We start from the raw sequence: 121,896 nt of genomic DNA, 5'->3' as shown, positions 1-121,896 counted from the left end.
GAGTGTTTATGTGTGTGTATCTGTGTTGAACACGTGTTGTTGATTAGACGACATTTTCCGAGGTGATTTTTTTTATTCTTTTTTTTATATTTTATTTCACTGTATATTTTTTATACCATATCTTTTTTTTTATCCTTGACAATATAAAAAAAAAAAAATTCAAAGAACAAGAAAAACAATAAAAAGAAATAAAAAATACGAATGAAACACTTTGAATCAAATTGATTATTATAATATGATGAGTTTTATTATTTATACCATAGAATGGTACATATTCGCATAAATGACGATCATAATAGATATACAAGTATGTGTTACGTGTGTGTGTGTGTGTGTGTGGGTACCATGTTACATATGTAAATGTTTATAATAATTCTAAACGCACGCAGAGGTAATAATATCTAATTTGATGTTTTTTTTTTTTTTCTTTCAATTCCTCAATATAGAAACTTACTTTTTTAAATATTTATTTTTTTTTTCCTGTAAAATTTAATCCGACATTATTTTTTTTATTTTATTTTTTATTTTTTATTTTTTTTTTTACAAATTTCTGAATTCTTCTTTTTTTTTTTTGTTTTCTTCTAATCCCCCTTTCCTCCACCCTTCTTCTAATAATATTTAAATATTAGTGACGATCGTCAATGCGCAAATCAATAATTCCAACAATTTTTACCTTTTATTTCTTTTTTTTTTTCTTTTCCTCAATCACTATCAATTAATTAATAAATATTAATATTAATATATATATATATGCAAACAATATGTCCCAGGAACTCGTTCAAAGAAAAAAAAAAAAAAACTCCAGGAATAAATCAACAAGATAAAAAGAAAAAAGAAAAAAGAAAAAAGAAATAAAAATAAAAATATTTAAAAAAAAAAAAAAAACAAAGAATACAAAAATCAAATCAATTGTCCAATTTTTTAGTCCCTTATAATAAATTTCAATTAATTAATAAAAATAATATAAAATAACGATCGTTCTCTCATGTAATATGATAGTGTAGTACTCGTATTAATCTGTACTTGTGTATTATACTTATTTAAATTGCACGTTGTCCTAAATAAGAAAAAAAAAAATAAAAAAAAAAAAAAATTAAACTCTTGACTAAACTTTAAATTGATGATAATTGGGTTCGCCAGTGTATTATTATAATAATTCAATCATTAATAACTACTTATTACAATAATAAAATAATACATATTAATAATAATAATTAAAAATAATAATAAAAAGAAGAATATATAAAAAAAAAAAATTAAATAAAACTGAAAAGAAACGAAAAGAAAAAAATACGCAATATTTCAACTTAACATTTATGCATTTCCTAATACGCATGACTATTTTTTATATATATATATATATATGCATACATATATAGATATATACATATATATACATTATATATTTCATAATAATATATAATATACATATACATATATATATGTATATATTTAATAATAATAATAATAATAATAATAATAATATTATTATTAATTTTCAATTACACTCACTCACACTCAAATAGAAATTCTTAATTATTTATAATATAACATTATTTACAGTACTACCTTCTATTGTGTGGTATTTTCTTGTTCTTCTTTTTTTTCTTTCTTCTTTCTTTCTTTCATCATTATCATACATATACCAATCGATTACATTAATTATATACATATACACACACATATATATATATTTATTTTTTTTTTTTTTATATATTTGTATGTATATATATGTATAGGTATACAGTTGACTTCGTTTGTACTTGGGGCCGGGGCTCGTAGGCCCTAACATGAAAATTTTACATATTTACAAAAGCATTTGTTTTTTTTTTAATTCATTTTTTTGTTCTTTCTCTCTCTCTAACTCTCTCTCTTTTGCTTTATTTTCTTTTCTTTCTTTTATTTTTTATTTGCTCTTTTATGTTTGTGTGTATGTTATGTGTGTGTGTTTTTGTGTGGTTTACTTTTCTTAATTGTTATTCGTAATATTATAATTTTAATTATAATTCTTTTTTATTTTTTATTTTTTTTTTTTTAACACATTTTACTTTTATATCCATTTCATCCCTTCGTCTTTCTTTCTTTCTTCCCTTTTTTTTCTATTTACCATCCCCCCACCCACCCCCTACTAAATCGAAGAAAAGATAAACCAAGAAGAACAATTTTTCTCGTCCCTTTTTTTGCTTTTCTATTTTTTTATTTTATTTCTTACCGTCCCATTCACTTTTCTATGATAGGACGAAAGATTGTTTAAAAAAATTAGAGAAAAAAAAATTGTAATTTAAAAAAAAAAAGAGAAAAGAAATGTGTTGTCCTAACAACACATATATCAAAGGACCAGGAAATTACAAAACAAATTTTGTATTAAAAATTTGGAATTTAGAATTAGGATGGATGGATGGATTAATGGATAGATGGATTGATGATAGGAAGGGGAAAAAAAGGGAAAAAAGGAAAAAAAGGAAGAAAGGTAGAAATGTATATTTCAATGATAGTTGTTGTAGGTTGCATCCTGAACTGTTAATCACTCGCGGATTCATGTGTACTCTGATCGCCAGCCCGTCTGTGAACATAAAAAATAAGAAAAATTCTTTTTTTTTTTTCTTGTTGTTTTGTTTTCCTTTTTTTTTTGTTTTTTTTTTCATAAAACAAAAAAGGAACAAAACGAGTGGGAAAATTATGTATTATTTATTTATTCAAAGGGTTTATAATGTTGAATAAAAAAATTAGAAGAGGATATTTGAGTGATCATGCAAAACAAAAAAATGAAAAAAAAAAAACCAAATATTATTAATAATAATATTAATAATAATAAAAATAAGGAAGAATATATTTTTTGAATTTTGCTTATGAATTATAAAAGTAGATTGAATGTATGATGTGAAAAAAGATTAAATAAAAAAAAATAGTAGATAGGTAGAACATTGATTAGTAAAATGTTAAATAATATTATTTAATTTTATTTTATTTTTCATTAAAATAGAAAAATTAGGGGTGGGGGGAGGTGAATAATTCTACGAATAAAATTAGAAAAAACAAAAAAAAAATTAGAGAATATAAAAAGGGGTGACTACAAAACAAAACGATCAGTGTTATCAATGTTAATTTTTATTGGAATAAAAAAGGACAAAAAATAAAATGACAAGAGTTAGGGGAACTACGACTTGTTTGAACAAAAGTTTTTTTTTTTATTTTTAATTTCTTTTTTTTTTGGGAGGGGGGGGGTATTTTTTCTTTTCTTTTTTTCTTCTTTACATCGAGAAATTTGTTCTCACCATCGCGTTCGTCGTCGCTGCCAACTGAAGACCCTGAAGACTCGTCATGTGATGAGAATGTGAATGCGAATGAGAGTGGGGGTGTATGGGGGGCGGCGCCGGTGGCGCAAATCCTTGATGAAGACCTCCGGCCACGCCGACGCCTGAGTGATACATGTAATGTTGCATTGCAGGATGCATCGTGTGATGATGCTGGGACGTACCTGCAACATCCAACCATCGTCCATCTTCAAAAATAAATATTTATCATTATTATTTTTCTTCACAATTGTTTTGACTTAAATCTAGTATTTTCATATTATTTTTTTTCTTTTTTTTTCTTATTCCAATCACATTTTTTTTTACCATTAAATTTAAAATGAAATAAAGAAGATAACTTATCAGATTTATATCTGAGAAATGAAATAAATTATATTAATTTTTTAATTATAATTATGATATTAATTTTATTTAATAGAATATATATATATATTTTTATATTATAATATAAATTATATTATTATATAAATTTTATATTCAATTTATATATATAAAATAAAAATTATATTATATAAAGTATAATTTTTTATATTATATATAAAAATATAAATATAATTATAATTACAATATTAATTTTATTTAATATAATATAAAAATTTTTATATTATAATATAAATTATTGTATAAAAAATTTAATAATATATAATATATAATATTAAAAAAAATTTTAATTGTTATATAAATTTTATATATATATATATATATATATATATATATATATAAAATAAAAATTATATAATATATAAAAATATAATTATAATTGTAATATTAATTTTATTTAATATAATAATAATATTATATTAAATAAAATATATATATTGAATGTTTTATTTTTATTTTTTTATATATTTTTTTTTAATAATAATATAAAATTTTAGATTTTGAAAAAGATATTATATATAATGTTACAATTATAATACTAATATTATATTAAATTATATATATAATTTTTCTAATAACATGAAAATAATAAATAGAAGATTAAAGAATTTTTTTTTTTTTTTTTTTGATATCGAATTTAATTTAATGAAAAAAAGGAAAAAGCAAAAGCATCGATTGGAATAAGAAAAAAATAATATAATTAAATAAGAATAAAAATGTTGATTTAATGCTTACCCATAGGTGATCCAAATCCTGAATGGAAAGGTTTGTTGTCAAGATCAATGTGTCCACCAGCTTTGATCATGACATCACCCATGACACCACCCAATCCTAGACAACTACCTGCCTTCTTCTTCTTACTCTTTGACGATAGTTTTCTATTCCTCGTTTGTATTCCTTCCTTCTTCATCGTCAATGGCCGATTAACCTGCAACAGTCATAGCCAACAATTCGTTAGGTCGAATTGGTCGATAAAACTAACGCGAAACGTTAATCATTACTCTTATTATTATTATTATTTTATTTCTTTTCTTAAATTATAGATTTTGAAAAAACCAAAACAAAAAAAACAAAAAAGAAATCAAAAGTTTAATCATGTGCAACTACTATGATTTTGAATGCAAATGTACACAACACATAAAAATAACAAAAACAACAACAACAAGGACAACACATGCAACGTGTAGGGGATTGCATATTAATGAACCTTTCGCATAAAATCGTTTAAAGGAAAATTTTGTCAATTTAAGATGCCGAATATTTGAATTTTTGTCGTGTCGGCTTTTATGATCGTTTTACTCCCCCAGACACAACGTAATTAAGAAATCCCCTCAGATTCTCGGTAGTAGTCTGTGCACTTAACGAATCGACGAGGAGTTTCTCTTGTCTTTAAAAGATAAAACGAAAGAGAAAAAGATTAAGAAAGAAAGAAAGAAAGAAAGAAAGGGAAAAGGGAAGAAGAATGATGGATAAAGGGGAAGGAAGGGGGTATAATTGAAGATCCTACGTCACCGCATTTGCCACTTTTAAAACCGCGTATAAGACTTAAGAAAGAAATGAACTAATCGAAAAAAAAAACGAACAGAGTTATATAAAAAAAATAGAATAAAGGATGGGGGAGGGAGTGACCCTACTAGGGAGAGAAAAAAAATCGATATGCTATCGAACGATGGATGCATATCGGAAATATTATTCAAGAGAGAAAAAATAGAGAGAAAGAGAGAGAGAGAAAGAAAAGCGTGCGTGAAGAAAGGCCGGACACGATCGTGCATGGCCTAACGTTCCTTTATTAATCCTTTGTCTATAATGCCGACGCAAGTTCGCGACTCGAATTTGTAGACGATGACCAGGAGAAAGAAAAAGAGAGAAAGAGAGAAAGAGAGAAAGAGAGAGAAAGATAGAAATAAGCACGTGCTTAAAACATCTATAAAGGGATATAGTGTTAAAGTGCAATTCACAATCTTAACATTTTGCAATAGTATACAATTCAATAATTAAATGAAACAATATAATTTCGTTAGTATCAAAAGTGTTTCAAAATTTTTAGAAAGAGATTGAGAATAAAATATTTAATTGAACAAATTAAAACAACGTTTCTTCTAATCTCAAAACTCTAAAAATAAATAATTTAATTATGTAATTTAATATAAAATAATAAAATACACTGTACAAAGTGTTTCTAATATAATAAGAAATTATTGAGAAACAAATAATGTAAGTGAAGAAACGTTTATCTATAAAAACCATGATTAATAATAAAAACCCTAATTAAAAAAATAAAAACAAAGATATTTTATATGCAGTTATCTATCAACTTTGAAATAATACACGATTTAATAATTAAATAAAAAAATATAATCACGTATGTACCATACCAAAAGTATTTCTAATTCTGAACGTAGAAAAATAGAAAAAGGTTGAGGAAAAATATTTAATAAAACTTAATAAAATATTTAAAAATTAAAATAATGTTAATCTTTGTTATCACAAAACCCTAAAACCTCATATTATAATCATGTAATTTAATATAAAATAATAAAATACACTGTACCAAGTGTTACTAATACAATAAAAAAATACTCATAAACAAAATGTAATTGAAAAAAACATTTATATATAAAAACACCGTGATTAAAAAATAAAAAAGGATGACAATATATATCCACAGTTAACCCTTCAAATAAATTTATCAACCGAATGAACAAAGCTTTAAACATCTTGAAATCGCATCAAGTAGTCACTTGTGGTATAGGATGCATGGCGCGTGTGCGGTCTCTGTGCAATAGTAGAGTCCAAGTGCCGCAAGTACGAAATAAGTAGGTATGCAAGTATTGCTCGACTGCATTAAAGAGGAGAAGGAAGAGGAGGAGGAGGAGGAGGAGGAGGAGGAGGAGGAGGAAGAAGGAGGAGGATGATAAAGAGAAGGAAGGGTACGGGGCAAGGTGGTGAACAAACGCAATGCTTTGTAGTTTGCCGCGACGTGACGCAACTGCCAACATGCGGGGGGAGGATAGATTCTGATGTTTAAAAGAAGAAGAAAAATTAAAAAAAAAACGAATAGAGAGAGAGAGAAAGAAATAAACCTAAACACGAAAGATTATTATAATAATATAATATTTATAAAAAAAAAAAAATTGTCTGCATAAGAAATGAAAAAGAAAATCAAAAGAAAGGTGGCAACGCAATGTGCAATGTAATTGCAGTAAAAGTGCAATGCGCAGTGGAGTTAGTTTCGATGTTTTTTTCGTGGTTCCCCTCTGGATTAACAAAAGACCTCTTAACCCCTTCCCCCCTACACCCTGAACAAGCAAACTCCAGACGGTCAATGTACTCTTTTTCGTTGGAATTACGCAATTGTCCGAATTTGTCGAATTAGTTGCGTGAGTTTTTTCTTCGAAACAATTCGCGAGGATTGAACTCGAAGCGGATGCTGAATTTATCAACCACTATAATGGTGGTGGTGGTGGGATAAGGGATCTTACCAAATGAATTTCTTTAGATAAGAATAAACGAAAGGGAGTAAATTTCATCTAAATTCGAGATAATACACACACATTGATTCGAGATTTATAAATCGTTCTCATTTACTTTGAAAATGTAATCGTGGGGGTTGAATTCGTTCAATTTCAAGTATTTACAATTAAGAGTGATACGATTTTTTTTGTTTTTTCATTTTTTTTTTTTTTTGAGGGAGTTTAACAAGCAAAGAACAGAAATAAGAAGAAGAAGAAGAAAGGTGGAGGTGAAGGGGAGGGCTGCGGGGGTGGAAAGTGGTGAGACACAAAAGCTCGAACCAATTTGAATACAATACCGGCGTGGCTTTAATAGGAACCATCCGCTTAAGTCTGCGGGTGTCCGAAAGTGCGAGAGGTGCAAACAAAAGAGGAAATGAGAAAACGAATAATACTCGATAAAGAGAGAAAGAGAAAGAGAGAGAGAAAGAGAAATAAAATCTCTTTGAGATTCGAATGCAGATTGATGTGGTCGCACACGATGCAACCGTACGTTTCTTGCATACATGATAACCCCTGTGCGAACACATCTCTCAAAGGGTCAATGAATGAATGAATGATCATACGTGTAGCTCACGGAAAAGCGAGCGCAATAGTAAACGTCTTATTAATCAAATTTATACTATAATAGTATTTATTTTCATTACAATTTAATTTATTCAAAATATGGATGAAGTAGCTATTGTTAATTATTCAAATTTATACGATATATATATATATATATATATATAGATTATATATATTATTATTATTTTATAAAATATTTATAACATATATAAATTTTATAAAATAATAATATATTATTTTTATATTATATATTTTTATATATTAATTTTATTATTTATATATATTATATTTATATATATTTATAAATTTTATATTGTTACATATATAAAATATAATAATAATAATAATAATAATAATAATAATAATAATAATAATAATAATAAAAATTAACATAATAAAAATATAATAATAATATATATATAACAAAATAAGGTGTATACTTATATGTTATATATATTTATATATTATATATATTATTTTATATTATAAATTAATATATATATTATTAATTTTGTTTTTATACATTATAGATGATATATTTCCAAAGATATACATGTAAAAAAAAAATATATTACATCTATCGAAAAATACTTTTTTCTTTAACTCATAGATAAAGTATCTGATAAAAGAAAATGTGATTTCTTCTTAAAATATGATATCGATTATATTCAATTAAAATCCTTTAGATATATAACATTTAATTCCTATAAATCAACGAATCACGCTATCCTTCCAACCAACCCTTCGAACTTTCTTGTAATAACTATCAATATAAATTTGATTCTATTACTATATTTAGAAACTAGAAAAACATAAGGAAGTGTCAAAGTGATCGTAAAAAAAAAAAAAAGAAAGAAAAAACGATAAAATACTATCAGACGATTTGATTTTATGTGTTTAATACGTGACCTTCCATGATTTCTCACGGCTTCTTATTCTTTTTCGAGGAATGCAAATTCAAAGAAGAAGAATGGGATGGGGGAATGTGAGGGTGGGAAAGGAAGAATTGATATTTCAACGAGAAAAATCGAACGAAAGTTCTTTCGGAAGTGTTTCTAAGGATCGCGTGTATGGAATGTCTCGCGTGTTGTCGTCCTATAGTTATACGATAGTTCGTTTTGAGCATATCAATGGGATGGGGGAGAGGGCGGCACCCTACGAAAGGTTGCATACTCATTCTCTCTCTCTCCCTCTCTCTCTCTCATTCGGTTCTTCGTAAAGTTAAGTTTTACAACTTCCTCGTAGTTTAAAATGAAGAATTATTTTTCCAGGAAAAACATTTCAATACTAAATAAGCAAATATATGTATATGTGTACGTGTATACGTGTACATGAGTGCATGCGTGTTTGAGGATGTGCGTTTAAATGGAATAAAAGAATTGTTAAAAGAAAAGAAGAAGAAGAAAAAAAAATAGAATCATTTGTTAAAATACAAATTACAGTCAAAATTTGAACTCTGATTTTAACGACTCGATCGTGCACAGTTTTCTTGATTAATCCTTGAGTAATGTGTAAAAGAAGAAAAAGTGTGGAGGAAAAAAGGGTGGTGATGATGATTGTGGTGGTGGTAAAGTTGGTATCTTCAAAGGGCACACACAACATACAAAGAGAATGTCTAAAATTAGTCTTATCGTTCGATCGACGCGACGACGATTATATTTATCCGAAAATTGTCGCGTTGCGTGTGCACCGAGTAAAAGAGGATGATTTCAACCACACGTCAAAACTATATCCGTCTCTCTCATACTCTCATACTCTTTTTTTTATTCAACCAAAAAGTACAAGATTGAAAGAGCAAACTATCAACCGAATAGAAAGAAAACCGGGAAGAAAAAAACACAAGAAAGAAAGAAAGAAACAAAATTACAGAGAGTAGAAAAACGTAAGAGAAGAATCGAAAAGGATTTTTTTTTTTTTTTTTCAGTACGACCTGTTTGACCTCGCGCAACCCGTACGTACGACACAGCACCCACAACTAAAAAATAAAAAATAAGAGAAAGAAAGAGAGAGAGAGAGAGAGAGACCAAAGGAAAGTCTGGGATTTCGGGTGGCGATTAGCATATTTCGAACACCCGGTAGCGTGCTGTTCGGCCACGAATAATCCGTGTATTTTCGACACGCGTTTGTACACACGCGAGTGTGTGAGTGTTTAGCTCACGGACTTTATCAGGATGCTCTATCTTAACGACGCCAGATCTGTCCTTCTTACTCTCTCTCTCTCTCTCTTTCTCTCTTTTTCTCTCTTCTTTCACCTACTCTCTCGACGAGTATTGGTTATCTAAGATCTCGCGAGAGAGACAAGCACGAGGATACACATTCTATCTATCTTTCTTTTTTTATTTATTTATTTATTTATTTCTTTCTCTTTTGCTTGATATGTACTCTCTCTCTCTCTCTCTCTCTCTCTCTCTCTTTCTCTCTTTCTCTTCTAGTAGGTTTTGAAAAAAAAGCAGCAGCAACAGCAGAAGCAACAACTCTAAGATCTACTCTGGAAATGATCGATCGAAATGTGCAAGAGAGATAGAAAATATGCTTAGATGTATTTGTGATTTGATTTCTTTTTTTTTTTTTTTTGATTAACCCTCTCTAAGGTAAGAAACGTCATGTTACTTTCAACTCGTATAATCGTCTACATTTTTATTTATTCTATTTTATTTTATTCTATGTCAAATGATTTTTGTTGATTGTAATTTTAATCTAAAATGATCATCGATCGTATTAATCGTATTATGTTTAATTTATTAAATATAAATAATTTAATTTTGCATTATGAGAATATTTGTAATTTGATTTGTGTTTTTTTTTCTTATTATTATTACTATTATTAACCCCCTTTAACTATAAGAAACGTCATGTTACTTTCAACTCGTATAATCGTCTACATTTTTATTATTTTTTTTTTTTTATTATATTTTATTCTATGTCAAATAATTTTTGTTGACTGTGACTTTAATCTAAAAAGATCATTGATCGTACTATCATATTATGTTTAATTTATATAATTAAGTTAATTGCGTTACGAGAATATCTGTGATTTCATTTGATTATTATTATTATTATTATTATTATTATTATTATTATTATTATTCTTAACCCCCTCTCTAAGAAACGTCATGTTACTTTCAACTCGTATAATCGTCTACATTTTAATTTTATTCCATTTTATTTTATTCTATGTCAAATGATTTTTGTTGATTGTGATTTTAATCTAAAAAAAAAAAAAAAAATAAATAATTTAATTGCGTTGCAAGAATTATGGATTTGATTTTTCATGTAAGTTGTTCCTAAAAAGAAAGGGGCTGAGTTGGAGAATTAATATGACCATTGTGATTTGTAAAAGAAAGAAAAGAAGGTTAAATAGACGATTATTACGTAACCTAGGATAAAAATGATAAGTTAACGAGGAGAAAGATTTGAAAGATTTTGATCGTGCGAATTTATTGTGTTTTCTTTGACGAATAAAGAGAAAACACTCGTCACGCGAAATGGCGTGTGTTTTTCTCGTAGAATGTGAAATATAAAAACGTTCGGGGTAAGGGGGTTGGTTGGTGGTAAAGATTTACGAACGTTATTTTTCCACGCGAATGACAAATTTCTTCGTTAAGGGTACTCTCTCTTCGTGGGTCCACGTTTTTATATGTACTTTGCGTTTTTTCTTTTTTTTTCCATTTAAAAATGATTGGTCTTCATCATCGGTTTTTTTTTCTCTCTTTTTTTGCAATGATTGCAATGATAAGAAATAAAAGGGAAGAAATGATTGAATGTTAAGGGGAAAAAAAAATAAAAGAAAATGTTGTGCCGAGATCTACAAATCTTACAAAAAACACAAATGTTTAAACAAAATTTATCGAACACTAAGAATTTTATTTATTATTATGTAATATATTTAATAATATTTAATATTAATTATTTAATACAAATTTAATATAAATTATTATTAATTTATTATATATATATAATATAATAATATAATTTAATAATATATTAATTATATAAAGAATATAATAATTATATAAAATATAATAATATAATAATTATATAATTAAAATTATTATTAAATTATTATGTATCATATAATAATAATTTATATTAAATGTGAAAAATAAAATTTAATTGTTTATTGTTAGTTTCAAGCTCTACATATATTTTATTAAAATAATTTAATAGAAAAGTATTCTCACAAAATATTATTACTTCCCTTATTCCAGTTGATTTAATTTTAATTGTGTATCAATAAAATAATTAAAAATATATGACAAAGGACAATACAATCGAATAAATTAAAAATTAAATAATAAAAATATGACATTTGTTCACAAAACCACACTCAAAAAGCACAACTAGAAAAGAAAGAACAAAAAGAAAAGGAAAAATATAAAAGCTAGGAGAAGAACGCAAGTCCAAAAAAGGAATTCTTTTTTCGATTTGATCTTTTGACCGTAATCCGTCGGCTTAACGTCAACGAAACTTTATCCCCCTTTTGCCTATGGTGGTTTGGATCATCATCCATAGGGTTTCATCTAACATAAGAAGTATTTTCAGAGGAAGGAATTACCGCATTCCAAATCCTTTTCAATAATAAAAAAATGAAAAAAAAAGAAAAGGAAAAGGAATAAAATAAAAATGAAAATCATTCTCAATAATCTTTAAACATAAAAAGACGTAGATGATATCGAGTAAGTAATACGATTTAAAATCAAGATTTTCAAATCAAACTAATAATAATATAATCATAATTATAATATAATAATATTATATAATAACGTTAATTGTACAAACAATGAAAATACAAAACAAACAGAAATAATCAATACCAAACTAACCAAAATATAAATCAAAAATAATCATTTCCAATAATTATTAACAATTCAAAATGTTAATACATTAAATTCAAAAAAATAAAATTAAACAAAAAAAATTCACTAACAAATAATTTCCAGTTAAAAACAATCCCCCTCCCCCACCCCCTCAAAAAAAAAAATTACAATAAATTGCAAGTAAGATTCAGAAGGATAATAGAACCGTGCAAAAGTAAGACAAAGATAAAGTCAAAAAAACAAAACAAAAAAAAAACAAAAAAAAAACAAAAAAGGATAGAAAGAGATAGAGATAGATCCTGAATTTATTCCTTCTAGGAAAACGCGAGTGTTCAGTTCGTGGTGTTTTAGCGACGGAAGAAGAAGGGAACCTCTTTGCTTAATTAATGATTACCAGGAAACGTGTTCACTTTATGCGCGACGACGCGCCGGCAATGGCCGAGTACATCCCCACCCCCTCCCCCCACACATCCCTTCTTACTTCTCTTAGACCCTCTGTTCTACCCTTTCTCCTCCTCCTCCTCCTCCTCCTCCTTCACCCTTAAAAGATCGAACCTGATAAAAGTCCAAGTGCAGGATAGAATAGAACGGAAAGAAGAAAAAATAATCTTACAGTCCACCCTACCCTCTCAACACCCCATCCCAAGAAACAAAATACCAAGGAAACAACCATAAGAAACAGAAGAGAGAGAGAGAGAGAGAGAGAGAGAGAGAGAGAGAGATAGAGAGAGAGAGATAGTTTCTCTTGCTGTTAATACGAAATTTTTGAGCAAGGTACGTTGACCCTCTGTCAAAGTACTAAAATTATTTTCGTACGGAATAATCTGATTGTAAGATCATCAGATGTAATTGACGGGTTTGAAACTTAAAATAGTTTATATGCTGAAACGTCATTACCATCAACGACGCACACACACACACACACCCAGTTGTCGTCCACCCTAACCCATCCCACCCCTCGTTTATAGTCTCGATTTGGTTAGTGAGATTAGATTTGAAGTGACCGATAAGAATAAAGGGAAAAGAAGATATACGAGAAAAAACGTAAATTCGTATCTCTCGTAGATTTCTCATTGAAAGAGTAGGTTGGGGGTCGGGGAAGGGGTGGTGGTGGTGATGGTTAGAAGAGTTTGTAACGCAGTTATGCGAGAAAGACGCGTACCATGATGAGATGTTTGTTGGTTAAAACACAGCGAGGTGCCTTGTTCATTTTCCTTTGGTAAAATAAATGCGCTTACGAGAAAACAGAAAGCTCACTGTTAAAATATGTAACTGCAGTTACAAGAGAAGGAAATGCGAGATGGGTGGGGGTTAAGATGAAGGAGGAGGAGGAGGAGGGGAGATAGAATGAAGAAAAAGAGAAGAAGAAAAAGAAAAAGAAGAAGAAGGAATGACGAATGGTGTCCTACGAGAGAGCTAATGGCAAAATCGCGAGCCAATTAGCGCGTACCGCGAATTAATCTTCTTCCCTCACCCCTGTATCTTTTTATCGTACATCAATGTTTTTTTCATTTTTTTTTTCGTCTTGTGTTAGTTTTAAAAAATAAAAAAAAAGGAAACGGAGGCCTAAAAAACGTAACAAGTAATTATTGTAACGATATCACAGAAATTGTGGGGGTGTAAATTATAATAAAATGATGTAATCGTGTATTATTGTTGGTAGAAAAATTTGCTTTTGATTTAATCTACGATTTCTCTTCTTTGATTTAACATTACCAAAAAAAAAAAAAAAAATTAAAATTAAAATTAAAAAAAAGGAAATTTAGAAAAAAGGAACTACTATTAAAAATAAATTAAGGGAATGTTAATTATAATAAAATGACGTGGTCTGGTATTTTTGTTGGTAGAAAAATTTGCTTTAAATTTAATTTAGGATAGTCTTCTTTTAGTTAACATTACCAAAAAAAAAAAGTTAAAATTAAAATAAAAAAGAAGGAAGAAGGAAATTTAGAAAAAAGGGACTACTATTAAAAATAAATTAAGGGGGTGTAAATTATAATAAAATGACGTATTTCTCTCGTTCTTGTTTATAGAAAAATTTTGTTTTAAATTTAATCTACAATTTTTCTTCTTTGATTTAACGTTAACAAAAAACAAAAATAAAATAAAAAAGAAGAAAGGAAGAAATTTAGGGAAAAGGGCCTACTATTACCTATTCTTGCCGCGTAATGGATATTCTTTCTAGTTTAGGTACGTATTATAATCCCCCTTCGTGTTTTTCATTTTCTTTCTATTCCCATTCTTTTCTTTTCTTTTCTTTTCTATTTTGTATTTCATAGTGTCCCATAGACCGGCGTGTCTGTCTCTCTGTCACTCGATACAAAGTTTCTTAAAAGCGTTGAAGACGACGAGGACGACGACGACGACGACGACGACGAGGCGAACGATGACACGGAGACCGACAAAGACAACCGGTCCCCAAATTTTGGGTCCTATCGAAATATATACGATGTCAAAGCTTTACCCAACCCCCTGGCCCAAGTTCTCAAACTAGTCCCTTTGCTTATTCGAGTATCGTATTGCAATTGTTAACAATTTGTCTACAATTTGTCTACAATCTCAATGTTACATTGTATGAAAAAGGCTGGGGGTGAGGAAAAGAGAAAAAAAAGGAAGAAAAGAAAAGTGCAGGGGGGTGAGGAGGATCTGTTAAAATAAGTTGACCCATACACCCATAGAAATCTTTCTCTCTTTTTGCTTGCAGTTCTTCGTCGCACACCCTTTCCTCCTCCTCCTCCTCCTCCTCCTCCTCCTCCTCTTTTTTTTCTTTCTTTTTATTTTATTCTTGTTTTATTGTTTTCGTCGAGCCCACACGGGCACACTCACTTCCGGCACTTCCTGTGTCACACGCCGTTGAACACGCTCGAAGCAACCCTCGAAAGAAGAGAGATAGAAAGATAGAAAAAGAGAGAAAGAAAGAAAGAGAGAGAACTAAACTACTCTTGTAACGACACCCTACACGTCCGGTTAACCAGAAAAGTAGCTCTATCCTAATTGTTGATACAACAAATTCTACAAGTCGAGATTTATTCTCCCTGCTGTTAAATGAAATGTTTCCTGTAAATATATTCCTTGCTAGTAGACCAACCAACCCCTCCTTCTTCTTCTTCTTCTTCTTTTTCTTTTTTCTGGTGGTCATTTCTTTTCTTTTTTTTTTTTTTGAATGAAGAAGGAAGGGTGGTGTTTGGATTGTGTTGGATTGAGTTGTGATTTAGTTCACGTTACTACTTCATTATTTATAGATTAGATATATATTTGATATCTAATAATAATAATAAAAATAATAATAATAATAATAATAATAATAATAATAATAATTAAATGTATATCTAATATAAATAATAATATTATATATAATCTATAAATATATATATATATTATAAAAACGTTTATTCGATCTACAATTGTAAAATATTTTATACCTAATAATAATATATAATATATATTATAATATATATAATAATAATTAATGTAATAAATATTTATAAATTATTTATTTTAAAAAATGATAAATAATTATATATAATATATTTTTTCTAATTGTAAATATATAAAAGTATATTTTATAATTGTAAATATATAATTGTATATATAATTTTATATATTATATTATAATATATAAAATAATAATAAAAAAATATACATTTATAGATTATTTATTATTAAATTTATAGATTTATTATTTATAAAAATGCTCATCACGTTTATTCAATATTCAATTGCAAAATTGTGTTGATTACCAATTCAATACGGTATGTTTGTTGGTGATTGGGATATACACACGTGTGGTGTATGTGTATATACGTATGAGTGTGTGTGTGTGTGTGTGCATTTGTGGGATAAATTTGGGAAAGACTATCGGTAAAAGTACTTACATTATGCAGTTTGTAGTAGAGACCGCATGCGTTGCATACTGGTTCACCGGCTTGATTCCTTCGCCAAAGTGTCGTCGTTCCGGTTTTGCAGTTTGCGCAGCTGGTGCCCGCCCGTCTCGCCGCACTCTGCAGCGACAGTTTTTGGAAAGAAAAAAGAACAGAGAGATATCACACCCGTAACCAATTACAATACAATATTATTATCATTATTATTATTACTATTATTATTTAACCCTTTGGTTACATTTGAGGTAATAGTACGTCATGTATTTGTTTGGGCAATAACTTACATGACGTTCTGATACGTCATTGAAATTTTTTGAACAGATTTAATTATAGTTTATGCTGTGATTTATTTCAAAGTAATAAATAATTTTTATATTACATTATAATTTAATATTAATTTGAATTATTATAATATTTAATATTGATTTGAATTATTATAATATTAGATATTGTATTTAATATGTAATATTTAATATTATATTTAATATTATATTTAAATTATTATAAAAAAAATATTTAATATTATATTTTAAATTAATTTAAATTATTATAATATTAAATATTGTATTTAATATATAATATTTAATATTATATTTAATATTAATTTAAATTATTAAAATATTTAAAAATATTTTTTATTATTTAAATTTAAATAATTATTTAAATTTAAAGATTTAATATTAATTTAAATTATTATAAAATATTTCAAAATAATTTTCAATTCAATGTGTAACCAAAGGGTTAATTACAATAAATGTCACACATTTGTTCGACGTATCTGATTTTCTATTTTTTTTTTTTTTTTTAAACAGTTCCTTTGAGACCATTTTTAGACTTTTTGCTTCCTTTTTTTTTTTTATTCTTAAAAGTCGTGCAATTTTTTTTTTTTTGTAAGATTGAAAATACATTATTTATAAGTTCGAATACTTATGTCTCTATATAAGTATGTAATGTATGTATGTATGTGTCAATGAACGTGTTAAATGGTTAAGATTATATGGCAAAAACGTTTAGGATAAAAAAAAGAGGAAAAAAAAAGTTGTCAATTATTATGATTATTAATGGTTAGACATCTGAAAGGTTTCTTATTCGATCATTTCAAAATCGAGACACGTTCGATCGATCCCTTTCTCTCTTTCTTTATTTCTTTATTTTCTCTCTCTCTCTCTCTCTCTCTCTCTCTCTCTCTCTTTCTCTCTCTCTTGAAGGATCAAGAAGGCAAGTCTGACACGGGTTCGCGTGAAATCGGTCTTTCTTAATCCTTATTTCAAATACCGCGAGAGTCGAATTGATCTCAAGAAGAAGATGAAGATAGAAAATAAAGAAGTAGAAGAGCAGAAGTAGAAGCAGAACAAATAGAAGAAGCAGAAGAAGTAGAAAAAGAAGATAGGTGTCTATTTTTTTTAAGTAAATGTTACCCCATACACAAAAACTACTTCTGTCTTCCTTCTTTTTTTTTCAATCTCGTACAAAACCCTACGACACTTTGAGTAAAAAAAAGAGAGAAAGAGAAAGAGAGAAAAAGAGAGATAGAGATAGAGAAAAGGTAAAAAGAAAATTATATGGGGAAAGACATCTCTTCTGCACTTGTGATCATCATCCTCCATCACCGAGTGGCAAACGTCTAAAAAAAAGAAGAAAAAAAAAAGAAGTAGAGGATCCATTATACGTCCTTTTAAAAAACCGACCACGGATTATTTCACACGCTCTTACGTATCCCGTATAATATACTAATAGGATAAGATGATCATGGTGTCTCTGTGTTGTGTATGTGCGTTGAGAAGTACTATACCTCAAACGTTTTAGGTATTATATGCTATACCCTCGTCTTTTCTTACATTTTTACTTAAAAAAAAAAATAAAATAAAATAAAATAAAATTCTTCTTTTTCACTCAAACGTCAAAACGTAAAAAAGCTATTAAAAAAAAAAAAAAAATATGAAGCTTCGATTTTAATTAAAAAAAAAAAAAAAAAAAGAAAAAAAACCCAATTCTAATTTTATAAATGAAATTTTTTTTTATGAAAATAATATAATTATTTTATATTAAATATTAAATATATTATAATTTAGTAAATAAATTAAATAAAAATTTGTAAAATATTATATATTGTAATTTATAAAATAAATTAAATACAAATTTATAGAATATTACATATTATAATTTATAAAATATTAAATATTATAATTTAGTAAATAAATTAAATAAAAATTTGTGTGTGTTAAATATTATATATTACAATTTATAAAATAAATTAAATAAAAATTAATAAAATATTATATATTACAATTAAGTAGTAAATATATACTATACTATACTATAATAATATATATACTAATACTACATAGTACTTACTAGTATTATAATATTTATTAATAATATATATATATAGTAACTATATAATATTTAATATATATATATATATATAAATGTTATATACACATAATATTATAATTAAATAATATATTAATTTTTATAATTCACAAACAGAAATTATTGCAATTGTAAATATAACTGTATACGATGACTTCTCGACCAATAATAACACACTTGATCACGTAGGATCCCCAAAAACGAAAAAAAAGGGTGGCCAATTTGTGGTAAAAATTATCCTTAGAATCTTTCACAAACTCACCCTTATTAAAGTACCTATTGTTTCGATGTACTTGTAAACGCAACAACAACAACAAAAACAACAACAACACAACACACTGATTGTTACCAAGCATCGTAAAATTTCCGGTGTTGCTTCCTCCCTCTTACACCACCCTCCCTCCTCCCCCAATCCTCTTGCTTTCCATTTAGTATAAAACATCATCACCCTTCCAACCTATACTATTTCCCCCTCCATATTTCACTCACCCTCCATCCCGAAAGTACCACTTAACCCCTCCCCCCTCAATTCCACTACTTCTCGAGATGACACTGCTTTGACAGAATGAAAAAAAAAAAAAAAAAGAAACAAGAATAGCAAGGACACAAATTCTTTTTTCTTTTTCTTTATGAATAGGAACAGAAACGTTGAACGTATTGTCATAGTTGAATAGTTTTCAAGAAGATTATAGATATCTAATGGACCCCTAAAATCATTGTAAGATTTTTCTTTCTAACATAATGGGTGGAAACGTTTAGGTATATATATATATCAAGGGATACAGGACAACTAGGAAGAAAATGGGTCTAACCGTTTACCTTTTTCCTATCTTAAAAGAAAAAAAAGAGAGAGAGAGAGAAGAAGAAGAAGAAGAGATACATTTGTTTATTTTCTTTTTCTATGTGTATATAGTTAGATACAATTTTATTTAGGTAATACCACTCGAGATAAATTATACACTTCGTCAGTTACTTCAACTACGAGAAGGAAAAGAAGAAGATGGAAAGAATCATACGCCATTATGAAGAATTCACGTCAGTCTAAAGTTTTGTTCAGAGAGGAAGAGACACGTTGATATCATTGAAAGTAATAAAAAGAAAAAAGAAAGAACGTTGTGTTTACCCTGTTTAAGAAGAGGGAACGTGGTAAGGGGTCAGAAAGCATAGCAGACGCAATGGGGGTTAAGGGTTGGTGGTTGGTGGTTAGTCTGTCGTGAGAAGGTGGAAGAAGAAAAAGAAAAAGAAAAAGAATAACGGGATGAGGAATGAGTTGGAGTGGTTTGGGTAGGGGTTTGGGGTTGGGTTGAGTTGAGTTGGACGGGGTTTGGTGCGGTGTGTAATCATGCCTTATCTGTATGATCTTATCGAGACTGGCTGGCGCGTAGGAAAAGGGGTTTCTGCAGGGTGCTGCTTCGTAGTTCTCCAGGGCTTGGTAAAAGCAAGCCCTGTGGTGTGGTGTGGTGTGGTGTGGTGTAGTGTCTGTCCGCGTGGCGGAATCAATACGCGGAGAGCCACCCTCATCAATATAGTGCGGGCGGTTATGGTAGGAAGGTAGGAAGGTAGGAAGGTAGGTAGGTAGATAGGTAGAGGAAAAGGAAGAGGAAGGGAAAAAGAGGGTGGTGTTGGTAGTCCTATCTGCTCTAGATCTTCGACACCACCCCGCCTACCTTTTCTACTTTCCCTACCCTTACACTTGTATACTACAGGAAAATCGTTCCACCACCCTGGGTTAAAGGTGGTGCTTCTTCTTCTTCTTCTTCATTTTCTTTACCCCTTAATGGTTATTAAATGAGAATGAAAAAATGAGAAAGTGAATATTCACGCCATATATATATATTTGTATGTGTAGGTGTGAAGTATGTTACAGTAAATGAAATACAAAAATAAAATAAATGAATTCTCTGTGATTGGTGTGTGTACTTTTACTCGTGACGTAAAATGCAATTTCGTTAATATCAACTCGTAGAATTTTGGTTAGCATACTTTTTTATTGCCAAAGTATTATCCCTTCCACCCCTAGGGGAGAAAATCTGTTTAATTATGTTTGTTATAATTTAACAACGAATTTTTATTTTTGACTGTAAATAGAACGTGAACAAATAATAAGTGAAATGAATTATTTGAAAGAATAAAAACACGTGGCAAAATGAAACGAATGAACGAATCAACGATCAACTGGGCCAACCCATATGTACGCATTGTTTCCACTATTTAAAAAAAAAAAAAAAAATCTTTATCCAATGTTATTAACAACTCGCATAATCGTGTAACGAAGAAAGTCTCTTCTACAATTGGTAATTCAACTTCAACTCAAATCATAAAAGTTTCTCATACTCAACACATACTTTGATCAACCTTCTTTTCTCGGCCATTGCAATCGGAATGATTCGATGTTCTCTTCTGATCAAACTTTTTTCTCTTTTTCTATTTAATTTTTTTTTTTTTTGTTCTTTTTATATTTGTCCCTCCCAAAAGGGAGGACCAAAAATTTCTTTGTGGACAATACTTGCTCGTCGTCGAATCGCACACGCCGCCCGTTCTATCCTTTTCAAACCGGTTGCCCCACCAGAAGGAGAACCCAGAGAACTCACCGACACTGACGGATATGACATTTCTGAAGTTTGCAGTTATCTCTCTTTCTCCTTTCTCTTTTCTTTTTCTTTCTTTATTTCTACTTCTCTGACTCTGAAACGTTAGAGAACCAACTACACTCGTACTATCTCTTTCTTTCTCTTCTGACTCTGTTTCTTTCTTTTTATTCCTATCTGGACCGCGTCAATTTCTCTCTTTCTCTTTCTTTCTCTTTCTTTCTTTCTTCTTCCTGTCGGTTCGAACGTTTCATATATACATTTTATTTTAACTTCATCCACGCTTGATGTATAAACTCGCTTCCAACACGTGTGTCTGTGTGTATAGATAGCAATAATAATAATAGTAGTAGTAGTAATGTAGTAGTAGTAATGTAGTAGTAGGTGGACAAGGAGGAAGAGGGGGAGGTAGGTAGGTTGGTAAAGGACTAGGGGGAGGGGTAAAGGGAAAAGAGATTTCTTCGGTGATCTGATGCTTTTATTTCCTGTCGGTCTTCTTGCTCTGCGAACCGTTCCAAACTCTCTCTCTTTCTCTCTCTCTTTCTCTTTACGAGCGGTTCCCTTTCACGTGCTGCTTCTGCTCTTGCTATACTTACTCTTCTTATTCTTTTTTCTTATTCATCTTTCTCCTCTTCTTCTTCTTCTTCTTCTTCTTCATCTTGGTCAATCCATCCGCTATCGGAGTTGAAGTCTCCTCTTGTCATTCTCCAAATTGAAAACTGGATTATCGAGTCGTTGTCTTTTATCTTTTTCCTTTTTCAAATGTGTCCATTTAAGAAAGAGAGAAAGAGAGAGAGAGAGAGAGAAGGAAATATATTATTTCAAATGATAAAATGTTTATTTATAATAATAGAAATTAAATTTTTTAAGCACTACACGCCATTATAGTGGCTTTCATCTACTAGTATGACCATCTTCAAGTAGGACGCTTCACTATAGGGGAATTCCCGAATATTATTTTCCAGTATAACGCACCACTTTAGTGGCTTTCGTGAATATCTTTTATAATATATACATATATTGTATATAATACCTAATTATAGTATTAATTTTTAAATATTTAAATATTGTAATTATATATTTATATTTATTACATTTATAATTTATATTTATATAATTATATTTTAATATTTAAAATATTTAAATATCATATATTATAATTTAATTTATAATAATACCTTAATTAATTAAATAATAATATAACTTAAAATATACCTAATTTTATTATTAATTATTAAAGTAAATTGTCCTGAGTATATGTGTATTATTTATTTGAAAAAAAAAATTAATAATTTAATCATGAAAAACTTGATTTGAAATGTACTCTCGTAAAAGAACAATCATTGTTCGTCAAACATCGTAATTCTCGTTGAACTTTTTAGGCTTGTAGGTCTTTTAAGTGGGTATAAACAGTTGAATTTGATAAATTTAACTTTTCATCGATCTCACGTGTTTTTATTTGCCAATTTGCATCAACTAATGTTTTTATTGTATCAGGAAAACAAAATGAAATTACATTCTAAATAATCAAATAAGAATTTTGCTTTAATAATAATTGAAATTAATCGTACGAATAATTTTATTGATTGATATAATATTTTTACTTTGTGCAATTGTAGACATTAAAAATGAACGATAAAACGAACGTGTTATTATTCTACTTATTATTTTCTATTAAAACAAATCTAATATTATTTTTTTTGCATATACCACGGTTATCTATTACACACCTTTGATAAAATTCTATGAAACAAAGATATAATAGAAAAAAATAAAAAAAAATAAAAAAATAAAAAAATAAAAAAAGACTAATAAACGGCAGGCTCATATTACGTAAAAGTTACCGTCGTAGTATACATATACATATATATATTGAATAAGCGATTAATTGATGACCATAATCCGGCATCATGAAAGAACGCAGTCAAGTTCGTATGACTCAAAACGAAACAGAGAGAAAGAGTGAGAAAGAGTGAGAAAGAGAGAGAAAGAGAGAGAAAGAGAGAGAGAGAGAGAGAGGGAGAATGTATGAATATGAGATAAAATATATTCGAACAGGTTCATAAACATAAATACTATTTTATACTATTTATTAATAATCTGCACGTGTGCAATTCGCGAAAAGTTTCCTAAGCTAGACAGATAAACACAAATCAAATAGTAAAAAAAAAAAAGAAATAAAATAAAAAAGATAATAAAACAAGTACGTTGAATTTCTGTATAAGAAATCATAGCACGGTAAATGAAATAAATTTCATTTCTAAAAGAAAACATTTACAAGTATAAAATCGTATCAATAATTATGACAAATTAAGTGTCTCATATAAAATTAAAATATAGAAGAAAAAAAAAGAATAGAAAAAATCAATGAATTATTGATACACGATTGATAATTGTATCATAAAAATAAATCGTCCAATAAATTTGTAATATAATTAACATTATACTGGTAATTTTTCAATAATAACGCGTTATTTATTAATAATAATAATAATAATTTATTACATTATATTTTAGAGTAGATTAATATTTATTATTTAAATTATATTATAAGATTTATTAATAATAATATTAATTAAATATATAATATTATTATATTATAACACACACATATTAATATTATAATATTATATATTATATAATATTAATTATATATAATTATATATATATAATTGTAATATTATTAATAATATTAATAATAATATTATATTCCATTTCTTACCATTACAAACAATTATTATACATTACCGATAACAATTAATAAGAATTATTTTTAAGTATCGATTTCAATTAAATTAAAGAAAAAAACAATCTCTCTTTTCTCCTAATATCGTTGATTTATTCAAACGACATTGATAATTCCAAGAAAAATCATAATATATATATATATATGTGTGTTTGTACATTTTCTATTTCTTATTCTTTATCGTTTTCTTCTTCTTCGGAACCTGTCACGGAAAGTAAGTGGAGGTGTAAAGCGAAGAAAAAAAAATAGAAAATAAAAGAGAGAGAGAGAGATAGAGAGAGAGAAACAGAAAGACAAGACAAGACAGACGAACAGACAGACAGACAGACAGAAAAATAGAAAGAGTTAAAAAGAGTATCCGTTGGGTGCTTCCATCGAGTTTGAAAACCACCTTCGATCGAACGAAGGTAATTTGAATAAGAACGTAAGAAAACGTTTCGATAATAATTACTCCCTCGCCTCCGAAGTGAATAAATATTCTTAACATATATGTATATATGTGTATGTGTATGTGTTTGTATTTGTCCTCTATATCTCTATATCTATATATATAAATATGTTTATGTATATGTTGTGTGTGTCACGAGCGATCGATAACGCCAACTCGCGTTGGCAATTAACTTTGAAAAATCGACTCAGCTCGCGTACGATCCGGTTTTAAGGATCGTTCTCTCCATCTACTACTACGAAGTAGTCTTCTTCGTTGTCTATGTAGTAGTCTTCGTTTTCTTAGTTGTTGTAGTAGTAGTAGTAGTAGTTGTCGTTGTCCGTTGTCCGACACGCTTCGAAATACTATTTTCTAACTATATATATATATATATATATATATATATAGCATATTTCTACTTAACATTAGGATGATCTTTAAAACTGTTTCTACTACTACTACTATTATTATTATTATTATTATTTTTTTTTTTTTAATTTTTGTAATTTTATTTTGTTGGTTTCTATTCATTTTAAGAATGACAGAGAATGACAGACAGAGAATGATGATGATAATATAACGACGACTACTACTATGAGACGATGATATCGATCGAAATCACTTATTCTCAGTAGACATCCAGTTGGATGTCTACTTCCTTCCATTCTTACTACCCTAATACCCCCCTTTCTTCCATCAATTAACTCCTTTTTATGTCATTCATATTCGTTATGTTAATTTCATTATTATGTTAATCTTGTAATTATCTTATAATAATTATTAAATGTTAAATATTGTTCTTTAATTATTAAAATTAAATATAACTATAATGATTATTAAATATTATATTATTATAATAATTATTAATTATTTATGTTAATTTTTTTTTAATAATTATTTAATTGGTACAAAGCAAAATTACGGAAATTTATTTATTTTTGTTTTTATTGATCATTTTGTGCCACCCCAATGTTTGATAAAAGTTATCGTTATATTTTTATTCTATTTTTTTTTTGTTGCATTGATCTAATTTATTTGATTTGCTTATTGGTAATAAAATTACAACCAATTTTTCTTAAACTAATTTAGTTTAATTTTTCTATCTTTGTAATGGCAAATAAAATAGAAATTCTTTATAATTTATTTTGTAACAGCATAAACAGCATCCATCTATGATAATGATTATAATTATAATGATGACATTCAACTATAAAAAAAAAAAAATAAATAAAATAAAAATTTTGTCTCTATCGATAATTTTTTCTAGAAAAGAAAAATAAAATATAAATGTCAGTTGATTCTAACGAGTATGATAAGTGTCTTCTTTTTTTTCTGATGATGTTTCTATGATGATGTTTCGAGGATCCGGGAAAATTCGTGATCGAAGCAACCACCACCGCTACCAGCCACCCACCACCCCCACCCCACCACTCTAACAGCCAACCAACCAACAAACCAACCAACAAGTTCTCGCGGCTTTTCCGTGGATCGTGCGCGCACGAGTAAACGATCGTTTTACGAGCGTAGCCTCGATAACGATCTACGTTGTTGTTGTGTTGTATCCTTGACTAAATCGTGACTAGGAGCAGAGAGCTAGTTGAGATGATGGTAGTAGTAGTAGTAGTAGTATAGTGGTAGTGATAGTGGTGGTAAATGTGCGCTGTGCGCAGTACGCGCGCTCTCGCGCGAGCGCATTTGCGTCCCCCCACGTGTGTTCCGCGCAGCGCACCAATCTTTTATACACACACGTCTAACATTTATACATCGAATAGGAACATTTGTTCCACTCATCGTAATACAAATTGGCCGAGCCCAATAAAATAACTGTCTCTTTTTACAATTTATTATAAAAAAAAAAAACAAAAATAAAAATAAAAAACAATAATAATAATAAATAACGTAATAACGTAATAACGTGGCACACATATCTTTTCCTATTAGTAATAAATAAAAAATAAATAAAAAAATAAAGAACGATGAAATAGAATTGTAATTAATTTTTCTTTTTTTATATAATAATATTATCTCACACTTTTACGTTACACTTTAACATTTGCTATCGCATTAACATACTTGGTGTACGCCTATAACAAAACAAGTCGTTAAAATGAATTATGTTTTCATAATGAAGAGAGTGTGTTTCGTAGATAAACATCTAACGAACATTAAATTCAATTTATTGAACTTTTCTACTTGTCTACTTTTGATCAATGCGTTAACAAGATAGATATCAACTTTATAAAACAATGTAAACTTTGTTCACAGAGTTCTCAAAATTATTGTTGTCTTTTTTTTTGTTCCCCAATAATAGTTGATCAAAAGACCTAAATGTTTGATTAATTATGAAACGTGCACGTAGTACGTTTACGACAGGAAATTAAATACGTTAAAAAGTTAGCGAGTATTGCTACCTTCTCCTCCTCCTCCTCCTCCTCCACCTCCACCTCCTCCACCTCCTTCCACCCTACCTTCTCCTTCTTCTCAAAGGATACTCTAAGCAACTGCAGCCGCATAATTTAGCCAACCTACCTACCGGTTGTTGTGTTCCACGCGCGCTAACACACAAGAGTAGAACTTGTGACTGTGACAAGTAGTTGTACCACATTCCTAACACTAGCACACACACGTTCTACAGAAAAACTATAGTTCACCACTATAGTTTTTTATTTTTTTACTCTTTCTCTTTCTCTTTCTCTCTCTCTCATTCTTAAACTAATATTATTATACAATTTTCACTTAAACTTCGAAACAACGTATTGGATTGGCAAGAAAGTCATTTCAGTTTTTCTAGTGCGAAATAAAAAACTCAATTGTTTCTATACAAAAAATGAACTTTCAATTAAATAACTAAAAAATTCCTAACATTAACAAAAGAGTAACGAAACAAACATAAAGTTATCTTTTGATGCAAGCCGACCCAATATATTGTCCTAGAAATATCTAAAAATTAAGATCACTAATTCCCTACCCCCTTCCTACCCCCTTCCCTTATTAAAGAAATCAGTTAATAGCCATTCGTGCTAGGAAGATAAATTATTGATAGAAAAGTGATAAAACGATAGTAACGAGTCCTCCCCCGCTTTCCTTCCTCCTCCTTCCCTTGATTAAACTAACTAACGTATGTGTCTCGAGTTCGTGAAAGTCTGACGACGACCTTGAGACACGCGGTTCTCTCTCTTCTCTTCATTCTTATAATAGTAGACGGAACGTTTGTATTAGCCAGGACTATTTTAATCGACGTGGTTTAACGTCGAGGAGACACGATCCTTATCGATCTAAGGAACTTACGACTCCATCGAGATATGTTTCTCTCCCTTTTTTTTTTCTTTTACTCCTTCTTCTTTCGTTCATATATATATATTTGTGTGTGTGTGTGTGTGTTCATCCTTTTTTTTTCTTTCTCTCTTTCATCTTTCTCTCGACACGTTGACCTGCAACGGGACACGTCCATTCTTCGTGGCCTTAACGATCGAGTGACACGACTCGTTGACGATACTAAACGATTAACTTCACGCATATATATATACACACATATACATATATATGTATCATGGAAAAAGATGAAGATGATGACGATGAAGAAGAAGAAATGGAAGAAGAAATAGATGAAGAAGAAGAAGAAGATGACGATGAAGAAGATGACGATGAGGAAGAAGAAATGGAAGATGATGACGATGAAGAAGATGATGACGATGAAGAAGATGACGATGAAGAAGAAGAAATAAACATACACATATGTGTATATACATGTGTGTATTATATACATATATATATATATATTGTATCAAGCATATATACACACATATGTATCATGGAAGAAGAAGAAGTGGAAGAAGAAGGTATAAACATACACATATATGTATACATGTGTGTATTATATATATTATATACAAAAGATATCAAAAAGAAGAAGAAGAAGAAACATGGCCCCAGTACAGGTAGTATACCTACAACTAGGCTGTTTATCATATAGATTGGCTACCATACCGAGCTACTGCTGTACTAACGGCTAAACTCTTGAGAAAGACTTAAGGAGAAGGAGGAGGAGGAGGAGGAGGAGGAGGAGGAGAGGAAAGAGAGGTGGGATCCTGGCCTCCAATCTTACATATACTCTCGTATACTCATACACCCACATATATTACTACACGTGTATATATATGTCTTATGAATATCTTCTCCATATGTTGTACGCTTATAACTAACTAACTAAGTGAAGTTAAGTAAAATGAAGTAAAGTATAATTAAGTATAGTTAGGAAGTTCTTAAAGACAGTTTGGATAACCTCTAAGGTACTACGCACCATTATAGTGGCTTTTACGGATGCCATATTCCAATAGGACGCGTCATTGTAGTGGCTTTCGCGGATGCTATCTTTCGGTAAGATTCGTCACTATAGTGGTTTCATGGATGCCATCATATGTCAAAATATATCATACCTAATTGTATTATTAACAATTTGAACTCGAAATTATATTTTTCATTTCACATACTACCAATCAATTTACAAAGCAATTTTAATAAAAAAAAAGACAAATACATTGACGTATTATAAATAAGTGACATATGTGTAATTAACCGTTTGAGTGGTGAATACTTTTAATTAAAATGTTTTGTAGGAACGGAATAATTTATTATTACCTAGATTCTACTAATTAATTTTATTTAATAATTAATATTTAATTATTTAACAAAATTAAATATAATTATTAAATATAGTTGAAAATAATTAAATAATTATATTTAATTTTGTTTCTGTGTGAGAGAGAATATAATTTAATTAATTAATATAAACATTATATTATTTTACATTAATAATAACAAATTTGTATATGCGTTGATAGACCATTCTAGTAATTTTTACCAAACGCATATATGCGTCCAAAACACTCGAAGGGTTAAAAGAAAAATCATAGTTGCTTTGTTGTAAACTGAATTAAACTTGTTTCAGTTTCTATTATCTTTATTGTCTCAGTAGCAGAACCATCGAGTGCAGAGGGTTAAAATTATTCAAGTAAATTGTTAATATTAAATTAAATGAAATAGATTTTAAAGAAAAATTGGAAACTAATCATTAAATACTTCATTGTCAATGTACTCGCGTAGAAAACACGGCATTGAACCTTGCTGTACAGAGAAACAACTCAGCACAAAATCGCGCAATGCCTAAGAGGTTATTATTAAGAAGGGGTGAAAAATAGGTGAATATGGATGAATTTAAGGGACCGTATATTTATCAGAAAAATTGGCAAAAAATTGTATTATACACGCAAACTAACGCGACCTTACCTTTTCTTCGATTCCTAGAACTCGGACTACCGGACGCGCGTGTCGCGTCCTTGGGACCTTCCAAGCATCGCAAACAAGCAAGCAAGCAAGTCGATAAAGTCGGACGTGACACAAACGAAGATGAGATTGTCACACCCTTCTTTTTTTTTTTTTGTATCTTTTCTTTCTCCCCTCTTCTATTATCTTTTTTTTTTTCTTATCATTCTTTCATGTCTTATTTGCGTATCTTTCTTCTTTATCCCTTTCTGTTTGACTCGAGCAAAAAAAAAAAAGAGAGAAAGAGAGAAGGGGATGAGGAAAGAGGGGGTTTGGTAGAAGAAGATAAAAAGATTCATTCGATCCAATCATAAAGGGTGATAGTGGTAGTTGTGGTAGTGGTGGTGGTGGTTGGGGTGTTGGCTATGGTGGTCTCTTCGATCAAGACACGAAAAGAAATAATGAAAGTGAGTGAGGTTGGAAAGGGAAGAAGGGGGTTAAGGGATAAAGAAAAGGAACAAAAGATCAAGTGGAAAAGGAGGAGGAGAAGGAGGAGGAGGAGGTGGAGGATGGCGGAAGCGAGTTTATCGCTCGAACGCTTTCGATTAGCTTTATTCGATTCGATTAGCTTTTATTTAATGCCGCGCGCTTCATTTCCAACTGGAGCTTGGTTATTTCCAAGAGGGAAGAAGACGAAGAAGACGAAGAAGACGAAGAAGAAGAAGAAGAAGAAGAAGAAGAAGAAGAAGACGAAGGTGGACGAGAATGTACAACACAACATCACCACCAACAACTACCACCACTGATTCTAAATAAACTTATCTCTCTCTCTCTCTCTCTCTCTCTCTCTCTTAAGTATATATCTGTATTAAATCTTTTATATGAATGTATAGGTGTGTTGTTCACGTATGTTCACGTGATGGAGAATGAGAAAGAGAAAGAGAAAGATTGAACGAGCCTTGGTCGGGTAAGCAACCTTTCACTCATCTTCCCTCCTCATTTAATCCAACGGATCGACGAGGTAAACGATTTTCATTTCACTGTGCACCATCTCATACCAACCATACATATATACATACATATACAATCCATGGGCAAATGTTTTTTTTTTTTTTTTTAAATGACTTTTAAGTCAAAGTACTATTACTACTACTACTACTACTACTACTACTATTGCTATGTAAGAACCTTTCTAAAATCTTCGAGTAATCGCTTGAAAAGTTTCCTTTTTTTATTTCTTTTATTTTTAGTTCCCATTAATTATTACGTAATTGAATCATCATTAATTAACAAAAGTCTCATTCGTTCATTCTTTCTTTCCTTTCTTTTATTTTCTGTTTTTTTTTCTTTTTTTTTTGGATTTTTTTCATCCTATATAAAATATTGTATAATAAAAACTTGGTGCAATCCATTATTGTGCAAGAAGATTTGTGTTTTTTTTACATCGATACAATTGTCCAAATTACGATACTTCATTTTGTAATTAAATAACAAAAAGCAATTACGCGAAGGTTTACAAAAAAAAAAAAAAAACATAAAATAAAATAAAATACTGGGAGTCGGGATAACTAGTTGCATATTCACAATCTTACGTATTAATCATTTTATGAATCATTGAATCAACCCTGACCTCATTTCTAAACACTGACCGCACGTCTATTTAAAATACTCACAAATTACCTCTTGCGATATACATCGAAATCTATTCCTATATCCGTGACCATTTATTTGTTTAACGAAATATTCTCAAACCTTAAATGTTCACAGGTGATAAAAATAAAAGAAAGAAGTGGGAGGGACAAAAAAAATGGTATCGTTGGATCCTAAGTTAAGTTTTTTACGAAGCAACCTATTGCACGAGCAAGAAAAAGAAAAAGAAAAAGGGTGAAAGATAGAGTGGGGTAGAGGGGGAAAGGTGATCTCGTTTTGCTCGATTTCGTTGGTGCCGTAAAAAGGGGGGCACCAGAAGAAGAAGAAGAAGAAGAAGCTGCTGAACACGGTGCTGAACATTGCTCGCAATTTAAATAAATTCACTGCGTGTTCCAACAGTTTCGTTCGTTTCTTCTTTTCTTATGGAATCTTCTTACCACGTGGAAGATAATAGTGTACGACCATATTAAAATATTTTTCCAAACACGAACCCGATCTCTTTTTTTAAACTTGTTTTTGTACAACTAAATATATTTTTTTTCTATACAAACAAGTATATATATATATATATATATATATATATATATATATTATTTTTATATTATTTATTTTTATTATTATTTATATTATTATAATATAAATATATTAATAATATATAATATTAATATATAATATATAATAATAATAAAATATAATATAGTATAATAATATAGTAGTTATATATATATATATATATATATATATATATATCACTATATATACTATATATTTTAGTAATTATATATATATAGTATAATAATATAGAGTAGTAGTTATATAATATATATAACTACTACTACTATATATAACCGAATGTAATACAGTGATTTTCATTCCCTTATCAAGGATACTTTTTTCTATTTTTTTTCTATTTTTCTTTTTTTTTTGGGGGATTATTCGTAAAACAAATTTTACCGATCTAATAAGACAACAAGAAAAATTTCTCATTATTAGAAAGGACAAACTCGTTTGCTATTATATTCCCTCTTTCACCCTCTTCTACCCCTCACTCTCTTTTTATCTTTCTTTCTTTTTTTTTTCTTTTTTTTTAAAGTTTGATTAATGGAAAAATTTATTTGGTTTAACACGCGTGAGAATTGAACCGGTTTTAAAATACGAGAAAGTTACACACGACTAATCTCATTTTCTCTAGCTTGGTATAAATTACTTGTTACCTTTTTTTTTCTTTCTTTCTTTCTTTCATTCTTTAGAAAGAATACGATGACGTTTGTGAAAAAAAAGACAAAGTAAACAAATGAAAAAAATAGAAATAAAAAAAAAATAATAATAATAATAAGGAGGAAAACAAACTGCTGTAAACTTGTTAAATGAGTTTTTTTTTAGAAAAAAAAAAAAAAAGGAAAAAAAATGATAATGTAAGAGTGAGAGATCTAACATAAGTGCGTATGTATGTTTTAAGTATTATAAACGGTATCTCTCATTTTTCTTTCTCTCTCTCTCTCTCTTACTTGAGTCAGATGGATTTATCTTGCTTACTGAAAGATTTATAATCATTGGGGCATGCTAAAGCGCCGATTATACACGATTACGTAAACTGCAGTTTAATCTATACTAAATACTTGCGTACTACTACTAACTACTTTTGCAAACTAAACGTTAACGAAACGAAACTCGCATTTTCAAGAGGAAACTCTCAAATACTATGAAGACTATATATATATATATATATATATTTAAGTATATAATTGATGTTACATTATTATTATTACATCATATAAGATATTTCGCACGAGAATATATGAAAGGGAGAAATAATGAAACACGAAAGATGAAAATGAAGAAAAGGAGGTGATGGGTTGCTTAATATTAACGGAAATGACGCTTGCTTTCCGTTTCGCTTTTGAACACACAAGACGAGAGTTACCGAAATGAAGAAACGTGTGTGTTATAGGAACTACAAAATTAAAATTAAAGAAAAAAATATATATATAAAATATATTCTATCTATTTTTACGTCAAATTATATTCGTATTTAATTTTCAACAAATTTCAAGTTGAAACATGTATATTCTAAGATGGATGTTCTGGCCACGCGTTGCTGTAGTTTTGTTATTAAATGTTGATTTAATATAATTCTAAATTAATTAATAAATTATAACAACAACACACAAAATAATATCACAATTACAATGGAATACATAAACTAATAATACACGAGAAAAAAATAGAAAAAATAAAGTGACATATAACCTTACTTAAATTCTAAAATATTTAGTCAATTATAAGTACCACAATTATACATAATTTAATAATACACGATTTAATTAATACATAAATTAATAATATACGAAAAAAAAAAATAGAAAAAGTAAGGTTATGTCTAATGTAAATTGAAATAATTCAATTGAAATACGACGCCAATTATTGAATACTTTAAACAAACTTAGAAACCTAGACAACCTATAAATAATAAATCTTTAAATTTGCTATTAAAAATACAAAATAAACGCGATAAAAAATTATCCTATATTCTAATTTGATAAAAATCACATAAAATAAAATAAAAATTCATGAAAATTGGTTGAGTAGTTTCGGAATTATTAGTGGACAAACATATTGTAACACTGAATTTTTATATATTCTAATAATAAAACTGCATTTGGATGCATAAACATGTAACTAATATAATAATCATATTTATACAAGTACAATTACATATAATAATAAAAAAATATTATTTTAAATATATAGAAATGTTAAAATAAATATAAAAAAAAAAAAATATATATATATATATATATATAAAAACAAATGCAATATATAATAAATATATTGTCTACAAATTTGCAAAACACAAACCAAACACGAATATAAATATTTTCTTATTAAAATTACTATTATACTTGGTAAGTAAAAAATTAACAGAAAAAAATAATAAGAAAAACAAAAAGTGTAGAACCAGAAGTGAAAAAGAAGTGAGAGGTAAAAAGGTTTAGGAAGAAGTTCGGTTAAGGTAGATGAACGAACCCGAGTGTAAATTTTTGCCACATGAGATCAAAATCTCGATCGATCGGAAAAGGGTTAACACAACAACTGGCCCAATATCATCCTTCACCTTCCTCCTCCACCTTCCTCCTCCACCTTCCTCCTCCTCCTCCTCCTCTTGCAATATTGTATATATATATATATATCGAACGTTCTTACGATCGAAGGTCGATGGAAAACGAGTAACTCACCTGGTAACGGTTCGTCGTATCGATATAATAAACAAAAATAAACCAAACGAGTATAATAATTAGTCGCTTCATGTTTTGCTACTCGTTAATCTTCTCCACATTCTTTCTATCAATCTCTCACACATGTTTTTTTTTTTTTTATTTCCTTTGATCAAGTCTCCCCCCTCACCCCTACCTTCCCTCCTTCTCCTTCTCCTCCTCCTAGTCCCCCACTAAGGAAAGTCATAAAGTGTTGTTCGTGATTGAAATACACAACGAAAAAAAAAGAAAATATATCTAACTAGCCATAAATGAATGAATTAATCACAAACTGGGGAAGGGGGAGGGAGTGGGAGGGGGAGGAGGAGGAGGGTAAGAAAAAAAATACAAGAAGAAGAAGAAGAAGAAAAAAGTGATCATAAAATTGATACGACAGGTAGATAAAGGTGTCTACTTATGCGAGTGAGAAATAGAAGTAGGGAGAATTGTAGGATAGGTGGAATTCGCCTTGTGTAAATTACACCGTAAAGTTGTAAGACACATTACTGTAAAAAAAAAAAAAGACAAAGATAGAAAAAAAAAAACAGAAAAAAATAGAAGAGAGGTAAAGGAGGAAGAGGAAGGAAGAGGTAGAGAATGAGAGGGTGTGAAGGAAGAAAAGGACGCAACGAACGGGCAGCTTTATGGAGCGAGAGATGATTTACGGGACGATAGTTGAAAACAAGTCTCACGGATCAAAAGACGTGTAAATTGGACTGTACCTATCTTTCTTTCTTTCTTTCTTTCTTTCTTTCTTTCTTTCTTGTCTTTCTTGTCTTTCTCTATTTCTCTTTCCTTTTTTTTTATTTTATGGTGAAGAAAACAATGGGCTAATAACATCCTCGCATATAACTCTTTTTAAAATATCTTAAGCGATATGAAAGAATGGTGTGTGTGTGTGTGTCTTCATAAACGAAACCGGAAGTTTAACCCTCTATAGAAAAAAAAAAGAAGAAAAAAAAGAACAATCTATTTTTATATTCTATCAACGCTAATAAATATTATTTAATAAGTATATTATACGGTTATGAAGTTAATTACATGTTAATATCATTATTATCTACTTTGTAATATTCAATTTTATTATAGAGATTTTTCGATTAGAAATATTAAAAAAAAAAAAAAAAAAAAAACACCTTGAAATAAAATAATTTATACAGTTAATGTGATTTAAAAATAAATTAAAAATATTCTGGAATAATTAACAGATCAATATATACATAAAGTTAATTATATGGTAATTTAATTTTTATATATTTTGTAATATTTAATTTTATTATGGAGATATTTCGATTAAAAATATTAAAAAAAAAAAAAACACTTAAAAATAAAATAATTTATAAAACTAATTGTAATTTGAAAATTAATGCAACAATATTTTATGAAACAATTAACAGATCAACATATCATTTGTATATTATACATACAGGAATTTTTAATTTAAAAAAAAAAATATATTTTACAAGATATACAATTAACGTCATTATAAAAGTCACGCGTGAATATTAACCAAAAATTAAAATTAAATTAATTTTTTTTTACATTAATAAATAACTAACAGGTTAAAAATTTGATTAGATTTAATAAATTAGATTTAATAAATATTTAAATTAGTTAATTAGATTTAATAAATTTATAAATTATTGGATAAAAAGAGATGAGTAATAGAAGAGGGTGGTTGGGGTGGTTGTTGTTGTTGTTGTTGGTTAGTGAAATTATTCAGAAGCGTTTATTTGATTCGCGATTCCGGTTAACCCTCTTTAGGTTCTTAGAATGAACGAAGGAACGAAGAAACGAACGAACCAACGAACGAATGAACGCAACCCAGCGTGGGCAGTGAATTACGAGGTGTGCCCTGCGGCCCTCTGTACAGGAATAAGAAAAGGAAGAAATGGTCAAAGAGAAAGACAGAAAGAGAAAGAAAGAGAAAAAAACGAAGATACGACCTTCTTCTTCTTCTTCTTATGGTCCTTGTTTCGAAGGAATATAAATAAAAATTGTCTCGGCAACTACTACTAGTGGCTTCTGTTCCCTCCCCCACCCCCCCTCAACCCTCCTCCCCCGACCCTTCCTACCTACCCTTTTTTCCCATTCTTCATCGTCCTCAATATCACACATACAAACACACCATAATACTACAAACGTGTATAAACGTGACCCACCTTTTGTCCCACTTTTTTATTAACTCAGCATTTTTCTCAAGTGACTTTTCCTATTTGATATCTTTTTTTGTCTTTGTTTTAATAAATAAATGTCAATTAAATGAAACTCCCATAGTAGATTATTAATTTTTTAATATTTAATTTATATATAGTTTTCTCTTATTAAAGTAAACCTAATCTATTTTGACTCGTTGAATTTTTTTTAATTAATAATTCGTATATGTGAAATAAGGATAAAAAAATATGTTGATCTGTTAATTATTTTCTAAAACGTTGCGTTAATTTTTAAATCACACAATTGGCTTTATAAATTATTTTATATTTAATTGTTTTTTTTTTTTAAATAATTCTAATCGAAATATCTATAATAAAATTAAATATTATAAAATAGATTATAATAATATTACAAATATTGTAAATATAAAATTAAATATTTCAAATTTAAATTTATTTTTTATTTATTTTAACAATTAAATGTAATAATTAAATTTACAAATTTATTTTATTTATTTTAACAATTAAATTTAATAATTAAGTTTAAACATTTATTTTTTATTTATTTTAAAATTAAATTTAATAATTAAATTTTTACAAATTTATTTTATTTATTTTAACAATTAAATTTAATAATTAAATTTAAAAATTTATTTTATTTATTTTCAATTTAAATGTAATAATTAAATTTAAATCTATTTTATTTTATGTATTTTAAAATTAAATTTAAAAAATAAATATTACAAATACATATATTAATAATATAATAATTAATATAAAAGAAAAATGCAACATTGCGAATCTTAGTAAAATAAAGAAAAGAAAATAATTAAATATTGAAATGAAAATTAACATAAATGTCATCATCATCATCATCATCATCATCATCATCTTTGATAAAAATCGTTTTATCTTATCGAAAGATACTAATCGAATTGTGTTAATAAGAGAAATATATAGATGATACGGAAAACTCGTAAAGAATTTCACATAAATAATCAGTTAAGACATTATAAGTTAAAGGTATTTCACGATTTCACGGATATTTCATTAATCTTTTCCTCAGCTGTATATGCATATTTTATTGCACGATCAAACCCATGTGATGATGTCTCTCTCTCTCTCTCTCTCTCTCTCTCTCTCTCTCTACTCTCTGTGTATGTATACTATACATTCATTTACGTACGCGTAATTTATTACACACTTATATACAAAGATACTCATTTATATATATATATAATATAAACACGTACGTCATGGACAATGTAGTTTGCTCGTTCTTCTCGCGTTGGCATGCTAACTCTCTCGATTCTAACGTGTAATCGAGACCTTGCGCGGATCAGATGAGATATGCTAATCGAAGATAACGCTAGTCGATGAAAATCCCTAGAACCCCGTCTAGCTACTCTTACTAACACCTAAGTTAGGATTTTTAATCCTTTAACGTGACAGAGAAAAGATGGAAAAGTGTAAGATGGAAAAAAGATATGATAAAAATGATAATGATGATGATCATCATCAAGATGATGATGATGATGATGATGAAATAATTATTCAGAATTTATTTATCTAACTAAAGAGATGTAACCAATTATGTATAGTTTACTACTTGGTGACTTTATTTTCCACTTAGGTTTTATTGTTTAATCTCTCATTGCTTTATTCCTCCTCCTCCTCCTCCTCCCACCCCTCCCCCCCCAACTCCACTTCTTTCTTTATTTTTTTCTATGAAGGTGTGTGTATATGTGTGAGTGTGAGTGTGTATACGTATATCCTATCTTTTTTTTCTTTCTTTCTTTCTTTCTTTCTTTCTTTCTTTCTTTCTTTCTTTCTTTCTTTCTTTCTCTTACCCGTGCACTTGTGCCTTTCCGCAAGGATAGCCATCTCCGAAGCGTTTACAAGTAAACGGGCCCGACGTGGCATAAATCTTCGATAGCTCGATCTTTCAATAACTTCGATTTACTCGACACAACCTCTTTCTTTCCAAGTATTTCCATTCTAAAGAATCTCCTTCCATAATCTTTTTTTTTTTTTTGTAGAAGGACGCGAAAGTGTGATTGTCTGTCTCTCTGTATGTATGTGTATGTGTGTAATATATATATATATATATATATATGAAAATGTTACGAATAATATTTAATGGTGTAGTGTAATTAAAAAAAAAAAATTAAATTAGAACTATAGTTTTGAATATTTTATAGTAATAATATTTTATATAATATTAATTATATTATAATAGTTGTCTATAAAAATAAAACAGTAGCGATAAAATTTATATATTTATTTACTATATATAATATTTACTTAAATAAATATATAATATTTTATATAATACTTATACAATATTTCTATAATATTATATTGTATTATATATACATTATTTATTATATATTATATTATTTATATTATATTATATTATATTAATTTATAATATATAATATTATATTTATATAATATTTATATAATATTTCTATAATGTTATATTGTATTATTTTATTTATTATATTATATATTATATATATATTATACATATTATTTATATTATTATATAGTATATTATTTATATTATATTATATTATTTTTATATAATATTTTATATTTATATTTTATATAATATTTAAAGAACCCTTTCTCTGATCATTGTTCTTCATATTTCCACTTGGCATCTGATTAATAATTGCAGTTAAAAAAAAAAAAAAAAAAAAAAAACCAGAAAAGAATCAAAGTAAAACGTTTGAGAAATATTTCTAAAATACTGAGAAATGTAATTTTAAAAAAAAAAAAATCCATACGAACAGAATGATCTTTTAAAGATTAAATTAAACGATAAGTAAAATTCGTAATGCCATTAAGCGTAGTATTAAATTATGGTAGTTTGCTCGAGTGTGTTTCAACAACCGTGTTCCGCATTAACATGCTAGACGTTCGATTATCATATCTGAAATAGCAATTCCACACATAGTTTCTCCCTATTCGTAGACACACTTACATAGTTTACACACACACATATATTCGAACCTGATCTATGACGCCGAAAGGGACAAGCCAAGATCTCTTATAACATCCGTGAATGTACTTTTTCAAGGTTGAAACAGTGTGTGCATTTGTCCGTGACCGTTGTCGTTGTCGTCGTCGTCGTCATCGTCATCGTCATCGTCGTCTAACCGTATGAATAAAATTTTTTAAAAGATGTGTTTTTTACTTTTTTATGAATAAATTTTCGCTTGAGAATATTAATATGTGAACAAAAGGAAATTGTTTCCTAATAATTTCTGTCTCTTTATTTTTTCTCATTAACTTAATAAAAAAAAAAAAAAAACGATTAATGAATAAAAAGATAAAATATTACTAGGATGTGGTGTATATATATGTGTGTGTGTGTTTAACGATACTACGAATTACATTAATCACTCGTACGACGACTCGTAAATCTTACAATTAGAAAAAAAAAAAAAATACTCAGAAATGTGTAATATAACAATAGCAACGGATTAACACGAAGTGCATAAATGCATACACAAATCACACATTAAAATCCTATTCCAAAAGACAAGATTGAAAAAAAAAAAAATTAGAAAAAAAAAAGAGAAAAAAAAAGGAAAAATCAAACTTGATTATTAAATAACCATCATGGTGACATGCAACAGGATGATCAAGCAAGACTTAACGATAGTCAGTTATAGTGAAACAAACCACTTTGCTTGGTCACACTTTGCCCCGACAATTTCATACGAAACGTTTCCTGTTCTAATTTCAAACCACAAGGATTAAAATTACAAATTTTTACCTTACTATTAACATACACTACCTGTCAAAATTATTTCAATACTTTATATATATATATATATACCTTCCTAATGATAATTAAATTGATTGATAATGATGAATTGTATATACAATTTTGTTTTGTTATTTGTATTTCATGTAATTTCAATACAAGATGTGACAAAAATACGCGTGAAATTTTTTTTCATTCGTTCAATTTAAATTTAATCATTGCATTCCAAAAAAAAAAAAAAAGAAAAGAAAAAATGATCGATGTCCCATAAAAATTATTAAAAAATTACATATATAATATATATCGTGTCAGAATATGAAAATCATTTGGTTGTAAAGATGATGGTTCAAATAATTTTGACCGATAGTGTATTATATATATACAGTAGTAATAGTAGTAGTAATGTTTTAGTTCGGAAAGACCTAAAAATGAAAAATGAGTTAGGTGTTCACGCTCGGCCGAGCGCAATAAAAGCATACAACACACACATACACACATGCTCTCATATGTATCCTACATTTTTCTCACGTACCCTTTGACCCTAAAGAGAAAAAAAGAAATCACAGTTCTATAATAATAATCGAAATGATTGAAAAAAAAAAAAAAGAAAAAAAAACGAAAAAGTAGAAGAAAAAATGTGAAACGAAAAAGATGAAATTCTTGTTGAAAAGAAAAAAACCATTGGCAGGTTCGCGAAAATATGAAAAGTAAGGAAGGATCGCAAACTATTCGAGAAGGTGAAACAACAAACGGTATATATATATATCTATATATCTATATATATATATGCGTTTTAACTGTGTTAAGTGTGCTCTAGTGAACTTTTAGTCACGGCCACACCCAGCCTCCTTCCGAAGCAAGGCTGCTGTTGCTGCTGTTGCTGTTGCTTTTGCTGGACCACTCTTATTATACTTACACACACCCACATCTAACCAACTTGCGAGAGTACTTTCCTCCTGAACCCGTATATTTCATGTAACGGGTGTGTTCGAACAACAAAAATCATATCTTCCTTCTTCTTCTTTTCTTTTTTTCTATTCTTTTTTTTTTGTTTTTAACCTTACAAATAACACATTTGATTCTAACTCTATGCAACAACCACTTATTGCACCGGTAATTCTCCTATAAGAGTAAAACATAATAATGAAAGAAAAAGAGAGTGTGAATGGAACGTAGAGAAGAAAATATCTTTTTCTTTTCTTTTTTTTTTTTTTTAACGAGAAAACTTAAATAATCCGAAGGTCGTTGTTGTAAGATGATTCACTGTATACATCTTATTCATCTTTTGATTCCACGATATAATCTGGACACATGAAAAATATGTAAAAGTAATGAATAAAATAATAAATTCTGAGAGATTGGAATGAGTATGTTGTTCTCTCTCTCTCTCTCTCTCTCTTTCTTTCTCTTTTTTTTCTCTCTCTTTCTTTTTTTCTCTTTACTATGATGACGTATGCCCACCAACAACGAGCTACTTTCGATTGGCCGCTAATCGTTGCACTGGACCACCTTCGTAATTATTATTTTTATTATTTTATTATTATTATATTTATTATTATTATTATTATTAGTAGTAGTAGTAGTAGTAATAGTAGTATTATTACTATCCTCGCATATACTGAAGCAGCAGCAGTTACCATGGAGAACGTTTATTATCCACAGAGGCTTGTGTGGTGTGCCCATTTCTATCGGAAACGAGTCCTTCGGTTATGCGAACGGATAGGAGGCGAACGTTGTTGCTTCGAAAGATCGAGGATCTCGACTATTTGTTATCCTTTACTATTATCCTCTCGATTTATACCCATTTAGTCCCAACCCCTCTCTATTCTTCTTACGACCTTTCTAAATTCTTCGGAGGGTAGTGGAAGAAAAAACAAAGCAAATTATTATTTGTCGTTAATTGAAAAAAAAAAAAAGAAAAGAAAAATTATATGTCAAATTGATGGGTGAATAGATATTGATGACTAAAGGATGACATTTTTATTCAGATATAAGTATCATAATTATATGAAAAATAAAAATTTAATTGATTATTGTAAACAAATGCTATAAACACGTTCAATTTGGTAAAAGATTTTTAAATTATTATTTAAATTTAAAAATAATATAACATTTTATATATTATATAAATTTAATATATGTAATATATATAATATAATATATAAATTTTTCATATATATTGTTAAAATATATAAATAAATTTATATTATAATATACACAATATAATTTTAATATTTATTAAATTTAATATTATTATATTTATATTTATATATAATACAAATTTATAATTTTAAATTAAAAATTATTATTTAAACAGTTTTAGTTAATTTAATATTTACTATAATTTAAATTATAATTTTGATTTTGTTAATAAATTTTTTTCATTTAAACATTGATATCAAATAAATTAACATCCCGTCATGCCCTGATAAACTGAACCGACAATTAATCGAAAATAAAATAAAAAACAATTAAATAAACCGACATTAATTAAAACATACACCTACATTTCGTTCTACAAATTCAAATCAAATATAAAATCAATAAATAAATAAATATATATATATACATACATATGTAACAAAATCTCTCTCTAATACCAAGTCAAACATCCTTACTTACATATGTACATATACAGAAGATATTAGTAAAGATAGTAATCGACGAAATAACAATATGAAAACATGATAGAATTCGGTAAAGCATTCTTCGTTTCATCTACACGAGATGCAACTACTACTACTACTACTACTACTATTACAATTACTACTACTAATACATTTCTAACGATGCTACGAACAATGTTGTCCACACAACACTCTCTCTAATCGCGTTTAGGATTAGTCCAATCGATCCGTACGCTCAATATAATGTATATACTCTCTTCCACTATATATACATATTACAAGAATACATATACATATACATATACATATACATATATATATATTTACTTCTATCCAGGTGCGTAACACCACCGATCGCGTGGCATTTCAAGCGTTTTACAACGTACCTCTCTGTTCTCTCCTCACCACCCCCCTTCTCTCCCACCAACCCCACTGACACCCTCTCTCCCCCCTGACAAACACACACACATATATATCGTTACTACGTCAAAGCATACACAGACACACAAACACATACTCTTGAACGTGAAACATAGTTTTCTCTCTCTCTTTCTCATTTTGATTTTTTTTATCTCTCTCTCTCTCTCTCTCTCTCTCTTTTTGATTTTCTATCTTTGTCTTTCTAACGGTGTCGTGTGCAAAGATCGCGACGCGCACCCACAACAAAGATGGAGACTACGAATGAGTGAGTGAGTGAGTGAGTGAATAAATGAATGTGAGTATGAATGTGAATGTGAGTAAGTGAGTGAGAGAGAGAGAGAGAGAAAGAGAGAGAGAGAAAGAGAGAGAGAGAGAGAGAGAGAGAGAGAGAAAAAGCAAGATCAAGTTGGCGTGTTGCGTGTAGGAGAGAAAAGATTGTGCAACTGTCCCGCGTACGGACGTCAGACAATATACCACGGACACGGGTACGGACACACGGCTACGGACACTGGCAGGATCGAATATCCTGTTCGGCTTATTAGGACAAGGTGGCCAGGCCTCGATTACTTTGATACACCTTGGCTATCAATGATAGCGTATAAATGCACCTACCAACTTGATACACTCCTTTTCAACGATTAACTACACCTCAAACTTATTTAATACTTATATCATTTTCTATATTTATATCGAAATAATTTGTAATATGATAATAGAACGTTAGAATGAAACGTTTATGATAATATTATATAATATGTAATTTTGATGATGATTGTATATACACACCAACATATACATAGCTGCGTATTGTTTGATTCTGTGAATCGTTATGAAGAATACTAAATAAACAAATAATACATTTAAATATATACGTTTGTAGAAATGAACATTTTTTTCGTTGAAATTATATGTGTGTGTTTGTGTGTGTAAGTATGTGTATCATCCCCTTCTAATTGATGATCTAAGATTCTCCTGTTCTATATTAATACATAGGTTAATGAAAGTTGTTAGCAACATGAATTAATATCAATTTCTCTCTCATTTAAATGTTATATCTAAAAATTATAATACTCTCGTACTAATAGAAATTTTGATAATCGTGTTCTACCGATAATACTATTGGATTTTTATATACGTATACACATATGTGTTTTTGTAAATAAGTTTAAAAAAAAAAAAAAAAAAAGAAACATAGGAAACGAAATGAAAGTTTTTTTTTAAAACAAGTATGCGATATTAAAAGTTAATTATATATGAATACTATATATCTGTATATATATATTGCATTAGTATTAATATATAAAAAACAAAATAATATTATTTTCGTACCAATCAAAATTTCGACAAGCCACCGATGATATTACTGGATCCTTACATATGTATATACACATATGTGTGTTGCTATATAAATTAGTTGAAAAAATATATAAAAAACTAAATGAAAGTTTTTTTTTGAAACAAACATACAATATTAAAAGTTAATTAAATATATATATATATATATATATATATATATAATAAAAATAATATTACTTTCGTATCATTCGATTTCCGATAAACCACCGATGTGTTTTTGTGAATTAATTTATAAAAAAAAAAAAAAAAAAAAAAAAAAAAAAAAAAAAAAAAACAGAAAACTAAAGCTTTTTTGAAACTAGTATGTAATATTAAAAGTTAATTAAATATGAATATTATATACCTGTATATATATTGTATTAGTATTAATAAAATAAAAATAATATCCAAGAAACATCGTAGATCTTGGAATATTAAGTAAAGTGGGGAAAGAGTAACGGCAGTGTTGTGGTGTAGCATGGAAGAGGTACAAAGATACACTGAGAGGAGGAGGACCTTTCTAACGCGCATAGACCGTGGTATTATTATTTATTTATAGCGTCATTATCTTGTCCCTATTGTTGTTGTAAGCCAACAACGGCAGTTACTCCAAACGGCGGTTTACGTTGTTTACGTTGACCGAGGTTCCTTTCGTCCTCGTTTCTCATTCATTATATATATATATATATATTTCTCTCTCTCTCTCTCTCTCTCTCTCTCTCTCTCTCTCTCTCTCTCGTTCATCTTTTATCCTTTTCTTTCTAATACATTAACTGTTTTATATTACAATCATCAATAACACACATTATTTTTATTATTATTATTATTATTATTAAACGTTTATATATACGTTGTTAATAAATCGTGAAAGATTTTATTTAAATTATAATATTCTAAATTTTAAATTTTGTTAATATATTAATTAATAATTTATAATATAATATATTATATAAATAAAATATATATATATATATATATATATATATATATATATTTGTGTGTGTGTGTGGTACTTCAGTTTACGATATTTCAACATAACCATATTAATAAATATTGTTTTTTTACTTTCAATTAGAAATAATTATTCAACAAAAATATATTATAGTCTATACAACAAGATAAAAAATAAAGTCACGATAACGTATCTACTTAATTAAAAAAAAAAAAAAAAATTGAATAATTGATCTATTTTATTCAATCAACAGGAAATTTGTTTCTAACAAACCCAATTAGATTTATTATGCATACAAACATTCTACATACACACGTATGCATATTATAAATATATACATATATGCAGTTATGTATAATATTATGTGTATTAAGTATATATTTACGTCTCAATATATTTCAATAACAACGCGTTAACTAATGTTTATACTGACAAGTAAAATTTGCATAGAAGAAGGTTTGAAATACAATTTATCAGGCGCAAATGGTAAATAACTTTAAAAGAGAAGCTGTTACGATGAAAGAAAAAAGAAAAAGGAGAATGTCTGAGAGAGAGAGAGAGAGAGAGAGAGAGAGAGAGAGAGAGAGAGAGAGAGAGAGAGAGAGAGAGACGTAATAAGAGAAAGACGTAATAAGAGTACACCTATCCACCACCACCACCACCACCACCATCACGTTTGTCGAAGTCCATGACTGTCGTTCAGGAATATAGCCGCTCCTCGAATCGCTTTTATACGACAGCAATAAATAACTCGTGGTGATCGCAAGAACGACTATCCTACTACGCAAACCAAATCACCACCACTACCACCACCACCAACCATCAACCATCACCTAACCCTCTCTCACCTTCCAACCCCCTTCTTCTTCTTCTGCTTCCTCCTTTTACTCGTTGTTATAGTCGTTCGTAAACTTTAAATCGATTTTTTGTTCTTTTTTAATTATTTTCATGTTTTTAAATTTATAATTAATTAAAAATTTGATCGAATTAATAATTTATCGATTATTTTTTATACTATATTAATTTTTTTTTTAAATTATTATTATTTTTAATTTTAAATTCTTTTTTTTTGTTAATTTTTGTAATCTTTTAATTTTAAATTAATCTTTGTTATTTTTTTAAATTATTAAATAAATATTTAATATTAAATAAAAAGATATGCGCAAATTGTTCATATTGAAATCTCGATCATTTTCCTTCCTTTTCTTCTTTGTGTTTTTTTTTCTTTTTTTAATAATAATAATAATAATAATAATAATAATAATAATAATAATAATAATAATAATAATAAACGATACGTGTAAATTTTTTATATTGAAATCTCAATCATTTTCTTTCCTTGTCTTCTTTGTTTTTTTATCTTTTTCTTTTTCTTTTTTTATTTTTATTTTTTATATCTGATAACGCTTAAAAACGCGTAAACATAAATATCTTCTTTCGATCGTACCGATAAGATTATAAAAATCATTTAATACGTTTCTTTTTTATGAAGATTATCCCAAAAATATAAATCAATTTAAATGACATCGATTAATTAGATTTTTGATCAATCGAAAAAAAATCATACAATATAATTCAATATACAATAAATTACGTAAACATTTAAATGTTACTAAATATTTTCATTAAAATCATGAATTATTATATTGAATAAATTAACCTTTTTTTTTTAATTTAGATAAGCATATCACTTAAATAATTCATTAATAAAACTTATACAATTATAAACATTAAATTATCTTTTATGATCTATGATCAAGTAACGTGATATATTCAAGATAAAACAATCTACGTATTATTATACTTTACAATAATTATGGTTAAATGTATTAACAAATGTAATTTAACTATTGTATATATTTCGTTATGTATACCAAATCGTATATAGAAGTAAACATAATTAAACACGAATTATCTCGCGCGTATCTGATTAAAAGCTATTTTGAACGAAGTGTTCATTAGAATGCTTAAACGTTATCAAACGCGTTTAAACACAGTTAGTAGTAGTAGTAGTAGTAGTAGTAGTAGTAGTAGTAGTAGTAGTAGTAGTAGTAGTAGTAGTAGTAGTAGGGTGGTAACATTACGCGTCATTTAGAGACTAACAAAATGTACAACGATACAACACACGACATATAAACGAGGATTATTATTCGTTAAAACGTTAAGCTTCGATTTCTGTTCACCAATTGGAGTATCGATTATTCAACGAACTATAACTAGGTTTCATGTTATAAACTTGTTGTTAAGTATTACCCTAACATAAGACTGTAATATGGTGGTAGTGATGGTGGTCACTGTCTTTTGAAATTCCTTGTTGTGTCGTGTGTGTGTGTTTTAGAATACAACCACCAAAGTAATAAATAAACTCAAAGTCTCGAGCCATTACTCGTAGTTGGTGTAAACCTAAGGAAAGAGATTCAAGAGAGAGAGAGAGAGAGAGAGAGAGAGAGAGAAAACGAAGCCTACCCCATTGTTTTAGAAGCTTAAGCACGAAAGCTTCAGATAAGAGAGACTACTACTACCACCACTACCCCCTTATAAACGAGCTTAAAACGATTTTCTATGTCTTCTTCGAAAACACTAATTTTCTTTTAACAATTTCAAATGGAATATATATAAACTTAATGAATAATTGGATTAAAACCTAACGAAATGGCTTCCCCATTCCCTTATCCAGGATTTATTTTCATTGTATTTTATTCTTCTTTCTTATACGTGTCCTGTTAAAATAAATTTACAAGACAAAAAATATCTAAGAAGAAAATAAAATGGTCGTCTCAGAGTCAGTCTCAGTATGTAAAAAAAAGAAATAAATTTAGGAAGGGATAAAACGACAAAATACACACACACACACACACACACACACACACTTGAAAAATATTGCATATTTGTGACGAAGAAAGAAAAAGTTTAAAGTAGTAATACGGTTATACATTCATACATATAAATACGTATATGTGTTGGTTAGAAAAAGAAATGTAGAAGTTAGCTAGCTAGCAACCTATCTCTCTCTCTCTCTCTTTCTCTCTCTCTATCTATCTATCTATCTATCTCTCTTTCTTTCTATGTCGATGGAAGGCGAAAATGCGCGATGGCCGAACACGGCGATGTGTGCGTCGCGAGCTAAATTCGCATTGGCTGAATGTCGGCGTTTGCGCGATGCTTTTGCGCTCTTCCTATTGCGCGCTGCGTTTGCGCGGAGTTTCCTACGTATTGACTTTGTCCTATACCTAACGTTCCCCTCTCCTCACACCTCCTCAACCCTAACCAAAACTACGACACGATGATGAAGAAAAAGAAGAAGAAGAAGAGAACCTAATGTTGAACCTAGTTGTTGTCGTTGTTGTTGTTGTTGTTGTTGTTGAAACAAAAACAGTGGGAGAACAATTTAAAAAAACGGATATGCAGGAAGAACAGTGAACGAATAAAACACAAAGGAACCAGGGGTGACAACACCAAAAAAAGTAATAACGAAAGTAGAAATAGAAAAATAGAAGAAGAAGATGCAAGTATGCTGTTTGATGTCTGCTGTTTGCTGTTGTTGGTACTGCTGCTTCCGTTCCTGCTGTTGCTACTGCTACTGCTGGCTGCTGCTGATGATGGTGGTAGTAGTAGTGGTGGTTGTTGTTTCTGGTCATGGTGATGGTGGTGATGGTAGTTTTATGGTGGGGGTAACACGCCAGGCGAATGTCTTACAATTGATTTTCACGCCACTTTGATTTATTCGAGCGCGCCACCGTCGCGCGTTTTTCGTGGCCGCAGGCCCACCGATGAAGGAGAATAACCCAACCAACGAACGAACCCAGCTATCCAACCAACCGAACCAACTTCTGTCTCACTCGGTTCCTCTTTTATCTTTTTTATTTTTTCTATATATATATATATATATATATATATATATATATATATATATATATATATATATATATATATATATATATTTTTCTCTTTCTTTCTTTTTCTCATCCTCCGCTACCGTTGCGCCCACGATTTATGGACTTCCAAGGCGATTCTTTTTAGATTGGCCTGCGCGACCCTTTTTCTATCCTATTCGTTCCCTTTCTACTTATATTCATTCTTTTTCTTCTTTCATTTTATTTTTCTTTCCTTTTTCCATGTTCCGAGGTCCCTCAACTTGCCTATTTACAACTACAACCACCACCATTCACCACCCCTTTTTCTTATGAAAACTTTCAAATATTCTCGAATAGAAATTGTTTAATACTAAAAACGAATTTCGTGTTACGATACAACTGACAACCCTTTGAGTGTTGAATAATTTTAGTTAAAATATTTTATATACAGACGGAATAGATTATTATTAACAACCAGATTTAATAATAAATTATATTCGATAATTCAAGAATATTTGTCTCATTAATATAATTTTCACGTGACAAAACTCAAAACAATAAATCAATACGTAAAACAATTTTATTATATATTCATATTGATAAACGCATATATGTCTGTATAGCAGTTCAAATTTTAATCTCTTAGATACTACGCGCCATTATAATGGCTTTCGCGAATGCCATCATACAACGCACAGCACCACTATTAGTGGCTTTTATGGATAACATCTTTTAAAATATATCATATCTAATTGTTTAATTAATTATTAAAGTTAAATTGTTAAAATTAAAGTACATGCAATATATTTTAATGAAAAATTATAATTTAATCATTAAATACTTTATTTCAATGTACTAAATGGCATTGAACACTGCCATTACAGAGAAACAGCTCTGCACAAAATTTAGCAGTGCCTCCTAAGAGATTAATTTTTCTTCATTTTGATTAAAATCAATGGTTAAAAAAAAAAAAAAAGAAAAAATGAAACTGTCGTATAATTTAATACACAATCTATCATTTTACATAAAAGAATTTACATTATGATTCAAACGTGAACAAATGTTACGTCGGTACATACACTTTCATTTTTGATTCTAACTTTATCCACGATCGATTTGATATCCCACAGCGAATATATTACAAAGGGGGAAGGGGAGGGGGGAGGGAGGTTAGTAAGGGTGTCTGTCTCGTACTACTTTCTTCCCCCTTTTTCTAGAAGGGATAGATAGGATAGGATTGGTCCTCGAGCTATCCGTAAGGGTAAAACACGTTAGTGGGGGTAAGTTTCCGTAAGCTCCACCGGGATACATCGAGATCGTGACCAATGATAATGGAGTTTTCGCAGCACAGCTGCCCTAAAGGGAGAACCCCGAAGAGAAGAAGAAGAAGAACAGAATCCTCCCTTGGTCGGTGTTATTCTGTTTTACCCTACCATCATCCCCTATGAAACTCACTTCCCAGGAACTTCCCTCTGAGAGGAATGAATGCAGAACAAACCAACCCCTCGTCACCCCTTCCATTCGCCCCCCCCCGTTGACGACTCTTCTAGAATATGGAAGAAAGGATTTAGGGGGGGGAGGAAACTTTGGTTCACGATTTTCGTGATATTTTTTTCACCAGCAATGGGTGGGGTCTTCTCTCCTTCTACCCCTATCGTTAGTGTGTTTTTTTTGTCTATCTACGATTTGTTTGATATAACTATAATCATTTGTTAAATAAATAAATGTAATAGAGGGTGCATTGGATACTATGGTTTCGTCAAGTTTAACATAATGTTCATTTAGAATAAAAATGATGATGGGTAATGTTATTTGACATTACTAATAAAAGTTATTCATGGATTGTTATAATTATTATATATTTTTGTAAAATAAATTAACTTATATGTTATATAGGTATATATAAATCTATATAAATATATAAGTTACGGTTTTATTAAACCTATATACATATATAGGTTATATGTTTTTTATCCAGGTTATATAGAAACCTTATTAAAAATTACATTATGTTATATTTATATAATAATATTAATGTATTATATTTATTATATTGCATATATATGCATATATAATATTTATATAATATTTTATTTTATTAATATATTTATTAATATTATATTATTAATATTATATTTATATAATAATATTAATATATTATATATATAATTATATTATATTATAAATATTATATATTATTAAAATAAAGGTTATGTATTAAACCTATATTATGTATATAGGTTTTAAATATTAATAATAAAATATTAACCCCCTCCCCTGAATAAATAGCAACGTAACAATGATGACAATGACGATGATGATAAAATATGTGATATGCAATTTTTTGTTGAGAGAAAGAAAGAGAGAGAGAGAGAGAGAGAAATGATCTGAATAAATAATTATATAACGATATGTAGAAATATATTCCAATAGAAATATTTGAAAGAGAAAACATTTTTCGTATCTAATATAACAACCCATCACATCCATCCATGAGGTATAATCAATGGTTCGATCGATCGATCGATCGATCGATCGAACGAACAAACGAACGAACGAACCATGAGCTAAAAACAACGCATATACCTTTTACCTGTAGATGCATAAATGTCTCCTCTTTGTATATTTGCGTATGTGTATATGTGTGTATGTGTGTAGGAATGTGTGTGTATGCATATACATGTTAGAAAAGGATAAGAAGACGTATATATTCGAAGAGGGCCGCGGATTTGAAACGAGGAGACAACAATCGTTTTCTCTTTGCTGTTGCTGACTGTTGCCTGCTCGAAAGATGATCGATCGATTCATGGCTGCTTCGTTCGTGCTCTGAGAAAACTGGTCGACCACTCTCGCGGCATACCGAATCTTAAGTAGCTAACAAGTTAGAAAGAGAAAATGATAGAACATAACAAGAAAGAAACAAAAACGAAGAAGAGGATGATGAAAATAAAAGAAAAAAAAGATGGAAAAGGAAAGATTGTTCAAAAATACCTGACTTGAATTATCGATTTGGTTAATAATTAAATTTCTACTTATGTTATGTGAATTTATAATAATTATTATTACGAATGATATATGAGACTGTTTGTAAGGTTTTATGCATAATGCACATTTGATCTTTGATGTAAAATAATTTTGTTAAGATTAATTATTATTATTATTATTTTTTTTTTTTTTTTAATAGAAGAAGTTGTGTTATCCTTGATGGTTGGTTGTTGTGTTGGTTAAAATTATAGTTTTGCTATTTTGTTTTGAACTATTTAATTAAATTCGGGTTAAGATTATTGAATATTGTAAAGTAACAAAATAAATTGCTATTTGCTATTGTATAATATATATATATATATATATATATAGAATGGTCTTAATAAAATTGCTATCCTTGATGATTGGTTGTGTTAGTTATATTATAGTTTTGCTATTTTCAATTGAATTGAATTTAAGATTGTTGAATATTGTAAAGCAACAAAATAAATTGGTACTTATGCAAAAGAATATTTGCATATGGAATAACTATATATATATATATATATATATATGATGGTATTAATAAAATTGCATTACTTTGATTCGTCGTTATACACATTTACATACTTTGTAACGTAACAAAAATATATCCTTCGTATTTTACCCTTTTATTACATTCTATCCTTGATGATACACATTTGTAAGAGAATTTGATATTTATAGCAAGAAAACTTCGCAGCAATAAAAAAACATTTTATTAGTTTAAAATTTACTACACGAGAGTTTAATTGAGAGGTAATAAGTTGATACTGTTTTAAAAAAATATGCATTACTTTGATTCGTCCTATTACACATTTACATACGATCTAACATTAAAAACTTAATATCCATCGTATTTTATACTTTTATTACACTCTATACTTGATGATACACATTTGTAAAAAAAAATGTAATATTTTAAAGCAATGAAACAACTTTAGCAATACAAATAATACTGTTAATTTAAAATTTATTTCACGAGAGTCTAACCGAGGATAACAAGCTGATATTGTTTAACAAAATATTATAACGTCTCAAGAAAAAGAAAAAACAATAGAAAAAAATAAGAAATATATTTGCGTGTGAAATATACAAACACAAAGAGAGAAAGAGAGAGAAAGAGAGAGAGAGAGAGAAATAGAGAGAGAAAGTTGTATAGTAAAACGTGTGCAATTTGGTTACAACGTTATATGGGACACACTCGGAAGCAATTTACAAGTTAATGAGTTATGATGATTCGTTAGTCTATCTCTCTCTCTCTCTCTTTCTCTCTCTTTTTCTCTTAAACCTCTCTCAAATCTTTAGAATTTATTTCGGTTGCACACCACTACTACTTCTTCTTCTTCTCTTCTTCTCTTCTTCTTCTTCGGATGTGTGCACCGCCCATCTAATTGGTTCGTCGTCTCTCCTTCTCTAACTCCACCTTCTCCTCCTCTTTTCCCACCACCACCACAACCACCATTCACCATTCACCATCTCACAATCTAACCACACACACAACCAACTACAACTAAAAGTACAACTTCTTTTGCTCCATATTACAAAAATCGACAAAAATGATGAAATAAAACAAGTACGCAATTGAATATATGCATACGAAAAAAGGAGAGGAATAATACGACCAACGGAATAAAAAAAAAAGAAAAAAAAAAATAAGAGAGAGAAGAAGAAGAATAAGAAGAAGACAAAAAGAAAAAAACAGCAGCAGCAAAAGTGTCGATCTTGACGCAGTCGGGCGTCGTATTCAACGTGCGAAGGGATGCAAATCTGCTATCTCATGAGGAGAATTTTCAAGGAAGCTGAAAAGACGAATGGATGGATGGATCACGACGAACGTCGGCAAACGGACAACAATACTCTCTCTCTCTCTCTCTCTCTTTCTCTCTTTGATATATTTGCATCTGGTACATAATTCAGTCACCGTATTCTCTGCTCCCAACCCACCTTCTACCGAATGCCGGTTTTTTTCATAAACCATACCAAACACCACACAACACCAATATCAACATCCAACACCGTTACTATCATCTCTCTCTCTTTTTTTTTTTATCTCAATTCTTTTATTTTTTTACTACTAAATAATAAAATACATTTGGAAGGTGGGATGAGGGGAGGAGGGGGAAGAGAGAAGAAAACAAACTTAGGATCCCCCCCACTATCCCCTCACCACCATCATCATCCTATCCTCCTATTCCAACTCAACACCACAAAACATGAATGTTTCATTTTATTTATCCCATTGCGTGTTTTTTTTTTCTTTTTTTTTTTTTTTTGAATCGGTGTTCATAGATGTTTTATTAAACGATTCATTATGAAAATGGGAAAAGAAAAGAAATGAAATGAAAATGAAAATGAATGATTGAAAAAAAAAGATATATATATATATATATATATAAAACAGTCATCAAAGATACCGGCTAGTGGTATTACTAATGGAGCGTAAAATTAGACGTAAGAGCTTTTAACGTAAGCCTCATCGAATTAGACGTACGGCATGCGCGATTAAACTCGACTAGATTGCTGATTGCATCTCGTTTATTACCGCCATTTAAATAATTAAATAGACGTATCGGTTTACTACGATTATATATATGATTGATAGCATATTATCGCGTTAGTTTTTTCAAATCATATTTTATATACCACAAGAGTAAGATTTTCCCATATATATGTCTTTATGTGTGTGTGTGTGTGTATGTATGTTTATTATCATTAAGTGACAAAATTATGGTTGGACACTATAAATGTCAATTATTGGTTATGATATTTCGTTTTGGTATTTAAATTGAAAATCTAAAACGTTTTATTATCTTATCTTATCTTATTTTTAAGTTATTTTATAATCATATTGAAAAATGTTCTTTCTTTTGAAGAATTTTATATAATGATTGAAAGAAAATAAAGTGAAAATTATGTTTTTTTTTTTTTTTACATTGCACTGTTCAAACAGGTCGTCGTAATTTTAATCCTTTGGTTATATTCGACGTATTAATACGTCATGCATTTGTTTGGACAAAGACGCTTATGATGCTCTGATACGTCATTGAAACTAAAACGAGATTTAACTGTAGTTCATACTCTGCTTTATTTCAAATTAATAAAATAAATATTTGTGTGTGATATTATTATAATTTAACACGTTGTGTGCCGCACAAGACGACTATAGTCGTCCAATCTTTGTGTTTCTAAGAACGATCGTCAAATTAAAAGTGTGGCGGCAACGTATTAATATTATTTTAAATAATTGTATTTAAAATTATAATTAAATGTTAATTTAAACTATTATAATATTTAAAATTATAATTTATATAATATTAATTTAAATTATTATAATATTTAATATTATATTTAATATTAATTTCAATTATTATACTATTAATTATTGTATTTAATATTAATTTAATTTATTATAATATTTGATATTTTATTTTATATTAATTTAAATTATTATAATATTTAAACTTATAATTTAATCCTAATTTAAGTTCTTATAATATTTAAAATTATAATTCAATATTACCTTAAATTATTATAATATTTATAATATAATTAAAAAATATATATATAATAATATTTCAAAGTAATTTTTAAATAAATGTTTAAACCAAAGGGTTAATATTTTCGAACTCTTACGTTCGACTATATCAACTATTATCAAAAAAATTGCGACCATCTTTTACTCAGAAACTTTTAGAACATTCATCGGTAATAACTCTTTCAAAAAATCATTCGTAGAAAAAACATTTTACAAAAAATTACAAGAAGAAGAATCTAGACGAAAGAGAGGAGGAAGAGGACAAGGGGAGGAGGGAGGGGGAGGGGGAAATGCGAAGAGAGTGTCGCATGAAAGGAAAGCACACACAATGGCCCTTACTTCGGAATAAAAACAACCTAAGACTATTCGTTTTCCGTCGGAAAGATCGGTAAGGATAACCTTGCGGTCTTTACCCCTACCTTTTACCACCCACCTCATCTTTCTTTTTGCCACCTCTCTTTTTCACCTAACTCTTTCTCTCTCTCTCTCTCTCTCTCTCTCTCTCTCTCTCTCTCTCGCTATTTTTATATTTCTACATATACGTAAAACAAATATCATCGTATGTGTGTGTTGAGTTTGTTGCTACTTCTTCACATAGGTACTACACTTCGGGAGTTTGCTGTATCTGGAGAAGAAACTTTCAAGATAAAATCGTAAAAGTTAAAGAGAGAGAAAGAAAAAGAGAGAGAGAGAGAGAGAGAGAGAGAGAGATAGATAGATAGATAGATAGACAGACAGGCAGAGGCAGAGAGAGAGAGAGAGAGAGAGAGAGAGAGAGAGAGAAGTTCGATACAAACCGAGCACGACACTTTGACCCCCACGCGAACAACGAGACGATTCTCTCTTTCTTTTCTTTTCTTTATTTTATTTTATTTTTTATGTTATTTTTTTTTTTTTTTTTTTTTATAAATAAAAGGCTCGACTTTTCGACTGGTAACATCTCGAGAATGTCACTTTTGCTTCTAGCTTACGAAGAGAGAATGCTCGTAAAGTCCGACGAAACGAGAATTCGCGAGAGTTTAAAGAGAGGAAAGAAGTTTAAAAAAAAAATAAAAAGGAGGAGGAAGAAGAAGTTTAGGGTTGTTGCTGTTTGAGAGGGAGAGTGGGGGAGAAAGACACCGAAAAAAGATGGTTCTCTTATAAGTAGAATTATACCGACGACGATCTCGACGAAATCGTTCTCCTTTTCTTCTTCTTTCTTTGGATTTCTTTCTTTTTTTCTTTTTTTTTAAATTTTATTTTATTTCCTCGTGTACTTTTTTTTTTAACATTTGTCTCTCTTTTTCTCTCTTTCTCTTTCTCTTTCTCTCTTACTGCTTATTCTCGCGGAGAGCGTTGAATATTTCAGGCCACGTCCCTCGAGGACGCGCGTTATAAATTTCCGACCCTTTTCTCCGCCAAATGGCCAAGTATGTGTGTATTATTTGTGTATGTGTGTATATATATATATATATATATATATATATATGTGTGTGTGATTTCAAGAACGACGACGACGAAGACGACGATTCCAGCTTTCCTCGGAGTCGTACGAATGTACGTAAAGTTACGTTGTTTTTTTTCTTTTTATTTTAATTTTATTTTCTTCTTCTTCTTCTTCTTCTTCTTCTTCTTTTCGTTCCTCGTATAAATGAAATAAAAAAAGATATATAATAAAAAAAAACGAGAAAGAGAGAAGAAATGAAGGAATGAAGGAAGAGAAAAAGACGTTTTGTCGAGTATAACCAGGCGAAAACTTTAACGCGATAACATGAAAAGGGGAGGGGTGGGGGAAAGGGCCCCTTGTAAAACGCGTGGCACATGCCAACCAAACCAATCGAATTTAATCGAATCTCGTAAATATCCGATGATCTTCGTGAAATCTTTTACGTATCTCATTCAAATCGAAACAGAGAGAGAGAGAGAGAGAGAGAGAGAGAGATAAAGAGAGAAAAGTTTGAAACAAATTATATAACAAATTTTAAAAACGTAACACACCTATATATATACACATATTATTTATAATATATTTAAATATACAAAATTTTTTAATCTATTAAAAATATTAAATTACAAATATATATTAATTATATAAAATTATATAATAAAATAAATTAAAATAAAATAACATAAACTAAATTAAAATAAAATAACATAAACTAAATTAAAATAAATTAAAATCGAATAAAATAAAAGAAAATAAATTAAATTAAATTAAATTAAATTAAATTAAATTAAATTAAATTAAAATAAAATAGAAATAAAATAAAATAGAAACAAAAAATAATTCAAAATAGAAACAAAATAAAATAAAATAATATAACATAACATAAAATATTATTTAAATATAATTTAATATAAATTTTTAATTATTTAATATGCTTATATTTATATTTTTAATTTAATTTTATATTTATATATATAATATAAAAAATACAGAATATATAAATAAATAAAATGCATCCCATATAAAAAAATAATTTTGACCTAAACAAGAAAAAAAATATACAAAAAACAAGACTTTCATCGTATGGAATGTCCAAGAACGATCTTAGAACCGTAACTCGTAATAGAACGTGAACTATACTGTGTACTGATGATGATGATGGTGTTGGTGTTGGTTGCATAGTATCGTATTGGTATTGGTATGGGTATGGGAGTGTGGTATGGTGTAGAGAGTGTGGTGGCACAGCACGGCAGGGCAAGGCAAGGCAAGGCAAGGCAAGGCAAGGCAAGGAAGGCACGGTCCTAACGATAAGGATCGAAAGGACGTAGAAGAGAAAAGAAAAGGGAGGCAGGAGAGCGTGTAGGACAGCCGTTAACGAGCAACTTCTCCGAGCATTACCTTCCTTCTGCGTACGTGCAGCTCGCTCCACGAAGATACGAACCAACTCAACAGAGAGAAAACAAAACAAAATAACTTCAAAGTAAAGTAAGCCCTTGGCCCAGCGCGATCCTTTAAGGATCTAAAACTACTCTTCTTCTTCTCTTCTGTACCCTTCTTGAAGAAATAGATCGATGATCTGATTCAACAGATGCGCGTTGATCCTAACTCGATCATCTATCTGATAATCTCTCACCAAAGTATCTTATTTTATTTTATTTTATTTTATTGTATTTTATTTTATTGTATATTATTTTATTTTATTTTATTTTATTTTATTTTATTTTATTGTATTTTATTTTATTTTATTTTATTTTATTTTATTTTATTTCCATTTTATATTATTTCTATTTTATTTTATATCTATTTTCTGTTTTATTTTATATTACTCTATTTTATATTATTTTATTTTAATCTATTTTGTTGTATTTTATTGTATTGTATTTGATTGTATATTATTTTATTTTATTTTATTTTATTCTGTGTTATTTTATTGTATTTTATTTGCAAATAATTCTTCTTATTATTATTGTTTATTTTTTTACTATTTATTTTATTTTTTCTATTTATCTACAATGAAAAAATATTCCTTACTTTAAATAAGAAACCTCGTGGTGCATTAAGATTAATGATTTTTCATCTTATCTCCATTAGAAATCTTTCACTCAATGTTTTTTTCATTTTACTCTTTTTTTCTTTTTTTTTTTTTTCATTTCTAATATCGTTTTTAATATTTCCGTCATATCGTACAATTGTTATTCTTCTTATTATTATTATAATATTTAATGTTCTCATGATTTTTCATTTAATTTATTTGTAAACACAATAGACGTGTGTTTTAACCCTGTGTGTAAGGTACATACTTATTATTACTTGTTTCGTTGATGATCGTTGTTGTTTTTTCTTTTCTTTCTATTTCTTTTTTTTTGCTTTTGCTTTTTCTTTCTTTATCTTCTATCGCATTAACGAGGAACGATCGTAATCTTTTAATCGTGAATAATTACGCGCAACTAAGTATTTACGATTAGTTATGATCTAAAGAACTTTAAATACCAGTCACGTGAGTACCGACGATTAAACAAAGCGTTAACAAGATTGGCTGTGAGGTAAAAGTGAAAGAACAAAACGAAAGATACCGCGAAAAGAAAACAAAAGTATATATACAGTAACTATAATGTAGTGTAAAACAAACTAAAATGGTGTATTATGTATGTCCCTGTCTCTTTTATAATCTTCAAAACGTTTCAAAACGTTCCATAACTTGTACATAACCTAAAACAAATCAACGTAGATTCGATAAAACGACGACGCCATTTTACAATCATTCGCCATTTCGTGAACGAAATTAAATGGGATAGCTTAGAAAGAAACAACCAACCAAGAAAGAGAAGAAGAAGAAGAAGGAAAAAAACACACACACATATGTAACTAACACGCATTCCTAAACTCGTTGCTTTTTTTTTTTAAACGGGTAAGAGCCTAGCTACCCCTCTTTTTCTTCTTATGACAGGACAGAAACAGAAGAATAGAATAGCAAAAAAAAAAAGAGACAGAGAGAGAGAGAGAGAGAGAGAAAAAAGAAAATTTCCCAGCTGTTCCGAGTTATCTTGAGAGTTGATCAAAAATGGCGGCTATGGTTGTGGATGGAAAAAGAGGAAAAGGGGAGGAAGGGAGGGAAGGAGGGAGAGTATTTCAACCCTTGCTATCATGGTGCTTAGTCCTCGGGACGCCACACCTTAACAAAAATTCTGCCGCATCTGTGTGTTATATATATGCTTTTATTTCTCTCTTTCTCTTTCTAACGCAACTTTATATAAAATACACGAAAGGTGGTGGGCTATATTTTGTACATGTGTGTGTGTATGTGAATCTATAGGAGGTATATATACCTGGTATATTCCCCTACAACTCCATCCCTCTTAAACTTTTGTTTCCGAGATCGTATCAACTACGGGCTCACTTTTTTTTTGCTTCTTCTTCTTCTTCTTTTACTTTTTACATTTAGAGGACACGCATCTGCGAGCAGTGCCGCCCGTGTCCAACGTTCTCGTAAAAATGCAACATATTGCGCGAAAAGTATATACCTACTAATACTACTACTACTACTGTTACTATTACTGTTGTAACTAGTATTTGTGTTGCTGTTGGAAAAAAAAAGATCCATTATATGTGGGACCATTCTTTATAGTTTATGGGGTAAAATAGTAATATTATATTTTAAATAAAAAAAATATTATTATATATATATATATATATATATATATATATATATATTATTATTATTATTATTATTATATATTTATTTTAAATATAATTAAATATAACAAATATTATATTATACATAATAACAATATAATTTTATTATTTATATTTATATTCAAATTATATTATATTATATTATAATTATATTATAATTATTTATATTATATTATACTATATATATTATAATACTAGGGGTGCCCCAGCTACGCGTTGCTGTGATTAATAAATATATAGATAGATCTGAATCTACGCACATAACATTTGTCTTTTTTTCTCTTTTTTCTTAATATCCTTTTAAAGGAAAAATAATTATGATGGGTCAGCCTTATCACTCAGGGGTATAAGAAATATAAGAAAAACTATTCTCATACCTACCGAATATACACAAAAAATTTCATATAAATCGGTCAAGTCGTTTCGGAGAATAAGAATAACAAACACTGTGACAGGAGAATTTTATAGAGATAAGAGAAGATTATAATAATATTATATAAATTAATTATTTAATAAATTAATAAATAATATTATATTCAATTATATTTATTAGTATTTTATATATAATATTATTTTTATTATTTATACAAATTATAAAATAATATTATATTATATTTAATATCAAATAACTACGAGAAACTTTGCATTCTTGTGATCTACATTTAAATCAAAAATACTCTCCTATAAAATTAATCATTCCCCATAATCCCCATAATAATAACTCAATATAATAATTCTGACCAATCGATTCGTTTTAGAAAAAGAAAAGAAAAAAGAAAAAAAAAAAGAAAAATCCATTTCATTCTCATCAATGGTGGTGTGTGTTGTGGATTAAATATTTCATTTCGTACGCATACACGACGTTTCGTATAATCGTGTTTTGAAAGGACTGTTGTGGTCAAGAAGGAAAAAAATGAGGAGGAAGAAGAAGAAGGATAAAAAAAAAAAGAAAAAAAGGGAAATAAAGGGATATAAAGCTGACTCGGTCGATCGCCTCGAAGAAAATTACAGAGCACGATGAAAGTGTCGTTCGCGCGAGCGCGAGCGCACGTGCTCAAACGATAAGGGACGCCTACCACTTTAAACCGATACATATTTTATTAGCTGGCATTGCCTTAACGCGTACAACAGTTTCCCTTCTCGCACCTAAACCCCCCCCGAACCAACCAACCCCCTTCCCTCCTTCCCCCCTCCCCCGACCCACCAGGTTGTCGCGATAGGTATTGATAAATGACTGATAGGTAGGCGTGTCTCCTCGTCATCCTGTCACAATGTTTGTCCTTGTCGCGGGAGGATTAGTGAATGTTCTATTCCTATATACCAATCGTATCAAATAATCTACTACTCCTACCTAGTTTCTTTCTTTTTTTTTTTCGTTTTTTTTATTTCCTATAAAAGTAACATTTAAAAATGAAATACAACCTTTATCGGATTATCTATGTTTTATTATATATACCTATGTGTGTATATATATATATATATATATGAATATGTGTGTGTGTATTATAAATTTAGTTAATACATTTTTTTAATAAGTGTTTTATATATATAGAATAGATTCTTCATATGGTGAAATGTCAAGCACATATCAAATGTGTCGGTGAGTGATTAAATATTAGGGGGTTTATTCTTATAGGTTAATTATTTAGGACACATACACACATCAAGCGATTATGATGAATCTTGACATCCTATAATTTCGATTTTTTTAAGGTAACATATAATAAAATATGTAATATAAAATATCTATTAAATGAATAAATGAATAAATTAATAAATCTAATAAAATATATGTAATATTTAAGATAAAATATATATTAAATAAATAAATTATTAAATATAATAAAAAAATATTTAATATGTTATATATAGAATAATATAAGGGTGAAATTACATCCAATATTTTAAATAAATTCTTAGTGAAAATCTAAATACAAAAATTACAAAAAATAAACTACAACAAAATACTACGTTGATTTTCTTCGATTATCGTTAAAATCTTGATATAAATAAAAAATAAATTAACGAAGGTAAATAATAATTAAAAAAATAGAATTTCTTGGAAAGTCTCAAACGAATTGAATGAATTCCCTCGATAAATAAAACACACAAACACACATCATACATACATACATACATACAAAGATATATACACGCACGTTGAATTTTCCATTGAGCTATGTCAACAAGCTTCTCTTCTCCTCCACCTCCTCCACCATCTCCTCCTATTTCTCTTCGACGCGTGTAAATGCATCAATTAAACCAAAACACCGTCCAATTATCGTTCGACGAACCTAAACTCGCGTTTGTTGAATCCAAACTAAACTAAACTAAACTAAACGAAACGAAACGAAACGAAATGAAACGTTCGCGAACGAAGAAACACACAAACCAAACGATACGCTTTTTTCCCTTAGGCGCGATAATTCTCGCGATGCAAATAAATATTTAATATACATATACACATACACATACACATAAATAAGTCACGCATGCACGCACGCACGCACGCACGCACGAATTACAAATTCTTGCATACGCGTGTGACTAGGCGATAAAAAAAAAAATAAGTTATGGCATATTTTTCTTTTTCTTCTTCTTCTCTCAGACAAAAGGCGAAAATGAATTTAATACATCGCGTGTTTATAATAATAATAATAATTATTATTATTATTATTATTATTGTAATTAAAATTATTCTATCTCATTTTCTGTTAATTAACAACTAATTTTGATCTAGCATGCATAGTATGCAGATGGTTTGTTAAGTGAAAGGAGATAAAAAAAAAAAAGAATAAAAATGAGAGGACGTGGGGGAAAAGAAGAAGAAGAAGAAGAAAAAAAAAGCTTTCAATTCATCTTCACGATCGTCAAAAGTGAATTAGAAATAAAAGTTAGAGTTTGATTGAAGTAAAGACGTATGTCTGTGTGTGTGTGTGTGTGATGAGTCCACACCATAAGAGAAAGTTTTGTGTAGAGTAAGTAGTCAGGATTGAAAGCGATAGTGAAACGTCAGAATGCGACTCCGGCCAGATGGAAAAAGGAATCGCTTCGATGAGAACGTTTTATTTTCATTCTCATTTAATTCTAACATAAGTTAATTTAATGATCATCATTGTTTCTTCTTCTTCTTCTTCTTCTTCTATTACAACTAACTCGTACAAATAAAAACAAAACAAAAATGACTAGAAATGATATTCGAAGAATGCGAAATCTTTCTTTGGAATAGTCCAACATTTCCAAACAACAACCCATTTGAGACCAACTTGCATACCGTGTGTACAATCATACTTTGCTATTATTAGTTATTTTTGAATAAAGTATTTGTCGAAATAAAACTTTACTTTTTTTTTTGTATAAATATTGTAGTATTGGGTTGGCAATTACTAAGTCATTGTGGATTTTGTTTTACACCAAATTCAGTTTTTTGATAACAAGAGATCAGAAATTTTATGAACGTGGCATTATGACACGATGGTAAAAAGTCATCAACAAAAATGGACAATACCTAATTGAATAAACACTTATATTTTTAAGCAAAAATTTGGAATTTTCATTCTTATTAAACCCTTAACGCTCCAAGTGTGTCTTCCAGGCACCACCGACGTGCGGCGCTTTATTCCAATTTTGGAACAAGTTGGAGTTGCCGGTAAATAACCACAATTAAACGTCAGAGGGTTAAGGGTTAAAATTCGCAATCACTTAGTTGCCAACTCTCAATATTTTTAAGTTATAGAAAAACAAAATTTGGCATTGTAAAATTGGCAATATAATAATAAAAAAAAAATAAAAGAAATGGCTCCTTGAAAAAAATCGTGGTATCTTTTGGGCTAATTTAAATATCGTTGTCAATAGTAGAACAAAAAAAAGCTGAGTTATATGAAAAAATATTTAACAATTTTTATTACTTTTAATTAATAAAAATTAATTGATATTCTAAATAACACAATTGATATTTTTAAATGATTTGTTTTATTTGATATATATATATATATTTTTTTAAATTTCAAAATGTATTTTAAGAGTAATGTATGTAATTTCAAATCAATCAATTGTCACATAAATTAAACTGAATACAAAAAATTGAATTTCTTTTTATTATCCAAGGAAAATAAGCCCCTCCTCCCCGCAAAAAAAAATGGAAAAAAGATAGAATACCGATTAGAACGAAATATAAGAAGAATAAAAAAGAAAAATAAGAAAAAGAATAAAGAAAAGAAAGTAAGATGGGTTGAAAAAACTATAAGTGGTTGTTGGAAAGAGAATGAATTTGCGAACTATGTCCTTTCGTGACGACGAAGTCTCCTCGAAATAATAGTAGTCACGATATTTTCAAACCACATAGAAGTAGTAGAAGTATCATAGCATAAGAAGAATGTAGAAAAACAAGGGTAGATGATTGTAAGGGCTGCTGTTGCTGGTTATATAGTAGAATGGTATCGTGTTTCCGTTATTCCGTTTTACTTAGGTGCCAGTCTAATCGCCAAAAATAGATCGAATTCGCGGGAATCGTAAGTAAAGAAAGTAAAGTCGATAAGGACACGAAACCTTTCGGTTCTTCTCTCCATACCTTGAGCTTCGTTTTAACCTTCTAACGTTTATTATCGATCCAATTCATCACCTTACTTCTCTAACGCCTACTCTAATTTCATTTTACCTTTTATACACACCTAAGTTCAAAAAAAATAAAAATAAAATAAAATTCAATCTGGGTCGTTTGAAATTATTTATTAAATTTAACTTTAGTTAAATTTATTTAAAAAAACAAAGACTCTCATTTCATTGTACCTTTTATACACCAAATTTCAAAACTAAAACTAAAAAAAAAATTCAATACCAATAGCGTATTGTTGAAATTATTTACTAAATTAGTTAAAGTAGTTTAAGTTAAATTTGTATATAAAAAAAAATTTATTTATAATATTTTATTATTTTATATTTATTATATTTATATGTTATATTTTATTTTGTTATTTTATAATTATATTTATTATATTTATATGTTATATTTTATTTTGTTATTTTATAATTATATTTATATATTATATTTTATTATTTTGTTACTTTGTAATTATATTTATTATATTTATATGTTATATTTTATTTTGTTATTTTATAATTAAATTTATTATATTTAAATATTATATTTTATAATTAAATTTATTATATTTAGATATTATATTTTATTCTTTTTAAAAAATCATTGAAAGATGTAACATAAATTTATTTAACAAAACGACCCTAATTTCATTTTACTTTTTAAACACCAAACTTCAAAACTACAAACAATTCAATCTCGTTAATATGTTCTTACAATTGTTTACTAAATTAGTTAAATAAACAAAAATTATATCCTATAGAAATCAATATAAAGCAAAAAAAATTTAATAAACAAAAAGAATAAAAATTAATTATCAAACAAAATTAGCATTAACTTCGAAATCAACGATACCATAAATCAGCATGATTCTGACACGAAAGTGATTAACAACGTAACTTAGAATGTATTTGTAAAACTAAAAGTGTTATCCTCCTCCTCCTCCTCCTCCTTCTCCTCTTCCTCCCCCTAACTATCCTACAGCTTATGTAAATAAGTTAGTATTAAATACGAACGTAATACACATGTGTGTGCGTGTGTGTGTGTGTGTGTGTGTGTGTGTGTATAATGTAAACGTAAAAATAGAATTCCTCCCCTTCGCGTTAAACAGCCAAGAAAGAAAAAAAAAAAAAAAAAAAGAAATAAGGAACACAACACGCGTGTAATTGAAATAATACACATACATCGAATGTTTCCTTTTGACTAATTGCTTCGTTAATTTAATGACCACAAAACAGTGACGAGAGAGGGGAGGGGAGGGGAGGGGAGGGGAAAGAAGAACATATCAACCCATTGTATTAATTCTCAAAAAAAAAAAACCCAAAAAAACAAACAAACAAAATAATTCACGAGATATGTTTATAACAATCCTTTGCAAAAAAAAAGGACAAAGATAAAAATATAAAAAAAAAAAAAAAAAAAGGTACGAGACGTTATTATAATCGTTGTGTACAGGAAATTAACTTGGCCTTGTCTTATCTTGCATTCTGATGACTACATCATTGGCATACTACTAAACAGAGAAAGAGCAAAAAAGAGGTGGAAAAGGAGAAGGAAGGAAGGAAAGAAGGAAGGAAGGATGGAAGGGGGAGGGTGGAGGAAGGAGTGAGAAGGAGTACAAAAAAAAAATAAAAAGGGGTGGGAAGAAGTAAAGGGGGACACAAGGGAGACTTAGTTAGAAGGAGAGAGAGAAACTCAAGTTTGTTGTCCAACAACGTTAACGTTAATTAAGTATGTCCCGAGTGCGGAGTGCACGAAGGAAAGGTTTTTCAAGGACTTTGGTTTACGAATATGGGTGTACGTACGCGTTCGACGGGTGTAGAATGGTCTCTTGTCGTGCTTATGAAACGCATCGGTGATCAGTTAAAGTACGAACCAGTATTTGTATATATATATATGTATATATGCTTTGTTCTATAATACATTCACGTAGAATGTAAGAACAATTCAAATGTGTGAACCCATTTAATAATAAATCAAATTGTACAATTCGTTCTTGCCACGATTTGAAAAAAAAAAAAAATGCTATTGTATATACCTTCATTAGTGATAATAATATATATGTAATGTTTTAATTTATTATTTTATTCGAATATAAACTAGAAAATAATATTATTATATATTATAGAGTGTTTTTTATATATATTATATTATATAATTATATATATATATATATATATATATATATATATATATATTTTATATTTATATTTATATTAATAATTTTTATATATTTTATATTTAATTATTATATTGTTTATATTATAAAAAATTATAATAATATATTATTATTATTATTAATTGGCATTAGGAACTCGAAAGTTCATTGCCGCAAATACCAAATCCCGCCATTATTATAATAATATATAAATATAAAAAAAAATTATTATTATTATTATATAAAAATTTATATATATTATTATAATATATTTTATTAATATTCATTTTAATTTATAATATAATATAATATAAAATTAATATTATAATATAATTATTATTTTATTATATTATAATATTTTTTTATTATATATTATATAATATTATTTTCTATAGTTAATTATACTATTAAAACAAATAATAATAAAATTGTAAATGAAATTCTGATAAAATCCAAGTTAATAATAATTTCTATAAATTTAGGTTATATGTTTTAATCATAGTTTCATTTCAAAAAAAAAAATTTAGATCAAAACTAATATATTAAATCTAATAATTTTGAAATATAAAAATTAGTATTTTATAATATATATGTATAACTTCATCTAATTTTATTCAAATAAATTATCTCTTAAGATTAATAATAAATAAAATTAACAAATGAAATTATTTGTTAATAAAGAAGAAGAAAAAAAACCAAATAAGCTTAGGTACTTACAAGGCGTCGTTTAGGTTTGATTAGTGGTCGATTTTGTCCATTCATTTTGTAGTAAAGACCACAAGCATTGCAGAGGTAATGTCCAGTACCATCTCGTCTCCACAAAGGTGTCGATGTTGCACCGCAATTAACGCACTCACGACCCTCTATATTTCGTGGTATGTGTGAACGCATACCAACGCACACGACGTTCAATTTTGTCCAGGGGAGGACAAAAATGGACAGAGAAAAGAAAAAAACAAAATTGAATTAGTATCTTTTTTTCTTTTTTTATCATTCATATATATATATATATATATATATATATATTCATCAATAAATAATGTTATTACGATAAATCGATAAAGTATATTACAGACTAAATTACACACACACATATATACATATGTGTATATATCTATATATCTATATATATAGATATAAACACATATACAGACAGAAGAAAGAAAAAAAGTGGTGATGATCATAAATCATCTCGATCGATTCAAAAAGGAAAAACCATTTTGAAATTCGATCGAACGATTTTATTATTGGATCGAATAAAAGCATTTTTATCATTGACACTTGCATAAATTCTTTGAATATTAATTATTTTTATATAAAAAAAAAAATATAAACATTTTTCTATTTATTTTTTTTTTTTTTTTGGTTTTCCAGTAATTTTATTTATTTATTTTAATTGAAACGAATTTATGCGAGGTCAAAGTAAAAGAAAAAAGAGAAAAACAAACAAAAACAAAATGGATGGTTCATGCAGCAATTTGCAACAAAAATCACATTTCACATTAAGCGATTTATCAGAGCAAAAGCAAAGTCTTGTTTATATTTAAATATATTTTCTTTCTTTTTTTCTTTTTTTTTTCCTTTCAAACTCCAATGATTTGAAAATTATTCTTATTATTTATTATTAATGCTACAAATGATTATTATTATTATTATTATTAATTATTATAAATTTATATCGAAAGAGATCGATATAAATATAAATATATATTTATTTATTTGAGTTAAATATTATAGAGAAAATTAGATGTACTAGATAGATATAGAGAATTAGAAATTAGAGAGAAAGGAACAAAATATATGTATATATATATATATAGATATATACATATATAGATATATTACAGTTAGGGTTCGTGCAACAGCGTGTTTTTTCCTCCCCGTCCCTCTTATAATGCGTTTGTAATAAATATTATTATTTTTTTTTTTTTTTTTTTTTTCTATAAAGGAAATTAGGATAATGAATTGGAGTAGTTGGAATAGTGTGTATAAAAAGACAAACGAACGAACGAACGAACGGTCGGTGACTCCTTCGAATTTCAGCTAATCTTGATTATGGTTTTATCCTTGAATGTTGGGCCTTGTATTAATCCAATAAAGCACTCACTCACAGCATTTGTAGAGAAGAAGAAAGATGATTTTGTCGATTACATTCATCAATTTCATGACTTCATATGAGAATGTGATCACGCACCAAATATAATGATTTTCATCATCATTGTCATTAGAATCATCATAATCATCAGAATCATCATAGTCATCAGAATCATCATAATCATCATAATCATCAGAATCATCAGAATCATCAGAATCATATTTTTCATCATCGCATTTCTCTTTCTTATTAGTCTCGTTGTTGTTCTTCATATTTTTTGCTGGTGTGTTTTTTTAATCATTCTGTTCAATTTAATTTTTGAAGAAGTAAACGTCATAACCGGCTTACCCTAATTGCCCTGAGGACTTGGGTAAGTTCGATTCGGAAACTAATTGGAAGGACCGCGAGGCATAACAGGCAGCAAGCCTTATATGATGCACCCATAAGCTTGGGTTAATTCGATTCCTCGGGTTTTACTGTCGGGAACAGATTCGAGGGTGATAACGAGCTACGATTATATTTCCCTCTTACTCCTTTTATCATCAATGAATGTGACCAATTTCTCTCTTGCGGTACCAAATATTACAAAACCACTACACTAACCACCACCACCACCACTTATTCCTCCTCTTTCTACTCATTTTTCATTGTTTTTTCCTTATTCTTTTGATTAAGAAAGTACATTCTTATTTTATTCTATAAAAATAAAAAAATAAATTAAATAGTCAAATGATATTAATAAAGTAATAAATTAAAAATTAACAATATTATTAATAAATTACGAGAAAATAATTAAAATAATAATTGAAAATAAATTAAATTACTGATTAGACATTAAAATACTAAATAATATAAATAATTAATAAATTGCAATAAAATAATAAAAATAATAATAATAAAAATAATAAAATATACATTAAATTAATAATTAAAAATTAAAATTTTATTAATAAATTACAAGATAATAAAATAAATAATAAAAAATATCTTGAATTACTTAAATAATAATTAAAATACTATTAATAAATTATAAAACTATTAAATAAATTTAATAAGTAATAATATATAAAATCCAATAAAGATAGAAATAAAACTAACGTCTCATAATTTTAATAATAAAAATTTAATAAATAGCTAACACCGAATCGTGTTCTTATTGTAAAGTCAAAATAATACAACCTTGTAGTCATCTCATCGAAAACGAAAAAAAAAAAAAAAACAACAAAAAGAAATAATAATTGATATAATTTATTATATAATAAAAAAATTAAGTAAAATAAAAAGAGAAATATAAAATTGGTAAATCTGGTGTTCATTGGTCGCGTGTCAACAAAGATTAGATAAAAATCAAGCACGTCGCGATCTTTCCAATTAATTCACCACTGACGTTTATTAAAGTAGTTTCCCTTTACTTGATTCTAAGTTTTTCCAAGATCTAGTTATACTGTTATATACATATATACTAACTTCTTCTTCTTCTTCTTCTTCTTCCTCCACTACTATTTCTGTAAATATATTTTTTTTGTCTTCTTTACTTTAACAAAAAGACAACGTAGAAGAAGAGTAGAAGAGGAGGAGACTTTCGAAGGCTTTGCGATAGAGAATAGCAAACTCGAGAATCACGTGTGTGTGTGTATGTGTGTGTGTATATATGTGTATATGCATGTGTGTCGTAAGTCGATTTAATTAGCGGGCTTCCAACGGCGCGAAGTCGAACCATTGTTCCTGGAATTAGGATTTTTACCACGCCGTCGTTGGTAGAGAGACCGGCTATTACCGCAATCAGCGTATCCGGCATTTTTCAGCCGTCTCATTCTCATTACACTCCCCCCTTACACCTCCCACTTCACTCAACCCCTCTCTGGGTTGTTCTTCTTTCTCCTTTTATTATCATTCTTCTCTCTCTCTCTCTCTCTCTCTCTCTCTCTCTCTCTCTCTTTCTAGATATATCTCTTTTTAATGTTAACATTTCACCAACACATTTATTTCGTTTCTTCAAATTGTTGAATTTTATCCAAAATGGGGATGGTGGTTGATTGGTTGTTGTTGCGCACGAGTAAATCGGTTTCTGACGTATCCAATTATTTATTTGTTATTAATTATTATTTTATTTGTTGTTTAGTATAATGCAATATTAATTATGCATGTTTGTAAAATGCAAAAATAAACCAATGGTCTTCCTCGTTTGCTGGTTCAAGTCAACATCTTTCATTTTATGATTGGTTGTGTGCGTGTTTTTTTTTATTTGTTTATTCATTGTCCTTTTTTTATCGTAGAAATATGGAAGATCGATATAACCCGAAAAATATTACGAAGTTTGCCGTTTGAGAGTCCTGGTGAACACGACGACGACGATGACGATGATGACGAAGACGAAAGACTCTCATTTTCGAGAGGGGGAGATTTGCTGTGACAAAAAACAATTTAGAATATGACGGAACCAAAAAAAAAAAAAAAAAATTAAGTTAACCAAAAATATTGTTTTTATATATATATGTGTAATTAGCGATAGCCACACCACATCGAAAAAATGAATATTTGAAAAAAAATAAAACAAATCTGTGCGCTTTGCTCACGAGGGTTTTCTGTGTGTGTTTTCGTTCTCTCTCTCTTATCATCTAATCTTTTTTTTTTCTTTTTTTTTTTGCAAATATAAAAAATATCAATGAGAGTAATGTGTAATGTGTTTGTGTGTATATATGTGTGTAACACGTGTGACACGTCCAAAAAATCAGTGGTATTATTTGTGGGTGGTGCTGCACTATCGACGCATGGTGTAGGCCACTCAAAAAGAAAAAACAAAAACCAAAAAAATAAAAATAAAAAATACATATCGGTGAATTACGGACAAAATACAAAACTGGTGTGTGTGTGTGTGTATGTGAGAGTGTAACACGTGTGTATATCACTGCGTCTCTCCCTCCCTCTTCTGACGATACAAAACGTTTTTCTTGCCGTTAACTTAAGAAAAAAAAGGAAAAGAGAATGAAAAAACTTAAAGAAAGTAATAGAAGGGAAAATGATATGTCTCTACTATTCGGAAATAAGAAAAAAGAAAGAAATGTGAATATGATTAAATGAAAGAGTGAAAAAACGACCCCGCAACCATAAAGCAAGACTCATCAAACCGTATGAAAAGAAAAGTAACACAAATGTAAAGAAAGAAAAAACAAAACAGATAACTAAAAGCAGAAAATATGAAGAAGAAAAGTAAAGCTAACGAAAGAAAGAAAGAAATAAAAGAAAAGGGTTAAAAAAGAAAAAGAAAATTGCGCGTGGGCAAGGCGTGCCGCTTACCGGCGGACGTTCTCGACTTGTTCCTGGGCTTTTGCTGATGATGCTGATGCGCGCCGGGCGAGCCCGGATTGTTGGAATGCGCGTTGCTCGCGTGAGCCGAAAGTAGCTTCGAATCGGCAGGGCTCACGACACCGGGTACACCAGAATTAGGGTTACCACCGGCGCCGTGATGCGCCGCCGCGGCGAAAAGAGCGCCGACCGTCGTCCCCGAGTTCCCGGAGTTGCCGTTGTTGTTGCTGTTGTTGTTGTTATTGTTGTTGTTGTTGTTGTTATGCGGATTGTGGGACGACGCGGAGGACGACGAGGAGGAGGACGTGGCCGTGCCGCCGGAGCCGCCGCCTCCCCCAGCACCCCCACCACCATTCAAATGATGATGATGATGATGGTGATGGTGGTGGGCAGCGTTGGGGTACTGCAAATGTTGATACATGTTGTAGGCACTCGTCGCCTGGTCATATTGTGCCGCCGAGGCCGATGCTGCTGCTGCTGCCACGTGGTGACTGTTGGAGACGGCGGCTGCGGCGACCGCAGCTGCCGCAGCGGCCGCAGCGGCGGCGGCGGCATAGCTGTCCCTTCCGCAGGGCGAGCTGGCCCCGTTGTTATTTTGATACGCGTCCTGTTGCTGCTGCTGCTGCTGCTGTGCCGCTTGCTGTTGTTGCTGTTGCTGTTGAGAGCCATTCGCTTGTTGTTGACCACTTCCCGATTGGTTATTACCTTCGCGTTGTTTCACCTGTCCCGAACTGGCCGCCGTGTTGTTACTGCTACCACCACCGTTGTTCCCCGCGTTCCCTCCGTGCTGTTGATGTGGCGGCGATGGTGCACCACCATGATGATGACCCAACATAACCGTAGGTTTAACGTCGCAACTACCCGCCCCGCCGGCTCCCAGCGCATCCTGATGATGCATAAACGCACCCATAACCGCTGCATGGGCCACGGCTGCTTGGTACTCGCTGTTACCTCCACCACCCAATCCTCCCAAAGAGTTCGCTCCGCTACCGTTGTTATTGTTGTTGCTCCCGCTACCGCTGTTGTTTGTCGCATTGTTATTAGAACTAGACGTCGTACTCGCGGTTATACTATCGGGCGTAGCATCCTTCGGCGGCGTTGGGGGAAAAGAAAACAGATGGTGCGTACCCCCGCCGCCAGCCCCGTGACTCGATAAACTACCCGTTGTGGGTGGTAAAGATGAACCCAATGGACTCTGTGGTTTGTCGTCGTTTACTGTACCACCGGTCGATGCCGTTGTCGTTGGAAAACCCCATGGCGTTTTAGAGGTATCCGCCCCGCTACCGGACAACCACGGATGTAATACCGTGCTGTGAAAGTGCGGCCGACAAACTTGACTGACTGGACCGCTTGTCACACCGCTACTCGACATTCTCGCTGTAACAACAAATTTACAAATATTTCAACGTTAAAATATGTTACATTATGTCATGCTTATGTATATCAATAACAAATCAAAATCTTAAGAATAATTAAACGATTGATTCTAATGCAAAAGAAAGAAAGAGAGAGATAAAGAAATATCAGTGTATATATACTGGATTGTCTGAAAATGGAAAGTCGTAAAGATCGGGGTAGTGGTGATGGTGATTGTGATGGTGATATGGTAGTAGTGGGTAATCGCTACTGATGGTAACAGAGAAAGATACTTGATTCGTGCGTGCGCAGAATGATCGAGTTTAACGCCGATCGTAAAAGTACCTAATTGCGAGAGACGTCTTAATTAAGTGCAAGGCCCGCTTGCTGTTACTGTTGCTAGTAGTGTTATGGGGGATCTCTTCCTTTCTCTCTCTTTCTTTCTTTTATTTTTACTCCTTATAGGAAGACCAAGTTATACCTCGGTTGCGTCAAGTCTCGCCTTATATGCGATAAAGCTCAAAGATTAGTTCTTCATTAGTGATCATTTGATCACGATAGAAAAGCAATGAACTAACGACAAAGACAATGAAAAAGACTATGATTCGTCCTCGATAAATATCACCAAACACATATATACAAATGTAATCCTCTTGTGATATACTAATAAGTTTTAAAGTATCTCTCTCTCTCTCTCTCTCTCTCTCTCTCTCTCTCTGTGTATGTGTGTAGAATATAAAATACATTTTCAAACTTCTCTTAAGGTTTTATCTCATCTTATTATCTTGAAGAAAATAGTTAAACGTTTTATTATATATCTCGTAACTCTAACGATCGTTGATACTTTCGCGACCTAACACGAATTCTCAATGTAGTTGTTTTCTTATACGTCAGGTGTGATCTATCGAGATATTGCATTAAAAGAAATAAACACCAAGTTACATCTCTAACTTCTATATTACTTAAACGTGATATATCTCAAGAAAATATAACTACATTAGGTATATCCAATATAATACATTTCAAATCTTATCTCAAAGTATTTACTTATCCTATTCCCCTCTCCTACACATTATACCATGTTCAATCATTCTAATAAATGTCTCACGATGTAATTACCGTTGTTAACTATTCTCAATTACACATACACACACTTTCTCTCTCTCTTTATGCATATACTTATTATACATACATTTATATTTTCATGGGTTGCCGTGAAATAACGTACAACGTACAAAGCTGACGTGGAATAACATATGTTTCATACAAAATCAACCAACCAACCAACCACGCACGCTATTTAAAAATGTAAGGGGGGGGGGTGGTAAGAAGAGGTAAGGAAGAAGAAAGGTACGAAAAAAAAAAAAAAAGAAAAAGAAAATCCAGTTATGTTATGTAGTCGTCACGAAAGATTCCCATACCTGATAGAAAAGTCATTAACACCCCTTCTCACACGTATGTGTGTGTGTGTGTGCTTGCTCGAATTCATCGGTAAGGGAGGAAATTCGAAAGGTACAAGTCAGGATGTGCTCGCACGAAAGCTTTTGCGTGCATATATATATGTACTACACATACATACATTTCCTACGTGCTTACGGAGGATGAAGTTGGTCGACGAAGCATACGATCGATATATCGAGTGGAACTTGCCGGTACTGCTCCGCCACCTTCACGGCATACGCTGATAACACGAGAGACTGTTTTGCCAAGCTCCGTTCTCTCAACTACTACTATTGCTACTATTACTAATACTACTACTACTACTGCTACTTCTATCTTTCTCTCTCTCTCTTCGATGGCCTCGATTCCCATTGAATTATGGGCATTAATTTAAGCTTTAAGCCCTCCACCACCATGGTGTCTGCTACCATCTACTACTCCCTTACCGATTTATCGTGTCTCCATAATTCCTGCTACAATTTTCACCAAAGTTTCATTTCAAAATGAGAAAATAAGACACTTGAAATCTTATTAATATTATATTATTCATAAATTTATAAATACTAATTATTAACTTGAATTGATATTAAGTTTTTTGGACAATAGGATAAAGTATGGATTCTTTTCTGAAAACTGTACCAATATTATAGATATAAGTACACAAGAAACTGAATCACAAATTTAAAACAAATCATTTGACTTTGTTGCATCAGAATTAGGATCAAACAAATGTATGAATGAACAAAAAAGAAAATTACAGATGCACTGTTACAATGCAATCAATTTAAAAACAGATCATTTTCGAATCAATTGTATCAGAATTACAATCAAACAATTGTTCTAAAAAAAAAAAAAAAAAACCAAAGACGATTTTATTTTAATTTTATTATAATTATTAGTCAACTGTCAATTTGCTGAATAATTCACATATGAGCGGACAAAACAAAAAAATTACAGATGCACTGTTACGATGCATCCATAATTTTAAAGACCACACCAATGAACAGCAAGCAACAAGCAAGTGTAACACACCAAACGAGGAAAGTAAAATGGAATTGGCAGCTGCAACGTTGTTGTCGTCGTCGTCAACGTAGTCGTCGTGCAATTAATCGGAGCCCAGCCGCGATGTACAGCTTGTAATTGGATCTACTGCTACTACATTATAGCTTGCGATTAACGAGAAATAAAAAAGTAAACACACGGGAGAATATTATAGGAAAATATAAAGATATAAATATTCATCGACAAAACCGTAACTTGCAAGTTGCATCAACAACAGTAAGAACAACAACCAGAAGTAGGAAGTTAACAGCTGCTTACAAAAAAAAAACTGTTCTCTTAACTATAGCTTTCTTTCTTCTCATTGAACAATTAAACGTATTGGTATAAAAAAAAAACATATAATACTAATCCATGTGAGCTAATATTTTATTAATAAATAAAAAAAAATAACCCCTTACCACCCTTTCTTTCCTTTGCTTTCTTTTCTTTGGACTCGTCATCTGAATTTAAGAAGCTTATATAAATATATAAAATATATAAAATATATAAATATTTCTATTTTGTTTCATATATATATAATACTATTATTTTATTATAACTAATATATATAACTATTATTAGTTATATTAGATATATTAGAATATAATCTATATACTAACTTATATAACTAATAACTAAAATTAGTTATATATATATAGTTATATATTATTAGTTAATAATATTAATTTATATTATATATTATTTATAATGTATTATATAATTATATTTCAATAAAATATATATAAATATAAATATATTGCAAATATAGCAACAAATTAAATCCATTATATATGCATAAAAATCTTTAAATAATTCAATACTCAAAGGTTTAATTACTATTAACTTCCCACGTTTTATTTAAACGTCTTTCATTCTCTCATTTTCTCTTACTCTCATAAAAATCTAATGCTCTTTCTAATCTACAATTTTTCGTAATAATTATCAATTGATTTACCAATCAATCTTATTAATATCATTAATCTTAATCTTATTAACATCTTATTAAAATCAATTTTGTTGATTATCTAACAAGATTTTAATTAAATAAAATCCCTTGATTTACAACAACAACAACAAGAACAAGAACATTTGTTTCCTTTTTCTTAGTACAAATTAATTACAATTATCTTTCCACGTTTTATTTAAACGTCTTTCATTCTCTCATTCTCTTACTCTCATCATGAAAATTTAATCACGACTCACGGTTGTTGTTATTGTGTTGTTGTTGTGTTAGTGTTCTATAATTCTTGGTTAACGTACGATCACATATATATATATATATATATATATAGGAATATAGTTTGAAATTCGTTTGATTAAATTATGTAAACTATGAGATATCGTTGTGAATCGATGTTGTACATGTTGATGGTGATGGTTGTTGATGGTGATGATGGTGTCCGAACGGTTGGAAAGAAGAAACTCACAAACACAGTGGGTCAACGATTTACGATGAGGATGGAGAGAAGAAGAAGAGTTCATTGCCCCTTTTTCCTTCCTTTTTCAGAGAAAACAAAAAAAAAACAAATTCGCGTAGACGGCTAAGAGTGCGAAAAGACGAAGAGAATGAGGGAGAAAAAAAGAGAATCAAAGGGGAGGAAAGAGGGGAGAAGATGAAGAAGAAGAGAGGGGTTGGAAGAGACAGTGACAGAAAGAAAAAGAAATGTATGGTAAGAGGTGGTGCGAAAAATGACCAGACACCCAGACACACACACACAAAGATAAAAAGGGAAGCAGTTCGCACTCTCAACGCAATAAAAACTTCCATACCGAGGCCGATATTTATCGTTCTATATCCGCTCCGCCCTTTTTTCTCCCTACCTCCCTTTCCTCGACCCCACCCTTCCTCACCCTTCCTCACTCTCCTCACCATCCTCACCCCTTCTTCCCTTTTGCCACTTTTCTCTCTTACTCTTTTTTTCGTAGCACAAGAGGAAGAACCTTTTTACGGCATTTCACGAAAACTTTTTTGACCATCCCCCTAACCACCCTTTCCATTCCCTTCCCTTTACTTTCTTTTCTTTTAGTTAAGTTATTTTTTTCTTTTTTTTTTCTTTTCTTTTCTTTTCTTTTTCGTCACAGATATAATTCTTGGCTCGTGTTATCTCAACGATATTTCTTCGTCGAGTCCGACGATTTTAAAATTCACCCTGTGAAATTATACTTGATTTTTATAAAATGTGTTAGTGTAAGGTCGTTTGATTTTTAAATATTGTTAATAATTAATGTAATTTGATTTTTTCTGTTATTTTTTAATTAATTATATATATATATTTAGTTTGAGATATATTTTATAGATATATATTATATCTTCAAATATATTATATTTACATTATATTTATATTATATTTTTATATTTATTATATTATATTAAATTTATATTTTTATTTATATTACATTTATATTTGAGATATATTTTTTTAACGTTTGTAAATTATTTTAAATTTTATTTTTCTTTACATAGATATTTTGTTTAGCATACACACGAGTGGTGTGCGATTAAATAATTTCTTTAAAAAAATATTAAAAAAAGAAAATTGTTTCTATTCTAATAAAATAATTAAGATGAAGAAAAATCGGTTGTACTAAGAAAGTAATTAACAATGATTAATTTAGAAAACAGTTTGGTCATAAACAAACGGTTGCATATTCGTATAAACGAAATGATAAATCTACGTGAGAAAGAGAAATAGAAAAAAAAATAAAAAAAAATTAAGAAAGAAGTTGGCGTAACACGTAAGTTTCCTTCTTCAGTAAACGCACACATGTTTATATGTTTATCCATGTCTCTTCTACTACTTTTTTTAAGTTATGCGAATGAAAGAGAAAAGAGAGAAATGAAAATGATTTTACTTGGTATGAGAAAAGAGAAATAAAAAGAATGAATAGATAAAAGTAAGTAATCTAAACGAAAAACAGTCTACTAGTCTCTAACAACAACTACTACTAGTCTCGTTTAGGTAACACCAACGACTCCAAAGAAATATTTCCTTTGGTGTTGATTCTCAGCAACATTATAATGGAAACAGGTCGTCGTCGTCGTCGTCGTCGTCGTCGTCATGGTGGTTGTATCGTTGTCAATCAAATATGGCACCGCTTTTCTTCTATCACGACAGGTAACTTCTTTCAACCGATCACCATATATATATATTTTTCTTTTTTCCTATATTTCTATCACTATTTTTTTTTATAAATATTTCAAAAGTATTTTCACTGACAGCTAGTTAATAGAATACTTTGTTTTTTTTTATAATGGTTAATATATGTAATAGTTATTTCAAATATTCAACCCGAATTTGTGTGTGTGTGAATATATTAAATAATAATATTAAATTAATATATAAAAATTGTATTAAATTATATACTAAATAACAATATTAAATTATTATATAAAATTGCATTAAATAACAATATTAAATAAATATATAAAAATATATTAAATCATATATTAAATAACAATATTAATAGCAACAACACAACATCAAATACAATCAATTCAAACCCCTTAATTTCTCTCAAACCCATCCATCATAATCATCCCTTATTCTTAATACCAGTTAAATATCAACAAGAATCTCAAATATTATCATTTAACGAACGAGTATATAAACGATGTCCAGTAACAAAAACAACAGTACCACCATAACCCATCAGTAGCAACAAAACAACAACAACAACCAACAGCAACAACCAACAGTGATGGCCGAATGATTCGATCCAACGATTTCTGGATAATAACTAGGAGGTTATAAAGCGTCACGGAAACGGCCGTCGCGAGTTGTATAGTAGTAGTAGTCTTCTGTACATGAATATTCATGAAAAATCCCATCGGATATAATCGGCCCACTATGGAAAGTGTATATACATACATATATATATTGCACGCGGGTGTGCAAGCGAACGAATAAGCGTACAATCGCAGTAGCACCAACTAAACTATGTATAGAAAAGAGTATAGTATACCGATGGAAATCAAAATGGCGTCGAATAAACGTGGCATCACTTATATACTCGAATTTTTTCCTCCCCCCTCTCCCCCCTTCTCTCCCCTCCCCGCCCCTCCCATCACCACCACCAACCCCTTCATTTATTTTATCCTCTTTCTTTCTTTTTTTCTTTGTCTTTTTGTATCTCGCAGCAATCGGTTTTATTTATTTTTGTTTTTTTTTGTACAGCTTTGGGATAGGACAGTAACGACCAACCCTTTTCACCCTCTTCCACCCATCCCTCGGTATTCGATGTATATTCGTTGCTCGAAATTTAATGGGAGAACGATTTTACCGTTTTTCATTGGTTCATACCCCCATATACGCGCCTCCCGTTTGGTTTTACAATATACCGTGGAATATATAAAATCATTTTTTTTTTACGATCGTACGATTGATAACTACTACTATTACTACACTGCACTCACAAATATAATAATAGTAATAATAATAATAATAAAAAGGAAAATATAATAAATAAAGGATGGAAATACGGTGAAATCCTCCTATGGGTTTCCTGTGCATTTCGATGTGTTCCACAAAACTCTTTTGTCTCCCTCTTTTTTTTCTGCTAACCACGCCCATGGTGAATTCTCTCTCTCTCTCTCTCTCTCTCTCTCTCTCTCTCTCTCTTTCTCTCTCTTTCTCATTTGTTCAACCTATGTTTCCTGTTTCTTTCATAGTTTTGTCTGTTCGTCTGTCTTTCTTTCTTTTTTTCTTTCTGTTACAGTAAGTAAATGCATTTAAACAATTCTTGTGCATTGCTAAAAAATCAAATTAAAAGAAAAACGGGTTTATGGGTTCTTACAAAAAGAGTTTTGTGCAAATGCAACTATTAAAAATACAACACAACACAACGCAATGCAACGGCAACGGCAACGGCAACGGCAACGCAACTATGACGACCACGATGATTACAAAGAAGCTTTGCAACTACGTGAATTCTTCCCACTCTCTCACTCTCTCTCTCTCTTTTTTTTTCTTTTTATTTTGTTGCAATACAAGTAGCGAGGATTGTCTATAATGGTATACACCATGATTTCGAATCGACATGATAATTAAACGCAGAGATTTCACTTCGTTCTTTTTAATTACGTTCGAGACTTCTTGCGCGTTTTGCTTTTCTATGTGCCTTTCTTTCTTTTATTCTATTATATCTATACCTATATATATATATATATATATGTAAATATATATATGTGTAAATAGGGATATTTCTTTCTCAACAAATTTAATACAGGTTAATAGAAATTAAAAGTAAATTATAATAAATTAGTTTTAAATTATTATAATTTTTTTTTAGACAATTTTTATTATTATTTTATTTAGGTTAAACAAATTATTTAAATGGCAAGTCACAAATTAAATCATATATATATATATATATATATATATATATATATATATTTTTATATTATTTTCTATATTTTATTGGAATAAATTATTTAAAAGTCTCTCGTTCTAAAAAAATTGTATTTTTTTGTTCCAAAATTAACCTCTTAAACACGACGCGCCTATAGTGGCTTACACGGATGCCATCTTCTGGTAAAACGCGCTACTATGGTAACCTTTATCAATGTCATCTTTTTGAACAACGCAAGCACCACTATGGTGGTTCACTTTATAACCTTACTCGTTCACCATTATTTGTATACCAACTGTATTAATTATTAAAGTAAAGTGTCTAAATTAAAATATGTGTATTATGTCTTAAAAAAAATTAGAATTAAATCATTAAAAACTTCATTCCAATATATTCGTGTAAAAAAAAACAACATTGTTCGTCACACATCGTAATTCTCGTTGAACTCTACCGTACTTAGAAACAGCACCGCGCAAAATGCAGTCATACCTAACATAACCTAAAAGGTTAACAGAATAAAACAAGTAATCAAATTGTATACGAATTATAAAGAATTAATCTTCATAAACAATAGAATAAAAACATATTAAGATATACTTTATGTGCCATTATACAATTATAATGAAAGAGAAAGATATTATATGCGAATAGTAGTATATAAGAGTGGGAAGGAGAGAAAAGGGTGTATAGTATAGTAAAATAATTCACTTGCACTCTTGACACAAAGCAAGTAGAGAGGTTTTACTTTGCTTACTTATATGCAGTAGAAGCAAAAGCAGAAGGAGGAGGAGGTAGAGGAGGAGGAGGACAAAACGAATATGCTCGAATGTGTTAACTCTCAGTAGCCATTTAAAAGCACATGTTGAAAACTGCTACTAGAAAGAGAGAATGAAAACGTGATAAAGAGAGAAAGAAATAAAGAAAGAAAGAAAGAAAGAAGAGAACGTGTTAGTCGAATGAATGATACCAAAGTAGTCGTCAGGGGTCAGCAAGTAAAGTGTATATCTCCATTTGGTCAGCATCCGACATCAAAGCGACCAGTACTCCAAATAATTAGTTGCCTAGAGCTGTGAAACGTGTTCGAGCGTTAAAGCGCAGAAAGAGGATGATCCATCCCGTCGACGACTTTTGTTCGAGGCGTTGAGAGAACCCAGTTCAAAGGGTCGAGTTAGTGAGTGAGTGAGTATGAGTGAGTGAGTGAGTGAGTGTGAGTGAGAAAGAGAGGATTCAATAGCCCCCAAAGTCGTCGTCCCAGCTTACTGAAAGGACGAAGCAGAGATTTCGTGCTTTTTCCTATTAGTCCTATAAATGTATGTATATAAATATCATCTCTGTGTATGTGTGTATGTATATGAATGTGTTTGAGTTTTTATGTGTGTATCTCATTTTCCTGACCATTTGCTTTTCGACACCTCTCATCCTCTTTTTTTATCTACCACCACCCACCCCTTTTATCCCCCTCATTCCTCTATTTCTCTTTCCACTACCAACTTCAACTAGCAAAATAATTTTCTCCTTCTCTTTCTTTCTTTCTTTCTTTTCTTTCTTCTTTTACTCTTTCGTAATCATTCTATTATCGTTCTACTCTTTTCGCGATAAGCAAAGTAATTCATGAGATAAATGAAAATCTTTTTTAAAAAAGGGTTTAGCGTTAACTTTGCAATGAGATAACGAACAAACTCGGAACCGAGGCTAACTAACTAACTCGTGTTTTCCTTTCTCCTTCTTCTCCACCTTCTCCATCTTTTTTTCTTCTTCTTCTTTTCCCACCCCCGTATTGTTTGTTCAAGTAAACGATGATAATTCAATCTAATTTTTTGTCCCAAATCTTTATTGAAATTTCATCGAAATATATGAATGAACAAAAACAACGCGTTTAATTCTACTCGTAAAAATTCGAAACACTTGTAAAAAAAAGTGTGAGAAAAAAATTGCATACGCATGAAAGAGTAAGAGAAGAATAAAAAGAAGAAGAAGAAGAAGAAAAAGGACCTACTGTGTGGCTCCTGTGACACGGAAGAAGAAAACGAACAGGACGACGAATTTAAAAAATGAAGAAGTAAGTAGCCACAGCCAAGTGGGGGAAAAAAATAAAAGTAACTAAATAAAACAAAAAAGAAATATAAGGAAAGAAGTAACCAAGGAAGGAAAGGAAAGGAAAGGAACGTGAGGTTTGCAAGGAGAAGAAGAAGAAGAAGAAGAAGGACGACCGAGATTGATCGCAGTGAAATTGCATCGCGAGCTGGCTGCACATCTGCTGCCAGTGAACACAAAACTTCCCTACAGAAGGAAAGAGAGAGAGAAAAAGAGAAAGAGAATGAGAAAGAGAAAGAGAGAGAGAGAATGGAAAGAGGCTCCGCCTTCGGTTGGCGTGTGCATTTGCGCAAGATGGCGCCGTTCGGACGGCCGGTTGCACACATTTTGCAGTACCCACCAGCAACACCAACCAACATCAGCACCAAAACCAACACCAGCAGCACCAACAAACCAGCAACACACAGAGGAAATTCTAAGGACAACGAGACACGATGAAGATGAGAGGATGAGGACAAGTATGAGGAGTATGAAAACCCTCCCGAACCCTTTTCTTCTTCTTCTTCGATCGAACGAGGAGGAGGATGCAACGATGAAAGGAGGGGCTAAAGTTTAACAGAGTAAAAGAGTATCTGCTGTGTATATGTATGTATGTATGTATGTATGTGTGATGTGGTATAAAAGCAGCGCCTCCCGCGTGGACTGCAATTACGTATGCACCTCTCCGAGAGAGGCAGCCCGTGGGCTTCGCGGTTGGCTGCGCTTCCTTCCTGTCTGCTGCAACCACCGTGCGTGCATTATGCATCCCGTTGCATGCGTCCATCTACCTTGTTTGTTTAGTATTTTTAACTTTTACTACTACTACACAATCATACACTCATATACATACACACTTCTACTATCATTTATCTAGTATTCTATTTTATTTTATTTTATTTCTTATTCTTTATCCACTTCCCCTTCTTTATCTTGTTTTTCACTTGTCATTTTCATTTTATTCAACCTAGATTAAGTTTTATTTCTTTTCTGTTTTTTTTTTTTTTTTTTTTTTTTTGTAAACGTAATCTTCTCTTTGTAATTTGTAATTAATAGATTAATATTAATATTTGAAAGAACTATGATCGAGTAATTAATCATTTTTACAAATAATAATAATAACTTTGTTATGCATATGATTGTAAACTTTGTTAAAATATTGGGTTGGCAAGTAAATGATTAAGAATTTTGTATAGGTGGCCTTTTAAAATCAGCAATGACTTAACCCATTGACTGGTAGACATATTTAGAGTGTTAAATGTTGCCTTAAATTTTGAAAAATATAATAATATTAACACATTCGCGACCACTGACGTGAATTCACGTCTTTTCAAGTTCTATTTCTAATTACCGCTGACGTGAAATTCACGTCATTTTAAATTTGAAAAATTTAATATAAATACATTTTTATAATATTTAAATAATTCATAATTTTTGCCGTTACTCAGTATTAAAAAAAGACAAAATATGCCAGTCGCGAATTAATTAAGTTACTGATACAATATTGTAATGGTATTTACAATAATTGATTAATTAATGTTGTTTACATCATATAAATATTTTATTCAATCTTTTTAATCATTCTTAAACGCAAATAACCATTTGTAATTAATCTAAAATTGCAGCACACACTACGAGATATCTCGTAACATAGTTGACAGTCAATGGGTTAAATTGCCAACCCAATATTTATAACGTTAAATAATTCTCAAAGAAACGGAAATGAAGATTGAAATACGATGATAAAAAAGAAAAGAAAAGAAAAGAAAAAGAAAAAGAAAAACTAACGTCTGATTTCTTGGAAATTAGACTCTCCGCGAAAAGAAAAAGAAAAAAAAGAAAAAAAAATGGAAGGATTAACATAAGATTATCTGTAACCTCTTGTGGCTGGGTGTTTTGAAGCAAGTGCAAGCAAGCAAACAAGCAAGCAAACAAGCAAGCAAGCTTGAAATCATGGAAATCATCTACAACTACTACTACTTCTTCTTCTTCTTCTCCTTCTTCTTCTTCTTCTTCTCCAGTAAACATAAAAAGAATTAAGAATGAAAGAAAGAAAGAAAGAAAGAAAGAAGATTTGATTCCGATTAGGACGGTCGTTTTTTGGGCAAGGCGAGGTAACAGAGGACCGAGTATGATCCATGCACGTCGGCACGAATCAGGGATATCGCGTTCCAGGCCCTCGACAATCTAACCGGCTGGATCAAGTTTCCCCTTACCCCTTCTCACCCCACCCCACCCCACCTAACCCTACCATCCTCCTCCTCCTTCTCTCCTCTTCTCTTCCACCACTTTTGCTTTTTCGTTACTTTTCTCTCTATCCTTTTTTATTTTGTCCGACAAATTCCTCTTCTTATTCTTCGTTTTCTTCTTCTTCTTCTTCTTCTACTTCGTCATCTTTTCTTAGATTCGGAAAAAAAACACAAAATTCTGATTCGTACTTCATTTGAATTATTTTTAACCCCCTTTTGAAATCCGAATTTATATATTTATTAATTATTATATTTATTAATTATATATATATTTTTTAAATAAATTTAAAATATATTATAAAATATAATAATTTAAATATTAATATAATAAAATTAAATAATAAATCTAATATAAAAATATTAAATATATTATATAATATTAAAAATTTAAATATTAATATAATAAAATTAGATAACAAAAATTAAATAATATATTTAATATGAAAATTAAATATATTATAATATATAATAATTTAAATATATTTAAATATATTATAAAAATAAATTACATATGAATATATGTTTTTTAGTTAAATATAAAATACATGAAATATTCAATTTATGTTTAATTTTAGTAACACAACAAATAATTCATTCGATGTCCCCCACTTTTCATATTATAAATAAAATGAACAATTTTTTATTTGTCAAATTTATTCAAAGTATTAAAAAGAGTAAAAAAGAGTAAAAAAAAAAAGAAAAAAAATGAAAAAGAAAATGGATGATAAGAGTAAATATTCCAGGTGTTTTGATAACACGTAATTAACAAATGAACTAAAAGCTGAGAAGAGTCTTTCTCTCTCTCTCTCTTTCTCTCTCTATTTCTATCTCTTTCTCTCTCTCTCTCTCTCTCTTTTTCTATCTATCTCATTCTTTGTCTCTCTTTTTATCTCATGTTCTAGATGAAACATTAATATCTTAATTAGCGAGTACGAGAAGGGGACGCGACACCGGCACCGTTTCGTTGCAGCTGGTCGTTGAACCGAGACTTTTTTTCTATTCCCAACCCCTTAGGGGTTGAAACAACCAACCACCCACTTACCCAACCACCAACCAACTACTAGAGTATACACAAGCCCCAGTAAAAAAAGCTAGGTTCTCGTTCGCGTATCAACTCACATTCTATTCCTTCATCATTTTTTTTTTCTTTTTTTTTTTTTAACACGATGCTTTTTATTTTATCATATTTTTTTTTTTTTGTACACTGTTAGATAGTTCGTTACGCCCGTAATTAGTAATGAAACAATTTACTTTTATTTGGTTTTATTTTATTTTTTTCAATAATAAAACAAAAAATGTTTTATTATATTTAAAAATGTTTAAAAAAAAAAAAACATTTGTTTTTTTTTTAAGTATAAAAATATCACAAAGTATATTTCAATATATATGAACAAAAAAAGAAAATTATAAAAATATATTTTTAATATTTGTTTTTTTTGTTTTTTTTTTAAATATAAAAATATCACAAAATATTTCAATATATATGAACCAAAAAAAAAAACTATATATTAAATAGAACAAATATATAAAAAGTATATTTGTTCAATAATAAATACAATACTAATTGTTAGATATGTGAATAAATTTTAATATGAATGAAAAAAATACTCTCTATTACTATTATGATTGTTATTATTATTTTATTATTAGTATTCGTGTGAAAATAAAAAAAAAAAGGTTTTTTAATAGCTATAACAATTTTCTCAACAACATAACAAATAGGTTGTTGTATGTATTAACTTATTACTTAGACACCTAATCAAAAGATTTCTTATTTCTTTTTTCTTTTTTTTTTTTTTCTTCTTTTCTTATTAACCAGTAAGATGAAAACTTAACTATAATAAAGATATAAACTCTTGTTACACACGCGAGCTATCTTAAACATACGAGAAAAGAAATCACTATGAAAATAACGTTGTCAATTCCCAGTGAACTATCAGCAATATCCACTTGGATACACAATGTATAATTATGACATTATATGAATAATACATCAGGAGTTATTCAAGAACGTAGTTCTTCAACAAATATATTACAATAATTGTTCAATAGATTTCTGAATTATTACATGTTTGACACTCGTTTAATGTATCTTTTAAAATCAAAATAAAATCTATATATATATATATATATATATATTGAATATAATTCTAATGAAAATTGTATACAAATTAAAACAATGATTTTGATTGAATTTACCAATGTACGATGATCAAATATCTCGAAATTATTTTCTATATTTTATATCTAAACTAATTCAACAAAATAAAATTAAAAACAAAAAAAAAAATCACAAAATGATATTTGTATATTTAAAAAAATATTTAAATTAATTAACAGTTTCTATGATAAAAATAAATTAATAAAAATATATACAAAAACTAAATCAGTGATATTTATTAAAGAAATACTAAAACTCCTATGATAAAAATATACAATTAAATAAATAAACATATATATATATATATATATATATATATATATATATATATATATAATAAAAAAGAAAAAATTCATGATATTTATAAATATTAATAAAAATAATTTTAAATTTCTGTTTTTAAAGCAACCCTAAATAAAAATAAAGTTCATATTGGAATATGAAATTATTACCAAAATTTTGTACAAATTTTGATAATAATTTTGATTCTATTTACCAAAGTAAAATAATAAAATTATCTTCAAATTATTTTCTATATTTATAACATCTATTAATTCAATAGAATAAAATAAAAAAATTAAATAGATGCAAATTAAACATTTTATGGTATTTTATTATATGGTATTGATATTTTATATATTAAAAATATACTTAAAAATTAATTAACCAATTCCCATAATAAAAATACACAAATAAATGAATAAATGAAAATATACATAAAAAATAAAAAAGAAAAAACCCTAAAAATATTTACAAACATTATTATTATTATAAATAATAATAATAATTAACATTAGAAACTATAAAAGTCCATTATTGCAAAAAACTAAATCCCACCAATTTATAAATAATCAAAAACAATAACCTAAAATTTAGGTTATTATATATTATATATATATAATATAAATTTATATAATTAATATAATATAAATTTAGGTTATTATAAATTAAAACTTTAACGCAACAACAACCCTTAACAAAATAAAAAATAAAAAATAAAATAAAGAAAAGTCGAATGAAACAAAAAAGAAAATAAAAGAAGATGGTCGTACTCACTGTGGGCGTAGTGCGCCGCCGCCGCGGCGGCAGGGTGGTGGGGGGTAGGTCCGGCATGGGGGTAGTAACCCCTGTAGTCGGTGGGATTGCCAACGACTCCGGCCACCCCAGCGGCTGCCGCCGAGGGCGGCTCCAGGGACGTTCGGGGTGGTTCGTACCATCTTGCTGCACTAGACTCGCTGCTCATATCCATCATGAAACTTGTCTTTTAGTTTTTTTTTTTTTTTTTTTTTTTTTTCTTTATATTCTAATAACTCTTATTATACTACTACTTCTTTTTCTTCTTCTTCTTCTTCTTCTTCTTCTTCTACAATATTTATTTTTCAATCTTCTCAAAACTTTTCGTTTTTATTCAAATTCCACCATCACCAACACCACCACACTACCCTCCTCCACTTTCTTTCTTTGAATTTTTAAGAAACCCTCAATTTCTTTTTTTTTAAATAATCAACACACTTGTTCTTTACGTTTTGTACGAATGTTCAATGATAAAACAAAAACAAAAAATATCAAATCAAAAATTAAAAACAGGAAGAAATATTTGCAAAATAAGAGAAAAGAGAGAGAGAGTGTGAGAGAGTGAGTGAGAGAGAGAAGGAGAGATTTATTTAGGATGTATATGTGTAAAAAAAATAAAAGTAATAAAATAATAAATAAATATGTGTTGGTAATAATTAAAATAGAAGATAGTAGAAAATTTGGAATTAGGATAAGTCCCAATGACAACACGTCATCATCGTCTTTTTTCTCTCTTCCTCTTCTTTTTATCTCAATTTTGTTCTATATTATATTATACTTCGAGGGATTTATATTAATCCTTTATTTCATCCCCTGTAGATAGAAATTCATTTGATTTGATCAATCTTAATAGAAAAAGGGGTGTATTTGGTTGGTGTTATGTGGAGGAGGTTTTTCTTCTTCTTCTTTTTTTTTTTTTTCTTTTTCTATTCGATGCTTCTCTGCCTCGGCGCACGCTGAAACAAACAAAAATTTCATTAAGTTGTGTATGAGGGATTTGGTGTTTGTGTAAATCATGATGTTTGATTCTATTTTATGGTTTGTCTCATTAAATTTTTAATGTAATTTTTTCGAAGAATTTAATGTCCAATTGTTTGAATAATTTTTCAACGTCTTTGTCTTACTTTTTTTTATTTTGTTGACGGGATAAAAACCCATTGGTAAATAAAAAAAAAATATATATATATATATGAAAAAATACAAAGAAATAAATACAGTAAAATACGAAAAAAAAAGTTGGTGAATAATAAAAAATATAAATGTGATAAACAAAGTTAGAAATATTGTATTGAAGTATTTAATATAGAATATTTGAGTATTGGAATTTGAGTATTTAATATAAAATAATTGAATATTTAATATAAAATATTTGAATATTGGAATTTAAGTATTTAATATAAAAAATTTGAATATTTAATATAAAATATTTGAGTATTGGAATTCGAGTATTGTAATTTGAGTATGTAATATAAAATATTTGAGTATTGAAATTTGGGTATTTAATATAAAATATTTGAGTGTATTGAAATTTGAGTATTTAATAGAAAATATTTTTCTATTGGTATATAACTAATAATATAAATTATTTGAATATTATGAAAATCTTTGCTAACAATTCTTCTTTTTTTTCTTGTTTTGTTTAATACAAATCTAAACTTTAAATATACAGATATTTTTACATGCATATGTTTTTTTTTTTTTTTTTGACACATCGAAAAATTGACACTTCAGAAAAAGGGGGATGAATTCTATTGAATAATTTTCAATCAATTAAACATCATTGATCATCATTTGAAAAATATTTTTTGTTATCTTTGTTTAAACGTTCACATTTGTTCCAATTGTATGTACGAACAAATAACATACGAGTATTTAAAATAAAAATAAATAAAAATAAAAAAGAACAATTTTATTATTTCTTGCAATAAACTTTCACAAACTTGTTTCCACATTTTTTTTTCAATTTCTTCTACAACGAGTTTAAATTATTATAGTATAGGTATAGTTAATTTGAAGTAGTATCATGTACACATAGCTTTTTTTCTATTTGCATCTTTCTTCTTCTTCTTCCTATTCTACGACGGTTAGAAAGAGAAAAGAAACGTGTATCGTAAATTACATGTAACTCGATACGTGAGAATATCGATAGTCGTTTAAAGAGATACGCGAACAAATAAGATTTATAATCCCCCTTTATAGCCTAGTAGAAATAATTTGTCATAGTCTTTATGGACCTCCAACGCGTCGTCGTTGTCGTCATAGTTATAGTCATAGTAGTCTTATGGCAAACCATAGATAAAACTATACGATTACATTGTCAGTAAGAAACGTCAATCAGCCACCATAATTACGCACAGTTTAAATCTAAACGCAATACTTACATTATTATTATTATTATTATTTATATATTATTTATATATTATTTTTATTATATATATAATATATTTTAAATGAATAAATATAATTAAAATACTATATTATATATGTATTATAATTATATATAATATATATTATAATATTTTGCATTGTAATATATATATAAAATATTAATATATAAAATATAATATTTTATATTATTATAGTTATTTAAAATATAATAAAAATAATATTAAAAATATAGTATTATATATATATATATTATAAATTAAATATATTATAATATATTTAATAATAATAATAAAAATTTATTTATTATATATAAATATATAATATATAATATTATTTATTATATATAAATAAAATATAATTATAAAATAATATTATACTAACATATAATTTTAATATTATAATTATATAATTTATATATATATATATATAATTAAATAAATTTAGTATATATTATTTATTCTTTTTTTATTATTATTATTATTATTATTTTATTAAAAAGATCTTTTTTTTAAATCATTTAATCATTAATACAATTGAAACACGTTTCGATAAAAATAAAAAAAATTACGCAACCAAATTTATTCTATTACAAATTGATAATTCAAATTGTTGAATATATATTTTCTATAAAGATTAGAATATTGTAATAAGAAACTTACCACCAAAAGTAAGATAGGAAAATCTTGAAAATAATATTATAGGAACAACGACGAGAGTTAGAGATTTTGATAAAGGAAAAAAAAAATGGAAGATCTTTCGTTAATTACCACCTGATCAGTGCTTTAATAAGAACACACTGAGGTACTCGACGATAAAGTGGCACAAAACGATTTATCAATAAGCTCGTGGCCGATCAAGGTCATCGATGACGTAATCAAACCAGGGAAAAAGTAAGAGAGAGAAAGAAAAAAGACAGAGAAGAAGAAGAAAAGAAAAGATTGTGCTATTTCGAAACGCTCACCACCCCCGTCCCCTTTAAAAATATCGAACCAATTCTTAACAACGATTTTCTTTAAGACTATACTAATCTTATAATATATATATTAATATAATTGCAATTTATTAGTGTTAATTTCAAAATTATAAATATTTAAAAATAAAAAAAATTATAAAACAAAAATAAAAATATATTTCAAGCATAGCTGAAATATATTAAAATACAATTAAAATAAAAAATTTCTTATATACACATACATCTATATTAATATATAATAATTATAAAAATTAAATTTAACAATAATACAAATTTATATTTTATAAAACTACTAGTGGTAGATAGTACTATAAAAAAATATATATAAAAAAAACTACATAAAAAAATATTTAAATAAAAATAATAACGTCAAATAATAATATAATACGATTATAACTCGATAATAAATAATATAACACTATTATAATTATATAATAAATTAATTATTACTATATAACTTTAATTAATTAATTATATAATATAATATAAAAATATATGATATATATTATAAATATTTTATTCCACAAAAATAAAGAAAAAAAGTAAAGAAAGTGAAATACTCCATCATAGATAAAATCAATGAAATTAATTCCCCCACCCTTCCACCCTCTTGGTACATATCATACTTTTTCTTTCTTTATTTTTAATTATTTTACTTTCTTTCTTTCTTTCTTTTTTTTTTTTTTTCCTTATCGTTAGCAAAACTGGAGTCCACGAAAATTGTCCTCTCACCAATAAAAAAAAAAAAAAAAAAAAAAAAAATAAAATAAAAAAAAAAGAGTAAAAGAGAGCAAATAAAATACTCGAAAACGATATAGCTGATAAGATAATGAGCCAAGGGACACTTCTCCTTGGATAAGATTACCGTTGCCGGAATGTACAGAACCATGTTTTATATATCCGACGATTGATTTTTGAACGAACCTAGTTTTTTTTTTTATTCTCCTTTTTATTTTATTTTATTTTATTTTATTTTATTTTATTTTATTTTATTTTATTTTATTTTAGTTCATTTCATTCGTCAGAGATTTCAAACGCGTATCACCAATTTGCGATTATTTCAAATGTATTATAATAATATACATATATAATACCTCTAGTAATACTACTCGTAGTATTTCTTCTTATCTAGCTAATAGCTTTTTTTTTATTATTATTATTATTATTCATCTTATTTACATATAAAATTATTTAATCCGACGGTCAATTAAACACGACGATCCAGTTATATCGTGTTACGATCATCTATCAAATATACTACGAGTATATTTACATTCAATAAACGAAAGATAAAATATAAATCTATATATACATATACATATACATACATATATATATATATATATATATATATATATATATATATATATATATATATATATATAATATTAAATGTAGGAAATAAATTCTATCACTTGTATACGATACGATATGATTGTTTGATTGTTTAAGAAAAAAAAAAAAAAAAAGAAAAAAGAAAGAATTTTGTGTATTTCTTCTTTTCTATTTTATTTTTTATTTATTTATTTTTTTTTTTACAAATAAATCAAATTATTAAACAAACATTTTTATCAAAACGAAAGATACAATTTTAATCGATCAATTGATCAATTTATCAATGATATTAATTTACATAATTTTATTCTTTCTACTTTCGAATATTTTTGCAAAGATTATTATTTAAAAAAAAAAAAATAAAAAGAAAAATATGTTTTATTTGTTGCATCATTTTTTTTTTTTTTTTTTTTTTTTTTAAATGCGATTGAAAAAATAGATTTGAGAACAAATTTAGATCCCGATAATTCATTGGTAGCATCGATCAATCATGTTTCCCCACTTAACAATTTCGACGGATCCCCGATCGGTGGTGGTGTTTTATATTTATCAAATGTGATAATCTTTACGATTATTCCGCCAATCGGAATCGGATAAACTTCTCGAACAATATATATATTTTTATTATTTTTAATACACATATCTATGCGCTTCTCTCTCTCTCTCTCTCTTTCTCTCTCTCTCTCTCTCTCTCTCTCTCTCACTTGAATTTTTTGTTCGCACTTCGGACACAACTTCTTCTTCTTCTTTGATAACGATTATAAAAGAAAAAGATAATCATTTAAATATTTACGATCAATCTCATTTCAATTTACACACTGAACTATAATTGGCTCTAAATAAAAATCAAATATCAAATCAAATCTCGAATCAAATCGAATCAAATCGAATGAAACTGAATATAAATAAAAGTAGCAATGATATATATATGTATTTAATAATAAAAATAAATGTAAACTGATTGATATAAAATACAGATTTTTATACGTCGTACACCAACCTGAAGAAGAAGAAAAAAAAATCCCAAAAAATGAAGAAGAAAAAGAAGATAAGAAAAAAATTATCTAAAAGATAACAAACATTGAACTATCACTGAAAGACTTTGACCGAATACGAAAGATTACCAGATTACGATATTATTAATTCGCAAATTAGAAAGCTAAATAGATAAACAGATGAATAGATATAAATATAGATGAAACGAGAGAGAATAATTCTTTAATCATAAAAAACAAAACAAAACAAAACAAAAATCAAAAATGTAAAAGAATTCAACTGAATTTATGCAACACGCCAAGATGTGGGCGATTAAATAAATTTAATCAATCAAACTAACATTCTCATTAATAATTAATTATTTTACGTTAATGATTAATTTAAATAAAATTTAGGGTATTTCCATTAACACCAATGTGATTACTTTAGTTTGAATTTATTTGAAAATGGATAAAATAAAATTAGATTTAACAGATATACGAGTACAGGTATATATGTTTGTTTGTGTGTGTCTCAATATATATGTGTTTATATGTATATGTTTGTGTATTTATTTGGTCTTATCAATCTGAAAATACACACACACACACACATATATATACACGTTTCGTCCCAAAATCGAAGAATCTACCTAACAATAAATAATCTTCAGAAAGTTCCATCGTAACCATCAATTCGATCACGTATCGACTTCTTCTAATCTTATCAAAATTCGTTAATCTCGTCTTCCTTGAAAGCTACGAAATATGAAAAAAAAAGAAAAAAAAGAAGAGAAAAAAACGGTCAACGTTTTCGGCAGGTGCAAACCACGTGCCTTGCGTTATGATTAAAAAAAAAAAAAAATCAAATTATATTTTTAATAATTTATTATAACGCGAACAAATAATTTATAAGCATTCGTGAATTTCTAATTGTTCAATTATTTTAGTTAAAGTTATGGATTAAAATAAACATACAATTATATTTTTATAATTATTTTAAAAATTTATACACATTCGTAAATTTCTAATAATCCAATTATTTTAATTAAAGTTATACTATATATTATAAAATTATTATAATTAAATTAAATATTTTTATAATACATTATAAAAAATAAAATAATATTTTTAACTATAATATTATAAAAATATTATATTAATATAAGAAATATAATATTATAAATATATTAATATATTAAAAAATAAAATAATGAAAAAATAATATAAATATATTTTAATATAAATCAATATAATATAATATAATATAATGTAATAAATAATATAATAACATTATAAAAAATATTATTTTATTTTTTATAATAATATATTATACCCCGTAAAAATTTATACGCATTCGTGAATTTCCAATCATCCTCAATCATTTGAATTTAATTTCATATTATTACATACAATAGTTCACTATTATATATGGTTTATTATTATAAACCATAGAAAATTTGTCGAATTATCATTTCAATCTCTCAAATCTTATTCTTAGCGAATCATTCTAATATATACATCAACATTTCACAAAATCAACAAAAGGATAAACATCTTAATTATATGGAAAATTTTCAATGTCACTCAACTCTTGGGAATTAGAAAAGATTTATGTGACTATGTTAGCAAAAACTATTTTATTAAAATGGCCAAAGAAATTTGTCAGCATGCTGTGACATAGAACAAGTATTAAACATCTGTTGTATAAACCATAGAAAATTCTAAAGTCAATTCATTCGAAGAATAAAAAAAAATTGATGCATTCAAGAAAAGTATTCCTGTCAATTCCAACAAAAGAAACCAAATTCATTCGATTCAATTCACTTTTCAATTATACAATGTGTCAAATAACATCATTAACACCTTACAATAAACAACAACATATTCCCCTAACTATATACTAATCTTTTCAAATAATACCAAAATTAATACAATCACACCATTACGATATTTCCAAGCCCCCAAAACAATTCACCCAAGTTTCCCATAAAACAAAAAAATACTTACGAACCTAAAAATACACTCATAAAATGTATTGAAATTCAAGAACAATATTTACAGTTTACTTTAATTATTTTTTTATGTCAATACAACCATAACTACCATTATCATTATTTTTTTATTTTTCTATGGGAATGTGTGTCCTTTAAGAAAAAAAATATATCGAAAAACGATGGGAATGGAAATAAATAAATAAATAAAAAAAAAGTTGAGGATCTCGTAATAAAAAAGATGTGTGTTCGAAACTCGCGTACAATCTTAGCCGTCGGTCGAGCAATGGGGTCCCATATATCGGACCCCCTATCGAATCCCTCTATCGTTTCGATCTCTTTTACTCTCCTTCTTCTTGCTTTACCTTATAACAACGAAAGCCGATATCTTCTTGAGGAATATACCGTTCATGTTGACGACACAACATAACACACAACACACGAAAGTTAGCCATTACGATTATTTGAAGATCACAAATTGCATTTTAATAGGATACAAAAACCACATATCGCTGTGTCATATTAATATTATTTAACAAATTGTAATTTATTACGTATTTTATATATACTATTTTATTATATTTTATATGACGTATATATTTATTTTGAAATTAAATGAAAAATTATTATTCAATTATTCAATGATAATTAATACAAATAAATATAATATTTATAATATATTATATAAATAATATTTATAATAAATAATTGAGTTAATTTGTTATTTGTTATTTGTAATAAAAAAAACAATTGTAATAAATGAGAACACAAATTTACTTGTATATTATATTTGAAATAAAAAATTATTATTCTATAATAATTAGTATAAATAAATGTAATATTTATAATATATTAAAATATATTAAAAATATTATTTAAAAAATGTTAATAATAAGAAATTGAGTTAATTTGTTATTTATTTGTAATAAAAAAGAAAATTAAAAAAAAAACAATTGTAATAAATGAGAGCACAAATTTATTCGTTGAATAATTTTAACGTTAAAACAAATAAAATTAAAATATACAGGTTCTTTGATTTATTATTATGGTTATTATCAAATATCCTTATCTGATAAGGATAATTCCAGGTAAAAGCCTAAACTTGTAATCATTACGATAATTTTTTTTTTTATCTACATGTAGAAAGTTGTTGTTGCATCGATGTAATAATATAGGATGAAAAAACGTAATATTATTTTCAATGTTACAAACAATATTATTATAAGAATTTTATATTAATTTATCATATTATATTAATATAAAATTAATTAAAATTTATTTAATTTTATATATTTGATAAAAATAATTCAATTTTCACAATTCCAATTCATATTTTACTTGTAACATATGCTATTATTCCTGGTATTTATGTGACGTTTTGTAAATTTTTATTATTATAAATAATATAACGAAAATATTCGTTAAATATATTATATTTACACTTCTATAAAGTAAATAAAATATTAAAAATGATCAAATCATTTATCAAACATGCAAATTGTAATAAACATTTTTGTCTTTCCACTTTAAGTTCACGAACTTGAAAATTATGATTTATAGTACGTTTACATTGCTAATATATAAGACTCTCATATGATCTAGTTTTAAATCATTAAAACAAACAAACAAACGTTTCTAACATCAAATAATCCATCGATCATATTTCTAATCCTTTTTCAAAAAAAAAAAAAAAAAAGAAAGAAAATAAACGTAAATCTAGTCAAGTGTGTACAAGATATCAATGACATACTTGCAAATTGTACGTTTACTGAATATTACTTTAATAAAGCAACTTTGAATACTTCAAATTCATAATTTGCGTTAACTCGAAATCTACGTAAATGAACAACAACAACAACGACTAACAAAAAAAAAAAAAAAAAAAAAGAGAGAAAGAGAAAGATATTTTAAAATGCAACATCGTCTTGCTAATAAACGAGGGTAATTCGCGGCTAATAAACGAAAACAGAAACCTCCTCTTACTGGGGTTTATTATACTTGCAAATTGCCAATTACTATACATTGAAGAAGAAATATATGGAATAATAATCATAATAATAATAATAATAATAATAATATTCGCGTACACCTCTTTCTTTGTTGTTTTGTTTTTTTAGTCACGAATATCTTTTTCGATCGTGAAAATATAAAAAATAAACCTACCATAAAAACGGAACCCAATAACTTATTCTACTTACGTATTTTCACATTTTTTTCGAATTCCGAAAAGAAGGGTGAACGAAAGGATAAAATATACATCAAAGAAGAAAGATAAACAAAATAAAAATATTAACAAAAAAAAAAAAGAAAGAAAGAAGGCAAAGTAAGGAAAAAGGGTGGGGGAATATTTTCACACATAACAACATACAATCGAATTTTCTTATTCCTTAACAACAATACTTTTCTTTTGTCTCCTTTGAAGAAATCTCGTTCTTTGTATATTTGTTGAACTACTTTGAAAATGTAAACACATAGACTCACGTACGTAATAATATACAGATAAATAGAATTTTCTTTCATCTTTTATTTACTTTGTTTATTTACTTCCTTCCTTTCACTTCCTACTACTACAATTCCCCTTCAATTCACCCTTACTTCTTTCCTTCCTTCCTTCATTCCATTCTTACTTCCTCTTCCCATACAAACCAAAATTTCATAAGAATTTATTCTTTACGACAATTACATAAATGAAAAGATGATTATTCTTTCTTGAACAAAAGTAAAAGGAGAAAGATAAAATTTGAAGACTGTCTAACTAGATAGAATTTTACTTTAGATTTACTTATAGAGAAGAGCTACCTGTTCTGCAACCTCAAATTCCTCTTTTACCCGACGGAGCTTGGAGGAGTTGGCCACTCGAGCGTACTCGACTTTCGTTTCTCCCGTCAAAGTAAATCCCCGTTCTTCGCTTTTACGCCTTAACGATTGCGTTTTTTTTTTCCTTTCTTTCTTTCTTTCTTTCTTTCTTTTTTTTCCCCGAAGGACTAACTCTCTCTTTTCTTTACCTCGATTCACATCCTTCCTTTCAACAAAAACCAATCAGCAACAACACAACCAACAACAACAACACCACCAACCTATTGCTACTCTTTTTAAATCAATCAACACCCATTCACAAAAAGAAATTTCAACAATTTTTCTTTCTATTATTCGAACACCAAAAAAAAAAAAGAAGGAAAATACTAGAGGAGGGTTGCATTGAAAATAGAAAAAAAAAATAGAAAAATAGATTTAAATTGAAAATTGGAACAAATTTGTCATTGAATTGTTACACTCTGCTACTGTCCTAAACTTAACGATAAATTTATTTTTGTAATGTTTATAACTTAATATTAATATATTAGTTTACCAGTTTCCATTAAATATGTATATTATATATATATATATATATATATATATATATATATATATTTATTTTATAATATTTAATCTATAAATAATAATATATATATAATATTAAAATATATAATATAAATTATTATTTATAGATTTTATATCTATATTATAGTATTAATATTATATATATATATATATGTAAAACGCAGTTCACAGAAATAGTGCTATTTACTTTTTTCTATCTTTCGATAATAAATCATTTATCGTCACATCAAATTATTTCGTTAACAATAATTTATTTATTTATTTATTTTCTATATCGATGTAAGAAAAATCGTTTCTCATTTTATTCAATAATTAAAAACCCTTTTTCTATGTGTATAATCAAAATGTTAAAAACATTAACGAATTTTTGTTGAAATGATCATAAAGAGAAACGTCGGTAACGTTGGTAGATTTGAAAAGAAGGCTCATAGCCAACTCGCATAAATTAATTTAATTCGCGTAGAGCTTTTCAAACGATTCAAACGACCCCGTCGGAAACCTACGTTCACTCACTCCCTCTCTCTTTCTCTCTCTCTCTTTCTCTTTCGTGTTCTCTTCTCATTTCTAAAGAATTTTCAAGCAACCTAGATTACGTCTTTGACGAGTCTATATTTAGTTACTTTGCATCCGTCGCGTGCTAATATATCCTACAAGATCAAATAAACTTCAAAAGTATGTATCCTGGTAACACGATGATGATGATGATCATCATCATCATCATCATTATTAAGATATAGATCATAAAAATGATCTATATCACCAACAATTAATTTACAAATGCACTGAATAACTAAAATAAAAAAATAAAAAAATAATTAATAATTAATAAGAATAATTAATTATTGAATTAATTAATTAGAACAAAGAAAAAATCTTGAATGATAAAGATACGAGTCCCTGGCACTGAATGATCATCACCACAATCATCATCATCATCATCACTTGTGTTAACTGATTTCATTCTCAATGGTTGAATGAAAATATTTTCTATTACTATCGTTAAACGAACACATTTGAATGAAATTACCTACTCAAAATAAATACGATTATAATTGACGATTATATTCGTAATAATCTAAACACAATCGATATTATTCTAATCAAAAATTTCATATTAAAATCAACAAAATTGTAAATAATACGTACGTACTCCTCCCGCGTAATAATATATATAATAATATAAAAGAATCGATCTCTCTTCCGTGGACACAAAAAAAACAGAGAGATATTAGATCTCTACACCAAAAATCAATCTTTTTTAGAGATATATCCAACAAGGCAACAACCACCACTAAGCACTGATCGACAATAACCGATGATATCAAACTAGTTTATGAAAAAGAAGAACAAAAAAAAAAAAGAAGAACACGATAAGAATTGGAACCAACAAGCGATTGATTTTAAAGATAAATCATTTTTCGGCAATTGTTTTCGTGATGAAAGTAAGACAAAGGAGAGAGACAGAGAGAGAGAGAGAGAGAAGGGGGCTAAAGATAAATAATACGATATATAATATTTTTTATCTATTAGTATAGATTACGATATAAAAATTTGATAATTCCCCTCAATATTATTGCTGACAAATATCCCGCGCGGAAATCTCCTAACGTTTTCAAAAGATATATATACATATATATATATACCAATGAAAAAAAATTCATTTCACCTACCTTATCAGAAAGCGTGGATCCCGGGGCAGATGATAGAAACAACAACAAGCCCGATATCAAAGATTGCAGTCAAAAAGAGACAAAACTGCAGAATGCCGGAAACGAACCGGCAAGCTTCTTTAAAAAGCTGCCAATTCGTACCAACTTGTGTAAAACTTGCGCGTAGTAGTTTTCTTTGTTTCCCTTTCTTTTTCTTTTTGTCAATAATATAGTTTCGAGGAAGCTTTTTAAAGATCTTTATATATATGTATATATATATAAAAAAAATCTCAGTTATCACTATTTTACCACCAACACTTTACACCGTACACACACACAGCAACACATCGTGACGCGGCGTTCTTCCCAATGTACGTTTCGTAATAGAATTCTTTTCTTTCTCTCCTTTCTGTCCTTCCTTCAATTTTATAAACTAGTCACCCCCCTCGCCCACTCTCTTCTTTCTCTCTCTCTCTCTCTCTCTCTCACACTCACTCACTCTATCTCTTTCTTTATTTTTTTCTTAGTTATTACGTTAACTAAACTATCTGTCCTTTTTCTTTTCATTCAATCGGCTTCGATTGTTCAACGAAGATCCTTTTGCACTGAATCTCGTTTTCGTTGTTTTTTTTGGTCTTCTTTTGTGTTTTCACGTTCTTTCGTTCCTTCTTTCTTTCTTACTCTCTCACTCTCTCTCTCTCTTTCTCTTTAGCGGTTTCTTCTTCCACGTATAACAATTGTTATTAATAGAAAATACGATAGTCGAATTTGTATAACTAGTAGTCAACCGTATTACGTTCGTTGTCGTCGTTAACACTTTGAATATTATTATTATTCATTAATTATTAAAACTTTTAATCACGTTATATTGTTGTTTAGTGGAAGGGGGGTTAGAAGTAATACACGTACTCGTTTATAAGTTAGTGAGAAATATATAATAGTGTTATTGTTAAAAGAGAAACGCGCGCGCGCGCGTTAAACACTGACCCTCGATGCGTCTTATGTGGCACCCGGCGCGGAACTAAGGCGCACGAAAACACGGGCCTTCGTGGCCCCCACGTTCACTAGGCTTCGATCAACTTCGATCAACTTCGTAAATACTCGGTTCCCAACGGCCCGCCTACGAATCCAACGAACGGTCCAACCTACCGCGGGCGTTGACTCATCTCCGCTCACTTCTCTACACTTCTCTCACTCCCACTCTCTTTCTTTTCTTTCTCTCCCACCACTGACAATCTCAACACCCCCACCACCTCTATTTCTCCGTCGCTCTAGCTGCTAGGTATATATACTTATACTATTTAACTTCAACGTACACGCATACGTTAACGAGGTATGTATTTATTAAAGTAACAGAGAGAGAGTACACTCTAACTCTCTCATAGTTTTACCTTTTATTTGCATATTAGATTCAACCGTATGTGTGTGTGTGTTTTCCTACTTTACTTTTCCAACATCGGGGAATGCTCGTTTATGCAGATTAATCGCATACTTTGGTAGACTTTTCAAGATGCTACGAATGCACCGGGATATGTTTCCTTTCTTTTTTCGGTTGTATGTTATTAAATTTTCTAATTTTTTTTTGTTTTTTGTTAACTGGGATTAAAACAAATAATAATTTTAAATTATATACACTCTCTGTAATGTTTTATTGAATTTATGACATAAGAAAATGTATCGATTACGTTACAACTTTCAATAACAATGTTACAAATGACATTCTTGTATTCATAGATAGAAACAAGAATTCGATCGTTAAAAGGATTGAAATTAATTTGATGAAAGATACTTATCTAAAAACATGAATAATAAAATAAAAATATTATCTAAAATCTTTGCAAATTCTAATTAAGTGTTATCACATTTTCAAGAGGATATCAAGATGTCGGACGATCATCTTATCCAAAGAGATAGTGCATACCTAAGAAAAACACAAATTCCATCTCGATAAGAAGATTAATCATGAGAGAGGAAGGTGTCGAGTGAGATCTCTTTGATGAAAGGAGAAAAGACAAGACGGAAACGAGAAGAAAAGAGGAAAGGAAAGGAAAGGAAAGGAAAGGAAAGGAAAGGAAAGGAATTGGAAAAGAGTGGAGGGGTGGGGGAGAGGGGAAACAAAACGAAACGAGAGAGAGAGAGAGAGGAGAAAAACCTAATGTAAGTTGCGCATGCGCGTATGGTAAATAAATACCTAAAGCTTACGAATACAGAAAAGAGAAACCCTATTTCTTTCTTTCTTCCTTTCACACACACACACGTATCATATATATATAGTAGAACTAGTTTAGTGATAGTAGTAGTGGCTTGGTAGGATCGGTGCCCGAATTTAGATCAAATCGGGGAAAGCGTGGCGCGTGCCACGCGCGAAAGATCACGTCGAAGATACAAAAGAGAGAGATAGAAAGATAGAAACAGAAAGAGAGTGAGAGAGAGAGAGAAAGAGAAAAACTGGTGTACGCATCACAGGATTCTCTCTTTCTCTCTCTTTGGATCTGTCTTCGTCTGTTATTCGTTTTCAAGCGCGAGTAAGCCGATCTCGATGTGGCTACCATCGCCACGGGCTCCTTCCTATCTAGATGAGATACTGCTCCCTTGATCGAGATATATCGTTCCCACCCTCCGATAAAAAACTCGACCGATTTCACCATCTCCAATAACAATGTGAATAAGAAAGAAAGAGAGAGAGAGAGAGGATTTAAAACAAAAAAAAAAACAAGAGAGAGAGAGAGAGAGAGAGAGAAAGATAATGATCGATAAAATAATTCATCAAATAAATAGATATAAAGAGGTATATGTGTAATATTATCTATCGGTTTTATCTAAAGCGCGCGATACATTTGAAATATAGTTCTATATCCTTTTTTTTCTTCGTATTATCTAAACCCAAATTTTTCTTAATTTATTTACATTTAATAATAAGTCAATATACATATTATTAATTTGAATAATTAAATAAACAAATATATATATATATATATATATATATATATATATATATATATATATTATACTTGGAGAAAGGGATTTTAATAGACAATTTTTGTATGATCTAATAAATAAATGAAAAACAAAAATAATAAAAGAAAAGAAAGAAATAAATAATAAATGACGGAGAACTCGCGTGGCTTTAACACGCACGCGAAAGAGGAAGTAGAGAAAGAAGATGAAGGAAGAAGAAGAACAAGAACAAGAAGAAGCGTTCGCGAATATGCAGAAATACAGAGAGAGAAAGAGTTAGAGTAGGAGGTATAAAATGGGATGAGTGGGGGAAAAGCGATGGAGGGGAAACGGCGTTGCACGAGAAGCGAGAGAAAGATAGACACGTGTATAGAAATAGAGAGTGAGAGAGAGAGAGGAAGAGAGAGAATGAATTGGGGTTGGGAGGGGGAAGCGTCAGAGAGGGTGAACGAGGGTAGGAGGGGGTTGGCTGCGTTGCCGAGTCGCCGGCTGGCTGGCTGGCTGGCTAGCTGGTTTGTGCTGGCTGGCTGGCTGGCCTGGTTGGAGTACCGGCGGAGTACAACCGAACAATCTGTAGAAGCTTGTCCAGGACGAGAGAAGTCCGTAGATCAGCCAATCAGATAGGCATATACCCCCTCTCGTCCATTGTCACAAAATGGCGGCTCTAAATCAGTTTGACTCCGCCTATCGCTCTCCCCACCTCCAGCGCCTCTAGCGGCACTTCCTGAAAAACTCCACCTATCGATTCAGTTTTACAACTCTCTCTCTCTCTCTCTCTCTCTTTCTTTCTTTCTTTCTTTCTTTCTTTCTATTTTTCTTTCTTCCTTTTTTTTCTAGTCTTTTGTTATTTTACTTCTTTCGTTTCCACCTATACGAAAGAGAAGAGCCATACGGAATAAATGCTAACCGTGTTCAACGATTTTTAAACGGTTTATATTTTCTAGCCAGGGTGTTGTTTAATACATGAAATCCATTGACATATTTTACATGTATTCAAATGTATTGGATTTATCTATCTATGTGTAATAGATATATATGTATACTATATGTATATGAATGTAGAAGAGAGGTATAATAATAACGCGATCGATCGAATTCGAACACGATGTTGATTGACCGTACCGAAAACGAGCTGCGAAAACGAGCTGGAATTTATCGTCCGGCGAATTGCACGATTTTTCTTCCTCCCCCATTGAATGTATATTTACTTTAGTAACAGATCCAATGATTTTCATTTATATCCGATTATTATCCTACTATATATATACATATATTCTTGTTCGATAATATTTCATTATTTAAGAAAGTCTTAAAATGTTATTTGAATTATTACAAATAAAGAAAAAATTTGTGTTTTGTTTACTATAATATTTTTCCTTCTTTTACTAGACAATATTTTTAATACCATCCGTATATGAAATTATTTAAACGCGTGTAATATTTTCTACAAAATATTTGTTCTTTTTTTTCTTATCTACAAAGTAAGAGGGTGAGTTGGGGAGGAAACGTAAAAGGGGGGGGAAAAAAAGGAGATATTTTGTTAGGTATCGATTGACTGGTTGGGATGTCCAAGCAGATATTTGTTTGCTTCGAGATCGGTTATTCCATTGGCGTAACGACGAAGAAGAGGAAGAGCTCGAGTCAAGAGAATAACCATAATTTACGTGGCTACGCGGTGCTTCCGAAGTTCGGCGGATATCGCGACGCGTCGACGTCGGTATCGATTTATTATTTTCTGCCTCGAGAGTCGAGAGTTCGAGCACGTTCATAGAGAAATACACACACAAAGTTAGAAAGAGAATATGCAATAGTTATATATATATATCTATATATATATGCACAGTTATATACTAAAACCTGATATCACGATAATTATACACGCTTTACATCTTCATTTGGAAAATCGCTATTGTCTACGTATCAACTATGATAAATCATCTTTCAATGTCATGTCTATCATTAATGATATATAATATAAAAAGATTTTCAACACTAATAAAAAAAATTTTTCACATTGATATTATATATGTATATATATATATATATATATTTATATATATATATTTATAAATGGAAATTAAAATCTATAAATAAATTTCATTATCTAGATTAATAATGTATGTGAACAAAATTTATCTATTCCGAGTAAGAATATAAAAATAATAAACATCCTTTATGTAAACTTCGTGTTTCCATTGTAACGCGATGATTGTGTTGTTAACTTGTCAAAATAAAAATAAAAAATAAAAAGATTAAAAATAAAATAATGAAACATATAGAAAATGAATAAAGAATGAATTGATCAAATCTAATGATGTAATTATATAAAAGAATATACTCAAATGAAAATAAATTAATACGAATAACAACAACAACAACAACAACAAAAATACTTTCTTATTGTAACCATGGATAATTTTGATTTTCAAAGATAAGAAAAAACAAATAAAATAAAATATAATAAGGACAGAGATAAAAAAAATATTCGCATGTATAACACAAATTAATAAATTGTTATTGCAAATTGTGACTTTTAGATATTTTTGTCTCAAAAAAAAAAAAAAGAAACTAGAATAAAAGAAAGAAGAAGAATGAGATGAAAAGAGGATACGCGAGTTTGGGGTTTATGTTTCCGCTTGGACGCGAGAAAACTCGGCAATTTCTTCTTCTTCTTCTTCTTCTTCTTCTTCGTTGACCGGTTACGGGACGGGCACGGTCCTGGGCGTAGAGAACGCGTTCGACCGATAAGGAAACCTCGGATAAAGGTAGGACGTTTGAAAAAGTAAGTGGTGGCCTTGTGTGCGTCCGTGTGAACACCGAAACGGCAGCCCCCGAGCTTCTGCGAAAATAGAGATCGCGAGGGTGAAGGGAAAGGGGTGTGCAACTGCCTTTGCTCCGCTCCTGTTGGTCCAAGCTTAGGGGTTGAACAGAGAAAACGATAAAGAAATGGATAAAGAAAGAAAAAGAAGGAGAGAGAGAGAGAGAGAGAGAGAGAATCTTGCTTCTTTTCTCGGGGGTCTCTTTACCGATAACGCCTTTCCTGCTTTTCTTTTCTTTTCTTTTCTTTCTTTTTCTTTTTTTTTCTTTTCTTTTCTTTTCTACTCTTTTCTTGACTTATTTTTTTTTTTTTTTACTTTTTTCCTTCCAATCTCCCAAAAGTCAAATTCTCCAACGATAATAACTTTTCCTTCGATGGCACATTTTTTCTTCCATTCTTTTTCTTCCCAACAATAAGTTTATAATATTAGCATTATATATCAAATGATGATATGTTTTAAAGTATTTTTTTTTTTATTTGTTTATATTAATTATATTTGTATTAATATTAGATTGATATATTTTTGAATTTTAAATAATTGCTTTTTTTTTGTTTTTTTATATGTTGTTTTTTTAAATTATATAATTGTAATTTATTATAATTTTTTTAATATAATATTTTATTTATAATATAATACTTTTAATTTTAAAATATATTTAAAAATTATAATTTTATAATTTATTATAATTTATTAAATATAATATTTTATTTATTATATATTTATTATTTTCTTCATATATATATAAAAACAATTCTCACTCAATATGAGCTCTTAATTTTAATAGGAAGATCTTCCGCATCGCAGTTTTTTATTTTTTTTTTCAGTCTAATAGATTAAAATTCATACCTCATTATTTATTGATTGTACAGAAAAATGTTCTAGACGAATTTTGTAGGAAATTTAATGCTCTACAAAAAAGGTATCTTATATTTTTTCCGTAAACCTCACCATTTGAATGATATTGAAGATTTAAATTTGATGATTTTTAGATAAATTTCATTTTTGTTAATGAATTTTATAATTCGACAATAAATGACTATTAAAAAGTGCACAATACAAATTTTTTGTAGGAAATTAACTGCTCTATAAAAATGGTGTCTTATGTTTTGGCGATTAAATTAAGCGTTCAAAAGATATTCAGAGACAAAAATCAGTACACATGAAAGTTTGATGATGATATATATAACTATATATATATATATATAGTTTTTATTTATAATACAGTATTTAATTTTAAAATATATTAATTAAAATTATAATTTATAATTTTTATTTATTTATATAATTATATAATTTTATATATTGTTATTAATACGTTGTCCAAAATGACGGCTGTAGCCGTCCGATCTTTGCGTTTCTTAGCACGAACGTCAAATTAAAAGTATGCTGCAACGTGTTAAATTAAATATATATATATATATTTTCATATATATTTTTCTATTTCTTTTTCTCTCTCTCTCTCTCTCTCTCTGTCTCTCTCTGTCTCTGTCTCTTTCACATTTTCGCCCGAGTTTTACGATTTTAACTTGTTTTAGGTTTATAAGTAAAAGTCCGAAAAAAGGTAGGGCGTTATCCGAGTAAAAAAGTAAACGTCGTAAATTAACAGAAATAGGAAGGATACTACCGAAAAGGGCGGAGAAAAGTTACTACTACATCTTGTCTGTATTTTTTCCTCCTACTTCTTTCTATTTTTTTTTTCTTTCTTTCCTACCTCCTTTCTTCTATTTCTTTTTTTCCTTTCCTTATTATTATTATTATCGAGAAACCAAAAAAAAAAAAAAAAACAAGCTACCATCTTCTTTTTTCTATAACCAATATTTTTTTTTAAACCGTAAAAGCTTATTCATTGTTACATTTTTTCAATCGTTTAATATTTTCCCTAAGAACGAACAATTCCAAACGTAAACAAGGTACATCTTTTATTTGTATTTTTTTCTTTTATATTCATTTGTCCGATCATGGAAGGTAAATCGATGAGTTTCCTAAAGTGCTACTGTCCCTTCTACAAAAGCCTAAGATAACAGTTTAAGGTAATCTAACACAATAATATTAACTGTTACTTGATGTTATAAAAAGGTAGATACAATTTATCTAAATTCTTAATCTAGCTATAAATCATTCCACAGATTTAATAGTTATTATTTGACAGAAGAATTCAACAACCTAAATCGTGTTTACTTAGGACTGGATTTTCTGGGATTATTTTTTCTTTTTTATTACTAATAGATACACTTTTGCAATATCAATGGGATGCTACTGGAGAATTAAATTTCTATATTAATATATAGTATAAGAAATAGTTTCAAAAATTGTTAAATATTTTTTTTTTTAAATAATTGTACGATTCACATAGGACAAGAATTTTATATATAAAAGTTAATAAAAATTATACAATAAAGATAAATCATATTTGGCGATTATTATGAAAATTTATTATAGTTAAAGTAACGAGAATTTCTAAATATTATAATTAATAAATTATAAATCTATTATTATTTAATAATAATTATATTATTTAGTAATACAGACAATATTTATAGTTTTAATTTATTATTTATTAATATAATAAATTATATAATAATTATAAATATATATATATATATATATATATATATATATATATATAAATTATATAAATATTATTATATCTTTAATAAAATAAATATAATAATAATATTATATAAATTATATAATTTCAAAAATTAAAAATAAATATAAAAATTAAATTTTAATAGTATTATATAAATATAATTTATAATACAATAAATATAATAATATTTAATATATAATTTAATATTACATAATATTATATTAAAATATATAATTTATAATAGAAACAAATTTAATATATATTATATATTTAATATATATAGAAATAAATTTAATATATATATATATATATATATATAATAAATTAAATTAATAAATAATCAATTAAAACCATAAATTAAATATTAAAAACTATTTCCTAATTCTTAATACAAATATAAAAAAAAAAAAAAAAATTCTACAATTTAATTTACGAAATTAAAAAACAATTAATCTATACATACATATAATAATTAAATGAAATGAAAAAAAAAATATTCTTAAGCAAAATTTTTTCGATTGAGTTATTGATACCTGATTATAAAAAAAAGGTTCAGATAATCGAAGTAGATATTTTTATCTTTTTTATCTCGTTTTTTTTTCTCTTTCTCTCTTTTCTTTTTTTTATTCTTCCTTCCATTCCTTTACTTTTCTTTTCCTTTGGTGTTTTTATCTTCTTTTCTACGTTCGTTCCTTCACGACGAGTGAATGCCGCGAGCGAAGTAAAACTTTGGCCCTGGCGCCCTTTTCTACCAAGAAACTTCCCTTAAGAGAGTAGATTTACCGTCTGCTAATAAATCGCCGGACGATTAGAATTAATGCCGGATTAATTCCAACGGCCTGATAAATTTCTACGAAGGAGGAGAGAATCATTCCCCTCCTCAACCTCCTAACAATTTTATTCTACGACAGAGAGAGAAAGAGAGAGAGAGAGAGAGAGAGAGAGAGAGAGAGAAAGAGAAAGATTTCGTTGAAAATAAGTTTTTAAGGAAAGAAAAACGATCTCTTTCTCTCTCTCTCTCACACACACACAAAACTCTTCTTCTTCTTTTGTTTTTTGTCTTTTTCGGAATAAAATTTAGCCAGTGACAGAGAATTAATCGTATCTCGTAGAATTGTTCAATTTTTCGTTTGTAAAATAAAATATATTTGTGTTTTATTCAAGTAAAGAAATATATTCATTTGAACAATTATTTTTCTAACTTATAAAAAAGATAAGTAAATATTATATGAAAAAAAAAACAAATAATTTTCAAACTATCTACATTCCATAAAGAGTTTTCTATTATTTATTTATAATATAATATATACACTTATCGTATTGCAACATTTTTCTAAATTATTTGTGTGTCAATGTAATATCACTTTAACAAAAATTACTTAATTTTTATGATGAAGATTGTTAAAAATTAAAAAAAAAAAAAAAAAAATAAAGTATCTTTAAAAGGAATAATAAAGTATCTTTTCTCAAAGAGAAGAAAGAAAGAAGATAATAAAAAAAAAAAAAAAAAGAAATGTCGCATTTTCAGAGTACCACCATTTGTTCCATCCAACCAATTCGACGTTTGCTCACGATCCGTTAACTTTTCACAATATGTTTACATCTAGTTCACTTATCCCTCTCGAGTGTGTGTGTGTGTCACAAGAATATAAAAAAAAAAAAAAAGAAAAAAAAGATAAAAAAAAGGATACAAAAGAATGAACTTAAAAAGTAAAAGAAACGATGTTGTTTAAAAGCTCTCTGGCAAGCCGAAAAGGGCAAAACGTAAAGTTCCACTAGGTTCTCTCGCGTAGGGCACCAACAATATGTTTTCTCTTTCTCTGTCATTCTCAGTTGGTTGGTCTTCGAAGTAGCAGCATATATTGTAGTAGTAGTAGTAGTAGTAGTAGTAGTAGTAGTAGTAGTAGTAGTAGTAGTAGACGCACATATACAAACACATCAACCCTCCCCCGAACCCCCTACTCCTCCTCAACCACCCCAACCACCCTCCTCGCGTTTCTATACTCCTCTTTCTCTCTTGGATGAGACACAAAGCCAGGCAAACGTTATCTTGATGAACCCTAAGTACTACAAGACCTATTTGGAGGAGAGATAGGTCCTCCTGTCTTAAAGGAGTGGGGGGTCAAACGAGCAGACCTGCCTCCTCGAGGACAGCACTAAGAAAGAAAGAAAGAAAGAAAGAAAGAAAGAAAGAAATAAAGAAAAGAAGAAGAAGAAGAAGAAGAAGAAGAAGAAAGGAAGAAATAAAAGGAGCCAGTAAGAAGAAGGAACCCTTAAAGAAAGAAAGAAAAAGAAAAGACCAAATTCTCTCTCCTTCTCCTTCTCTCTTTCTCTCGTTCTCTCTCTCTCTTTCTCACTCACTCTCATTCGTTTTTTCTCTACTTCAGTCCACCTTGGAAAAGAGATCTTTCACAGTTGTCGATGCTACTGTGATAAGAAACAGCATTCTCCTGGTTGCTACTCTTTTACTAACATCAACCTTTCCTTTCCTTTTCCTTTTCTTATTTCTCCCTTTTGCACTTTCTTCCCCCCCCTTTCTCCTCTACCTCTACCTCTTCCTCCTCCTCCTCCTCCTCCTCCTCCTCCTTCTCCACCTACTCTTATTTTTCTTCCTCTTTGATTCGAAACTTTTGGTGACAAACCACATCAAAGTACATATATACATAGATCTAGGGTGTTGTAAGGGTTTTCTCCAATATCTTACTAAATCTAGTGAAAAAAAAAGAAAAAAAAAACAAACTAAACTCACCGTGAGTGAGATGTTTCAAAATTCACTGATTTTAATCTGACCTGTCTCTATTTTACCGGTTGTAGATACTTTCTTTGACAACACATTTTTGCCACGCGATCATTTTCTTTATTTCTTTTTCTTATTTTCTTTTTCACACGAATGTTTTTTTGTTTTTTTTTTTTGTGTGATATTTATAATATAGCCCAACCGGAAGATTTTCTTTTCTTTTTTCTTTTTTATGATTTTCTCGGATTCATCGGTGGAAGGGTTTAGTAAAGATATTGGGTTGTTCGGAATGTTATTTCGTTTTTTCTTGACACAATTTTGGACTTAATTGACGCAAACCGGCAAATAAAAATACGTGAGATCAGTGAGGGATTAAATTAATCAAATTTAATTGTTTATGACCACTTGAAAGGTTTAGGTTTAATTTTGAAGCAAAAATTGTCTTCATTTTCACGAAAGAAAAAAAAAAACGAAATTACTTTCCGAACAATCCAATAATAAAATTACTGAATGGTGGAGTTGAAGTTTGTTTCTTTTTTTGACTTAATTTTATGGAAGGGATAAATTATTGTACCAAATTTAACCGTCAATTTTAGCTACTGTTTTAACGTGTGCATATATACTTGTGTGTATCTGTGTGTACGTGTGTTTGTTCTTCAAGAATATGTGTTATATATATATATAGAACGAAGTGTTTGCCCGTCCCGAGTTACGGATTGATTCGCAAATGTTGACCAATGGGATTAATGGGATCCACAGAATCGATCCCTGAAAGGGAACAGGTCAACCAACCTTGCGACTTGTTCTTTAAACCCTCAAGCAGTTAAATATTCTTTGTAGAAAACGTTGTGTGAACACATTTAGTTTAACCCTTTATCCGACACACAATACAAAAATGCAAAAAAAAAAAATTAAAAAATTAACTAAATTATTTAATTTATTATTTACATTTAGTTTAACCCTTTACCCGATACACACACACAATACAAAAAAAAAATTAAATTAACTGTATAATAATAATTCATACTAATCTACATAGAACTATTTTTGCAAAAATTATTTTTTTGTTTTTATTTAAATATAAAAATTATTTTATATCATTAATATTATTGATTTAAAATAAAGTAGTGTGAATATTTATGAAATACGATCTTATGGTTTTAACGAATTATATTTCATTCTAAAGTTGCGTTTATTAAAAAAAAAAAAAAAGAATTTTTGAAAATGCTCCCCCCTCCCCAAAAAAAAGACTATTGGCAGGAAAAGGGTTAATAAAAATTAAATCCATATTAACCCTTTGAGTGGGGTGAATACTTTTAACTAAAATATTTTGTACGAACGGAATAATTTGTTATTAACTAGATTCTAATAATAAATTATATTTAATAATTAAAGTTCTTCTTTCTGTGAATATAATTTAATTAATTAATATAAACATGAGATTATTTTACATGAATATTAACAAACACTTATGTGCGTCGATAGACCACTCTGTTAATTTTTACTAAACGCATATTTGCATTCACAGTACCCTAAATGTTAAAAGGATTTAGTTTATAACAAATGTTCTTTTTCATTTGTAAGAAATAGCCGTAACTAAGAACAAGTTTTTTCGTTTCCTCGAAATGTAAGTTTTTGTCCATTTGACTATTTTTATGATTTTCTAGGAAGCTCAGGTGTAAGATTGAAAGGACATTTTCTTTTTCTATTTCTATTAAATACCGTTACAAATAGGATCCTTTCGGGAAGAAATTTGCTTCTGACACGATGATATATTTGCTCCTTCGGCCATCATTTTATTATACATTTGAATCACCAACGATTTCTCTTGTTCTTTTTCTTTTTTTTTTTGTTCTTTTTTTTGTTGTTGTTGTTGTTATTCTTTTGGAATCTTCTCTTGGAACGCGCCACCGATTCGTAGCCGACGCGCCGTCACGGATTTTCTTTGATTTCTTAATGGTGACAGGTAAGAAAAAATGTATTTTTTCTTTTACTTCGTTATAGCCTTTCAGGAAAAATAACGAATAAACGATTGGAATTCAATTTAACAAATATAAGGAATTTTTATTAACAATTGAATTGAACAAATATAAGGAAGTTTTATTAGCAATTTCATTTCAACCGATGGTCTATTAATGTTTAATCTAATTACAAATAAATATTATATTAACTTTATTATTTATTTTTATATATTCTAATAATTATTATTATATATTATATAATAATATATATTTTATACTATATTTAGTATATATATACTATTAATATAATATATACTATAAATATAATAAATATTAATTATAAATAAAAAATAATTATAAATAAAAAAAAATATATATATATATATATACATATATTTATAATAATATTTATATATATATATATATTTATATATATTTATAATAATTAATTTTTATTTATAATAATTTATAATTTAAATTAATAATAAGTAATTTATAATATATATATTTATATAATAATATATTATAATAATTATATAATATATAATATATTATATGTATATATATATATATATATATATATATATATATATATTATATATTATAATATATTATATATTTTATATATAATATAAAATTATATAATTTAAAAAATTAATTTCAATTTGTCTTCATAAAAATTCTACAAAACGTTTCTATTTCCCTTTTTCCATTTAAATCTTTCCAATGTTCACCAATCAAATATTTGATTTTTTAATAATACCGATCATTGCCTACACTCGCATAAATAAAAAATAAAATAAATTTAAACGAAAACTACACGTTGTATGAAACCATGTTAAAAATGTCAAAGTTGAATAATAGAAAGACTATGATCTTTCAACATACTAAGTATTTTGAAAATACTACAATCTTGTTCACAGTGTAGACGAACGAAGGAACGAGAATCCTTCTGGTATCTCAAAGAGATCACCTAAACGGTCACTTATCTCTGTTTTCCTTTGGTCCTGGACACGATAAGAGTTTGTGGTTTTACATGGTATTGGGTCGTGTCGAAGATATTTTATTGAGTTCTTTGCATCCGAGTATTTTTCTCGTTCGTGTACGAAATTAAAGTTCAAAATGAAGTTCAATCATTCAATTATTAATTATACATTAATAATATATTAAAAATATTATATTAATATTAATAAATTTAATGTAATATAAATTTAATATATTAAATATTAAACATATTATATATAATATAATATAATATAATATATATATATATATATATATATATATATATATATATATATATATATGTATATAATTATTAAATTATTACTATTAATTATTTTTTTTTTATTTAAAATAATGATTCTCTTTCGGGATACATGGACTATTAATTATTTAATATATTAAATATATTATTAATTTAATATATTTATATTTTATATAGATTAATTAATTTGTTTTTATATTTATTTAAAAATAAAATATCATTTTAATATTAATAAATTCATATAATATAAATTTAATGTAATAAATATTAAATTAAAGACTATTTTATTTAAAATAAAAAAATATTTTTACGATTTTGAAATATTTTCTAGATTTTATTTCATCAATCTAACAAACGAACTGTAATGAAAAAAGGATGAGGAATTCAAATACAAAAGAAATAGAAAGATGTAGAAAGAGGATTTTTCTCAAATTTGTGAAGAATGTGAACATACAAAAAGAATGAAATAAAAGTGCTGACAGGATGCATAGAATCTGCAGGATGATTTTTGCATGTATCTACGAAATAGTTTCTCTTTATTCTTTATTTATATTACCTTCTTCACCTTAAACAATAAATGAATAAAATCTGAACACATCGAACTATCCTGCTAATAGAAAATAGCCGATCCTTAAAAATTCCGATGTCAGGGTTTTACCCTCGATCCTGTCAAAAATTTTGTTCGTCAATTGAAAAATATCTATTTTTGTAACAACTTACGCTGTTTGATAAATTCATTAATTTTAATCATCATTGAAATAATTTAAAATTAATAAAAAAAAATTTATTTTAAAAATTAAAATAAACAAAATAAATATGGTTATTTATGGTTACATTTGTAAATGAACCGTAACAATTGATTTTAAACTAACGTCGTAATTTACGACACCGTTTGTTTTTTTTTTTCGTTTTTTTTTTTTTATTATACGAAAAGAAAAAGAAAAAAATAGGAGAGAAAGGACAAAGTTTTCTGAAATTTAAAGGTTTTGTAGAATTTGAAAATTTATGTGTTTACAAGAAGGATCATCACCGGTCGTATTCTAGTGCTTCGTTATATTCTTGGTAGCTTTGCAATATTTCAGGAAGTTTTGAAAATGCACACTGCGAGGTATAAAGAAAGATAAGAGGGTGCGTAAATTATGAGCTGGCTATTTTTGGGGGGATTATTTACCTGAACGAATGACCTAACGAGTAACCTAACGGTACTTTTGTCTCTGCTATGCAATATCTTTGAAAATCTCCGACCATCAGTTTTTCCGAAAGTCCTATGTGTTCTATGTGTTCTATGTGTTCCATGTGTTCTATGTGTCTACGAAATCTAACAAACAAAAAAGTATTCTTTTATATGAATAGTTTTACATTATTATAACGTTAATATTAATAATACATATGTATTATTTTATCATATTGTGTTCCTTCGGCATTAATTTATTATGTATAATTGATTATGATAATTTTAATCAATTAACATTGATGATTCAAAATCAAATATAAAAAATATAATATTAAATGAATTATATATATATATAATATATAATATTAATAATTATTATATTATCTAATTTATAATATATATATATATATATATATATATATATATATATATATATATATATATATGATTTAATATTAATAATTATAATATATATAATTTATTTTATATTAATTATAATTATTATAATATAATTAATATAAAATATAATTATTATAATAATATATTATTATATATTAATTAATTATTAATATTATAATATATATAATTTAATATTAATAATTATTATATTATTTAATTTAATTAAAATTTATTATTTAATATAATAATAATATTAATATTAATAATATATATATATACTCGATAATTGACGAACCAAAAAATATTCTAAACGTAGAATCGAAAGAAACTTAATAAAAAAAATAAAAAAAAATGTGAAAAAATCGACGCGAAAATTGGAAACCAAAATTATGGAAAGCCAAAAAAGAAAAAACAACGATTAATACCAGAGTCTTTTAACTTAAAAAGGTTTTACCTTTTGACCTAAATAATTGAACAATTGTAAGAAAACAATTTGCATTTTTTTCAAAATGATAATCATTGCCATTTTATTTTTCTCTCGTTTAATTTGTGTTGTTTCTTTGTCCTTTCCAAACAGAAATGAGTTTGCTAAATAAACCTGTTTCTTACAATCCTTTCTTTTTTCTTCTTCTTCACGATAGTTTCTTTCTATTGGTGCATGTAAATTCGACCTATTTAAAGACCTTTTGTAATATTCGTTGAAATATCTCGTCACGATGAGAAGTATTAAAGCTTTTAAGGATTAAACCTTTCAAACCTTTAGGTACTATACATATTGGAATGTGTTATAGTATTACCAAGCAAAGTTAAACCGAAAGAAGAAATGGAGAAGAATAATGACAAATGAAATCGATTTTTGAATACATTTACGATTTTGTTGTTGTTTTTTTGTTTGTCAATAAATATTTCATTTGTAGTTTTTGTTAAAGTAAGAATTCGCGTTAAAAAAATTTCGTAATATTTTTGAATTGTCACTTTGTGTATTATTCTTTATCGAGTCATTTGAAAAAGGAAAAGAAAAAAAAACACAAACACACACACACACATAAAAATGCGAAGAAAGAAAAGAAATAGAATAGTAAATGTAAGATAAATTGCATCCTGTTCGCATTTTCATTCCGTTCTTTTTGTATCTTTCATTTTCTATTTAACTCGGTGTAAAATTTCGAAGAAATAGAACAAGATGAGCTGTTGCTTTCATCTTTTGCTTGTATATATATATGTATGTAAACCGTAATTTATATTCCGATTTCCTTTAACGTCTGATTTATTGATTTACACAATACTTTGAATGTTTATAAAAGTATTATAAAAAAAAACTGGATTTCTAGTTTTGTTCCTTTCTAGTTTCTTTTTATTATGAACCTAGATTTTTCTAGTTTCTTCTTCTAAACCTTTTATTCCTTACATCTCTTACATCTATTGTATTTATTTAGTCATTTATTCATCAATCATAAATGAAATAACACGAAATGCGAATGAATATTATTATTATTATTATTATTATTATTATTATTAATTAAAAAATGTATTATAGAAATGTAATTTGTGATGGAAAAATTTAAATAACAGTTTAAATATACATTTCAATGTAAAATAATAATAATAATAATAATAATAATAATACGAAAAAGTTGAAAAATTTTTCAAATAATAATAATAATTTTAAGTTAATATAAGGGTTCTCCTAATTGATTTGCAAAGGGACGAATTTTATTGGTTGTAAAACGTCTGCTGATCCTTCTTAGCGGGATATCATTGTAACACAAAAGATGTATTCAACGTATTTTTTCTAGAATGTTCCTTTTCTTAAACCGAACAAGAGATCACTTAAGCAAATAGAATTTTTTTTCGGTTTTATGTATGTTTCTTTTTTCTTTTTTATTTATTTTTATTTCTCAGTTGGCGCCTACTGGATTTTCTATGTCGCAAATGGAACAATGTATTCATTTAATTCACTGTAAATCGATACAAATTTTCTACTACATCCATCAATAAAGACAACCTAAATTCCAAAACAATAATTCATAAACAATAATCCTCGATGGTTGATGCGACATTAAATGAAGTTGTAAAATAAAAAATAAAAAAAAAGATATAAATCTATTCCTTTATTTTTTTCATTTTCTTTTATTCAAACATTTATTTTCTTTTCATTTTTTATTTTTTTTTTTTATATTTAATTTTATTTTTCTTTAAATATATTATAGTATATTATATATATATATATATAATATATATATAATATATTATAAATAATTATAAAAATTATAATTATAAAAATATATAATATATTATATAAATAATATTAATATATTAAATCATATTTATATATTATTATAATTATTATAATTATACATTTTTATTTATTTTATTTTTTTTATATATATTTTATATATTATTATATATATATATTATATATATATTATTATATATTATTTTATATATATAATTATTATAATTTATTTAATTATAATATATATTTTTTTTAATTTAATATATATATTTTATATTTTTTTTAATTTGTTTTTCTTTACAATAAATCGATACTCGCAACTTTACGATCGATCGATAAAATTAAATTGAAATATCGAATTAAAATGTTTCATAATATTAAATAATAAACAAAAATATATATAAAATAAAAAAAAATAGATTAAAAGATAAAAAGAATAATATTAGGTGGAGCACAAAGTAATGTCCTTCTGTAACTTTAAATTCAAACGAATAAATTTTTAATAAATTGTTATTTTTAATCAATAACACAATCAACTTCGTTATCAACGATCTATTTTCATCAATTATTTAAATTTTTAACAAATAACAGGGTACCACCACAATCACCAT

General features: G+C 28.4%; 1 protein-coding gene across 2 annotated transcripts; it reads right to left on the bottom strand.

The window, feature by feature from the left end:
• Positions 1–216: 216 nt before the first annotated feature.
• On the bottom strand, positions 217–104,268 carry LOC107065749 (uncharacterized). 2 transcript variants are annotated; one of them, XM_089172559.1, is made up of 8 exons: positions 103,166–104,268; positions 90,433–91,406; positions 73,702–75,087; positions 69,027–69,172; positions 16,467–16,601; positions 4,431–4,623; positions 3,276–3,502; positions 217–2,563 (listed from the first exon to the last, which is right to left on the bottom strand). In XM_089172559.1, the coding sequence occupies exons 2-8, from the start codon at positions 90,626–90,628 to the stop codon at positions 2,537–2,539; spliced, it is 2,310 nt and encodes a 769-aa protein (XP_089028685.1). In that variant the 5' UTR covers positions 90,629–91,406; positions 103,166–104,268; the 3' UTR covers positions 217–2,536. The 2 variants fall into 2 exon arrangements, with proteins under 2 accessions (XP_089028685.1, XP_089028686.1); XM_089172560.1 differs by having other exon boundaries at positions 3,276–3,478; positions 103,166–104,265.
• Positions 104,269–121,896: the final 17,628 nt, after the last annotated feature.

Source organism: Polistes dominula, unplaced genomic scaffold, assembly GCF_049000335.1.
Source record: "Polistes dominula isolate Pdom_NZ unplaced genomic scaffold, Pdom_raw_medaka contig_23, whole genome shotgun sequence".
NCBI classification, from domain to species: Eukaryota; Metazoa; Arthropoda; class Insecta; order Hymenoptera; family Vespidae; genus Polistes; species Polistes dominula.
Note: the sequence above shows the minus strand (reverse complement) of the source record. Positions and strands in the feature narration are given on the sequence as shown.

What these genes read in the sequence shown, in the direction of transcription:
- LOC107065749 (XM_089172559.1), bottom strand. Translation starts at nt 90,628, where the DNA reads ATGATGGATATGAGCAGCGAGTCTAGTGCAGCAAGATGGTACGAACCA. An exon ending in GGCGGCGCACTACGCCCACA is followed by an intron (nt 75,088 to 90,432) that starts GTGAGTACGACC and finishes TTGTTGTTACAG; the next exon opens with CGAGAATGTCGAGTAGCGGT. An exon ending in CAGCGACGACGAACGCGATG is followed by an intron (nt 2,564 to 3,275) that starts GTGAGAACAAAT and finishes TTATGTTCACAG; the next exon opens with ACGGGCTGGCGATCAGAGTA.